We start from the raw sequence: 144,179 nt of genomic DNA on the forward strand, positions 1-144,179 counted from the left end.
AATCACTCTGGACTCTTTTTACCTGAGTAGACAGAACACACGAGGCACAGGCACAGAACAACTGACCTGTGATGCCGCTGGGAAGCTGCTGCAGGTCACAGTACCACAGCTGGTTGACGGGCTGACAGCCTTCAGTGATGGATAACACGGCATATCTGCCATCGTCTGATATCTGGAGGGAGGACGGAGAGAAAATAGAGAGGAAAGAAGAAAAGAATGCGTGTGATTATGTAAACTAACACGTTTTTAAACTGCTTTTTGGAAGAAAATGACAAGTTCATCCCTAGCAGGTTTAAAAGGGACTACAAGCGTCACTGTGATATCAGACTGCAAGAAACTGGATTGTTTTCTAAAATCCCTGTTTCCCTGTGCACTGCTAGTGATGTGTTCAGACATGACCACATTTGGCAATGTGGCTTTCATGGAGGTGAATCATATGCAATGGAGGACAAAGGTAAACAAAGACGAGCTGAAAAGTTCATAGGCCGACAATGATGCAAATGTGATTTATTTTTGTTGATGTGAAAGTCAGATGTTGAGATTTAAACAGTCGATAGACTCACGGTTACTGAGCTGTGCCACTTTGGATGATCTGGAAACTCGGCAACCAGAATGTCCTGGGATTGTTCGGTGCCGATCACATGGTAGTAGAGCTTCTGGTTGATGTTGCAGGTGGTTTCAGTACCTTTGACACAACACAGATTTAGAACATTCATGATAACGTGCAGTGATTCAGGATTAGTACACAGTTTAACCAGTACAGTGTATAATGCACTGGTTCCCAAAGACTGGGTCGGGACCCACAGACGGGTCGCAAGAGATTTTTTTGGGTCCCCAACTAAATTTTGCTTCATAATAATTGAAAAAAAAAAAAGGGAAAATACACAAAATATTGATTAAAAATACATGGTATTGACAACATGAATTTTAAAAAGGTCATTTAATAACACCGCTTTAATTTTGAGCCCAATTGTTTGTGTTACAGCCGAATTTGATCATAGTTATACACACACACATGTAAATACTCTCTACTTAACATTAAAAAGCCAAAGAAATAAAGCATGTTTTATGTGAAATGAAAGGTAATAAGTGTATTTAAAGATCATGTTTTCATATCATAAACAGTAGATATTTTATTTTAGAGTGTATTTACTTTAGTGTATTGTCACTCTCCTTTGAGAAGCGTAAACATCCCAAAAGAGAACGTTTCATGAGTCGAGAGAAACAACCTGAGTGTAGCTTTCTATCCATATATATCAGGATATAAACTAAAAAGATATATATATATATATATATATATATATATAATATCTATATATAGAAGATATTATTTATTTTTTATCTCTAGTTGTTATGTATTTATATTGTGATAAGATTTTTAGCCATATTGTCTTTAGTATTAGAGTTCTGTGGCGTCTCCTCCTCACCGTCTGTTTTTCCTTCCTGACGTGGGTAGCAGTTGTAAAAGATGCCCTTTGCATCGTGAGTCCAGGCCAGGCAGCTGAATTTAACCCTCTCCAGAACATCAGGCAGTGATGCGAGGTCATCGGCCTTCATGAAGCGCACCGTGACCCAGTCGGAGCCGCTGCTACTCAAACCATACGCGAAATATTCACACTCCTCCGACAGACGACCCACTGAACACAGGAAAAAAAAGACACAAGTCGTCTGGTTTTGTTTCCTGTTTCTCTGTGTTTATGAAAGTTTGTCTGTTGACTCACTCTTCAGTGCCACAGTGCCGTCTTCAGAGAGTTTATTGGGGTCAAAGAAGACGGTAGCGGGCGCGTCCAGAGAGTCCTGCACATACAGCACATCCTGGTTCTGGAGGCCTTTGTTATGAAAGTAGAAATACCTGAAAATAAAGCAGGAAATAACAAAGAGATCAGGAAGACGTTCAACTTCACCTGGGCAGTACTTGTCCTTTACATTTCAACAATACCTCTTCCCTCTCTTGTAGGGGCAGCTGTATTTGGGATAGTCAAAGAGCTCAGTGAGGCGCTGGTGGAACTGAGCCTGGACGGCACACTGCTCCAGGTATGGCATGGTCACTTTGTTCTGCTCTTCAACAAAGGCCTGAAATAAAACAGGAGAATGAAGGCGGATGTTTTCCTGTGTTTAAAGGCTTATCCACACAGAAACAGGACTTTCCTGAAACTTTATTTTTCTTTATAGTTTTTTAAGTTTTTAGTTTAGTGTTCTATACGCTGTTGTATACATGCCAGGCCTGTATGTGGTGCTGTAACGCGGCTACATCAAAAAATGGAGAAAACGTCGCGCACGCACATGAACTGTGTGCAAGCCATTTTTATTTAAATAAAGCTTTATCCAAACAAGTATACGTTGAAATGTATACAAGCACAGAAACAGAGACAGACTGAAGAAAGTCACGACAACTGAAAATACACTATAAAGCGAGTAGACCAAATCGTTTTGGGTTGTCTACACAAAAAGGCTGTGGTGGAGTTTTAGGAATTTCCCACTATTTGTTTTTAACACGTTCAAAAAAAATTGTGCTTCAGGGCTTCTAAAATGTTGTTTCTGTGTGGATTAAGGCAGGGCAATATGGCTGATAAATAGTAGCTCAATATTTTTAGGCTATATCCCCATATATTAGATATATGTGGATACACACTCCCTTAATTTCACATAATACCTTCTTTATTTATTTGGCTTTTTAATGTTAAACGAAGGATATTTACATGTTAGAAACACTGAACTTGCCTATAAATATGGTTAAAGTGTTATTAAATGACTAATATAATTTTGTTGATTCCGTGTATTTTATTTGTATCAAAACATATAGAATAAATATGATTACCAATGCAACAGCCTTTAAAACCAGGAAAAGTCGTCACAGATCACCTTATTTATATAATATGACGATATCACATCATGATACGGATATAATATTGATATACTGTGCACGTATATACCATGGTTTCTGCACCATCAGGGTCTTCGAGCCATGCGTACGGATCACAGATCTTGGTTCCATTGTAGTCGTCCACCTGAGGGGAAGATAAAGACACATACAAGTACATACACATGCAAACAGGTGAGTGTACTTCTTGGCCTGTATTCGTTTCTTGACGGGAATAGATTCCATATGGTAATTCCACGGCTGGAAGTTCCCTGCTGAATTTTAATTTCACCATCAGCTGAGTATTTGTCTTGGCTGACGGTTTGACTGAGTGTTGTTTTTAAGGTTAAGTGCTTCTGAAAGTCGGCCCTCGTGCACCAAAGAGCGAATTTGACTCAACATGGGTTCTTTCAACACATGCACACACGCACGATAGTTGTCAGTAAGTGAACAGTAACGGAAAAAAACATTTTCATTTTGATGTTTGGCTGGATTTCCTTTTCTTTCCTTCTTCCTTTTTGTTACAATATAACAGTTTGATAATAACACATGTTCATTCACAACATGAATCAAATATATGGTCTGTATCTACATGCAATCTGCATTTTGTTATTGCACTGTAAAATAGTTCACTTTCAATAATAGCGCTAAATATTAAATACATGAACCAGGTCATCTCAATTAACCTAGTAAAGAAAAGGTTTTACTGCACTTTGCTGTAACTCTGCCAATGCTGATTAAAAACTGAGACATTGTCCTGCTTAAGATGTGGACCCTTTAATAACATGGGGCCTTTTCCATCAGTTGGACTAATATGATCAGGGCTTTGCTGTCAGTGATTATTTATTCTCTCAATTCATTCATTTGTTGTTTGGTTGTCATAAATGTCAGAATAATTGTAATAATAACAAACAAACAAGTTAATCAGCATTTCCCATACATCAAATGTCTTTCATGGAGGTGCAAAATAAGAAAAATATTCACATTTCAGACATTGAAATCAATTTAATCAGCTGTTTTCATTAAAAACCAAATCACTCAAACCAATATATGATTGTCACATTAGGTGCAGATTCATTTAATCGTCAAATGTTTATGGATTCATCAAATAATTGCTGCTGTCACACAGGGACCTGCACTTAAATCAAAAAATAATCATTTGTGCACAGCTGGTCCAAGGTATTGTGCAAGTTAGCACAATGTGGCTCTCATTAATGTAATATATATATGTATATGTATATACATATATATATACATATATACATATATACATATGTACATACGCACACATATATACATATATATGTGTATATACTTATATATATATATATATATATATATACATACATACATATATCTAACCTGTATTTATCTTAAGCTAATTGTTGTATGAATACAAGGTCTTTTTTGGGATTTTACTATACTACTAACAAAAAACACTGGTTTGGTGTAAATAACACAAAATTAATTCATGCAATTAATGGAATTTACTGTGTAGCGACTAAGTCTTGTACCATGGCGCTATTGGCTGCTGAATGATCTTCCTTAGTGTCTGTTCTGACACTGTCACTTACATTCCATTTCCACTCAACAAGTGTCTTTCTATTTCCAATAAACAAATCAAAACCAAACTTAAACCCGAGTACAGTCGAAAACCTCGGGCAGAATAAGAAATGAAATACAGACCACATCCTAGTGGTTGGGCAGGAAATCTCACAAATAACATGTGATATGGCCACTAACTACTGTGTTATATTTGGTGACTCTGAGAAGGTGGTGGGGGCAAAATCAGATTCTGCTTTAGGCCCCATAAAAGTTTGTGCCGGCACTGGCTGGCACAGTCGGCTACAAAGTGAACATCAACTCGACACTCTGTCAGTGGGAGCAGCATGTGTATAAATTCATACTTTTCACGTGACTGATACCTCGAGTACTTTTGTTGTTTTTTACAGTTAAGTTTTTGTTTCCTTCCCTGAGTCACCGTCACGAGTCTCTTCCCCAGCCCTCCACCCTTTTGACTCGTCCTTCTCTTCCTGCTCTCGCTTTTTCTTCTCAGTAAAACAGCAGCAGCAGCAGCAGCAGCAGCTGCAGGACTTTACCACTAACCTTGTTTTCATCTCGTCGTGCAGCCGGGTATTTAAACGTCATGCTGTTTCTCTGCCGAGTCGCTTTTCGCTTGTTATTACTCGTTTATGTGTCTTTTTGTGGCCGCCCTGACAGCTGCGCCGCGGAGGAATGAAGTGAAGTGAAATGAAAGTGAAAGTATTTCCCCCACAGAGCATAATGACACGAACACACGTGTGGGTTTCTGTGTCACCAACCGCCCGTACTTGTTCTCTCTACACACAGGAAGTGATGCCCATCCAGGGCACGGGGTGCCATTTTGTGTCTCATCATTATGAGATACTAAGTCAGGGCCGACACAAGCCTTTATGGGGCCCTAAGCCCCAGAGTATGCAGAGCGTAGTACCTGGTGGGGGCCCCCAAAATTAAGGTTGAAGAAAATGTCATGATAATCATTATATTATTACATGAAATAAAATTGATGAATGAGTTATGAACAGGCCCACTGTTGTTGTTGTTGTTGTTGCTGTTTATTATTATTATTATTATTATTATTATTATTATTATGTACCCTATCCCTCAATTCAGGTTAGGGTTAGCAGTGTGGTGACTTTTCTCTGGGCAGCCTCTTTCTCATCATCGGCCAAAACATCTCAATATTCTATTACTATACATTTTTATATGTATACTTTGGTAAAGCCTCCTGCAGCTGCTGAGAATGCACAGGCAATTTAGTATTGCACACTATCCAGTAATACAGTTCTGCATAGTATACAGTATAGTTTAGGACAATACAGTAGAGTGTGTGAAAAATAAAACATGTCGGGACATTGTTCTTCTTAGATTAATGTCCCCTCCCCCCCCCCCCGAGATATAAAGACAATCAGAGACACTCACACACTGAGAGAGAAAGAACAAAAACAAAGTTTCAGACATGTAATCTGTCTAATCCATAAATCTGTGAAAACGACTAGGAAGCAGGGGGGGTGGGGGGGGGCAGGGAGTTAGGAAGAGGGCTAATTTCAAACTAATTTAGGTAAGGTGATTAAGTGAGACTGGCTCGATGAGAGAATAAGCTGTCAGAGAGGCCCCCTGACCTTGTTTCAGTGTGTTTACCACTGTACTGTACACGTGGATTCACACACAGGAAACACTTTAATATCCTGCAAACAAGAAAGATGGAAACATAAGTTATTTTATATAGGGGAGAAAATGCATATCCATATTGGCTAGGGAATAAATATGAGTAGCTTCATTGTGTCATAAAAAAAAAGGATCCATGTTACAGCGTTAACTGGTTATCATCTGGTTGTGTTGTTTAAAATGCCTACAGTAACAAACAACGTATTTGTTGAAGCCGCAACATGGAAAACAGCCACAACTATTTTTCTTTTTTTTCTGTGCTACATCAAAAACAAAACAAATCAGCACATTAAAGCTGCAGTGCGTGACATTTGTTGATTTTGTTGCAGATGTTATTATTCTGCCTCTGTTTGGGCTTCATGAACAGAAACAATGTGTTCGCTGTGTCCTTCATCTGAAAATGTTGCTCTGTCAAACAAAACTACCAGACCTGACTGAGGGAGCGCTTAAGTATATACAGCAGCAGAGCGGGAATAAGAAGCATGTATACCGTCTGAACAACTCACTTCTGAAACTTTCCGCAGACACGTCTTTGTGTTCGTTTAAAAGTCTTGCAATATAATCTAAAATAACTTAGTTCTCTGCTGTGTCTAAAACTGCATTTAAAGCTAATGACAAAATGAGCATAGTGACAAATGCAATATGATCTTACAATACATTTCTCAATTGCAGATGCAAAGATAACAAAAAAGACAACACCTGCTGGAGTAAAGTAGCCCACTTAACTGGTGATGAATCATGGCTTTGGCGATTACCTAACAACTGTATGCCAACAAGTGCTTTAATTAGCACTAAAGTCGCTAATCTTTGGGGCCGTTGGGGGATGAAAGTGGACCAGGACACGCCACAGGCAGATGGGCTCTTACAGCAGATATGTCGGGGCCCCAGACAGACTGAGCCACCGATGATCCTCCGCTGAACCGTGCAGCGGCCCAACTAGGCCTGGCCTGCACGACATGCTGTGCAGATGGGGCCTTAATTGGCTGGAGTGAGAGAGAGAGAGAGAGAGAGAGAGAGACCCAGGTAGTTTGCTAATCTGTGAAGACAGAGAGATTAGATATGTCAGATTACAGCAGAGCAGAGTCAGACGGAGGAGTCCTGTGACTGTTCAGAAGCTACAGACCTCACCCACTGAGGGGGTGGGGAGGTGGGGGGGGAGAGCGAGTCGGGTGATGAAAAAAGTGCATGAATGAAGGTGTGTAAAGAAAGGAGAGAGAAAAGGTGCAGATTAACGTGAGTGGGAATAGAATATACTGTGTAATGGTTAATGGAGTAGGGAGTATAATCTGAGAGGCAATAATGTGAATCTATCTAACTATCGTATCTACAGACAGAAATACACACATTTTAATATTACACGTTCAAAACATAGAGCAAATGACATAATGTATGTAAACACACGTGAACACACACACACACACACACACACACACACACACTCCTCACCAGATGGCGCAGTCACTGAAACAGATAATCTGTTATTGTTGTGAATATTTTCATTATCGTTGTCATTTCAAAATCATACACAAATCACCTCCCAACCTCGGGCTTGATTGTGGACGTGCTGGAGCTCATGTCACTGGCTCACTGCCCAAAGCCTTATTGTAATATAACCGAGTGCTATTTCATAATCATGTTCTGACTTGTTTATTATTGCTGCTTTCAAGTCGGATTTAATCCACAGAAACACATGAGGGTGATATTTTTCACCCTCATTTTAAAACGTGTTTCTCTCTTTACAGAACAACTGAATAGCAACACAGTGGTTTGACTGAAAGTAAGTTTATTTTCTTGTATATTGAACAAGAAATGCAAAATAATCAATAACAGCATCATTATAATGATAACTTGATGCTTCTACATGAGGACAAAAAAAACCCAAACTGACCCCACCCACTTTTTTTATTTTAATTAAAAAACAAAGAGTGGCAGAGCCCGACATTAAATGTGTGATAATCAGTGAGGACCATGGTGGTGGCTGCGGCCTGATGCCAAGTATTGATCTGCGGTTGGTGTTTTTGTTCCGCGGTGCGCATGATGCCTCCAGGACAATAAAAGACCAGTGAGATTAAGACAATTAGGGGGTTGATTGTTATCCAAAAGACAAAGAAGAGGAAGATTAAATGAAGAGATTTGGGTCAACGTGGTGATGTCCAGAATAGGGAGGGTGTAAAGAGGGCAGGGAAAAGGAGGAGGATGAAGGAAGGATTGGGGTCAGAGAAACTGATCACTGTAGTAGAGAGGGAGGTTACCTAAGGAAGAGAGTGATGGACTGATTCCTGGCAGACAACAAGGAATTAACCTGAGGAGCAAGGTGTGTGCTTTACCTGATTTCCACATGAGACACGCCTGTCAGGGGATTTTCTTTGTCTGTCTAGAGTAGACTAATGAATCAGCGCTGTGGTGCTTTTCTTTTCTGCCTTCTCTCTCACTCTCGTCCCGCTGCCCCTGCGACCGCTAATTAGCAGACATTTTTATTGATCTGCTGGATTTGGATTCTGAAATCCCTCTTCTCTGTCTGCCAGACAGATCTCGGCTAAACTGACTCTCATTAGCTGGTGGTCTGTGAGATTGAGAATGGGGGGGGGGGGGGGGGGTTGGTATGTGGGACCACCTGTTGACCACAAGCCAGAAGCGTGCAGACTTTCTTATTCCTATTGTCCTCATCACACTCTTTTTAAAGATATAATATGTGATAGTTCACATTAAAAACAATAATACTGATTGCATTTTTATTTGAGGATTCTACTTAAGCCTGCCCCGTGCACACTAGAGGATCATTGGCCAGGTTTCGAGCTCAAGTGGGCTGGACCAGTAAAACAATAGCATAATAACCTATTAACACCAAGAAACTCCAAATTGTATCGTGAAATTATGAACAACCTGAAATTTCTTGAGGAAAATAAGTGCAATTTCAACAACATTATGCCTAAGTTTACCATTTACACGTGTGCGTCACAACTTCTTACAGATCAGTGGATCTACAAAGGCACCAAACATTTAGTCACAGGTATCTGGAACAGAAAAACATAGTATTTCACATTATTATTAGAAATGTTCACACATTCATACTGTGGGCTAGATTGAACCATCCGATGGGCCAGATCTGGCTCGCGGGACATATGTTTGACACCCCTGGACTCTAGTCAATAACATTGAAAATCAGTTATTGTGTCGGTTAACGTGTCTGTGGTCTCCCACCTTTTTAAATCTTTAAAATGTCAGATTTGAAAATCCTCCAGTGTGAAGCAGGCTTTACATTAGTCAAAACATTTCCAATCCTCTGTAAAGCCACAGAAATCAGAATTTTTTTATTTCATTACATCATTATTATCATTACATGTCATTTAGCAGACGCTTTTATCCAAAGCGACTTACAATGGAATTGAGTACAATCAGCCAGGGGTAGGACCATTGTGACCATGATGTCTTTCACACACAGGGTCCTGGTCTTAACCACTGAGCCACTCCACCCTGTTTCAGTAAACAAACCGTTTCAGTTCGACATCCTCTGCTTTTCTGTCCGTACTTTAGCTTACAGGGCGACATTTCATATCACCCCAACTCACTCTACTCGCTGCACTGCAGCACATGCACACTTCAGTCAGAGCCCTTAGATCGGCCATCCAGCCGCTGCTGGAAGTCCCTATGACCACACTGAAGACCAGAGGTGACCGAGCCTTTGCGGAGCACTTTGGCTTTGGAATAGCTGGCCCTGGCACATCAGGTCTGGGTCTGGGCACCAGACTCTTGAGATGTTTAAAATGTCTTTAAAAATCGACTTTTTCTCTTTGGATTTCAATCAAGCTAGAGTCGACTGATCTAATGTTTTTGCTGTTTTATCGATGTGATTATGTACAGCAGCACTTTGCTGAACTTCAGTTGAGTTAAACATGTTTTATAAATACATGCAAATATCGCACTCAAATATGGTGCAGATATGCAGAGCCGCATGGTCCATGCGTTCCTCTTCTGCTTCTGCAAACCAGCGCTTTCTAGGTGTGAACATTCACATATCTCAACTGACAGAATCACAGCATCATCCTACAGACGTACAACTCTCTCACAGCGTCTGATGCTGATAACCGCAAACATGCCACCTAATTTGTCACGCAAAGGCTTTGAATGTACTTTTTTTTTCTTAAGAAGAAGAAGAACTGTGGGTAACAGTGAGATCAGCGTTACTTCTTGGAGAAAAATAAAATGGCCTTAAATGTTTATGATGCAGATATGCAGAATCAGGACCAGCAGGTAATAAGCATTTTTACTACAACAATACAAAAGACAACAAACGTGAAACGTCAGAAGTGAAAGCCCCATACACTGGCTTTCACTGGCTTGAACCTCACCATAGTGTTTAGAGTGATGGTGTTGGCAGATAAGGATGTTGTTTGTTGAGGCTCATCCGTCTTCCTCCTTCATGGCCTCCATCTCTGAGAAGGTGTGAAAATGACAGAGGGTTATTTTAATCTGTCCCTGTCATTCTGTGAGAAACTTTGACTTCTACTGTGCTGGTGACAAAAGTGTGAGCGCTCACTTTGAGTTCATCTTCATCTCAAGATAAACTGACACACAAACAGCAGAAAGACAAGTCAGATTTTTAACCCCTCAAAGTCAAAGTCAACGTTACTGTCGATTCAGTCGCAAATTACATTTCTCTCAGGACCCGAAAAAAAAACAGGTAAAAGGAAGAATAACATTATACTATAAAAAATATGTATATATTGTGCACTAGTGATAAAGACATAAACACATGCTGTAAACCTGTATTGATTTCTCTGCAGTTATTGAATACATCGTAATTAATGATAATTCATTATTTAAATTTCCCTCTTAACCCAGTTTTTTTTTCATGTATAACCTTTCATGTGTATAAGATAACTTGGTAATAGAAATTGGTCATAAAATGTATATTTTTCTCATCTAGGTGTTTCCAAAGTACTGAATTGTTGACTGCACTTCGAGAACCCAGCGGCAGAGCTGCAACATGGAGCACTAATCTTAAAACAGATGGAGAAAAAGAGGATTTAAATTGTTGTTTTTTTAACCTCCAGTCATTAAAGAAAAGAAAAAAACACATGCCAACACTTATAGAGTTTGGATTGATAAAAAACATTAGGATTATCACTTTGTCTTCGTGTTTCAAATCACACCTGGATTATATATGTTTGCCCCCTCGACCTCTTAATCCCGTATAGGACCCCCCCCCCCATAAGCAAACATGATTGCTTCCTTAATCTTGGAAATGGTTCTTAGCTGTTGTTTAGTTTTGGTGACACATTATTCTTTAAAGCAAAGATGGATAAATGACATTAAAATGTCCCACACAAATGTGATGTCATTAGTTTTTGAATCAAGCTTCTTTATTCACTATAACCACTTTTCCACCTATGGTTCCATCTCGCCTCGACTCGCCTCGGCACGGCACTGTTTAGGTTGGTTTTCCACTTCCAAAATAGTACCTATTCAATGTGGGCGGAGTCATCACAGTGCGGCTGCATGAAACTGCTGTGACTTTGTTTTACACACACACACACACACACACACACACACAAACGAGTTACGAGTGACTTGTAAAGCAGTTGTTTTCAGTGTAACTGAATCATTAGAATCAGTTCATTTAAAACGATTTGTTCAGTACTTCCTCCATGACCGGAGCACAGACTCCGCCTGACACAGTCACTGGACTGAAGTACAGCGGCAGGGTTTGTGCTGTCGCTAAATACACCACACTCCTCTGTTGAATATTAAGATTTAAGACATTTTAACACAGTAACCAGACGCCATTTCAAGGAACATTTGCATATTCCAGTTGCAGCTGATGATTATTTTCATTATTGGTTCATCTACTGATTATTTTTTATTGTTTGTAAAATGCAGAACATGTAGTGAAATGTCTATTGGTGTTTCCCAAACCCCAAAAATGTTCACTCACAATCAAATGAAGAAGCTGAAATTATAAAACTGGATTGTTTCATAAATATGCAGAAAATAAATAATATAACTAAATTGAATTAGTATTTGTTGTATTTGTAACAGTTAATTCTTCTTAAGATCTTCAGGCCCATTGAGAAAATAACCCTGACCAAACAATGATGATTATAGGAAAACAGTTGTTAGTAATGAAATGTAATCTTACATATTTAAGGTACAGATATCAGGGATAATCCTTAGAGATGTGATTGAAAATCAAGCTGGCCCAGCTGAGTAAACAACAAACGCCACAAAATACGACGTCTCACTATAGCGACTTCCTATAGGTCATCTACTTACTGGCAAAGTAGGGGTGGCTGTTGCCAGGGGTAACAATGACAACCACATAAGTAACAGTGCATTATCGGGCAAATAATCCTCTTTCATGTGCTGCTCAGCTGTTTGCTGTTTACCACAGCATGGCTGGAAAAACATCGAACCATCACAGTCATCTCAAAACTATGACAGAATAATAAATTCAAGATTGTGACCAGTCCTGAAGTTTGAATGGGGTGTGCCGGTGTATTCAGTCAGTGACTGTGGCCGAGCACCTTTGAACATAGTGAGCTGTCACATGTTTTCCATGACTGGATTGTTTCCATTATCCAGTGAAAGGAAAAACACTGATTCTATCTGATAACACAAACACACTGGCATCTTATTATTCCTGTACAACCCGCTTAACTGATCACTCTCTGAAGCTTCTTGTTTTCTCATGGTGGATGATAATTTTAGACATTTGTCATCATTTCCAGGACGCAGTGTGGCATAAGATTGCATTAACCAGCCTGGAAATACATGTGATTGTGATGCTCTCACAAGATGTGATGCCGATAATGATGATGATGATGATGATGATACTTATGATGACACTACTGCTTTGACTCTGTGGGCTAATTTCAACCACGACAGTAACAATGACAGTATGGACATTCAGATCACAGTCCCGAGGTAAAAGCATGTTCTTCTCTGGATTAACTACATCTCATCTTCAACCTGTTGAGTATGTTATGAGCAAATCTGTACAAAACAAATGAATTCACTCAGATGTGCTTTGTTTTTAAAGTGCTAACAACAGTTAGCTACCGTTAGCTCTGACCTCCGTCTAGCGTAGTAATGTTGCAACAGAATCGAGAAAGACCAAATGCACACTGGGTGCGGACAAATAATGCGTAATATGTGTGAGTGTGTCACTTGATTTGACCTGTTTGTCGGTTGACTGCTGACTGTTAGCTAGCTCCAGGCGAGTAAATGATCCAGCCACCACAAACATGCCAGTGACACAACTTGAAAAATTGGTTTGGGGATATTTAATCGTTGCCCAACCCAAGTTTACTATAATCAGTGTACTTTCCATTTATTTATATATCTTTATATTTGCTCAAAAAAAGAACAACTCACTGTTAGCAGTAGAGTTAAAATACAAAAAAAAACAGACTTCACAAAAATCAAAGATAATGGCGGCACAAGCTCTCTGAGTCAGGTAGGTCAGTCAGTGTGACATCATTAGTGCCGTTTATCACATTATTACCAGGCCAAACTTAATTTATTGATTGATCTTACTGACATAGATACCTTTAAATATTATACCTGCCAAAGATTAGTTAGCATTGCCATTGTGTGTATCTTAGTATCAGCACAATTATGAACAGCCTCAAAGAGCAGGTAGCATGACTCTGCTTCTCGCTAGCTGTATTTGACATTAGTGATTAGTCAGGGTTTTTTTTTTTTTTCATCAGGTGACCAAAAATAAAAGTAAACAACACCACCAGCCAGTAGCAAAGTCCCCTGCATGACGTCTGCACATGACTTGTAGAGAAGCAGATACATAGTCAGCTTCTCCTGTTTTTTCCAGTTGTACTTTAAGTGTATATGTCAAGTCAGTCGACAGCAAAAGTCCCTTTAAATGTCTCAGGATTCTGATCCAGGTGACAAATGGGAAACTCTCGTAGATCATTTCTTCCATTGCTGGAGGCACCAAGCTAACCTTTCACCCAACCACACCTTCCACAAACGAAACTCAGGTGATATTGATTTATGTTCTCACTTCCTAAATAACTATGTTCTAAAGTAATGCACATATTACTTAGGTGGTGTATAACATGAAAATCAGAAATACTTCTACAGTAAGTGAAAGGTTGTTGTTTTTTCCAAGGGGGACTTTAGCACTTCCAAGACACACAGTCATTTTGTGCTGGTGTGAGTGTGTGTCACAGAACAACAACATGTGAGCTGCTACCACATCTGACTGGTTCATGAACATGTGATGGGAAGTTGGTGGAGTTGGTGGTTGTTGATGGGTAAACAATGGGATTATCCGATTGTCTTCTAATTGCCCTATTTGTTTTCTTGTAAGGATACCATTTCTGTACTAATCCTAATTTGGCATGAGCACTATACTCACTCACTCACTCACTCACTCATCTTCTAAGGCTTTACCCTCCACATGAGGATAAAGCCAGTCCATCACACAGCCACATACAATAGAGACAAACAAGCATTCACTCTCACACCTATGGTCAAATCAGAGTGTCCAATTAACTTAATCCCCAAATATGCATGTTTTTGGACTGTGGGATGAAACCAGAGAACCTGGAGAAAAACTTGCAAACTCCATGCAGAAAGATAAGCACCATCTGTTTTTAAATAAAGTATATTACAATGTATACAATCACAGAAACAGATTTTTTAAAAAATAGCATTTTAGCATTTATCTATATGGATAAAATGCCTATACGCTTATGTGTATGCAATCACTTCAATTACCAGTGTGGTCTGTTTATTACAATAAAAAAAGCAAAATTATAAGTGAAGTGGACGTTTTTATAATGTTAGAGCCGTTATATAATGGTAGAACCATGCAGAACTCGACTGTTGCATGGCAACAGGTGTTCATACACACGACTATTACAAAATACTCAGGTTTAATCATGTTTCAGGTCAGGTCTTTGCCTGATTTGTTTCTATCTCAGACAGCTTCAGTATAGCTGACCTCAGGTCTACTCTACTTATCCTTTTCATCTTGTCCGATGACTTCCCTCCCTCCTTCTCGGTGTTAAGGCCCAGTTCCCCCTTCCCTGGGGTGGGTTTTACATCTAGTATGTCTGGACCATGCCGGATGTGATGTGTGTTGGCTAGTGACACAAGTCACGTCGCCTGCTTTCCTGGAGCGCTGGGTCTTTAGCCTCTGAGCCCTGAGCCTGAGTCCAGACTGTCTGCAAATTAGAGAAATTAGCCCAGCCAGGCGCAGGTCAGTGAAATAACCCAAATCCCAATTTCCCCTCCCTGTACACACACACACACACACACACACACCCTCTACTACCCCCTTTTAACCCCACTGGAAGATCCACTCCTGGAAAAGCATCCGTGCCATATGGCAACAAAGTTATCATATATAGAAACAAATAATAATAGCAAAAAAAAAAACAAAAAAAAACCCAATCAAATCAAATGCTATTTAAATATACTCTCATATATACTTATTTTCTGTGGCTTCTGTTGAATAAATATAATAGACATAATTTCCAATAATTAAACTGATTGCATCTGAAATGGAATCATTTGGAATTTGGAATAATTAAGGAACTGAGTTATATGCCTTTGTAATTTTGACATTTTCAACATTTGGTCTGCCGGTTATGCAACATTCAGTTGTAGATTACAGGAATAAAAAAACAATTATATCTGACAGTTATGTGTCACAATAACATGACAAATATGTGGTTGAGAAATGTGAGACATTACATGTAAAAAACGCATTTTCCCTCGAAAATCAACGTTAATTTCCACATTTCATAAAGGTGCATTTGTTCTTAAGCCATTTAACACATGAAAATGTCGAATTGTACACTTGCCTGTATCATATCTTTACATTTAGGAACGTCACCGTCACTTTTTTACCTTCACATGCTATTTTTATCTCTACTCTTCTGCTTATATTTATGCAGACCACCAGGTGAGGTGACCCAGCACGTCACATTGCTGCACTCTCTCTCTGTGTGTGTGTGTGTGTGTGTGTGTCTGAAAGTAAAGGGGACAGTCACCAGACAGGTGTCTAAATCTCTTTCCCGTGTGCTGGGATGACCTGCTCTACATCTGTACAACGTGTACCTGTGAATGAGCACGAGTCGGAATAAAATGTGAGGATCAGATATGAATGGGAAACATTTTCCAGATTTTATTAAAATAAAAAAAGGTTTAAAAAAATTGCACTGACGCCCTGGATTTATTTACTGGTCTGTTTCTTAAGGGTCTTTAGTGAAAGACATACCACAGTGAGATGTAGGTCAAGGAGATACATTGGCAGCAGATTGCTCATTAAGTGCCAAACCAAGCAAAAGTCTCCGAGTGTGTTTTTCAGTGGCAACAGGCCAGCCATCTGCTCTCCCTTTATTCATTCATTAACCCTTTAGTCATTCTTTGTGTGCGCACGGGACGAGTGTATGTATTTGTGTAAGCGCTCATCACAACAGCGGCAGCACTTGCCCGGCCAAGTGTATACGTCACTTGTGTTGTTGTCCGAAGCCAACAGTTGTGTGTCAGATGGCTCGGTCACATGACCACGGCCGGCTCGTGATTGGCCGTGGTGCTGAGCTAAAAAAGCTTGGCGCAGCCCAAGCTCATGAGTTTCTGGTGACAACAGAGTTGCTACAGCGAGCGCGGATATCCCAAAGGATCTAACTGATGGGAATCAAACTCTGAAGACAAAAGAGAGCGGATCGAGGAGAAAACAATTAAGGGATGACATAGCCAAAGAAATGAGGATCCTCCAGCCAAAGACACATGTAAAAGTAAGTCGTTCTACTTTATTTCATTTTCAGAAAAGGGCTGGCTGACCTATTGACCCTTTATGAAATAGCTGGCTAAACTGAATGGCCATTCATGAATGAACTTTGGTTCTTCATGAATGGAAGTGGCTGCTTGAATCATTAATGACCGACAACAGGTGTAAAGAATGGAAGTGAATCTTGGAAGTAGTCTGAGGATTGTTTTAATTATAATTAATTAATTAAATAGTTATATATATTGTATTACAGTCATAGTGTTTAAAGACACAGGCACAAAAAAGATGCTCTCATATTTCACTGTATATTTTCTGTCTCAGTTCTTCAACAGGAAGAATGCAATGCAACAGTTTTTTGGGGAAGAACTAAAACACTTTTTTCTCTCCTCCTTCACCCAGATCTTGAGCGTCAACCACCACAACTAAGACAAGGGACTTATCCCAACCTTAACCAAAGTACTTTTATGCCAAAGCAACTCAAACCAAACCAAACACGTAGGAAGACATCGCCTGAAAGTATACGGCATAACGTCAACATGAAGCTGGATAAAGCACCAGGAGACATGAGCGGGTGGAGGGAGGTGGACTTCGCCCTCAACTGCACCTACATTGTGCCAGACCAGGTGTCGGACCCCAGTTTCAGTTTGCCCAAAGCCATGACCTCCATTCCACGCAACCTCACATTCGACTACGGCACAGACAATGAGGTCAGTTATTGATTTACTTGAAATTGCACATCAACAGAGTTACTGGAGTAAGTTTTTCTGTCATGAAGACAGCAGCACGATTGTGAGATTAATACATTATACTAGAAGAATAACAATTATGTGTTACGTAACATTCTGTTGGGGGCCATCTGCATCGGTTTACGAGGAACAAAAGATCTGCTGACTAATGAGTTCTTCACAAATACAGTATGGTGTGTGTGTGTGTGTGTGTGTGTGTGTGTGTGTACATGAGGCCACTGGCAGCTTGAGGTCAGGGGGCCATTTTGTTTGTTCCATACTTGAATATCCATGATTTTATTCCATATACACACATGCCCAAAAACTCTTAGTCACGATGTAAACACATACCCACGCAATCATCGAGAGCTTGCCGTCTTCCAGGTGATCTAATCACATCGAGACTTCCCTCAGGTCTATTTACTCTTTCTCTTTACAACCATGCCTCACTGTTCCCTTTAACTCCTACACCCTTTTCCACTCAGGTGAATCAGAGCGTTACGTCATAATCCCGTATCAGTCAGTCAGCTGTCAGCAATCGCACTGCAATAAAAACATCAGACATGTGCCTGGACATGTTAGCCACTGCAGAGGAAAAAGGAAGACTTTCAAAGGGAAATTAAAAGCACCATAGCTAGAGTAAATATTTTGAGAAAATCATAATTTCTATCTTGTCCCGGCGACACTTTCTGCCGCTCTTCCTCTCTAACTCTTACACTCTTATCTCCCTGCCCCCAAATACTGCTGCAAGATAAGAAAAGCCTGCTAATAATGGTCACATCCAGGGCTTAATTCCAATCCTGAGCCCTTGTTTATCGTTGTGAGTGTCTGTACTGTATGTGATCATAAAGATAGAAAAAAAAAGGAAACAAGAAAACAAAAAGCACATGCTCATACAGCTGCCGGTAAACACTCCTTTGTCCACTCAGTGGTTTCCTGAAGATGGCATCACATGAATCCTTGTTCGCTGTCGCCAGAGCTGGGAAATTCATTTCCCTTAAAGCTTGTGAAACACAGCTGCTCCTGACTTGTGGGATATGTGGGCATGTTGTCGCCCTAACATCACACGTTAGCACAGTATGGCTCAGAGGGAAGGGAATTTTCACACAAGGTGAGTTTATAGATGAGTAAAAAGTCCAGATACAGTCACACACGTGTCTATACATGGGTACAATTTGCCACAATAAAACAGGTGACTGGTTTTTATGTTTTAAAAACCAGTCACCTGTTTTATAGTTGTGGCTGATTTTTGTTTTATCAAGAAGATCCAGTAACTTAACATCCTTACATGTAACAAATGTAACAACAATTATGGTAAAACTACATAGCTGAAAACTGTCATTGTGATTCCAAAATTGAACTTGTTTTTTTTTGTATTTGTTGACTTTTTTTGTTCTTTTGATTAAATCTAGAACTTGTTGATGGTTCGATATGTTGGAGATTTTAATCTTAAGGGTCTTCCTGGTTAAATAAAGGTTAACAAAAGAAAGAAATAAGAAAGACACACTTGGTCTATTTGGAGGATGTGAGGCACGTGGCAGATGGGGCGTTAGCAACGGGTTTCAGTGGAAGGCATGGATGGGGAGGGAGGGTGAAGCTGGTGAGAAGTGTGTGTTGGGGGGAGTTATGTGTGTGTGGGGGGGGGATTTAGGTTAAAACCAGATGATTAACTTTCCTCAAGGACAGGCAGCCAGCCAGGCATCAGGCTTCACTGTGGTGGGCACACAAGCTATAAGAACGGGGATATAAGAAAAGATGAGGAACTGGGGAGTGGGAGGGATGGAGCGTGATGGCGTGGGTGCACTTAACAACACAAACCCTTCTTTCTTACTTTCCTCAACACCCTCCCCCTCCCTCTGTTCCCCCTTCCTTCCAACCAACCTGGCTGGAGTGAGCGGTTAAGTAGCAGCAGCAGCAGTGGCCACAGCGATTCGTTAGTCACGCAACGCCAGCCACGCACAATGTCCCTGTCACACTGGCTCATCGCGCCCAGGAATCACCTCGACGGCTGCTCGACACACACCAAACACACGCCCTTTGCCGCTCACTGACCTGTTGTTCTTCTAATGAACTGATTAGCATTTACATATGAGCCAAGCCCAAAACCCCACATTGAGTTCTTCAGCTTCTTTGTTTTTGTATTTTACGCACTGGTCTACACACACAGGTCAGTTTGAAATTGAATTCTTCAATTGCAGGAAGAGAGAGTGTGTGTTTATGTTTTGGGGGTGGACGGAGTGTGAGGGGGGGGGGGGGGGGGGGGATTGACAGATTGAACAGAAAGCTCCTCAAGAAAGCTCAAGATGCTGCTGCCTGATGGCGTGTGTGAGTGTGTGTGTATTGAGGGAGGCCCAACCCCAAGCAAAGTGTGAATCATAAAAGCTGCTCTGCGTAATAAAGACGCCATTAACATAACCAGTAGGTCATCGTGATTGATTCATTGTTTTTTTTTAAGTATGCAGGTCTCTTATGAATTTCACTAAAAGAGTAGACATTACTACTCTTAACTGCACTACATGGTCACATGTCACAGTCACACGTGGTCCTAAAAAAATTCCCTTTAACCAATTAAAAAAAAATATGTTTGGGCAAGCCTTTACACAAAGTACTGCAGGGATATTGTGACTCATTGCGAGATCTATATGGAAGTTTTGAACACATTCAGAATAATACTACTTCAAAACACTAAAAGAACCAAAGAGTCAACATTTCTGAAGACCCAATCCACTTCAATCCAACTTGTAAAGATTCAAGATTCAAGATTCTTGATTGTCATTCCAACACACATTAGAACATGAGGTCCAAACGAAATTCCAGTCTCTCCAGAACCCGGTCAGCCCAAACAATAAAAAAGAACAGTTTAAAATATAAAATATAAAATATAAAATTAATATGTGTGATTATAAGAATTAAAAGAATAGAATAATAAAATTAAGATTTAAATTACTGTACTGAGGTAGTGTATATAAAATAGATTATAGAAGCACTTTGTTCTTTCTTTTAAGAGGCACATAACTCTAACAACCGTCTGCACAACAGTGGAATAAAATGCCGTGCCTCCTAAATAGAGAGCCAAGCAGGAGCAGATAGCGAGAAAAAAGAAGAGGGCCTAAAACTGAGCCCTGTGGGACCCCAAGTTTGATCTGCCAAGTAGGACCTGAGCCACTTCAGTGCTTCAGCCCTGATGCCCACCCACTGCTCTAAATGAGAGCTCAAGATCTCATGGTCCACTGTGTACTGTGCAGAGTTTTAAACCCAGATTGGAAAACCTTGCGAATATTGTGCTCTTCCAGAAAGAGCCGTAATTGGCTGCTTGAAGAGTTTGGAGGCCAAATATGGCAGAGTAGTGGCTAACACTTGCCTTACAGTATAAAGACTTTGCATGTTCTGTCCATGTGTTTTCTCTGGGTTCTTTAGTTTCCTCCTACAGTAGGTGTGAACAGCTGGGATTGGCTCCTCGTGATCCCTATTTGTGGTGATATAAATAAAAGAATAATAGGCAGTTTGGAGCCTGTAATTAACAAGAACTGTGAGATCCAGACCTGGTTTCTGAATGAGAGGTTGCACTACTGCATTTTTACAAGATCACAAAACCAGGTCCCACTGAGTGTGAGTGTGTAGGTGTGGTGTTTAATGAGGACAGCAGGTCAGAGATCAGTGGAGTAGGTCAGAGAAAGTGTAATGCTCTTCATTCGCTTAACTCATTAGCGTGGAAAGAAAGTGGGTCACCTTGTGTGCGAGAACGGTCTGGGTCAACATGACGAAGATGTAAACAACCTGCCACACATAAACAACGGACAAACTTAAGAACATCTGTGTCTTACTGTGATCTAAGGATGACTTTTATGAATACCTAGTGTACATTTCAAATGCATCACATCCATATAAATAAGTAGAAAGATGGGGGAAATAACCCTAATGATGTGTCTGTCCTGTTTTCCAGGTGAATGGCGTGTTCAGCAAAGAGTACATCCCTCAGGGAACACGCTTTGGCCCCCTGCAAGGAGATATCTACACCAAAGACAATGTGCCCACCCAGGCCAACAGAAAATACTTCTGGAGGGTAAGGAAAATAAACATACCCCTGCATAAATCTGATACAAATCTACGCTATTTCATTCTATATACTCATTTACACCAGTGTTGTGTCACATCTAGGTAAATAGGAAAATGGCCTCAGCAGCAACTATTATGAGCGGTTTTCACCTTCCTCTATTATTCTTTTTTTTTTTTAAAAAAGCGACACTGGTTGCTCAGATACAGAAGTTTCACATCAAGTCTGCGTAAATACGTCAGCAAGCAAGCAAAAACTGCGTACAGTGGTTTTGGTGAACATTTTAGAGGAAGTTGCAAACACTGGAAGCATGTAACAATGGATTCACTCTCACACACTCGTCAGAGCATTACTGGCACTCCTATAAGAAATGTGTCACATACACAAAGGAAAGGGCTATTGTTTAACACACACACACACATTCTTGTACAGCACTCATAGAGAGGACACTTAAAGAAATAATGCATTCCCTTGCACAAGCCTTAACTAATCCCAACCCTTAACCTAAAATTAACCCTAAAACAAAGTCTTAACTCATAAACAGCCCTTTTAAGCTGTGACAAAAAAAGCCCTTTAATGTCGTTGACCTCACATAGATATAAATAGAAAACACACACGCACAGGTTTCTCAGGACCCTGCATGACAAACTTAAACATAACCAGTTAATGCCTAATCCTCACAACTCAAATCTTAGCCCTAAAGTTAATCACAAATGAGGTTATGCCTCATTAGGACCAGGTTTTGGTCTCTAATACTGGTCCTGGGGTCAGTGTTTATGACAGAAAAGGTCCTAAAGAGGTAACATATACAAGAACACACACACACGTGCATGGTCTCACACAGTCCTCGTTTTCCTGTCCCCCTTTTAGTTTCCAAGTGTCCTGTTTCTTTTCTCTCTCTGATCCAGACTTTGCTTGTGTCACCCAGGAGTTTTTTTTCTGCTGAGTCAATGCCTTAAGGACGTAGTTTTTTTTTTTTTTTTTTTGCTGCCATCACGTATTTTCCTTCCGGCTTTACTTTCCTGTAAACCTGTGCGAGGGGGTGTTCCTGCTGCGATAGCGAAAGTCTTGTCAATCCCTGGGAGTAATTGCCCTATCAAACCCGTGACACAGGTGCACACAGGGCGGACACACATGCGGTTGGTTGCCTGCCAGAACCTGTCCGTCAGGCTTCCAGCACCTACTGTACATTTCCCTTTCATGCTGTTTGTTTTCAAAGTATTCTGATTCGGAGTTTCAGAAGTTGTTACATATGCTGAGTTTGTCCTGAGGGGGCGAATAAAAGTCATCATTCTTGAGGGAATCACACCAGGCAGAAACAATAACACTATACGGGGCTGAGTTCACAGACACAGAAAGAGAAAATAAAAAGAAAAGAGGGAGAGTCAGAGAGGCAGCGACTGTGGTTTAGTGGGCGGGCCACACCTCCACGCCTCCAGTCTCAAATAGTGAGGCTAATGCATAAACACACACACACACAAGTTGAACTCTCATGACACACAGAGCAGAGCTGTCAGGCACAGAGCAAGTCAGAAGATACGGGATATTTAAGAGTACATGGCAGAGGTGATGATTTTCATTTTGTTTTTTTATTGTTATTATTTTATTTAACGTATTATGTATTTTTTTTCTATATTTTGAGTGGATTTTTTTAGTATTTTAATGTCAGTTGTATTCCAATCACTGCACTGGCAGCATAGGCTGATTACGATCCACTCAAAATATATTTTAATGTTGCCGTCACAGTGAATGGCCAAATATTATCGGTTGCTTTAGAATACAGTATCAGTATAGAATGGTTCAATGTGTTTTAAAATCCAATTTTTCCATCCTTTGCAGATTTACAGTGGGGGCCATCTTCAGAACTTCCTTGACGGCTATGACGTCCACAGGAGCAACTGGATGCGTTACGTCAACCCGGCCCGCTCTCTGGCCGAGCAGAACCTGGTGGCATGCCAGAACGGCCGGGACATCTATTTCTACACCATCCGACCGGTGGAGCCCAAGCAGGAGCTGCTGGTGTGGTACAGCCAGGAGTTCGCCCAGAGGCTCTGCAGCCAACAGGACGACATCAAACAGAGTGAGTGGATGATGATGTATTGGTTTTGGCCACAGGCTTAAAAGTAGACCAGATAAACGTATATCTTGAGGCACAGAAAAGAGCAGAAGTACAGATTTTATTTTGCTGTATATCCACAACAATCATCCTGTTTAGTGAACTCCTTTCCCCTGCAGCAGAGCTAACCTTTGCTGGCTGAGAAGGGGTTAAGGCCAGCTGATTATCAGCTGTTTTTGATGTGGAGGCAGCATAATGTCACACACAAGAACCACTTGTTTTATTTCCTCAATAGATCTACTAAAATGGAAGATTAAGATATCGTGGCTGTGACTAAAATCACAGAACAAAGCCTGCATCAGGATATTACGTGTGTTTCTCTGTGACGACACACAGTGGACCTGATCTTATCTTTGAACAACATGACAGATAAGTGGTTTAAAGAGTCTTGGTTTGAACCTGCAAACACCCAGCCAACAAATCCATTTCAGGAGATTTAAAGGGGAACAGGAAACCGATGGGAGTATAGGTTAAAGTCCTTGTCTGAGTCACTTTGTCATCAGCCATTAAAAGAATAAAAAGCCATGTCATCATCCTGAATGATTGTCTGCTTCCACAGAGTCTGGTGATTCAAGCTAACTGGATACACCAGTTACAGTCCTCCAGATGACTAATGCAGATGGGGTATCATTACATTGTTTAGTCAACGTGAAACCATCATAAAAACATTCCTGCTTTTATGTCAGTGTCCATGATAATCTGATTAAGTCAAGAGTGCGACAAATTATTTCAAATGCATTTACTCTAACTGTGATTTAACGTTGGCAAAGAATGAACTGAATTACCAATGTACTGTAAGCCACTATGGTTCTCAAACCTTTTTATACCATTTTAGTACCATTTATTATTATCTTTTTATTTGTTTCATTTTGTTGGACTTTTAGTAATATTTCTGATTTTCCTCCGGAGGAAGCTTGCGTACCGGCATGCAAATTAGTAGCTTGATCCTACAAATGACCCGAGCTCTCGCAGGTGTTGACACAGTATTTATAGTGGAATATAACTGATGAGGCCAGAAAAAGGGTTTTTCAAAAAAAAAGAAAGATGGGGGGCGGGGAGAAAAAGGGAAGAGATGATTCTCATTTTCCTGTGGCCAATACGGTAAAACAGCCGTACTCAGAAGTTTCAACTAATGATACTCAGAAAGTTGCCGCACAACTGCTCAACTATAACATGACACATAGACTCCCACACACACTCAATTCTCCCACACGTAAATCACTACTGTGACTGAGAGACAGAAACCTATTCTGTATGATTCATGTGTCAAGACAAAACTGAAACTACTATCATTTACCATAAGAGGGAGTGTGTCCCGTGGGTGGATGACTGTGTGTGTGTGTGCGTGTGTGTGTGTGTGTGTGTGTCTGTGTGGTATTCTTAATTGTTGTTTTAATTACGTTGAGCTATTCCAAAAATGATGGTAATTATATATTCTCATCAGGGCATCTGGAGTGAAATCTTTGCCAAATCAATATGTGGATCACCAAAAATAAATGTTCAGTGGCGACCCCTTAAGGGAGAAGATGAAAGCAGTCAAAATACTCAAGAAAAACTGTTTTTTGTCTCTTGCAGAATACATGAGTGCTGACGAAGAGCAAGAGGCAGAGTACACCAAGCACCTACCTCAGAAGACGTGGCTCCAAGAACGGACAATGGATGCAGTGAAAGAGGAGAGGGAGGAAGAGGGGGAGGAGAAGATCGACGTGGAGATGCTAGAGAGAGACACGCCGCCCGACACACCGGACGAGCTCATCGTGGACTTCAGCAAAAAGGTTGAGAAGGAGGAACGGGCTGACATGGATCCACAGGAGCGGAGGATCATTTTCTCCTCGCAGACTGAACACAGAGAACACAACCTGGGCTTAAATCACGCATACTTACCAGAGCACAACCCTGTGCTGCCATCGCCTCACCGAAATCTCCCACTTCATCTCCACGGCCTCTACGGGCACAGAGAGGGTCTGGTGTCATCCTACCCTCTTTACCACCATTCCAGACCCGTCCAACCTCCATACCAGCTTCTCCCCCCATATGGATCACACTATCCACGCCTCCACCTCCCGTCATACTCCCCTCCCTTCCCTGGTATGCTGCCTTCAAGAGGAACCCTCCGATACAGCAGATACCTGGGCACAGATGGGCTCCCATACCCCCCAATCGGTTCACCGAATGTTCTCCCGGTGTCCCTCCCGTACCCTCCATCTCCACAGGGAAGCCTGAAAGAACTAACGCCTAACGTGTCTCCACCACGTGGTGCACCAGCCACTCCAGAGCTCTCCCCTCTCCCAAAACTCAGCAACCAGCATGAGCTTCCTGAGCAGTCTCCCTCCACCTGCGACGAGGCCATGAACCTGAGCCTGACAACAACCAAAAGCAACACGGCATCACGCCACGGCCCCGGCCACAAATCTCTCCCCTACCCACTGAAGAAGCAGAATGGAAAGATCAAGTACGAATGTAATATCTGCATGAAGACTTTCGGACAGCTGTCAAATCTCAAGGTAGTGTTTCAAATCTTCTCTCTCGTAATGCTGACTCTGTGATTTACCATTTTAAACCAATTCTCATCACATTCTTTGGGTGATCCTTTAACCTGCAGGTCCATCTCCGAGTGCATAGTGGGGAGAGACCATTCCAGTGTAACTTGTGCAAAAAGAGCTTCACTCAGCTGGCCCACCTCCAGAAGCATCACCTGGTCCACACAGGAGAGAAGCCACACGAATGTCAGGTATGTTGTTTTCCATCTCTCCTCTCTGTTTACTGATCTCAATCAAGAGCGAGACAAACACAAAGGAACACACTTCTGCACACTCAGAACACAGAAATGACTCACACACCTTTCTCGTAACCCAGAGCCTGACTTTCGTTGAGCCACTACCCTCTTTGACATATGATAGCATTTTGTATGCTTTTGTCTTTTTGGTGACTGTGGGTGTGAGGGGCTTTGTTGGATAAAGCAGGTCTTACAAAGAAAGAAAATGTAATCTGTTGTTACATAAAAGTTATGGAGAACTGGAAAAACAAGGTCAACCCCGATACTATTAATAACGTCAAGATGTTGTTATACTCCTCTGCCAAGTTTTTCCAGAATGATCCTTAAGACAATGACAACCGATTAGTTTGAGAGTCATGTGAGTGTTAATCACGAAGGCTTTCATTATTCGTTTCATGTTTTTCAGGTGTGTCACAAACGCTTCAGCAGCACCAGCAACTTGAAAACACACCTGCGCCTCCACTCCGGAGAGAAACCCTACCAGTGCAAGCTGTGCGGCACCAAGTTCACTCAGTACATCCACCTCAAGCTACACCGCCGCCTCCACAGCAGCCATGACTGCCCCTACCGCTGCCAGCTGTGCGCCCAGGCCTTCTTCCACCGCTTCTCCCTACGCATCCACCAGAGCAGCTGCTGCCCGGCAAACTTCAACGCTCCCGCCAAAGTGCACATGAAAGAGATGGTGGAGCAGTTTGACGCAAGCCAAGAGGCCGACACACTCGCGGAGACGGCGACCGCGCCGCAGGTGGAGGCGGCCGTCGAGGGCTGGTTGGCCCGTACCTTAGAGGGAGAGGGGAAGGAGGACCAGAGGGAGGCCACCCTGCTGATGAAAGCTCTGACAGCTGCTATTAATGCACCAGCAAAACCCACGGCCCACACCATACTACCTGCATCCCACCACAGCCCTTCACTGGCCTATCAGGAGAGGGCCAGTGTTGTTCACCTGCATAGACGGCCAACAGCAAAGGCCGAAGGACAGTGAAAAATATACAGACAGAACATACAGCATATCATCAGCAAAGAAAATAGATGTCGCCAAAAAAAACTCCCAGTTTTGTTCATTTAGGGGCATAACAGGGAATAAACCCACCAAAAGAAGAGCGATCCAAAGACTGGGCAAGGGTGTTCATGATTGTACTTCCTCCTCAAACTCAGTTGAAATGATTAAAAGAGGAAGGCAGTGTTAAACTGTGAAGTATTTGAAAAACTCTTTTCACTCAGGTAGAGAAGTGTTTGCTTTTTGTGCTTTAACTTATTACCTTTTTTATTTGAAATTTAAGTAATCTCTATTTATTTAGTTTTACCGTAGTTTGTTTTTGCTGGTAGTGTTTTTTTTTCTATGTTGACAAGACCAAGGAGATTGGATCTCCGAGGAAAACGGACTCAGGAACAATGCCGTAAACCTAAGTCTTTACTTAGTATAATGTAATGTGTAATATTTTACTTTGTGTCAAGCCTCTGGATATGTGTGTGTGTGTGTGTGTGTGTGTGTACAGTGAGTGGAAGTATATGTGAAAGACAGAGCACAGTGTTAGCACAAACCACCTTTCTGCTCCTCTACTGTTTTATTTATTTATGATTGGAAAGGGGGGAAAATCAGGTGTCTTGAAAGTGTCGACTAAGCATTTGCCAAAATTACAATGGAAGAATATGAATGTGTAGCACCAGTTTTCCACTGGATTTAACAGACAACAATTCAAGCAAAACACATCATTTCTTGATGATTACGCCACAGCTCAGAGCATCACTGTGCTGACCTAAAACCAACTACAACCAAAAAGAAAAACAAAATATTAACTGTGTAGCTTTTCTTTTACACTTTGCCACATTTAAATGTTTCTTACATTCCTCATATACAAAGCTTTACTGCAAATGTTTGCAAAAATCCAACCAAATAATAATTCAGGTACCTCATGTTGAGCACTGAACAACAAAAACAGGCAAAACCGGAGCATTCTTGTTCATATTTTATGTCATGTAGCGATGGAATTCAAAAACCAAACAAACTAGATCTATCTGCAGAAACTGTTCTTGAATTGTATTTTACTAAGTCAGTGACATCTTTCATTGTTTCGTAGTTTATTTCCTTTTGTATGTAGTGTATTGTTCAACACAGGCTACGAGGTGTTAAGAATTTATATGTGAGAGACTATTTTGATGATACTTTTATATTCACATGATGTAGCATATTAAAGATATTGTTTCTATACACCTGATGTTTCATGCTTGTTTTCATGTGTGTGTGTGTGTGATCCTGTGGGTCAAAGTGCAGTCAAAGTACATTATAAAGGTGTGTTTAGTGGATTGTAAACACACAATATATTGGTTATAGATTAGGCTGCTAGTGTTTAGAGAATTTAACAAATATATTTTATTTGTTTCATTTCCCAAAACTCCCATTACAGACAAATATATAGCACATAAAAGGAAGTGTAAGTTCCATACTAATTGTACCTTTTTCATCGGACATGAATCGAACCAGTAGGCTAGCATTAGGTATAAATCCTGCTTTTTCAATGTACTACTAGTGTTTTAAAAATAATTTGTTATATAGAATTAAGGCTAAGCCCAGAATTGTTCATATACAGTAGTTAATATCCATATCCATCCAAATGCCCACATATCACTCAGGCTGTCACCAGAATAACTTATTCATACTCTACTAGGTTTTTATTGGGGGAGCTGGAGCCCGTTCAGCAGACTATGAATGGAAGGGTGAATACACACTGGGTAGGTTCTAAAAACTGTGTAGACGTCTTATTGTAAAAAAAAAATTGTATCTATTTAAAAAATCAAATCACATTGGTACGTGTAAACAGAATAAGACACTCAACCAGATTATGAGTTTGGTGGCAATTTTAATTTAACATGTTCAGTCCCATTTAACATGTTCAGATGCATATATCTCTATCTACAGATGCAGAAAGTCTTAAAGTAAAGTAAAAATGTCACGTATGTAAAACGCAGGTGACAAAGAGTTGCTGGAGACATGGATTTCTTGAAAATGTGATAATTTTGTCTGACGACATCAATGGGTACATTCTTACCATAACTTTTTGGATGTGATCACCTACCCATCACAAACACTTCAGATCAATCATTAAAAACTGTAGACAGGAGTGTTAGGTTTATTATTATTATTTATTATTACACATTAACAATGTGGCGATAATGGTACAGAGCTGTCAAACCAACTTGGCCACAGACTTGCAGGTTACAGTTAGCCAATAGCACTGCTATAGCAACCTGATGACACATCTCCAAAACACACGCCAAATAAAGGCATGGCCTAATGTCCAGTATCCACCCAAACGGCCAAGTATTTTCAGGTTTCACAAGGTTGATCTTTTAAGGGGGTTCTCTTTAAATCACAGCCATTTCTTGTTTATTGTGTGACAGAACAATATCAGTCTTTGAAGCATTATCTGTATACGTTCATTCTGAACAGTATATGCACCAGCTAATAGGTGTACATGTGGGAACTGTGCTTTCTGTAGTTGGACAACATCTTCTAAGAGCAAATGTTGCTAATAAAATGTGATGGTGTCGCCAAACAACGGTACAGTAAAATAGCAAACTTCTATCATTGGTCATTTATACACTGAAATACAATAAAACAACACTGTACACATCTTTTTTTTAAGATTGCAGTTGCTAAACGATTTTGATGGGTCATGGACTTGTAGAATAGAGAATGGAGCAAATTTAAGAGTAAATCTAATAAGGTCAATGAAAAATCTGCGTTCATTGTGGCATGTTTGCAGAGGCGGCGCGTCCAGCAAAAGTTACAAAGTGTTGCTACTGCTACATTGCTAATCACTGCTAATCATTGCTATAGCTAAACATTACTACTGCTAAATGTTGCTACTGCTAAACATTGCTACTGCTAAACATTGTTACTTCTAAACTTTGCTTCTGCTAAATCTTGCTACTTCTAAACGTTGCTACTGCTAATCATTGCTATAGCTAAACATTGCTTCTGCTAAACGATATCATTGACTGTATAAACTTGTAACTTGATACAGTGTATCTGCTCCTGGTCTCTCTCTCTCTTCTGTCTCTACCTCATCTCCCTCTTGTCCTTTCTCTCCCCCCTTTCTTTCCCCCACCTCTCCACTGTCCCCCATTTTCCTTTCACCCCAACCGGTCGAGGCAGATGACTGCACACCTCTGATCCTGGTTCTGTCAGAGATTTCTTCCTGTTAAGACACTGTTGGGGTTCTCTGCTCTCCTTGATGTTGTCTATGTACAGTGATAATGTATGTTATGATTTGGCGCTATACAAATAAAATTGAATTGAATTGAATTTAACGTCTTACCCTTGGCCACTTGTACACTGCTAGTTTTTGTAAAATAACAAAAACAGGCTAAAATATAAATAAAGCACACACAAAAATAACTATTTAAAGCCAGAGTCTTGAGTCTGCTCAAAAAAAGAAAAGTAATCCAAGGTTTTATGTCTATAGATTATATTTTAGGCATGTGGTGTCTTAAAAAAACACACATTTTACACTTGTTTTTCATTGTTACTGTTAAATGCTAGACACTGCTACTGCATATTATTAAAAAACTGTTCTTTAATAAAAGACAGAAAAAGCCCTGCATCCTTATGGACATTCAAAAGAAACCGTCTTTCTATGAACACAAGAACAAAAGTCTCGATGACTCACTCGCTGTGCTGAAAATGCAACGCAAAGACCCGAGCAACATCCTGTTCACGTCCCCTCTTCTGCTGGTAAAAAGAAAAAGCAGCGCTACATCGCCCCCTGATTTGGTCACTTTATTTCCTAGAAAATACAGGGAATCAAACTTATCAGTTTCTGAAGCAATTCACAGAAAAACAAAACAAAAAAAAACTACGTCGAATTTCACTCTTTGTTGCGAAGTCTTTGGTGGAACAACAGTCACTGTCTGCTACCTATTCATCTATAAATAAATGATACAACCAACTCTTCTTGGGTCAAACATCTTATTCACCTTTTTTCCGTGACATGTCCTCCCTACGCTTGAATTCTGACTCTTTTCCCCTTGTTTTTCTCTGTGTGACACAAACCCGCACAAGCAAGACACCCCGAAAATACTTGATCGTTCTGTGCCATGACAGTGAGACATACTTTCAATTAACAAAATCTACAGCAAAGTTACTGTAAGAATGGTTTGCTCTTTACAGTAATTGTCTCAGCCACTCTCTCTCTCTCTCTCCTTCTCCGTTTCTCAAACTCTCTCTCTCTCTAAACCACATTTCTTCGTTTTGCTATCTTTTTTTTGCACAATGACTCCTCTTTCTGTAGTATTTCCTCTTGTGAACTGTGGGGGGAGAACCTCACAGTGTCACATCACATCATTTTTTCACTTTCATCCTGTCATTTCCTGTTTTATTTTGACACTTCCGGTTTGTATTGCTAACCTCTCCTCTCGTTTGAAGTCACTCCTGGTCGTCTTTCCTGTTCTTGGATTCCTGGATACTTCTGCCTCACCTTTCTTTTTGTAACCGTCCCTGAGTTCCTTATCTTCCAGCCACTTTTGTGATACACAGCAAAAAACGTGCACACCACTGACCACAATAAAAACACCTCAGAGCTTTTCAAATGTGCAGGCGAGCTGCAGAGGTGACAGGAAATCCTCTTGCTCAGAGGCTGACAGTCATTCACATGTTGATCCTATTGTGTCATTTAGTAAAAGAGACGCACAAGCCACAAAAAAGGGGGGTCTGGTCTGAGAGAGGCCAACGTTGAGAGTGGCAGGTCATTTATTTATCATTTGTCTCACACATACAGGAGTTCACATGACGCATATGATGAAGCTAAAGTACCTTCTTAAATCCTAGTTAGTGTTTTCAGTTAATGCTGCACTAATTAAAAAACTTTAAAGCAATGTGGTATTTAATATGATTGGTTTGAGCATGTTGTGGGCATCGCACATTATTTATTTCTCCTCAGTGCGGAAAGTAGGTATTAGCTGTACGAAAAGGTGCTAGAAGTCACTAAATGACGTCATCACCTAATCTGCATTACTGACCATGTGTATGTAATTGTAACCCAGGTTAGAGTTACTCAGGTTTTTGTGTTTTTAGTTTAGTTTGGTCTGGTTTGGTTTTAAAACGTATGGTCCACAGTAAAGTCACAGTAAACAAGGAACATTTCCTAAAAGTAAAAAGTTGATAGATTTGTCACTAGAAGGGTCTGAATACTCGGGTGGGCCTATTTTGTTTTTGTTTTTTTACCAGAGTGAGAGCGGCAGACAGGATTCCCTTAGTTTTGTGTTTGTTTGCTTGCTTTTGGACAATAAAACCTCACAATTACCTGAACTAGACACTATGTTTCTTTCGATTCGTCTTTGGATTAAGTTAAGTTTGGATTCAATATTTGACAAATACAGCAGTGATTCGAGTTCAGACACACAGGATGGGATTTGATTTATGCAGATTTGATTAACTGCAGAATGATTGTTTTCACCATTATGACCAACATTAAAATACAGTGGTGTAAATACATCACGCAAAGTCAGCTACAGACTTTTGACATGAGGCAGATTTATTCCGAATAAGATAATTTACTCTCTCATCCTCCTCTTCCTCACATATACTTCACACACTGATATAGTGAAATTAGATTAAGATGGAGCGAGAGATAAGGTGACTCTAATTATTATGATTTCATATATTTGTTCCATTTTCTTTGCGCTCCACTCCGATCACATACCCTGGTACAGTGGTTCCCAACCTTTTTTCCTTGAAGCCCCTCCCTTGCTTGTGTCCAGGACAAACCCACCCCGGCCCAAACCCCTGTCCAGGACACACGGAGGGCTACGTAGTTGACATCACTCCCAGTTTCAACTTCTGATGGAAATGGAACACAGTGTGCACTTGACATTTTCGAATGAAGTATGACACAGCACATGAATAATGTCTCATAATAAAGTTACACACTGGAGCTTTAAGCTGCACCCAGCAGTCTTTTTTCTCCGTTGTGCATCATGATGGCAATGCAGGAAATTTGAGGTAAGACGTTGTCTGTACAGACTACATCTGCTTTCACATATAACACACACCACATATGATGACAGCTAAGAAAAACAATGTTGTTATTTGTCTGGCTTTGGCTCATCGACTGAAAGGACAGCGCTCACGTGCAGCTGAACATCCTGTTTGATGCTTCGAGAGCCGTGGCCAAGAGAACACATTGCACTTTCTTTAAACCCCTTCAACCACCACCACCACACACACACACACACACACACACACACACACACACCAGCATATACAGCTCAAGCAGTAAGGCCAGAATAGATCACACACAAAAAAGGAGCTGAAAAAATCTCACCAGTTTACGAAAGAGGAAAAGACAAAGGCGTTCAGATGAATAAACAAAAGAATTTAGAAGAAACTATACTAAACAAACTAACTAACTAAAACATTACAAACAAAAAAGAAAAGGAACACAGAGGTGAATAATAATTGTATCATAAGACATTCATTAACAAAACACAAATACAATATAGTATAAGGCTGACACAGCTTCTCAAAAAGATATTTACTGAAATGTTTTTTATTTAAAAAGCCAGATTAAAAATGGGAAAAGAGGCAAAATAATAAATAAGTAAAAAGAAAAAAAAACAAAACAAAGTAAAGATTAAAGAAATAAAAGTAGGCCTATGTAAAATGTGTAAGGCTACAATAAATAGAAAGCCAGAGGCTACTTTTCAATACTAAAATTATACACAGTTTCCACTTCTAAAAGACCAATTTTTGTCACAAAATAATAATAATCAAAGATTTTGCCCATTCACGTGTGTGTGTTTTTATCCATTCACGTGCACCTGTGTGTGTGTGTGTGTGTGTTTTCTTTGACTTGCACTAAAGCTGCTGAGCTCTCTTTGCCATGCACTGTATTTGACATTTGACAATGTTTTTTTTCTTCAAAAAGCAGCCACCCTGCACACACAGGTAGTTCCCCTCTGCCACTGCCGTAAAAACATTCAACAGGAAGTCCTTGAACTTGCCAGGCAAGCATCGTGTTAGTGAACATGAAGTCACAGGATATAAAAGAAAAAGGGGACGTGAACATTTTCATGCTCCGTGTCACATTCCTGCTCATCTAGTCAACACTTTACCAGGAAGTTTCCTTTGGTACAAATTACAAGATGCCAATGGCATTTTCTAGGGAAGTCTTAATCTGGTTTTTGATTACATCATTTAAAAAAAAAAAAAAATGTAATTACTGTAAAAATGATTCTGATTATATTATTAGATGAGCTAACTACTACACCAACCACCTTAACATTCATTCATTTGATCAATATTCTTTACTATATATTTAAAAAAAAAACAAAAAACAATAATGATAATAATAATATGACTTCCACGTGTAATGCAGAACAGACCCGCAACATTAAACCTTTAAATGTAAACAAATGTTACATTCAAACTATAAAATGAAGCTACTGCTAAACACTGCTAATGCTCCTTCACTGTGAAAAAGGCTAAACTATAAAGAAAGGCGTATATTACAGACCTCTACAGGAATCCCTTCTTTCTTTCCTTTTGCTTTAATATACATTAATTTAGTCAGTATTCTTTGCTTTATCTTCAAATTAATCATTTTCCATTAAACAGACACCGACTGCAGAATTGCTCTCTTCAGATTCATATTTTTGTAACCAAAGGGTTTTTTTTTGCTTTACTTCTGAAAGTAAGAATATAAAAGTAGGTCAGTTGCAAATCACCGATGATGACATTAAACGTGACGTTTAAAGGAAATTTACCAACACTTTACTGGAGCTTTTCGAGTGAGAAATAAACCGTGATTCAGTGTGTGCGAGCGAGAGGCAGGAAGTGGAGGAGAGACAAAAGAAAAGGGCAACACCCCTCCACTCAACTCTGCTGGGAAAAACACCGACGTTCCTGTGTTTCATGGCTGAGAGGACCCAGAGAGAGCTGGACGGAGCGTCGTCATGGCACTTGCATAGCAGCCGTGCTATGACGACCCCGCCCACGTTGAAGAGGTACTGTGAATTATGGGTAAACGCTGTGCCTGATACCCAAACCTGCGTTCCATTTACATCCGATGTCGTAAGTGGGAGTGACGTCACCAGAAATCAGAAATGTAAACGTATTTTGGGCTAGCCGTTGTTAGCCATTGGTAGCAATACCAATTGATAGCAATGCTAGTAGTGGTACAAATGGCACCATTAGCACTGTATTAGCGGACAGCAGCCATGTATGGTTTTTAAAAATGGTGGGCTTGATTCTTGTGTTGGATGTCTCGTCCAGTGATGATACTCTCTGACTCTGAATCAGTGGCCGGCAGTTTGTTGACATCACATTTTAGCATCGGCTCAGGTCGCTTGGAACCTCGCCAGAGCAGCTACTAAAAAAAGCACTCGGGACTTTCCCTAATGGGAATGCAAAGAAACCCGAGCCGAGTAATGCTAGAACTGTTTCATGGAAAAGACACATAAGAGAATCCCCTATCACTCTTTTCCTTGTGCGCATTCACTTCATTCATTCACTCATTCACTCACAACCTGGGTGTTACACTGTGAGCACACAGTTGAACATGGTGTCCAAAGCTCGCCTGTTTGCGTCACACCATACATTTTAGGAGGTGAATCAGAGCCGTACATTGTAAAACTGTGTGCGCACAATGTTGAAATCAGTTGGTGTCATCGCTTGCATACATTTTGGAAGATTTTGTACAGTGTACAGGGAGCATGCAGTACTACATGTGTCATCATGTTCCACATACTTTTGCTAACTTAGCTCCAACTCTTATCTCTAAGAATAGAGATTTAAATAACTGTTCATTTCCTTTTTTATTTTTTAATTGCATTGATTTTGTCATGCAAAAGTACTACAATTTATATTTGTATGAAAAGTGCCATATTAAGTATGAAAAGTGCCATTGATTCATTGATTGATTTTGAAATGCTATTGTGCTGCACATCACAAAAGTAGCATTTAGCCAATGCTGGTTTATTTGATAAATATTTAAAAAGACAGGGTGGCTAAAAAAAAAATGTAAAACATAAACGGCCAACTTCCTAAACAAGAGGACATAATAGGACATAATAGTGCCCAAATTATGTCATAATAGGACATAATTTGCCATATTTATGTGTATTATTGTATAGCCCGTCATACCCTAAATATAAATCAAATATAAAAAAACGATAGACACAGTGCATTTTCTCTAGTCTATAACCACCTTTCTCCTTTTGTTTGTAAATTAGAAGAGATGTGTCTTAACCATGTTTCATTTCATGATGAACCCTGAACATCCCATGACTTTTAGTTTGAATACAACACAGACAACAGGGTCGGACTTTGAGCCGATGCTGTGACTCACTTTCAGTCTTAAACTACAGCTATCGGTCCAATGACTAAATGTCAAGAAGGCATTAAAAGATTCAACTTTCTTTTTCAAAAACAGACGGCAGTTGTTTCTTCCATAGGTGCATGATTCTGATTCTTCTGATTCTGATGTCTTTAACTTACATGATGGCATTCAAGGCATTTTGATTGATAAAATGACATAAATAAGTATCACCTGGCTTCAAATCCTTAGTCCCTGTGTGTTTGACTTCCACTTTTCAGCTGCAAATGCCATTTACTGTAAATGGGAGTGGGTTAGTGAATAATAACACAGGGTTATGATTCTGCAGCAATCAGCAAAATAGGTCTAAAGGTTCATGGTATAAAAGGTTAAATGTAAGTAATCATTTATATTCAGCAAGTTCACATTAGTAAAGAGATAAAAAATAATTATATGTCTTTACTGCAAAGGTACAGAAATGATTTAGGCCAGTAGTAACTTTGTTGATTCAGTTCACGTGCATTTCATTATCAAGCCAGAAACACACGCTGTGATTGACTTTGAATGAGCTGGTAGCGCCATCGTGAGGTAGAAACAGCCACGTGCATGTCACACTTCAGGTCTGCTGAGGTTCTTACACAACATAGGCTTACTATGCTTTCAAATGTGTCCTGTCACTCATTTAAAAATAAATAAATAAGACCTTTAATCTCTTTTAACTGTATAGTGACCACTGGTCCTCTTGGATTTCAGTATTGCCATGAGCAGATGATAACTGAGTGGAAATTGAATATTAAACAACTATTTGATTAATTTGAAGTATTTATACATAATTATATGTTTAATTCAGAATTAATATGACGGGAGTTTGCCTGTCAGATTGGATCATATTTTGAAAAAAGATTGGTTAAAAGAGAAAAACATGTCCCTGAGTCTAAGTTTGAGCAGGATCTGGCTTTGTAAGGATGGGTGTTAGCCGTATTTGGTGCATTCACTGCACGAAAAGTTACAGAAAAGTGGAATTGAAGAGACAAACGTGCAGGAGTGAATGTATGCACATGACATGGGCGCAGAATGGGCTCTTGCAAACATATCCATCCATCCATCCATCTTTCTATCTATGTTATGGCTAAATTTTAGTTTTCTAATGTTGGCAAAAAGTTATTATTCCAAAGTGTTTCAGTCACAGCAGCAAGGTTGGCAGCCTTGTGGAGAAGAAAAAGGGAAAAGTTTTAATCTTTAACCCCCATAGATTCCAGTTTAAGGGTCAAATCACACCAGAGTGACTGATTTGCACTGCAATTGCCTGGATTTCAAAGCCTTTACTGCTTTACTGCTGTTGCTGCTGCATGATAACAACTGGGGTCAGGCTGTAGCTGCGAGGAGAGGCTTGTTTGTCTGACTCTTGAACTCAGCAAAGGACCGACTTATTATTGTAGAATTTCTTTATTTTTGTAGTTAGTTAGTTCAAATTAAAAAAAACAAAATCCCTGAAGGTTCACATGTCATTTAATGGGGCCCCTTTATGAGTAATGTCGTGCAGCGGCAACAAGGGGGCCCAAGAGAGCCAGTCTTTATATTTTGCAATGACATCCATGAAGCCCCTAAAAACTCAGCTCACCACTGCTGCACCAAAAGCCTTCTGACTGGTGGAAGGATCAGTGAGAAAAGGTCTCACAATTTATTTATTTACACAATTTATTAACAATGACTGATAGTTGTGATCCTTTGCATTGATTGTCAAAAAAACAGATGTGCGACTAATTGCTGAGACGGAGGAATTCCTCCACATCGTGGAAAGTAAGTGGCAAACAAACCACTCTAGGCACCGATAGTGCTCATAATATGCTGGCAGCTGCCCTGGGACTTCTATTTGGACACCTCCCCTGTGGTTGACTGTGTTTTTGTTTTTGTTGTGATGTTAACAGGATCTATGTTAAGCCTTTATTATAAGATAACCTGGTTGGCACTTGAAAGGCCTGAGTCTCTTTGAAATCATGTCGTTCTATAGTGATGTTTAAAAAGAAAGATACAATAAAACAATGGTGTCTGAAATGCACACTGTCTGATTACTCATTCATTTAGTCATTAGAAGAAAAGCAAACAAACAAACAGGTGTTCGGATCATAATCCTGAGTCATTTTTTTGTTCTGTTCAAACAGCAGGGAGTGATCATCAGACAGGTTTGTGTGTGTGTTGTTTGTGAGGTCCAAAAAACCTTTGTGAGGACATTTGACTTTGTGGGGACATTTTGTCTGGGACCCACAAGTTTGAAGGGCTTTTTCAGGGTTGACCAGATTTTTTTTTTTAAATAAAACTCCATGAATTAAAAATAGAATATAAAAAGCCTAGGTCCATGTCTCCAGGTGTATTTTTTGTTGCAGTACCACAAGTGACCACTGGAAAAACTGTCTTCAATGCAGAGGGGGCGGTGCTCTATCCATTCCTATGTTACATCCATGGGCAAAGCGCATGAAAACCTTTTTTCGACAACAACAGCCACTAGGAGGCAGCAAAGCTTCAAGTCTGTTTTCTGTCAGTTTGCTCAGTTCATAATAATAAAACAGCTGGATTTACATGCTTTTCACTGCTGAATGCATGCATTTATGTCACATTCTTTCATTCCTGCTAGTATTCATTTGCACTATCATATTCAAAGTGAAGCACTAAGTGAGGTGATAATGTACTTGAATTAAACAATGTTAAGAGAAAATGTTGCCAATGATCAGGAGACGGAATCTCAAGTTTAACAAAGTTTTAATCTTGTGAGATGGAGAACACTGTGAGAAGTGCTCAGAATATTACAGTCTGGTCTCCTTTTAGCCTCCTTGCCAACACTCAGCAGACACTCTTGTGTAATTTGTTCCAATTGTACCAGCAATAATAAATCCTGAGAATTTCCCCAAAGTTGATCCTCACTTTTGACTTTGGTTTTTAAAACAGATGTGCAAATGTGCACTAAATGAGCAAAATAAAAGCAAATAACTTAAACTAAACCCTATTTTGATGTCTACATATATCGAAAGATATCTAGATTTCTTTAATTATTTTATTATTATTATTATTATTATTGTTATTATTATAATAATATTTTTTATTCATTTACTTTGCCACACTCAATCTTTTGACTCCAGTGTGAGGACAGGTGAATGACGAGGACATGTGAATGATGATGACAGGTGAATGACGAGGACAAGTGAATGATGATGACAGGTGAATGATTATGACAGGTGAATTGGCGTCAATTAAGGTCCCTGAGTGAGTGAGAAAGTTAAAGCATTTGTGACCTTTGACCCATTTTCATTGATACATTATGTGTTTTCATATTTTATTTTGTCAGCACAAGGTCTGACGTTAATTAAAAAATGTGCGATTTGTGTCGTTTTTGTAGTTCTTAAATCGAAAATTAAAAAAACTTAATTATTTTATCTTTATCATAGGTTTTACGGCTCCAGATAAAAAGTATTTGGGTGGAGAGAGATCAAAATTGACTCTTTTCATTCTAAAGGTTGCAGACCCCTGGGCTAGGTAATGCATTAGGTGTCCTCACTAAGACATAAAGACGCGTTTGTGTGTGTGTGTCGTGGGCGTGGGCGTGTGTGTGTGTGTGTCGTGGGTGTGACGCTGCTGCTGCTGCTGCTGCTACACCTGACCTGTGCTGCTGCAGCTGTCTGTCACCCGTCAGCAGCCGTGCAGCTCCTCACCTCTCCTTCCACGCTGCGACCGCTTTCGTCGGCTTTTAATGACACGAGCGTCCGCGGGGAAGTGAGTGGGAGCCTCTGCCGTCAGTGTCGCGTCATCGCTCAGACTCAGGAGAGATGGCGAAGAAGACTTCATCCAGAAAGACTCTGAAAAGTTTGTTCTCCCGCAGCGAGGCCAACCTGGACGCGTCGCCGGTGAAGGATGTGACCAAAGCCGAGAGAGAGAAGAAGAAATTCAAGTTGTTTAAGTTTAAGACGAAGTCGAAGAACGAAAGCCTGGAGGCGCTGGGGTGAGTTCTTCTCTGTACATGAAACATAAAGAGCTGCAGGGAGACTTTGTATATCAGATGCTCCATAACCAGAGACACTTTTCATTTCAAGGTGTGGTTTAGTTGCACATCATTGTCATTGTTTCATAATAAACCCCATGATGTTGATATTGTCTAATACGTTTGTGGACCTAAGAACCTGTATTTCAGTTCAGGCTTCAGAATAATGACTGACTGTAATGAGTTCTGGTCCTTGATGGCCACAAATGAAAGGTTTGAAAGAAATTTAAAACCCATCTTTACAGGTAAAATACATAACATTTACATTTTAAAGATAATAATACTGTAAAAAGACAAATCTTATTTAACATTTTTCAAAATAAAAGTTTGGCTGTGTTTCACTAGCTGTGAAGGTACCCGACTGAAATGTTTGGTCTGAGTTTGCAGTGCTTAGGTTTCACCATATCACACTTTATAACTGACACAAGATATTTAGACGTCCAACTCGTGACATTTTCAGTTTCTGAGGCTGTTTCTCGGGGGGCGGGTTCAGAAAAATGTTCATGGGGCACAGAACAAGATAAATGTGGCACACTGACATATCAAAATGTGCTGTGTGTGTCCAATGGGAATTGTTAACCAAATACTGCTTCATCGCAAAAAACACCCAACCCAAAGCATTTGAATCTTCCTCACTGATCAAATATATCAAGAATACCTGAAGCATTAAGGCTACAGTATTTCCTCAGTCATTGAAGTAACAACAAAACATAGAGTCCATGGGGGAAAATGTTGTTATATTGCACTATTTCTTGAAATCATCTTCCCGGCCTGATACTGATTCTGGCAGGGCAGTTTTGGCCCAGGGTTAGCATTAGAATTAAATTAGCACAACAAACATGACACGCAATGTTTTACCTAAGATGACAAGACTAGCATTTGATTATTAGGTCTTCAATATTGTGTCTACATATAAAAAGTGAATAAGAATAATTCCTGGAAATGGACCTTTTTTTTAAAGAATTTAAACAAGTTATCTGATTTTCCAGTGTCTTAAATGTGAATTATTTCTGGTTTCTTTGCTCTATATAATAATTAAATCATTAAAACTGATTCATTTTGGTTCATGGACAAAATGCTCCTATTTAGTTCCTTTTTTGACTTAATTCACTTTCTAATATACAAAGGGTGATTTCTTGTATCTCCAACAAAATATTGTGCCTTTTTGAGTGTGTACTTTGTAGATATTCAGCTCAATCAGCCCGGTCAGCATCACTTGACTGAAGGACAGTATAGTGTTGAAAGTGGGACTGCGAAATCCATGAAATCCACTCCATTCCTTTCAGTCATTGCACAATTGTGCAAAAGATCCAGAACTCTGGTGAACTTTCTCACTTGTTTCACCATTTAGTTCTTTCATGAGCTGGAAAACTATAGTCAAAGACGTGACAATTGGAATTTCATCATTTATCAATCAAATAACAACAATTAACCCCAAATCTTTTGGGAAACACAGTTTCTTGATAGTTATTTGTATGAAAAGGATACACTTTTTCATGTTCTTTCATTTTAGTAGCTTGTCTTAGTAAATAAAATATGTCTTTTTTGTTTTAGTAGTGTAACTGAGAGGTTACTGTGCAGCTAAAAACAAAAGAGTGTGAACCAGCCGATTATTTTCTTCATAGCAACAGTCTAACATAGCACCACTTCCTTTCAATCTGACTTTCAAAATAAGAGCCACTAATTTAACAAAGCCTTTCTGCAAAAACACTTGGTAATAATAATAGCTTACAGTTGTTATTCTTATCAAATAATATACACCTTTTAATGTTAATTTTTGTTTGAATAGTCATTCCAAAACTGTTATAATACATAAGCTGTAACAGGAAGTAGCAAAACAAGAGTCTCTCACTCCTGATTGGATGGAAGTGGTTTAGACACCATCAGATATTTTTTACGTGACCACAGTGGCACGCTGGGAGTGCTTTTGCTGAGGTGAAAGCAAAAGGTTAATTCTTTCATCTGCAGCAGTTTGTTTTGTTTGCTATTAGATTAAACAGCAATGGTGAATAGTAAGAACAGTGATAGGAACCAATCCGAAGGCGAATGCTGTGACGGCATCATCTCAGTTTCTGCCTGTCAAAAAACAAAGTACTATAAGAAGGACTTAAAGTAAACCAGGATCAGTGTCTCTGAATTACTGTCAGTACATCTGTGATTAGCCAGTATTGACATATACCATAAATAACAAAGCAAATATCAAATACTGATTGCTGCTAAAACAAATGCTTCTATCAGTTGACTGACATGATGAAGCTGATATACACACCTCATCTATCTTTTGCTTCCAAAACTTTGACCGGGGATACATTTGCTACAACATTGATCTGGAACCATCAATAGTACAATATAGTGTTAAAGGAATAGTTTAGCCAAGTGTAGCTATATGAGATATTATCAACAATTCCTTTGCCAAGTGTAGCAACACAAAAAAGCAGATTATTGCCACTTAACAAAAGGCACACTTAGTATAATATACAGCTGCTAAAGTCTTAAGAATCTTAAGAATATGTCTGATGCTCTACCTCATGGTCAGGCAGCCTTTTCCAGCTGAGAACAGATGTCTGTAAACTTCTAACTCTCCCGCACCAAAGTCCATGGAGAAAATCAATGATTTTAACGTCATCATCATGATTTTAGCCTCATTTGGTAATTTTGCGTCCCTTTTTAAGTGAATCTGAACAAATGTCAAACACTGAAGTCACAAAATAAACCATTAGATGTACTGATGGATGAACTATTCTCGTCTGCTGTGATGTATAATCGCCTGTTTTCTCTATGGACTTTGGTGCAGGTTGAGGATGCTTCATTATCTACAGTTTCCTGCTGGAAAATGCTGTCTAATGGCATAGAAAAGTGGTGAACATACAGTATTTGGATATCAGGGAATGAAGAAGACGTGTAGTTTTAGATAATGTGCAAATATCTCCTGCAACCACACTTCAAATAACCTGAACTATCTCTTTAACGTGTAATCTAGGCTAAAAACAGGATTGGGTTAATTGTATGTGTAACAGAGATAATTTCATAATAAAACATATTACGGTTTAAGTAGTTATTAAAATAACAATGTTATATGTTTATTATTATTAAACACCGTGTCTGTCTGGTGTGTTTACACAGGAACAACACAGGGTGCTCTGCTGAGGCGTCACATCGCTTATAAGCAAAGTGTTGTGTGTATATACAAAGGCGAGGTGGTGGAGAAGCCACGAGTCCTAATGCCGGGACTGTGTCATCATGTTGTTGATGTGGTTCTGTGTGTGTGTGTGTGTGTGACAGCCTGTGTTTGCACAGACACCAGAAAATAAATGATGCGCTGATACTGTGAGAGGTGCCTCTGCAGATGAAAGCACAGTGGGTAAAGTAACTTCAAGTTTTAAAGGTGCAGTGTCGAAAATTTAGCAACATTTATGGATGACGTTGCTTGTTGCGGCTAGACGTGGGCAAGATATATCGTGTAAGATAACATCGTGATTGTTCTTTTAAAGATATGCAAATTAACGAGTATCTAAATGACTTCAGTGTCACATCGTGTGGTTATGCTAATAGGGAGAAATCATGGAGACACCAGCCCCCAAAAGTCTTTGAACTTTAAGGGTTGTTTTCTGAAAGTGTGTCCATAGATATAAACTGTAAGCAACACTTAATGACTTAAACAACTCAAACCAAGTTTTTAAAGCATATTGACTAATTATTGTTACCGTCAATGTCCCAGAAAATATCGAGATATTATATATTATGTTTTTTTGCCAGTATTACCAAACCCTAGTTGCAACTGAATGTCCCTCACCTCACTCTTCCCTTTCAAGTGTGTTGTTGAACCTACTGGTGCAGTGCCCCGAGCGAAATCTGTTTTTGTGAGTGTGTTCAGTAATTGTGCTCATTGTTACTATTACACAGCAAAAGTTCAGTAGAGGTGCGAAAGCCAATGTGTGCTTCTTTAACGATATATTTAACTTATCTCTTTTGCATTACTTATCCAAACAACGTCAAACTTGGCACTGCACTTACTCGTGCAAATCATTCGGACCATCGGTTCGAGAGATATGCGAATAACACACACACAGACAAACAGACATTCCTGGAATTTATAGATAGACGTAGCCTTCAGTTAAACTCAAAAGATGTTCAGTTTGTCCATCGTGGGCTACTGTAAAAACATGGTGGTCTGACCCTAATTGTAAAAGTCTTATTGTGGTGTATTTAAAAAAACAAACAACAACAATTCATACTGTACACTTAAATTAAAATTAAGTTTAATTATTTCCACTTAAATGTTACACACTGAACCTTTAAAAGTGGATAAATAACAGTAGGTAATTATTAATGTGGCCTCATATCCACTTATACTGTAGCTGAGTACAATTACTTCCTATGAGATTTAATAAGTCACAGGCTATGGTATTAGTGTTTCTGTTAAAAACATTGAATGCATTTTGATTGACATTGAAGATTTCAGACTCAGGCTGAATCTGTTTGTTCTGTAAATTAAGGATTTAATTTGAATCCATGTCCAGGAGTTTTATCGGGCCAAGATTGAAGGATATCAGTGTGTTGGAAATAAATCTCACAGAGTATTTTGGTTTCACACAGTTCGAGGTGATGTCAAAGTCATATTAAACTCATTTCTTTTTTTAATTAAAAGTTATCTCTACTGTGTGAAATTACAGAACAGAGTATATTTTTCCATCAAGTCAAACACACCCAGAGTTTTAGTAGCTGATATATGTGTTGTCAGGCTCTGTGGCTTAGTTAAAGTACTTGGAGAAACCTGCAACACCACATACCTTTTGCTTTTGAAGCTGCTAATCAATCTCACAAATACCCACATGCCCCATGATTGTGCCTGGGGTTACAGGTTGGTAACATCTTAGTCACAATTATAGATGCCTCCTCTCAGCTGTGTTTAAATAGCTGACATTACTCAGACACATAGAACATTAGATGAGTCACCAGAGTGTGGAACCTGTTACATTGAAGTTAGTCAACTCAAGACTGTGGTTATATAAACTGAGCCACGGAGCTTTTCTAAGTAGAGATACTCTTCACAGATGATCTTATGATGTAGCTCACATTAGATGACGTTGAGAACTAAGCATCTGGGGGCCCCAATAGTGTGTGGAATAAAAAAAAGAAACATTTTAACCTATTAATTAAATCTAGATCTCTTTAGATATATGTAAATATCTAAATAGTCTGAAGCTGTTTGCTTTTACTTTGTTGTTGAAGATTGTTCCCTTAGAGCACATATGTTCTAAATTTTAAAAACCAAAGTCATTAAACTGGTTTATTTGTTTAATTTATGTTCATTATCACCATACTTAGTGCTTTACTTTAAACATTAATATTAATATAAAATATGAAATATTCATATTAATATTAAATGTTAAATATTAAGGCCATTTTGTGACTTTGTGATTTTACTGACCACCATCGTAAAACACAAAACAAACAAATGTTACTATAAATAATGCAATAATTTATCAATAACAGTCAAGCACAGTCTACTCACAGTGGTGGTGGTAGGGGGGGGACCTAAAATTAAATTCTGCTTGGGGCCTCATGAAGACCACGGCCTTGTTAAAGGGTTACTAAACCCCCTCCTCTGAGGTTAAATCAGCCCAATGCCTGATTTTGAAAAATGCCAAGAAGGTGGGCCGAGAAAGAAAGAAGATGAAAGCGACAGTTCTGGCTTTTAGAAAAGAGAGTGATGACAATAACTGATGCTGGGCCAGAGAGGCAGTAGATACGCACATTTTTTCCCTTATGGTTAAAATTCTATTTTATGTTGCAGCAGCGTGAGATTCACTCAGCCCCTAACGACTGACTTCTCGCTCGTCTTCTCGCTCGACTTCTCTCATTCATGCCAAACACAGAAAAAGACGCACAGACACTGAAAAAGTGTTCAACATCAAACACATTTTGGGCAAATCAATCAATGTTACACGTTCTGTGGATTTGGATTAGGGTTCCAACGATTATTCGATTACTAAATTAATCGTTGACTATTTTGATAATGGATTAATCAGTTTGAGTGTTTTTTTCTTCAGATTTTTCAGCCTCTTGCATGTAAATTTTGACTGGTTTCTTGGCTCCATTTAACAAAGAAATCATTCAAACTGAATAATTTTGCTTTGTGGACAAAATAAGAACATCATCATTTCGATCATATGTTGCAGCCCTAATTTGGACATTCGCAACTATTTTAGTTGTAGGTAACTTAGTTGCAGTTACCTGCGACTAAGCACCTGTTGGTCAATACCAGCTGTCCCACTAGAGTTCATATGTGCCTACCATTATCATATGTTTTCCTCAAAATGGGAACAAAATGTATCAAATTGATCTTGTGCTCTATTGAAGAAAACCAAAAGTTCATCAGAGAAATGTTTACTGACGTAGTAAATCGAGACAGAATAATGGGTCATTTTGCGACCAGTGCAGTCGCCCCCTGCTGGCTACTCGGCCAATTCCCCAGTGTCAGCTGAGATTGGACAGATGGCTCATTTAACAGTGCAGATATCCTCATATCGTGGTATGTTGCTTTGTTCACTGTTATCTGGCCATTGTTGACACAAGTGTTCAGATAGCAGCAGTCAGACACGTAGTAGCTTTGTCAGTAAAATCCATGTTCTTGCTACATGTTGTAAAAATTGCTGATATTGTGGTCAAATTCATATCTATTCAGTCTATTCTTGTGACTCGAACAGGGATATTGATGACCAAAAGCATACCACAGCCGGGAGAAATGTTGAGTTGACCAAAAATGATCAGTCAAACAAAAGCTATTGATTATCCCTTGTTTAACTTCTCTCTCAGTGAATGGTATTTAGTTATTTATTGGTGTAATATTGGCATCAAAGAGTTGTGGAGTAACTTGTGAGAGAAATATAAGATTTCACTTTCACTGGAGAGATGTAAAGGTCAGACGTCTAAGGTCATTTTAATTAGACGTACAAAGCTAAAAGAGAGGCAGCAAAATACAAATGTGGGGCTGCTGTGCCCCCTTATAACCCCCCCTCTGGTTACGGCTGTGTTCTCAAAGTCCACATTTAATCTGTTTAATCCTTTAAATGGACAGGTAACTTGATAAGTGTGTCAACGGAGGAGCAACAGAGATACATATTGTTTTGTGGGCCAAACACTGTTGCATTTCGGGCCGGATGTGGTCCACGGGCCTTGAGTTTGACACAAGTGAAATAAACATCCATATAACATAATGTCTGTGACATAACTTTTCACAAACTTCAGTATAAGCTAATGTATGTTGTTATGCAAACATGGTGAGGAACACTAACTTCTGGAGGCAGACACTGTTTTAAAACATTTGCATGCACAATGTAGGTTTAGCTTTATCACGCGTTTGTCGATACAATGCAAATGTCTTGACCTCAGTCAAGGCCGACTCGCTTTAGTTTAGCACCTAGTCGCGTTCATTTTCAGTTTTCATTAGCAGTTTGCCACAAAAAGCCTTTGTTGGAATGGTGACATTCCAACAAAGGCTTTGTGTTTTTTATCTATGCGTTTCAGGCGTGTCATGATTCACACGGTAAAATGCTTGGAATGTTTCCGTTTGTATCGTCTGCCTCTCATGTATGAAACAAAAGAGACGTCTCTGGACACATTTTCTATCAAACACAAACAAATGTGAGCACTGTATTTTTCAAAATATTAACAGTTTCATGGTATTCAACATTTTTCTTTCATGCATGAGCATGAGTGAGTTTTCTGCTAAGGTGGTGAAGTATCAACTACAACTTTAGCCCGACAGCATTTGCAGTAAATTGTTGTTAAGGTCCAAATCTGACTTTTTAAATTGAACACAACAGACAAGGCTGTTTTTTTTTCTTGGTAGAAATTCGTACTGTTTCAGTTTCGGAACCTTTGAGGTCTAACATCTTGACATCTTAGCGCTTAGGTAGGGTGAGCATTCCCATAGCACTAAAAAGATAGACACATTCCATGATAATGATGGTACGATGATACAGTGATTAACACATACTCTATTCATTGCAAGACTACTTCATTTATGATATATCATGATATACATGGCCTTTCTGCATAGAGTTTGCATGTTCTCCCTGTGTGTGCGTGGGTTTTCTTCGGGTTCTCCGGCTTCCTCCCACAATCCAAAAAAAACATGCATGATTTGGGGATTAGGTAAATTGGACACTAAATTGATCGCAGGTGTGAGACTGAGTGTGGATGTTGTCTGTCTCTATATGTGTCCCTGTGATGGACTGGCAAACTGTCCAGGGTGTGACCCCGCCTATCGCAACCCTCCTGTGGAGGATAAAGCAGTAGAAGATAGATGGATGATGTATGCCATCAAATGTCAGAAATCGTTAAAAAATGACATTATAGAATAGGTGCGTCAGTTGTTTTTATGTTGATAAACCCCTTAAAAAAACCTTTAAAAATGTCCTCATGAGGTTAAAGTCCTAAACAAAATGGGTTTGAATTTGTCTGCACAGCCAATGAAAGACATGCAGCTATTGTTCTTAGGACACCACAATGACTTCCATTCATCTGGACAGCCTTAACAAAGCGCTATCCTTAACCTTAACCTTAACCAGTTAAGTGCTTACATCAACAACACAGCGACAAATAGTGTAAAACCCACAGAAGTCGTCCTGTTGCTGTTTAAGCCGTGCCCTTTTGACCATTCAGAATTAAAAGATGTTTTACAGGTCAGCATTTCTAGCTTTTTAGCTGCAGCCGTGAGCACCACCTTTTCCGTGCGTAGCCAACTCAAAAATAGCCTTTTTTACGTTTTTTAACCAATGATATATCAGACATATTTGATCGACACCACTTTTAGCTGCCAATTATTTGTATAGACCATAAATCTTTGGGCATTGGGAGTTACGCTGCTGGATGCTGCACAGGGTATTTAAAATTCAATTCAATTAAATTTTAATTGTATAGCACCAAATCACAACATATGTATTGTAAAGGAAACAATATTATGGAGCGCAGAGAAACACTAGGCATCAGTGAAAAAAACCTTCCCTTTAACATAAGAAGAAATCTCTGACTCAAAGATGTGCAGCATCTGCCTCGACAGGTTGGGGTGAAAGGAAAAATGGGGGACAGAGGAGAGGAAGTGGACTGTCTTACTTAACTGTGGACGTATGTGGATGGTGCAGCAGTGAAAAGGATACCAGTTTCCAGTCTGATGCGGCCAGCACTAGCTTAGAGGATTTAGACTTCAGTGCTTTTTGTGTGTGTTTGTTCGCAGGATAATGCAATGTAAATAAAACACCTTCTTAAATGTCTCAATAAATAATGGCAGATAGAATATTCATATCTATCAACTAATACTATTTAATGTGAATATAAAGAGAGAGCGCCCTCTACTTTTTGCCGTTATAAAAAGGGACATAATATGCACTTGAGGTCCATATGTTATGCAGACGTGCATGTTTGGTCTCAGAGTCACACTGGGCTTGGAATTGTTGCGTTGTTACTCATGTTTGCTTGTCATTTAGCTTCCTGTTTCACCCAGGTGTGCAAAGGTGGAGTGCCTGTGTGCATAAAGACACCTTTTGTCTCGTGTGTTTGATGCGATGTCAGCACATGACTATTGAGACCCTGCTGAGCTGCACACTGACGCCAACATCACGGGACACGGAAAGTCAATTGTGGTGAAGCTGACACCAAAAAGGCTTTTGTATCGCACTGTTCGCACACTATTTGATGTTTGTTTGTTTTTGTGATCACACATTTCCTCCCGATGAATAATTCAATCGTGGTTTTACACTAAAGCCAACAACCTGGATCTTTGTCTTAAGAAACACAGACTGACTCTCTGCTCAGCCGGTTCTATTCAACATTCTTCAGACAGTGATTCACTACTTTGTTGTGACAGGCAACATGTTATCCTCTTTTTTTCTTCTGTAACAATACTCAAAGGTTGGAGTTGTGGAAAAAACATGCATGTGGAAATTGCATATTGAAAATAAAATAAAAATTTAAAAAAGACAGGGAATAGTTTTCATATTAAATTGCACCAGTGATAAGATCGACCTCAGGATGAATGTGATTGAGTGACTTTGTGTGAGTCTCTGTTCTCATGAGTTAGTGAGTTAAAAAAAACAACAACATTGTTTTGTGAAAATGGCTTTTTGTGCAAAACATCAGCCCCACCCTTGACGTCTGAGCAGCCAGTGTGTTTGCAGAGGCAGCATAGAGAGATGGCCTCTCAAAAAACAAACACAAATCTAAAATATTCTGGCTCAATGAAACTAAGAAACAAATATATGTAAATATCAGACTGTCTTTCTGCAGTAAATTTACATGACTGGAGGAAGGAGGTCTGTCACGAGACTGACGTGGGGTCAGGTTGTGCTTTAGTTTTCCCAAGATGTGAAACAGAAATCATGGAAATTGTAATTTGTTACCCCCTAACACTGCTTGTGGGATATTATCTCAAGATTTGTATCCTTCAGTTTTGGTTTATTTAAGTCGATACTACTGAGTTGCTGTACTCTTAGAATTTATTTAAATACCTTCGTTATTGTCATTTTTATGTGACTAGGTGTATTACCTAGTGAATACAACACAATTAATAATAAATTATAATCAGGGTTCGTACAGCTTTTTAAGAGTAAAACTTTTCCAGCACTTAAACTCTATATATACATATATATGACAAATAATCCTCCCCGTTTATATTCATTTATGTTTTACTGTTGCTCTTTTGCAGATATGACAACCCAATTTACATAGCAGGGGAACAATCTTTTATGAATGACAAACAGGATTTACAGTAACATTAATTAAGGTCCGACTCCAGTATTAACAGAGCTGGGTTATTGTTCAAGTGTAAGGGTAGATCACGCTAAATACTAAATACTTGACACCTGTAAAGGATGTTTTTAAAAAACAACAAAAAAAAACAACAACAACAACAAAAAACTGCATACATATTCTCTGGATGTGTAATTATCCTCTATTGTCGTTATAGCATTGCTAAAACAACAAATCTAACGGTGGCTTAAGACTTCTGCACAGTACTGTAAAATCTAAAAATGTAATATTACAACTAAAAGTAACTTCCTGACTAAAATGGACTATATGCAACTGCACTTCAAATTATTATTTCAAAACGAAAAGAAACAACAACAGATGATGGAAATATGACTACACTAGTGTAAGGAGGAGAAATGATAACAGAATAAGCCACACCCCTTCCTATATATTTTTTTAAGTTATTTCATTTCAAATGTTAAGAGGTTATTATGTCCAGTTTTTATTAATGTATTGTAGCTCATAAAATAGTATCTGTGCTCCAGTTCCTGTGATGAGAAGTAGCGCATACAGAGAGGTGTGGTTTATCCTTTTGGCCACAAGATGGAGTATCAACTAAAGTGAGCACCGCTCAGGAGTAAACAGGCAAGCACATAACACTTTCCTCCCGGTTCCATAGCGATAGCGGCGCAACAGATAACTTTATTTTATCTTTTTTTTTCAGCGTGAGAAATACAATGTGTGGCGGGAGTGTGTGACAAAAGACCGACAAGCGTGACTGCCACGCTCAGTGTGTGAGAATTGAGAGCCCTGCGTTAGCATGACGTAACCCCCGAGCTAATGCTATCTAGCTAACAACATGCATTTGATGCAATGACTGAAACTAGCTGACCAGCTAATTGCTAACGGTTCTGAGCGTCAATTTAGCATACTATTTATTTGTATCGGCAAGTCAATAACACACAACTCGGAATGTGTTGTAACCTACAAAGGCGAACATGAATTAACATTCATTCAAAGTAACATTATCCAATATGAGATGAACGAAAAACGAAGGGGTTCTGGAACATTCCTGACGCGATCGCCAGGTGAGGGGCGTGTGCAAGGAAAGAAAACACGGGGAGCGACACTCGTACGAGACGGCGGAGAAAAAACATTATGCCTTTATTTTATTTTAATTTCCAAATTTCAAACACATTTCAAACCTTGAAAACACTATATTTAAAATCAAGTATTTTCCAGACTTTCAAGGCTCTGTAAGAACCCTGTATAATCGAAATGTGTGGTAGATATTATCACACATTGTTAATATTCAATTTCATCCCAAAAAAAAATCACCAATGGAAAAATACAAAAGTAATAAATGTAGATTTGCGATAAACGAGGGCTGAAGATATTTAATACATATCCAATTGCCATTATTTGGACTTAAATTGCAACATGATTCGTCATATGAGAAGGAATGATAATTTTTATTATTCTTTTAATTTCAATAACATTTAAAATGTTTAGTGTGATATTTGTGCAGATGTGTGAGAAACAAAAATGTTTTCTTCAGTCTGTAGAATAAGATGTGCAAAGGTTATTTAATTGTATTTTATCTAAAATGGTCATTTGAAATATTGCTCCTCCTCCATATTGTGATTTTGATAACATTTCGATTCATTGTTCAGCCCTAATGAGAACTGCAATACATATGGAATCAGTACCCAAACATCAAAGTACAATTGAATAATAACAGAAGTGTATTTTAATAATATATAACACCCCAGCATTAAAATATCTATATATAAGAATGACATGACTAATGTTATATAATCAATAAATCAGTGTTTATTTATATAGCCCTTTACAACAGCCTAAGGGTTGTTTACAGTGTTTCACATAAAGTAATAAAACACACAGAGCAAATACTTGAACCCCTCATTCTCAACCACAACTTCATGTGAAATACAGCAGTTTAGCTGTTTACCCATTCTAACGTTTTTTCTTCAAATGTAATTTTTTTTGTTTCTTTAACTTTAAATATCAACTAAATAGTAATCTAAGAAAGTTTGGTGGCCGTATTTGGATTGGAAGCACAAACTCTGGGAGTCTCAAATCTGCCTTTTCCAACCGCGACACAGGTTTTATGTTCGGTTCGGTTTGGAGTTGGTTAAGAAGACATGAACATGAGCCAATTCCTGTGAGTGGATGGTGAAGGGCCCCAATTAGCTCCTTTGCCTGGGCCCCCCAGAGTCTAGGATCACCTCTGCTCACAGGGGAACCATACAACACAACAGCTTATTTGATCCCACGCTGCTTTTTAATAATGTAGAACTAGGTCTCCTATTGTTTTTAATTAAAAGACCATCAGTGGCAGAAATGACCTACTGTGCGTTTAAATACTCATCACTTACATTAGTTTATTTGATGGCATGCATTTGTATGTGTATATGAACTTGTTAATCAAAGAAATTGACTTTTGGTTAAATATTGCTTTAAAATTGTGTGTTTGTGTTGCCCTCAGTGATGCTGAGCCCAACCACACAGCTGAGGATGGAGAAGCCTGGGATGCCGACAAGAGGACCTCTCTTTATGCCACCACATCCAGGTCAAAGGTCAGTCAAGGGGTTGTCACACTTATCGTATGGATGAGGTTATGGTTAGGACAGTAATAGTTATGGTTAAGGTTTGAGTTAATCTACAGGAAATGAATCTAAGTCAATGTAATGTCCTCTGAAGTCATGGAAACCAGACTTTGTGTGTGTTTGCCCACAAGGCTTCAAAATGTTTCTAGGTCATTGGAACCTGATATGAATAAATTATAGCTTTTATTTTGAAGGGATTGCCCTCATGCCGAGTGATAAAAGCTTTAAAGTCACATGTTGTAACCCACTTTTTCCTGACGTGCAGTGAACAATTTATTAAACGTAACTAATTCAGTTTCAGTTATTAATACTGTACAAAATCAATATGTCAATGTTAACTGTGACATTAGTTTGTAGGAAAGTTGAATTTTGCACGTTACTGTGCGACTGTGTGTGTGTGTGTGTGTGTGTTCTCACATGTGCATGAGTGACTGTCAGTAAAATGACATATTTTCATATTTGAAAGACGCTGTTAATTTAAAAAAACCCAAAACAAATAACCTCACCTGCAAATAGCTCTTAATCTGCACAATGCAGAGACGCACAATCATATACATTTGTATTATTCAACCACACACAATCATATCGTTCAGACTGAGTTCCTCCCTCAAACAAACACAGCTGGGTAAGTGTGAGCTGTGTGCACCAGGACTCCACTAGAGGGCGCCACATCACCAAATAAGTAGCAGATCCAAACCTTTACAAAGTCTCCTGCATGTGGTTTGTTTCCCTCACATGAGATGGTTGTTTTGCTTCTGTCTTTACAGTAGCTGTGTTTATAGATGTGATACTTGATAGTTTCTCCAGAAGAGGGCGCCACCACTTTACTCAGCAGACTGCTTGTAGCTGAGGCTTCATAGAAAAATAAAGATATAATCTGTCTGTCTGTCTTTCTTTCTTTCTTTCTTTCTTTCTTTCTTTCTTTGGCAGCAGAACAGATTTAAGTCAGGGTCTGGGGCCAATGAGCATCTATGTGTGATAATTATGAAATGAAATACAATTTAAATTAAATACAATTTAATTGTATATTATATATCCTTGGTATCCTGGATCTTTATAAAAAATATTATTTACCTCAAATGTTGTGTTTTTTAGGTGAAAGCTATGACAGCTAGGAATACATGTAAAAAGTCACATTTTATTGGTTACAAGTTTAACTTAAACCACACAGGACATTGTCTTATATTATGATGCAAAATAAAGGTCAGTACTCATTGGCGTCACATTCATATAAATCAGTGAAAAGGTCAAAGTCCGACTGTCTTTGTTATCTCTGACCCTTTGTAGTGTAACATACTGTGCTAGTTACTCTGTCCAACACTTACACACTTTGCCTCTCTAGCCTTTTTAAACTCTCCAAACTATCCATCAGAGAGGAAAGAATTCTGGAGGCACACCCAGTTTCAAATCTGTCAGATGACATTGACGGACAGCTTTGTTCTCTGTTTGCCTTTTTGTCATCACGGTTCAGCATTGCCAGCATAGCATGACTTCTATCTCTGCAATCAATGTCTGCCATCAACAACACGCTTTATATATAGTTTTTTTTTATCAAAATCTGATCAGGAACACCCGTGTGTGTGTATAAATATATATATATGTGTGTGTGTGTGTATAAAAATAATAAAAAAACTAATAAATAAAAGCTTTTAGTCACTTTTTAACTTTGTTTTCTGCTTCTATTTTGGCTGCATATTGTTATTTGCAGTAAAAGTTTGAACATTGCTCTTCTGTCAAAACCCCTCCACTCCACTGTGTCTGAGCCGGCAGCTCGTAGGTTTAGTAGATCGTGTTCTACTAGTCTTTCATTTTTTTTAAGGGTGGAGCAGCTTTTACTGCTTGGAATGAAGTTAGGGAGTCAACTCTTCTTGATAATATTTCTAGTAGAGCAGTGTTTCCTTGTGCAATCATCTCATTATTATACCACTGTCAGAAGAGGGTTTTAAAAGCAGCTTAATAATGATAATAATAACTGGCACCAGCTTAAATAAAATGGTGAGGTATGTTTGCTGTTTATTTAAAGTCTAACTAAACTCCTTAACAAGTGAATATGGAAATGTAGTCATCACAATCAGACACAATATTTGTAAATGCTGTCATCAACTAGTTTGAATTACATGAAATTCTGCCTTTTGCATTATACACTATATTAATTCTCTCCCTTTGTTTCTTCATCCCTCTGTCCTCCTCTCAGGGCAAAGAAATCAGCTATTCAGAGATGGACCTCCGTAAGCCCAAAAGGTTTGCCACATTTTCCTTTGGTTTTAAAAAGAAGAAGAGGAGGAATGGAGACACTATGTCTAAGAGCCTGCACGGACTCCACAACTCAGATATTGATGAAGATGACGAGGTAAACATCATTCACTTGTCGTATTTTTCCCAAAGTGACATGTGACCATAACATTTCCTCACATTATATTTGCAACCTTTTGAGAAATGTGATGCCTTAACTGGCCATTTACTGTTATTTTATGTTTGTTTGTTTGTTTCCCCTAATAATGCATCGCAGTTTAGTGTAAAGTCATAGTTCTCAACCTCCAAATTCTCATTATATATATATATATATATATATATATGTATATGTGTATGTATATATATATATATATGTGTGTATGTATATATATATATATATATATACACACACACACATATATATAAAGGAAACGATACCATGTTCTGTAAATGTCATTGGTAAGTTTATTCTATGTGTTTCAAAGATCAGTAGAATTCAAAATAGTTGCACAAATATTATCGGCACCATATCATCATTGTACGGTGGCTGACGGGGGCAAATGCACGGCAACGACCCAAAAGACTTGCAGGAGGAGAAACGAGCTGCATATTCACAAACGCTGCAGATTCAAAATCACAAATGAAGAAAAAAAAAAATGCAAATACAAAGACGCGCTGCAAAACAAAAATGATCTGCAGAAAGAAACAAAATGCAAAACCGAAAACACACACAAACCGCAAAACACAAGCATATTCAGAAACGGAAGTGGGTCGCAGTCGGATAATGACTTATTAAAGGTATTTTAATAATAATAAAGTAAGAATAAAGTAGTCACCGAGCTTTGTAACGGCTGGTCGTAGAGCTGAACGAAAACGAGCGCTCCCACAGACCCACTTCAGTCTTTGAATATGCTGGTGTTTTCGTTTCTGCTTGTGTTTTGGGGTGTGTGCGTGTTTCCGGTTTTGCGTCGCTTTGCAGCGGTTGACGCAGGTGTTTTGTTTCTTTCTGCAGATCATTTTTCTTTCGCTAAAGAAAACTCACCCCATAAGAAGATAGAATGTTAATAAGAGGTTCGGGGTGCTTTCTTTTTCATCTCAGAATGACTGTTTCTGTTCGCCTCCAGGTGTCCAGTTATTCTCAGGTCCTGCCACTCTCGTTCGGGACTAAAAAATCCACCCGTGTGCGTATAAACTCTGGAGAAAGTGCGCTAGCTTAAATGCTAACGCGTTAGCATAAAGTCTGTGAGCAGTGAGATCGGAGTATGACCGGAAGCGTCTGCCTTCGTTAAGAAGTACAGCCAAAGATTTGCGCTGCATCAGCCACGATTTAGCTCTTCTATCTTATGTTTTTCATTGTCCATCTTCAAAAACACACGCATAGCCTCTACAGCAGCAGCTGTATATTAAGTAGCCATGTGTTTCCTCTGTGAGGAGCAGCTGATTGGCCGAAAAAGAACGAAAGCAGTGGAATGTGATATTGCCATTCACAGTGATCGAACAACCCTAATTGACATACAAAGTTTATGGTTTTAAGACCCACAATACTGTGATTTGAAGCATGTAGCGGCTTCTTCTAAACTTCAACTTGCATATTTAAAAAAAAAAAAACGAAAATCCCTAATTTTGTAAAAAAAAAAAAAAAAAACTTTTTTATTTGTATACTCATGGTTTTGCCTGGCGGGTCACTATCACTATCAGATACTGTCAAACATAAGATCCCCAATGTGAAAAATGACTAAAACTTTAGGCTGAACAGGCTGCTTGATTTCAAAATGACGTCTGCAGTTGGGCACAGTGAAAATCATATACCGTATATATCAGTATTGATTATTGGCCCAAGCACACCTGATATATCGGCATATTGAACATCAGCAAAAATATATCCTATATTGTGCAAATTGATCATTAATGTGTCAGTGTCAAGCCTGAATTTCACGCATCACCTGCAACCAGGCTCCTATTGGATGGTGTGAGTTGTCACTCAATGCCATGTTTGGTGTTTATTTTCCACAACTTACACAATTCACATCAGGTTCTACCATTAGCTTTTCAGGAAATGTTTGCTGATTATGACTTTATGATTGCCTCATGGCAAAGTCTTTATGATCTCATGACTGAAACTGTGAATGATCTTCTTGTAGGCTACTATGGATCTCAGTCAGGTGGAGCTGGATCAAGGGGACGTAAGGGCCATGTTCAGTATGTCTCAACCGGAACTTGACAAGATCCATAAATTTGACATCCCGTCTCCTCCCCCTGTGGACACAAACCCTTTCGACTCATACTTTGCTGTGTCCGACCAGTCAGAGTCAAATGTCACGACGGACGCACCGATTGAATCAAAGCAGCCTCCAGGTGACTTTCATTCCTTAGAAATACCAACAGCAACCGTCCATTCCATTCCGGAGTTAAATGACAACAACGTCAGCATTCCTGTTCATGATAACATGTCCAAAGGTGATGCAGAGAGTATTTATCTTGCTGATAACAAGGCTACACCCAGTCTCCCAGCTACCCAGCCTCCAGTCATGCTTCACACCACGGATCACAAAGCAGCAGCAGCAGCAGCTGATTCAGGCTTCTCAAGCAATGGCCTTTGTGATAATGATACTCTCCAGCAGCCTTACACAAAAACAAACATCTCACCTACTGAATCCACTGGTGTTACATTAACTGGCGCAGCTGGAAGCACAGCTCCAAGTGGGGAACTCTCCCTGAGAAGTGCTGACTCACTAACAGAGTCGTCCGCCACTCCTCGAGCTGAGACTGTCACAGCCGCTTTGAGCACAGCTCCTGCTACCTTCCATGAAGATGTCTCCAGATCTGCTCGAGAAATTACCAAAAGTGTCCCCACAACTTCGGCTAAAAGGAGCGAGAAGAGTCCCCGACTTTACAGTGAGAATGTGGTTTATGGAGCGTTGTACGACTCACTTTTCCCTCAGAGCTTCTCCTCCGAGGTGATCTCGTCCATCTCAAACTCACCACCTCAAAACTACACCAAAAGTAGTCATTTGAGCACCAAGTCGGAGGCCATCATGGTTAAAACCTCGAATGAAAGTCACTCAGAAATGAACGTCTCGTATTCTCACCTGTCAGCTTCACAAATTGGCACTCAGAGTAGTCTTCCAAGCCCCAAGTCCCCGCCCGTCATGGTCAAAACCCTAAACGAAGGTACCTCAGAAACTAACGTCTCGTACTCTCGCCCGTCATTTTCATACGACAACGAAAGTAGCCTTCTGAGCCCAAAGTCTCAGCCTGTCATGGTCAAAACCTTAAATGAATGTAACACAGAAACCAATGTCTCATACTCAAACATGTCATCGTCACGTGACAATAATGGCAAAATGGATTTTGCAGAGAGTAGTTTCTCAAACCCTTTGCCTTCCACCGAAAGTAGCCTTCTGAGCCCAAAGTCCCAGCCTGTCATGGTCAAAACCCTAAATGAATGTAACATAGAAACCAATGTCTCGTACTCTAACTTGTCATCTTCTCGTGACATTGATGGCAGAACGGATTTTGCTGAGAGAACTTTCTCAAACACTCAATCAGGCACTCAAAGTAGTCTTCCGAGCCCAAAGTCCGAGCCCGTCATGGTCAAAACCCTAAACGAAGGTACCTCAGAAACGAACGTCTCGTACTCTCGCCTGTCGCCTTCACGTGATATTGATGGTAGAATTGATTTTGCAGAGAGTACTTTCTCAAACCCTCCGACTCCCACCCAAAGTAGCCTTCCGAGCCCCAAGTACCAGCCCGTCACGGTCAAAACCCTAAACGAAGGTACCTCAGAAACGAACGTCTCGTACTCTCGCTCGTCATCTTCACGTGTCACCGACAGTAGCCTTCTGAGCCCAAAGTCCCAGCCCGTCACGGTCAAAACCTTAAACGAATGTAACACAGAAACAAATGTCTCATACTCAAACTTGTCATATTCTCCTGACATTGATTCTCCCTTTTCCCAAACCTTGACTCCTACTGACTTTCAAACAGACATCCACTACAGTTACCTCCCTTCCTCTCCACGTTCACCTGCTGAACCAGTTGCTAAAAACATTCCTTACTCTGAGTTGACTCATTCGGATGCAGAATCAGACAATTACAGCACTTTTGTCAGGTCAGTTCCTGTGCTTCAAAGCTCTGCCCCTCCCATTCCTGACTATGCAGCATCCCATGGGACAGATACTCAGGTTACTGACACCAAACAGAGAGCGATCCTGGTCAAAGAGTTAGTCACTGACGGAGCGAGCACAGACTCTGTCTGTCCCTCTCCTGCGCTGGAGAAAATGAGCGCAGTCAAGAGTCTGGAGCTGATAATCGAAGAGCCGGAGACCTTTTATGCTGCTCCTGGTTCTGTGCTGTCAGAGGAAAGTGAAGGGCCCTTGAGCCCGACGTATCTGAGCGTGGGGTCAGACGATGGCAGCGCCATGGAGGTGTACTACAGCGCGGAGGAGGACAACACGGATGAGAGCGGGGAAGAAGAGATTCACGCGGTGGAGGAAAGAGAGGACGTCTGTGTGGTGAAAGAGATGGAGTGGAGGGCAGGGGGAGCAAAGAGCCAGGAAGATGAGGGAGATGTGAGGGTGGTGGTTGTGAAAATGCTGAATGACGTAGGAAACGTGGGCCGAGGCGAAGATTTCGGTGGGACAGTGGAAAGTCGACTCCAGGAAACGCTCATGTCACACTTTCTTGTGACTAGTGATGCAAGGTGGCAGGAGAGAGAAGGAGCAAGCAGAGCGTTGCCACAGATTAAAGAGGAGGAGGAGGAGGAGGAGGAGGAGTTACCAGCCACACCGGTTCGGCTGGTGAACTCACTCAAGGTATGCGAGAACGCTCCACCCTCCAGTGAGCAGCATGTGCAGGGGGAGTGGTCACACAGAAACTGGACCATGGACTCAGAAACAGAAGGCTACCTTCATGGGGGGAAGCAGCTCCTGAGTCAGGAGACAGACTGTCTGTCTGACAAACATCATTCTGAGTACATGCATCCTGCTTCAAGTAACACAAAAGAGGACAGTGAGACGAATCCCACGTCTACAGAGACAGAGAAGCCATTTCAAAGTGCAGAAAGCGTTGAATCCAAGAGTAACACGGTCACAGATATGTCTGTAACTGAAGCACAGGTCGTCACAGGCTTTTCAACACACAACACTGAGCTGCAATCAGATGCCACAGAGATCGAAGACAATAGGGCCCCGCAGAGTAGTGAGTGGGTGGATACAATTTCTCGGAGTGCAGACGGAGGGAGGACACTGCACGAGCAGGTGACAGTCGAGCTGTCAAGCCTTGTAACTGCAGACACTGGCACACTGCAGCCCCAGCCTGAGAGTCAGCGTGAGGGCACTTCTTCCTCAGAGAGACACGAGCTTCTGGCGCAAGTTCAGCCCAACCTGCAGCCCGGGTGAGTGGCAAATCTTAACACTGAAACTTGTCTTAGTCCAGGGCTGTGTGTGTGTGTGTGTTCACTGGGGTTTTTAATTAACAACATAAAGTAGTTGTAATCGTTTTTCTGGCCACGATTTTTAGGTTAATGGAGTGGGAGTTAATTTGCGAAGTTGACAATTATGTAATTTGGAATATTGAAGCCTTTGTACAGAATTACGACGAGTGTGAACAGCACATGGGAGAAGTTTGCCTCGAGAACTGTAAAAATGTTCTAATTTAAACCCAATCATTATCTTCCCTTTAAACTGAATCAAGTTTCTTTGTTGCCTTAAGACTCAAAACTGGAGCCAGCAAAACTCTCTGTGAACTCTGTGGAGTGACTTCCAAAACATTACAAGAACAAGTTTCATCTGATAAAGCCCTGAAGCCCTGTGATGGCCAAATATTTCCTCAGGTCAGCAGGAGCAGCAGCGGCGGCGTTGTTGACGAGCTGCCATGTTTACCAACAGTCCCCGTGTTTACCTTTAACTTTAAATGCTACATGTCAGAAGTAATATGGCTGCGGATGATTGGCTGTTTTGAATTCTCACTGGAGTTGGCAGCTTGACAACTTTGTGTACACTGATTGATTTCTCTCATGCATTGTATTTGTTCAATGCAACAATGCAGTCTTTTCACAAATCGGTGCGCCAGGCAACGCAGAATTCACATGCCACATAGTTTAGCGTAAGATCTAGTAACTTAAAAAAAGACTAACAAGTCCTCACTTCATGATGTCTTCATGTTTAAAATAGAAGGAAAACTCACTCTATTGAACCATGAAACAAATACAAGCAAGTCTTTCAATTTGAGAAGCAAGGACCAGCAAATATTTGGTTTATTTACTCTATTTATGAATTGATTTCTTGCTGATCGATCTATTTTTTCATCACAAGTACACTATTGTCCTCATTGATCCAGCAGGAATGTGTGTGTGTGTGTGTGTGTTGGTGAGTTTCTGCCAACCTGAGTCTCTGAAAAAATCAGTATTTTCTGTCTTTCAACAATTTTAGTTTTTCTGACATGAATTCATGCTGAAAACAACTGTTCTGCTCAGTTCTACAGCTGCATTCTAAGTATATATTAACATAGGCGAGTGTGTGATTGTACAAATGTGAATTTTAGGTGGAATATCATTTAAAATATACATTTTCAGTTAGTCAATAGTTCAGTTCAAGAATATCTTAAATATTTGGACTCTACTGCGTCATTTGTCACACTTGTCTCCTCTTAGACCAAACACTTGATCAGTTATCTGTGAAAAATGATCAGCAGGTGAATCTGCAACGAAAGCAATTACTCACTTGCAATGAACGGATAATTAGTAGGTAATCAATCACTTGATATTGAAATGTCCTCACACATAAGGTTGTCATTTATCCTGCGCTTATTTGCTTGTTAGTAATGTGTTTATTTTACGTGTCACATTCAATCCATAGCTGTTATCAAGGAGGATTTTTTTTGCGTGTTTTCTGGAGAACAGTGGCCACATTCGCTTGATTTCTTTCTCTTGTTTCCTGGAGATAAAGTGCAGATGTTCGGGGTAGATTTCTAAGGGAATTTGCAGCTCATGACAGGTGACGGATGCAGATATGCCATCATAGCTGCAAATGATATGAACACGACACGGTCTGCATGTAATGCACAACAGCAGTGGACAGCATTTATCTGCATCCGGGGAGCAGTGGGTGGATTGGGTGCCTTGCTCTTCCCTGCCGGGATTGAACTTGTGACCTTCCCGGTTTACGAGCATTTTACAATGGACTAATTGTTTTCTTACAGCAAACGTTACTAATAGGCATCAGGGTGAGTCAGTCGTGTGAGACACTCTTCTTCTTTTCTCAGCACTATTCATTTAAAAACCACAAGATGGCAGCAAAGACGTGACTTTTACTTCAGTGGAAGATTCGGGCTACTGTTAAAAATGTAAGATAATGGAAATCTGTAGAAAGTAGGACTTAGAAACACAATAAAAGGGGGTTACAAAAGATCTGTAGCTTGACTTGAACAGCGTTTACATTAAAGACATCAGATGTTTGCACAGGTTTACTGCAACGTGTCGTCTGATTGTGCTGCAAATAAAATATGTCAGTAATGTCTCGTCAAACATGTGGAGCTGAAATCAACTGGTTCCATCATGTTTAATAGCGTCAGAATGAGTGTCAGCTGGAAAGGAGGAGCTGTTTTATAGGTGCAAAGTCTCCAACACAGCATTTCTGTATTTTTCCCCCCGCCTAACTTACCAACACACAACACAGACTCTGAATGAGAAGATTCAGGAGGAGGTAGACTCATCGCTAAAGGGTCACATGTTACAATGTCTGTGAACTCTAAATAGTTTTTAGTTATATTTGTGGCATCACTTTGTTTCTGAAGTTCAGAACTTATTAAGACATCTCTCGACGTCCTTTTTTAGTATTTTCCTGATAGTACAGGTGTTTCTGGTCGAGCCACTTGTCCTTTGTTTTTCTTTCTACGCTGACTCACTGACTGTTGTGTTGCCTGACAGCTCACTGCAGACAGCTGGAATGACAAACTTGTGGAGAATTCCCTCCGACTGTGGAGCATTTAAAGGGAATTTTTCAACCACACCTTGAACCAGACTCAGAGGTTCGGTTCAGGGAGTCCTGTAGCCTTGAACCTCCACACAGTGCTGTTGAGATTTGAATATAGAATAAAAAGAAAGTAGACAAATCAAAAAGGCACATGCTATCTCATCTGAATGGCAAAACACATGAACCAGCACTGACTAAAACAGCAGATATAGATAAATACTTTTATTTTTTTACAATTTAAAGTAAAAAAAATGTGAATGAATAAATAAAAAATAGAAAATAATGTTCTTGTGTTTTCATAATATGTTTTTTACGACGCTTAAAATAAAATGCAAAATAGTAAAGTATCTGCTTTCAGATTGTCTACAATAGACTATCAGGAGGTCGATGACAAGGAAATCAATCGACATAATATTCTATTGTGTTATTTTATCTATGTTATGTCAAGGGGACTCTTATTTTGACAGGTCACAGAAGGAAAGTTACATTCAGCTTCCTCAGAACTGAACAGAGTCATTGTCCTGATTGGCCCTTTGACAAAAGTCAAACTTTTATTCATTCATTCATTCATTCTTTTATTTATTTATTTATTTAGTAAAATCATTTTAATAGCAGGTTGCGGGCAGACTCTCGCTCACTGCCTGAACTTGCAAGAATGCTTTTATTACTGTGAAGTTACATCAGGCAAACATGTCACGTTTCAAAAGGTGCTCTTACATTTCAGGGCTTTAGGGACATTTTTCTGACTGATACTGGGATTCGATTTTGGGACAATTTCTCGGTTATAGATTTAATCAGAAGGTAACATTGCAGACACCATCAGATACTGTGTCTCGAATGCAAAGATAAGAAGGTAAAGACGTAAATGTATGTGTTACATTTTTATGAAAACAGTGAAAAATATGAAGAAATAAAATGCAGCCTTCTTTGTTTTTATTTGAATAAGTTCTTCATCCCACTATATTTAATGATTGGTGGATTTGTTTGGACATTGCTGAGTTTTTGTGACGTGACCTCTGCACACTGCACTGGAGGATTTGTCTTCTACGGTTGGTTAGGGTAAGTAGCTGTGAAGTTTCCTTTACTAAGTGACTCCTGTTTCAACCACTTTCCTTCAAAGCTTGAAGCCATGCTTGTGTTTGACAGCGAGGCAAACATTCGTCTTCTTAGAGAGGGTTTATTTACTCAACTGCTGTGCAAGTCTTTAATCCTCCTGTTGGTTCAGTGTGTAGGGAAGGGAGAGTGAATGTAAGGACGCGTTCTTACATTGGTTATGTAAATCATACATGTTGACGCAGAAACTCCATCTGATCTGATCTTCTTTTTAGTTTTATTCTGAAGTCCCATTTTCCCTGGTGGCTTCTCAACCTGCGCTTGCTCACAACTATAAATCAAACATGTAAAAATGAATATGAATGAAGGTTCCACCCTGGATGCAGTGTTTCTCGTCAGTTGTGTTTGCATGTATTGAACACCGTAGCCATGTTATTTGCTTTAGGAAAGACTTAAATATCCTCGGCATCCGCTTGTGGCTGTAGCGCGCACAAAGCTGTCATTCTCAGATGAAGGAGGCATGTTAGGCAACGTCCGTGTGGGGACATAATTCCGAGGTACTCGCCTTTAGTGTGTGGATCGGAATGGTTGTTTGTTATTTAGCACATAAGTAATACAGTCTTTAGACTTGAATTATTTAATCCTTATGACTGCATTAAAGGTACAGTGTGTCAGAGTCCTGCACCATGCACACTGTGGCTGTGTTATGAGTGAAAAAATTGCGCAGTACAAAATAAATCTCTCTTATCACTTGTACCATTGACGAGGCGACGGTAGCTCATTGGTAGAGTGGAAGGTTGTTCGATTCCCGGCTCCGCTGGGCTGCATGCCGATGTGACCTGTGTGTGGCAAGACACTTAACCCCACGTTGCTCCTGACGGCTGTGCTGGCAGCGTGTGAATGAGTGTGAACGATGAGTGATAGTATATGCGCTGTATGAAAGTGTGAGTGGCAAAACTGTAGTGTGAAGCAGCTTTGAGTTGTCATCAAGACAGAAAAGTGCTGTATAGTCATTGCTTATCAAGCCAAAATGACTTTTATTTTGAAAGTCAGATACCACCGGCATTAAACAAAGAGAAATAAGGACTGTTTACGCACTCACTGCATACATATATACATATTTGTCTCTTTTCAATTTCTGCCAATTGAAAATAATGTCACCTTAATTTTACACACTGGACCTTTAACAGAAAGCTATAAATTGTAAAAAGGCGTGTACACACACACACACACACATACTGAAGACATAGACAAGGAGAGTGCGTCGTAGGTGATTTATTGTGGGTTGCCGTATAAATTTGCATGTATTATTTCCAGCCTTTTATTTAAAGAAATACTTCACCGATTTTCATTCAGCTTTGTATTAGTATTTATTTGTTTATTACGAACATTCAAAAAACAAAACATACAAAAGAAAACAAATGCAGATGCACATTCCACCTCATTGGTACACAAAATCTATCGGTTTACATGTTCAAAGACATGTTTTTTATCATATAATCTGTGATTATGGGCTTCCTTCTTGCTCTTTGTACTTTATGAAAATCCCTTCTTTGAACTGAATCAGGCTTATACATTGCCTCAACACTACATTCATACTTTTCCACAGTCTTACCCCCCGGATTGAATGCACAGTAACAGTTTTCAAATCTAATTTCCCCCTCAGATTATAACCCCCTTCTCTATTGAAGAATTGTCTTTGTAAATTATCAGGTAATACATTATTTTTTGCTTTGAATATTTTTTGTGCCATTTTTAATTCTACAATATCGATGAACTTTATTGTTTTTGACTTTAAAAATAATGAATTTGTATGATCTCGATATCCAGCTTTATGAACTATTCTTATGGCTCTTTTTTGCAGTAGTATTAGTGATTGCAATGTAGATTTACATGTATTTCCCCAGACTTCTGTACAGTAAGTGAAATATGGTAAAACCAGGGAACAGTATAGAATATGTAGTGACTTGTGATCCAAAATATACTTAGCTTTGCTCAAAATTGAAATACTTCTTGACAGTTTAGATTGTACATGTTTTATGTGAGATTTCCAATCTATTATTACACCAAGAAATTTAATTCCATGCACTCTTTTGATGTCCACTCCCCCTATCTTTATCTTTACTTGAGACTGTATTTTAGTATTACTGGAATAGGGGTAGTATATTATATATATATATATATATATATATATATATATAGTATATATATATATATAGTATATATCAGTTTCCCCTGAGTTTTCTTTGTTGCGTGCCCACCAGTGACGCTTGGGCACGTTAGCGTGGGCACGTAACAAAGAAAAGAATGAAGATATTTCTCAACTCAGCACAATTTTTCAAAAAATACTACCCCTATTCTAGGAATACAAAGCTAAATGCAAATCGGTGAAGTATTCCTTTAAGATTTATCCTATAACGATGCACAAACAGAAGTTGTGACTCATTTATCCAACATTTACCTCTTAAAATGTCAGACCTACCTATTATAAAGGTCAAGTGTTGCAGAAAGGCCATGAGGAGTCTGGTTTCGTGATGAGGCACGTGTGAATGTGTGAGCGGACTTTGATTGAGTTTGGACATGTTTAGTTAGGGCAGGGCGATATAGCAATATGACTGTAGGAATCTCATTGATGATGATTGCAGTAAATGTCAGATAATTACAGGATGAAAGTGAAAGCTTAAGCCTGTCTTTATGCTGAATATTGACCTTTTATGATGATTCAATAATTGTGGTTATTAAATGATTGCCCAGGCCAGGTTCACTGCACCTGCACCACACACTCTGTGTGTCACTTTACTGGCTCTTGTGTCACGTTGGACTAAATTTGAAAGTGATAATGAAGCCTAATGGGAGGTTTAAGATAAGGCCCAGAGTTTACGGTTGTCCCCAAGGTAAAGGTGTGGTCCAACAGTGTGTCCCGGGAGTGTGACAGTTCAGCGAGGAGGAGCAGGTTGTATTTTGTTGCTTTGGAGGAAAAGAGCAGTAAAGATACAGTAACTTCTGTTTGTTATACTGACACAGAGAGAAACAAGTAAAGTAAGTACACAGTCTTTCTTCTTCTCACATTATTTGGGTGGTCATTTCCATTGCACGGACACACGACACCAATGATAACGACGGTATGATGATACAGTGATTCTGAGTTACTTCATTGATGATATGTCATGTTGGGCTGCAAGGATTATTTGTTTAATAGATTATTAATTGATTACTAAATTAACTGTCAACTATTTTGGTAATTGATTGATCGGTTTGAGTGTTTTTTTGAGTTTCTCTCATGTTTTAGCTGAATATTTTCTTGTTTCTTTGCTCCATAATCACAAAGAAATCATTGAAACTGAATCATTTTTAATGGTTTGTGGACAAAACATCACCATTTACAGGTTAATCGAGAAAATAGTCAATTAAACAATTATGAAAATAATCAATAGTTGCAGCCTTTATATTTTGAAAATATTTCAGCACAGTATTTATTTGTATTTATTCACAACAAAAGATCTGTTTCAAAAACTGAAAACTGCACGGCACGGCCATAAATGTCCTACACAAAATGTTTTTGAATTAAAATTTTTCTGCAGAGCCAACTACAGACATGCGGCTATTCTTGTTAGGACATCACACTGACTTCCATTCATCTTGACAGCCTTAACAAAGTGTTAACCTTAACCTTAGTTAAGTACTTTCTTATCAGCATCAAGCAACAAATAGTTGAAAACCCACAGAAGAATCAAATAGAATATCTTTATTTGTCATTGTAACAGGTATAACAAAATTAAGTGCATTCCGTGTTCAGTGCAGAAACATAGAAAAATAAACCGGCAAGGAAAGCACTGAGCCGCTGCACCTACATGTGCCGCCATGTCGTCCTCACTACTGATAAAGCCGTGCCCTATGAACATTCAGAATTTTACATTTCTGTATTTATGTCACGTTAGCCGCTTTATTTCAAATGACTACACACTTGGAAACAGTAGAGAAGAAGAACATGAAGAAGATCAGACTGATGCTGTGAGGCTGCAGTTCCACTGATGCTGTAGATGCTGTAGCTAAAGCAGCTCTGTGTTTGTTATCACTATGTCATCAGACTGGGGATAAAATGGTGAAAATGTCGCTTTTCTACATATTTGTTAACAAGTAGTTTGGGCCCAACTTACCGAAGGTATGCAGGCCATTACATGCATGTAGAGAACGCTGAGTTTTACATGATCTGAAACCTAATTATTGCAGAGTTTGAGGCTTTTTTTACTCATTTATATTCACTAAGGTGGTTAGTAAAACATTTCCCTGTGGGGTGACAAAGTCATAATATTATATAATATATTCATAATCTTTGTATTGTTGTGAAAATTACAAAAAAAAGTCAACAAGATTAAAGCCAGGATCCATTCCAACATGAAAATGCGTTCTTCCTGTCGTTCATACCACACACTCTCATTAAATTTTAAAAGCGTAATCCCACTGACAGACTGACCGCACTGAAAACATAATCTCCTGGGTGCAGGTTATGAAAGCATATCAAGTTATACTAATTATTTATGTAAGTTAGTATTCTCTGCTGGATTTAAAGGATCTTAGGATCCACTGTGTAAAACTGTAGTGGCCAATGAGTCCAATGAGGCAGATAACGCAGTATATTAGTCAAACAATTCTAATACCAAGGCTTTTATTAAACTTCTTTTGACTTTGCATGTCAGTGAAGCTCTGTGTAATTTACATTGTTGGTATAACACGACCGCCACACCCTTGTAGTGTTTATACACAGACTCTTGCTTTTTATTTTCACTTCAATCGCTTTAGTCGTTGATTTTAACCCTTTTATTCACCAGTGTAGTGTTTTAAAAAAACACATATTGGCACGGGACATGAACAGGAAGTAGAGATAAATAAAGTAAAATAGAAAAGAAATACGACTACTACTATTTCTGTTTTTGTTTTTTTTAATAAATACATTATCTGCTTTCTTTCTCGCTCTCTTCAGGTCCTCGACAGATTCTAGGAGCGACTCGGCAGCTTCAGGAGGTCAGCAGACAAAAGCCGACCAGAAATCGGTGACCAAGATGAGTTCAGGCTACAGCAGCCTGAGCACCAAACTGACCATAAACACCTCCTCTCCGCCTAAAGAGGATGACTTCAAACAGCGTTTCCACAAAGTGTCTCTGATCCCTGAGGCTGGCAGCCGGGACACGGTGGACTTCAGCGGGACAAGTGCCGAGTCAAATGGAACAGTTGTGGGATCAGAGTACAGGTGGAGGAATAGGTTCGACGTGGCTTCTCAGTACAGACCATACAACGAGGAGGATTCCTCAGACTCTCCGTCTTACAGAACCTCCTCCTTTACCTCCTCCACATCCCCCTCCTCTCTCCCCGGGGCTACATCGTACAGCAGCCTGCTTAACTCCTCCTCCTTCTCCTCCTCTGCTGAGGAACACCCCACCCTTGGCGACAGGCTGAGTGACAAGACCAGAGTTTATGTGAGCCAAGAGAGTGAGACAGCGGGGGAGCAGCCACTCGGCGAGTGGAGGAGGAGGAGCCTGGTGGAGCAGGAGGAGCCTGCTGCACCTGCAGGTGTAAGAGAGGAGAGAGGGAGAGAGTCAGAGTCAGAGTGGATCAAGTCACGCTGGGACTCACAGGAGCAGCCAGCGTCTCTTCACACCGACACTGTCAGAGCAGACGACGACGACGAGTCTTCTCAGTTTACTGGACTGTTCAAGGCCACACTCGTGCAGCTGGTCTGCGAACCAGCAGCTCCCCCCTCCACTCCCCCTGCCTCCCCCGACGCAGACTCCTCCAACCGGTCTGAAATGGACAGCCTGGTGGATACACTGAAGAACATGGGACCCTCCTTCAGGCCCAGGGGCGTGGGCCCACGCGCAGCACCTCCGGGTCTGGTGTCCTCCCTGCCTCCCATCGTGGAGGATGCTTCCAGCCCCATCAATCCTGGTCTCCCTGCCTCCCTCACAAAAACACTGGAAACCACCGGCACCGACTCTGAGGCGCAGAATGGAATTTACACTCTGCCTCCCGACCTGGGACTGAAGAGGAGCTTCATCAGAGACAGTCGCTCACCTCTGGAACTGATGAAGGTACAGTCTCATATCTACACTGTTTCATGAATTAAGAATTTATCTTTTTTATATTTTTATTAGTATTATTATTATTATTAGTAGTAGTAGTAGTAGTAGTAGTATAATATATTATGACTTATCTTTATACATTCACCCAGGAAAAAATATAGGAGGAGCTTTTCAACTTGTTGATTGTTAAAAAGAAGGTAAGATTTGCAGATACAGGCACCAATTTTATCTACTTTTAAGAGCTCATATTTCTTTTTATTTGATTCTAGTTTTTTTGTTTTGTTTTTTAAAGTTCTCATCCTTGTGTTAGAGCACAATAGTGGTTATTATGATGGTATACTTCATGTCATGTGGTAAAAACTCTCATACAATTAAAATTGACTGAAAAAGACAAGAAAACATATGTTACAAATTAAAGCAGCATGTGTGTTTGCAGCACTGATGACATTTACAACATTTCTTGAATGCATCTTGAAGCTGCTCCTCTTAGAATATTGAATTATAATTTTTGCTAGTTAATGACAGCGTAGCATTTTTGTAATTTGGGTGAATCAGACTTTTTAACTGCATGTGCTCAAACCTCTGCAGGAGCAACAGCCAGGAGCACGAGGCCCCACCTTGCCCTTGAGATCTTCTGCTACCAACAGTGTTGTAATAAGGAATTCCTCTGACTCTTCCACTGAGGACGGGACATCGACAGCGATGAATGGAAACGGAGTACTCTCGCCCACCCACACGGCCTCGCGCCTCGACAACAGCATCATCTTCACACGCTTCAGGTCACCGTCCTTGGATCAAACTGGGGACAATGACAGGGTCAGTCGCCCACTCTACCGCACCAGCTCACTGCCAGACACGGGGCCTTTGAGTGAACGCATGAACGCGGGACCGAAGGAGCTCACAGAAGCCGGTGCCGGGAAAGACCTGCCTGGTTCCCGCTTTGAGCGCCTCTCCATCCTTATGAACTCCTCCTCCTCCTCATCTGGCTCCTTGACCAACACTGAGGACAACGGTGCTCGCATGAGTCGTCCTCCACAGCTCGGCTTCGGTTCCCCACCTTCCAGCAACAGCCCCACGCGCCTGCTCAGCCCCACCGGCTCCATAGACCTTCACAGGTCGTTCACCACCACAGACTCTCCCTTGTCCATGTTCGGCAGTGGGCAGGCGATGGGGGCGGGTTTAGGTGGTGGGTCACCGGGCACTCCTGTCCTGCAGAGGAGCTTCAGCAGTGATGGAAGCATAGGGGTCCAGCAGAGCCCGATGTTCAACAGCTTCCACGGAGGGTCTCCGTTCCAGAGCAAAGAACCAGAGCCTGACAGGAATTTAATTTCGAAATACAGAGCCTTCCCTGATGCTTACGTGAGTATTACATTACAGTTCTGGACATGACAAAATGCAGAAAAATTGTAATGTGGTTTATTTTTATTTTAATTCTGGCCCAGAGAAACCTGTGCACAGTGCAGGAAGATCTAAACACCTCTACACTGAGAAACACAGAGAGTTGTGTGTAGGTGATAGACTACGCAGACATTTGTTAATATAATTTATGCTGATTCTGCATCTTTGGTAAATAGTTTATAGGACTACCTCATGTAGGAGCATGCCTCTGTTCAGGGAGGGTACGTGCTAACTGCAACCAGCGTATGAATAATGCATGTCTGCACCCTGGGGCAGAGGTCCTGTTAGTGGAACTGTGCAATAGGAGAAGACACCCCTCTTAGACTGTATTTAATAAATGGTTTAACCCAGTAGGAGACAGCTAAATGTTGTTGCAGGATCTTTTTGTTTTATACATGGCATACATGCAAAAATGTGCTTTCTCTGAAGGCTTCAGCAGTGACGTTAAGTTATGTAGGAAGGTCTGCGTCTTGCTTGCAGCGGGTGAGAGAGGTAACTTTGTGTTGTGTGGCCTTTATAGAGCATAACAATGTGGTTGCATGAGTAAGAATCCCTTTTTATTTTCTAACAATTCATTAGGTATTTGCTCCCGTAGATGCCTTATGAGGCCACGTGATATTTACTTTATTGCCAATGTCAGACAGAATCGTTCCCACCACCACTGTGTAATTTGTGATACTTGCTCTTACTGTGAAAAAACACTATATATTACAGTCATTTTTGTCACACTACGAAGAAAAAAAGCGAAACACTGCACAAAGAGAGGAACTGGCTGACTAACTTCATTAATTATATAAACATGCCCTTTTATTTAAAAGTTATTTATTCACTTGTTGAAGAGGCAGAATCTTTTTGGGAAATTTTTAGGGCCGCAATGATTATTCGATGAGCTATTTTGATAATCCATGATTTGGTTTTAGATTAAGATTTATGATTTTTTTTTGCCTCTTAAATGTGAATATTTTCCAGTTTCTTTGCTCAGTATAACAAAGAAATCATTAAAACTGAAACATTTTAGTTGATGGACAAAAGAGAACATCATTGTTTTCAGATTTTGTGATATTTTATGGACCAAACAAATCGATTAATTAAGAAAATAATCTTTAATTTCAGTTTTAGACAAAAATTTACAAAAATTATATTTAAAGAAAGAAGAAAAACCTTCCCTTGTCACTCCTCTTTCAAATGTATGTGCTTGACTTTGGAGACTTCTGGTTATTTTTCACTGTAATCTAATCTCTTTTTTTTTCCTATTTTCCACTTTTTTTTGTTGAGAATCAACTATTTTAAGGTAAAGATTTGCAAAAATGAATGGGAAACAGAACCTTTCTAGAAGTGAGTGGGTGGAATGTGTAGATCACTGACTGTGAAAGTGACTGATCACTCGTCTGTCAGTTCTAATTGGCTAAAAAGAGGACTGAGTTATCAGAAACATGATATTCCCACTCAGCATCACAAAATTAAACATGAAAGAAGAAAAAGGTCGGCGTAAGGTCACACATGTACCGACTTGTTTTTCAGTGGAAGCATTCGTGTGTGCATTTGATCTATTAGGACTCGCAATCATTTTTTTACTGGCAATAAAGAGACAACATCGAGTCGCACGTGCAAACCGTCCCTCTGCCTCTGTCTTGCTCTGTCAGCTGTTCTTCCAGTTTTACGTCTGTGCAAATAAACCATAACGTGTTTTTAAGTAGTTTCACACTTGTAAGTGCAGTAAATGCCAAGATTATAGGGAAACAGCAGAAGTGACGCCTGAGGGGAAAGTCAGGATGTTGGGATGTTGGCAGTGAGTTTTAATGAGGGTGTGATGTTATTTCTGTCCATGCAAACAGAAAACGGCTGGATTCTGGAGGTGTGACCGGTCATTGGCACACAGCTGTGCCGTCTGACTGAACACAAACGTTTGCACCCTCATGTTCAAACAGTACTTGACTTTCCTCCTGTGGTGTTTGCTCCAGCAGCAGACCAAAGTCACCCAGCGTGACCACAGCTCATATTTTTTTACATACCCAATCAGACATTAACTTGAACTGCGAGGGCGGATACTCCAGGAACACACGTACTCAGACGAGAGGATTAAACGTGTCTTCATTGACATAGTTTTTGCAGATTGCTGAATGCAAATATTGTGCTAGAATGTATAAATACTAGTGCACACACTATACAGTGTATAGTATACACTGTATCTATCTGTACACTAGCATCAAACTACTGTGTGTTTTCGGGGTGTTTGAATGGTCACCGTTACTATTACACAGCAAGACTTGAGATATTTATGTTGTTAGGATGTAGGGCCGCAACGATTATTCGATTCATCGATTATTAATCGATTACTAAATGAATCGTCAATTAGTTTTGCTTACAATCAATTATTTGGTTTAAGAGTCTGTTTGTTTTTAATAATTAAAACCAGCTTTTTGAATAATTTAACTGCTCCATTTAACAAAGAACTCGCTTTTGGTCAAAACAAGACATCGTAGAGCGTCATCATTTCAAGGTTTGGAGAAACACAGATCAACATTTTTCATCGTTTTCTGACCTTTTATGGACCAAACAAATACTCGATTAATCGAGAAGATAATCTACAGATTCATTGATTATGAAATTAATAGTGACTTGCGGCTCCATTAGGATGTAATATAAATATACCTTTTGCATAATTTCTGCTGACAAAGACCAAACAGAGGCAGAACAATAACAGTCACAACAAAAGGTTAAACATTGCAGCTTTAACATTCACATTTTTCAAAGATTATACACTTGTGCAACTCATGTTGCTCTATCTGACGATAGAATAAAATGACAGCATCAACAGCAACAAGAAAACACCAAAAGTTGCACACTGCAGTTTTATAATTACTTTAAAATTGGTGTTTATCAGTAAAGGTAGAGTCTCTGTGTCCTGTTACGAAGCGTCTGTCAACAGTGATGTATTTTACAGCCTTATCCTGCTTATAAGGCGACGCAAATGGAGCCAGCATTGTTTGTAAAAAATTAACATATACTCAAACACTTGACTTTCGGGACAAAGCTGCAGGATCATGTCTCCTTTTATAATATTAATAGGATTAAACCCTTAAAATTCTTTGTTGCTGTGTCTCCTCTGAGCTCGTCTACCTTTTTTTTTACGTGTTGTTTTAAAGACAAAATTCTCGCTTAGGCTCCCCACCCATCCCAGCTATCTGTGAGTTCCTGCAGAGACACAACCACACCTTGCCTTTCGGTGATGTTTGATGGAGCAGACCTGACAGGCATAAATGAGGAGGCGTTAATGTGACAGAAGACCACAGTGATAATAATCACCTTTTGTCGCCTTCAACGGCTTAAAGTTTCACTTGTAGGTCGAATGCGTGATTCGCTGAAGTGCACATTCCGTTTGCGGTGACTTTGTTTATGTATCACGAGGGTGGGGTTTTGTTTTGATTGGGCGCCAAAAGCTGCAGCGAACGCATCACTTGTCATGAATGAAGCAGTTGTCTGGTCTTGTGTTGTTGTGTTGCATAGTCAGGAACGACATGTGAAAAGGTCAGGAGAGACTTGAATTGGCAGTTGAACCAAAATGCTGTTGCAAAGTGCTGAAATGTGATGTGATATCAAAGTCTTTTTTAGTGCTTATTACTGTGTTTCCATCGAGTGGAAAGGTTTGGTTCGATACAGTACGGTTTGTATTTTTTTGTGTTTCTATAAGGATTAGCACCAAAGTATTTTGGCACCCTTCCCTTGAGGCAGGGTTTCTCAATCCTGGTCCCACAGCCCTGCACGTCTTAGAAGTTTCCTTCCTCAAACACACCTGAAAGACACTTCAAAAACATGCAGGGCAGTAGGTCCTCAGGACCAGGATTGAGAAACCCTGCCTCGGGGTACCAGAGTAAAAAGGTAACATAAAATGGTGGGTGGAGCCTTCCTGCAATCAGCTGGTTGGGCGACTGAAAAACATCACTCTCTTGCGTCCGTGGACGTCAAGGCAATTTGGAATAACACACAAACGATTGGATGTCCTCCAATGTTGGCACAGCCCACACCCCCATCTACCAAGTCAAAATGTACTGTTCTCAGTTGAAATGCAAGCCCGACCCAGGGCTTTACCATTCCAAACCATGCCATACTGTACCGTACCAAACCAAACCGTACTATGATAGACACACAGCTCATGTGATCCCCCGGGGGTTTAGACACTGGCGGTGGCTGATGGGATGTTGAGAGACGGAAGATCTGAAGAAGAGAGGTGAGCAGAGTTTGACAAGTGTGACAGCAATGATGTGATTGACTGATGGTGAAGTCATGGTCAGATCTGATTAGAAACCCGAAAAACTTGTGGGGCGTTATTGGCTGCCAGGTCAGAGAACAGAGAGCAACAGTTTTTTTTATTTTCATATTGATCATGTATTTTTACTTGAAAGTTTACCAGAGTGTCAGAATTAAGTAAATGTGTGTCGGATATTCCTTTTAACCTGAGAAAGTGTGAGAGAAGTGGATTGTGACTGAATGAAGTTGCTGAGAGTGAAGTATTTTTTTATTTTTTTTCATTATCAAAATACACAGAATAACAGAATCTGTTTTGAAATTGCCAGAGCTGCCAGTGCATGTTGTTGGAATTGAAAGTTTTAAGCCAAGCATAATTGATTTCACAAGCTAGAACTAGCATACATTTTTAAAGAAATACGTCAGGTGTGGAATTGTAAAAAAGTCAATGTCAGATTATTGTTGTTGGCAAAATATTAATGTTTCATTTCACTTGAGAGAAAATTTATGATTAAGATTTATGTTTGGTGCCAATTTGATAGACTAGTGTGAATAAGGGGACGGTAATGTAGTGACTAATTTACATCTATATCTATTATCATTTTGATTTGGTGAACAAATCATTTCCCAGAGATGTTTGGTAAATGTATTAAAACTTAATTGTATTTATTTTGTTTACGACATATTTTACATATATCTTCGGTAAAAGTTTTGAAAGTTTTGACCCAACAAAACTGTCCCGTGACCCATCTGTGGGTCCTGACCCAGGGTTTGATATTTACTGTGATAGAAAACCAAAGCAGAAGTCTTGAGTTAAATGAAAAGTGTCTCTATTAGTGTCTATTTTATACTGCAGTTAAAATGTTTGTCAGTAAAACATTGATCCCAGGACTTAGTGTTAATTTGGCCTCCATTTTTTATTTGCAACCACAATATAAAGAAATATTGTCTTTTTTTTGTTTGATTTGTTACATTAATAGCATCAATTTTTACCTTTTGGTATTATTCTTGCTTCCATTTTGATTTATTTTTCTCTGGACTTCATAACAGGCCTGTTGTGAGCTTAACTGTGATTTTAAGGAATTAGAATCTCTATATTGTCCTTGCGTCACACCTGGGTTGCATCTTGGCAGTTTACAGTATGTCAGTCAGTACCCCGTCACTCACCAGACTGACTCAGGCTTTTTGAACCAGAAACATCCCAGTGTACACACAGCACACTTAACATGTAACATGTTTCTAGAGGAATGTAAATGTTTGCTTTGCGGTTTATTTGTTTATGTGGTGTGACAGCATTTCCGATGATAGCATTGTTTGTGTTAAAATAGCTCCACCTATGTTTTTTAGTTTTTTTGAGGTGTATGAGGTACTTGGACATTCAGCGGAGAGAAAACCTGGTGTAGCCCTATTAAAATTAGCCAAAAACATCAATAACATTGACTCTTTTAAACTATTTTGAAGATTTCAATGTTTTCTGGCAATGTGGTAAACTTTGGCACTATATAAATGATGTATGTTTGAGTTTGTTGAGAAAATGAAGTGCCATAGAGCGACCCTTTACTATGAGAAGGTAATAGAAATTATGGGAATCATCGATATTTCAGAAAACATAAAAACACAACACCTGTGTTGCATGAATGATGTCATATACAGTGGAGTCAACAAACCTAAAAAACACTTTCCTAATGAGTCCGCTAGCTTGTTTTGACGCAAATTGTTTTTGTTTTCTACGCACCGGTCGACTGAAGAACATCACTCTCTTGCAGTCGTGGAAGGCAGTTTGAAATCACACAAACAAACGGACGTCCTCCATTGTTGTCTGTTGCATTTCAAATCATTTTTCGCGGTCATGCTACGTGTCTCGCAGTCGTTGGGCACAGCCCACACAATGCTTTACCAAACCAAAGTGTACCATGATGGAAACACAGCATTTGAGAAAGTTTTGCCTTAGGGTACACATTGTAATCCAAAGATATGACCCAAAGGCAGTTTGCTTTGCTAACCCTTAGCACTAAACAAGCTAAGCTAATTTGTCTTTTCTCTGAAATAAATCACCTCACTCAGATTTCAATGTCAACGTTGCAAAACTTAAAACAGACATTGATCGATAATGAGTGAACAATTTGAAAAAAAGAAATATAATTAAAATTTTTCTGACAGATATTCTTTAAATTTTGAGTTTTCAAACCCACAGACGGAGCATGAGATGCCATCAGAATATTAACTTCTGTTATGTGAAATATTCAAACATCACAACGTTAAAATGATGAATTGTTCTGTCCCACGGTCAAATTATACTTAAGTTTATGTTGTGGGAAAATGTTTTATGGAAGCTGTGATCCGTCTTTTTCTGAAATGACACCAAAAAGAGCTGCTATTTCGCTACTGTTTTAACTTTCACTAAAAATGCAGAAAGGTCTGACATTGCATTTCCTAAAAATAAGTCCATAAATCATGTTCTGTTTTAAAAAAAAAATGCTTTCAACTTTTTTCCAAATAACAGAGAACAGACAGAGACACTAAAGAGGCCAACTGAAGTACTGGCTTCAGTTGCAGGCCTTCTTTAGTTGGTAACATGATCCAGATGGTAGCCTATTTCCTACCGAGCTCCCAGAGAGTAAAGGCCAAGTGATACCCGAGACCAAACACAGACACAAACGCACACAGACACAAACCCACAACAATTCCTCTGGTAAATCTATATTCACATTGCAAAGTGGCTAACCTACTACCACATTCCATGTCCCATTTGTAAACAGAAGCCAAAATTCCACCAACATCCCAGCCATGTTTAGCATTGTGGGGAACCTGTTCACATACCTGAACAGGTGAAACAGTGAGTTCAGTCATTCTGAGCAGGTTCCACTGGACTGTTCTGTCCAGTATTATTTGAAAGTGTTAGGGTTAAAAATGTACAAGGGAGGATTGTATTTACACCTGTCAAAGAGGAGCTTGTTCTGCTGTGAATGATGGCCTCTTTGCTCTCTTCCTCCTCCCTGATGACAGGGATGTAAACAATGTTTGGACTGTTTGACATATTCAGGTTCAGCACGGAGAAACAAGAGTGCGGCTTGTTAACTGGCTCGGGTTGTTGCATAATTACATTGTTTTGTGTGGAATGATGTTTCCTATTGTCTGTCTTGAGAGATGATGAAAACAGACATCAGGGTTGGGTCTGACCCTAATCAGCTGATAGTTTTGCATGTTTCTTCATGATAATGACAGTGTCTTACTAGTATATATTAATTTGTAGACTTTATTGTGCTTTATCTGGGCTTTTAACTTGACGTTTTCTTTTTCTTTTCTTTTTCCGTAGCTCACTAAAGAGAAGGAGCATGGGAAGCTCAATCCTCGTCCTGGAAAGGTGAGTCTCTGTCACACTCTTGTTGAACAAACTCTTATACATGTGCAAGGTTGACTGTTGTTTTCACTGATTAGTACAAAATGTCCTGTGAAGGTTAACTGTTGAATTTGTTTGCTGGATAAATAGTCACTGTTGACAATGGCCAAAGGCAGTCAATGCATTCATTCAAAGTTTGTTTATTAAACACTTTTTGCCACTTGTTATATTAAGAATAGTGGAAGGGAATAAAAAGCTAAACTATGATTGTTCTTCAAAAAACTTTATTTTTATTTTAGTGGTGATGGTTTGCTCGCTCACAACCACACCCTATTCAAGATAGCTTCTCAAATTATTTGCCTGAAGACGGTCTAGTACCCAAACGTCATAGTAAAGGTATTTCCATGCTGGACGCGTTGCCAAAATGGAAAAACTGGTGAAAACTATTTTGGAGTTTGACTTGTCTACTGATTGTTCTATAGTTTTCCTTGAAAAAGAACAGTGTGTTGGGAAACAATCACGATCAGTTAAATGTTTGGACTGGACGTCATCAACAACACTCCCTCTGATGTGTAAGCTGTAAATTTGTCGGAAAAGGAAGCTCGAGAAAATTAACCATTTGAAATAATAACAGCCACCATTCAGCAAAATTACATGGCCGCCGTGAATACATCATCACCTGTGAGGTTTTAGCTATGAAACTATCCTATTACCATTACCCCAGTAATGACATTGTAGTCATTATCTTTTAAATAGGCAGCACCAGCTCATAACATGTAGTTGTGAAGTAATTAATCACACTGGTTACTCGTTAATGTCATGTATTCACTCTTAAATTCAGTTCTCATTCATTCACAAAGTTCATAACAGGTTTACCTAAGTAATTCATTTACTTTGTGCTTTTATTATGATTACCTTACATAACCACGATTGTTTGATAACCATTTTTCATTCAAAGAAAACAACACGGTCCAATTCAAACTGCAAATGTCAATCTTCACAGGAATTTTGGGCGTCAATTGATGACATTAAACTTACCTTCTATTTTGACTTTTGCCTTGTCTTTATCTTAAATGTCATTAAATGTCAGGCAAGCCTGCTCCTGCATGATGTTGAAGAGTGTAGATCACTGAGGTCTGTCAATGGATGATAGTCAATGCTAGAGGTGGAGCTGACATTTAGTTCTTGATGCTTCTCCATGCTGCAGGGCCTCAGACCTGAATGGACAAAACATGTCTGTACTGCACACTTGAAGTTTTAAACAAATGAACCAAATAAGCCCTAAACTATCTCACTTTCTTTTATATATAAATGTCAAATATATATATATATATATATATATGTATATATGTATATATATTTGTTTATTGAAATATTCAACACAGTATCATATATTACAATGTTGTGCTTTTTCTTTTCTTTTTTTTTAACCATACAAAGGGAACTTTTCACACTCCCCTCTCTCCAAGAAACAAAACAAAAACAAAAACAACAACAAATAAATAAATAAAACATTAACAATAATAATAAATAAAACAATAATAAAAAAATAAAATAAAAAAAACATATATAAATAAAAATTAAATTAAAATAAAACTCACAGGATTCTGCCTGAAAAAGGGAAAGGGAAAAAATAAAATCAGTCACAGTTTTGTCTTCTCAAAATAATCTATAAATGATTGCCATATTGCCTGAAATGTGTTTACATTCCCTCTAACACAATGATTAACTTTTCCTCATTTCCTAAACTTTCTTCCTCTGTAAAACATTATCATGACATTTCTTGGTTTATTTTACTCGTTCCCTCGTCGTTAAACATTGCTGATCATTACATGTTCATTTCAAAGCTGAAGGTCGCGGGAGATTAGACATATTAGACCTTTTAGCAGAATTTTCCCAACCTGATTTAGGTGTACAAAATACAAAAAAGATGAAGTTTGGATTGTTTACCAAACATATTTTGTAAATGATTCATCTACCAAATCAAAATGTGAGTTATTGTTACAGATATGGCTAAAAAGTGGGTCCCCATATAGAAAGTTTGGTGAATATTGTTATTTGTCATATAATGGCAAATGGTCTGTATTCATATAGCACTTTTCTAGTCTTTATGACCACTCAAAGCTGCTTTACACGACAGTCTTTGCCATCCACCCATTCACACGCATTTACTCACTCACACATTCATACGGCATGTGTGGTCACACATATTTCATGCAGTAGTTTTTGTCTTGCCCAAGGACACATCAGCATGTAGAGAATCAAAGAGACACCGTCACGACTGCATATTTGTCTTTCGTTTGCAGAAAGTTTCATTCAGCATTTTCGTGTTTTAGCAATTATTTGTCATCATTATAATTTCATCTGGTATCATATTGAAATATTTTTTTTTTGTAATCACCATGATAACTCTGATAAATGACTGCCTTCAGCAACACAGCTGAACCTTCACAACTGCCAGCTAACCCCACCTCTGTCTGCATTTTTCTCCAGATGTATATTTTTGACCAGCCGGGATTCTGCGGCCAGAGGATTGAGATACGCAGTGATATCACTGATGCTACGTCTTGGGTGCTGCAGGAGACCATCTCCATCAGGGTCGTCAGAGGAGGGTGAGATGTTTACACCATCTGTGTGTCCTGACTAAGTCAACATTTCGTCTAAAGCCGTTTCACATGCAGTTTTAGCTGTGCTCCGTTGTCTGTAAATCATTTTTATACCTTGTCAAAAATATGTCTTATTATGAATAGTATTTCTTCTTTAATATGCAGAGTATATAGTTTAAAACTTCAACCTTATACATACGGTCATATGGGATACACGTTGTTTAGAGAAGCGTCTCAACCCATGTTTGTTAACAAATGATCTACAACCACGTCCAAGACAACAAAGCTATAAGTTTCCCTAACACGCCTCGTTCACAGCAGATGCACTGGTGTAGATAACAGAATAAATGATGGATTAAATGATGAATGCCATTTAGCTGTCACCGTTTGGCACCGTTGGTTCACTTATTTTTTTCCACTCTTGGTTCCACCCTATGTTCAAGACGAGTATAAAACATAGACTGTACATTAAACTGGACATACACTGCAAAAGTAGATTTTCAAGAAGGTAAAATAAAGAAATAATAAAAAAATACTACTGTAAAATCACAGTCTGAGTACTATGGTTTCGAAAAAGTTAATAATGCAATAATGAGAAAGAATAGAGACCTATTTATTAAAAAGAAATGGAAGAAGAACGATAAAATGAAATACACTTATGCACTTTGAACCAGTTGACTGCACATATGCATGTCCCTGTCATTAGAACTCTGAAACCTTCACAATCATAACACACACACAGATGACACTTTTGCACCTTGTTTTTCTTGAAATGTGAAGCATGTAATTAAACACCGGTTTGTCAAAATAAACTTCCCCATTGCGGATGTCAAACCAGAACGACAGTGGATGCAGAGTGCACATGCAAATGCCATCAATAGCTGACACACCCACACCCACACACACATACACTTGGCCTCAGAACGTGGAATGTTTTTGAACCTGCAGTATCACTGATCACTGTACACACATTATTATTACACACCACAGCAGATGTATATGCTCTAATTTATTAGATAATCAAAGAGTGACAGTGAGACATTTAAACTTTAAAGTACATACTCAAGGCTGACATCCATGTTTATATTGGGACATGGTTTTCAAGGTAAAACAGATACAAAGGAATTCCATTTTCAAAACACTGCAGAGAATAAGAATAGAGAAAAGCAGCAACACAAAAGTCTTCAGGAGAGCCATATGGATATGTAATCATATTAAGTCCACATCTTTCTTTTTATGCTGTCCCAGCATGAGGAACGCACAACAAACCACACAGACACACAACAACACCAACAGTTGCTACTGATTCAATGAGTTTTGGATAACAATGACCTGGCTGAATAAGAATCTCCACAGACAACACCAGTTTTACAGCAGTCACCAAACAGGTACAAAAATATGGCGGGAATGCTACAGGTGTCACTCAAACCGTAAATAATCCCATTCCACATAACCGTAATGGTTTGGATTTAATTACATTTATTTACAGGGCTACAATCTAGGTCCACTATACGATTAATTTTGGCCTCATAACATACACGTGACAAAAGCAAACAAACAATATACAGGTATGTCTCTTCAAATGTACAAACCCAGATGTCGTTTTATTAGAAATGATATAGATGTGAAATTGGCAAATCGCTAAACAGGACTTGACAGGGACACAAAAGCGATGTTAAGAAATGTCAATTAGTGTGTAGTTGGAAGCCTGGACAATAGTAATTCTCCCCCATTTAAACGTCTTAAACTTGACCTCATTTAATTTAATTATACACATGTTTTGTTTTGAACCAAGGCCAACGTGTTATTGAATAACGCTAAAATATGCACGAGCAGAGATGAGTCAGAATCTTAATGTCAATTACAAAAGTACAGGCTGATATGTCGCGTGCGTAGCCAACAAGACTAGATTAGTTTAAAAAACATTTTTTAATTGAATGTATAAATGTTATTTTGTATAAATGATGTGTCCTGCTGGCAGCCGTGTCGTCTTATGACTTAGCATTCAGCACTCAGTGTTGGCCTTTCCCTACCCCACTCCCTGTGTAACCTCAAGAACATGTTTGATGAGGCCTTAAACTCACAGAGGCAGAGAGGTCCGCCTCTTTGTGGTGCACTGGCGCCTGATGTTGAGCTGTTTAACACACAGGGACAGGGTTTATAAGCTACATCGCCTGACGAGGTTCTCCAGGTTCCTCCCACAGTCCAAAAACATGCAGATTTGGGGATTAGGTCAAATGGACACTCTAAATTGATCCGATGTGTGAGTGCGAGAGTGACGGCATCCCTTGTGACCCTCATGTGGAGGATAAAGCGGTAGAAGATGGATGGATGGATAATGGTGTTCCTTTTAGAGCTCAATATTTTCCTCAGAGAGGCTTTAAATCAACAGTATCTTATTTATCTTCCTTCCATTCATCCTCTGTGTCCCTTTGCCAGATGGGTGCTTTATGAGAAACCCAACTTCAAGGGGGAGAAAGTCGCCCTGGACGAAGGAGACATAGAGCTCACTAACCCCTTCAGCCCTCCAGATGAGGAGCAGCTGCAGAACGGACAAAAGGAGGATGAACAAAAGCAGAATGGAGAGACCAGTGACCAGCAGACGGAGACGGCGCCACCTAGGAGGCTCATCATCGGCTCTCTACGCAGAGCTGTCAGGGTAAGACAAGATCAGTGTCTCTGTCTTTGTGCTTTGTCACACATTTATGTTCTTTTATTTCCTTGACTTTTAATGTCTTGGGAAAAAAAAAAAAAAAATAGCACCATCTAGTGTCAAAACGATGTCAAAGGTGTGAAAATTCAAATATTAAAGAGAAATGTGTTTAATACAAATATGGTACGATCACTGCAGCTTTTTAATTATTTTTATGAAATAATCAAGAACATTTGACATCTTCACGAACATTCATATGATAATCAAATTTGACTGGGCATGAAATACAGTTCTGTCACTTTATGTCCAAACAATTTACGCCATGTTCAGGGATTTTAAATAACATAATATTACACTACATTCATAGCTGTTTTTATAAAAAATAAATACACATTTTGATTTTACATTTAATTAATTTTTTTCTTAGAAAAGAAAAACCACATTTGTATGTAACATTTTGTTTTAGTAGTTATTCTTGTAAAATAGACATGTTTAATTTTAGGTCTTATTGTTAGAGGTTGTGTTCATCTTTACTGTGCAGCACTGTGACATTAATCCGTTTCCAGCGGACTGGAATACATTTTAATTTATTGAAACACATCGGTAAAGGAGAATATTAGAAAGAAGAAAAGCATAAATTAAAGATAAACCTAGAAGTAACCAGATAATAAATAATAGACAGTGAACACAAGATTACTAACTTGTACATCATCATCAAATATCAACAGTTTTAGCTTCTCTTTGGTTTTGTACAGGGGTAATTGTGGTAATTGTTAGGAATTAACATCTTACCAAGTGTATGTGTAAATTTACTTGACCAAAATAAATGCAAGACACAGTTTCAGAAAAGCGTTTCACATCAATGTCACACTTAAACTTGTGCAAAGGTGCGTCGGATCAACTTTAAAGTTTCTCGCAAAACACACCCAATCGTCACTCAGCCAATCTTACATCGCTTCCTTTCAACCTTACGTTCAAAATAAGAGCCACTGACTTTGGCTTCTCTTGTATAAAACCTTTGTCATAACGCTTAACAATAAAAATAACTTGCAATCGGTGTCTTGTAAAATAAAATACACATGTTTTATATGTTGTAGTAATGGTAGTAGTCTGTCTACAATACATTAGCAGTGACAGGAAGTGATCGAGCAATGACAAAAAGCTGTCAACATCATGTAAGTTCACAATTTGTCCACCAGAGAACACTACTATTCTGCTTATTAATTAATAACTAATCGTTTTCTTATGTATATACATGTACTACTTAATTATTGATTTATTACTATAGTATCTATACATATATATATATATATATATATATATATATTTGTGCATCCTCTTTTATACTGACACAGTGTGAGTGTGAACATAGAACATATTATGGAGGAAAATAAATATGTGGAACAAACGGGTCAAAACAGCAAAGTAAATCAAAGTTAATGACTGGTGAAATGATCTTTTTTCACATTTTGAACGATACATTTAGTTATATTTAACCAGCAGCTAAGAGTCTCGACATTACAGCGGGTGATCTTCTCCTCCTCTTCATCACTCTCAGGACTACAGTGTCCCAGAAATCAGCCTTTTCCCAGAAGAGAACGCTGAGGGCAAGAAGGTCATCTTCAGAGACACCTCTGATGACGCCAGGATTTTTGGTTTCCCCATTAAGGCCAACTCCATCATCATAAATGCCGGCCTGTGAGTTATGAATCATAAGTCATTTGCATTATTGAAATGATTTTGTAAAACCTGACTTTTGTAATTATTTGTAACTAGTTCTTTATTTATAAAATCAGATTTCATTTGTATTTGTGTTTTTCTCTTCATCAGCTGGCTTGTGTTCGCGCAGCCCTTCTTTCAGGGCGTACCACGTGTCCTGGAGGTGGGGGGTTACTCCAACCCTGCAGCCTGGGGCGTAGAACAGCCCTATGTGGGATCAGTGCATCCACTCAAAATAGTAAGTGACACGACACACTACACATTTTTCCATAGACTTAAATTCAAACTGACTTCTTTTTTGCAACCAGTGCAGTCGCCCCCTGGTGGTTAACTACAACTACTGGCCTTCTTCCTAGTAACCGGAAAAACTACACTGCAAAAAGAACTAGTACTAGTAACATGCTAAATATCTTAAATCAATTTTAAATTTCTAGTTTTCAGTGGGATAAGCAAATGCTGCTTGGCTAGAATTCTTAAAACTATTGGCTAAATTGGCTAAAAACTCAAGCAAGCAAATTAATTATCTCATGTAAAAAATGTTTTTCTTAAAATTAATTGATTAAGTGGACTTACAGAATTTACACCTGAGAATTTCTTAGAATTTCACACACACATACGAAATACACACCAGTATTTTTTTTTTTTAAATTTAGATTATTTTTCGAGTGCAAAACTTTTTGAAACAGCATTTTTTCCAGAAACAGACTTATTTTACATTCTTTAAAATGTCTGCAGTGTATGTCCAGTTCTATTCACAGTGGAGATGTAAACATTGTCATTCTTATTTTCAAAGATTCCAAATCTATTCAAAACATCCAAAAATCTTCTTTTTTATAAATTAATTTTTTTGCTTCAGTTTTGATAACAGTAGAAAACGAAAGGCTTTTAAACTTTTCCATGTTATATCCAGGTTATTTGTGAAAGTTCATCTTAAAACAATGTCATTTTTTTTCTCACATTCGCTTGTGATAACATTAGCTTTTTAAAAAAAAAATGACAAATAAAACAAAAACTACCTAATCTTGCAAAACGCTTGACACTTAATTTGATGTTTAATCAAATTATGAACCAAGGAAGACTCACAACTTTAGTTTACCGTCTGTTTTATACTTGCAATGTGTGAATGTGTCTGTTTTTTTTTACCATAGGGGGAGCCAAGAGTGGAAAATGTGGGTGAACCAAAGGTAAGAAATGATATTTATCAGAAGTATTGCTCCCACCAGCAGCAGCAGCAGCAGCAGCAGCAGCAGCAGCAGCAGGGATAATTGCCACTCTTTGTCTGCAGCTGGTGATCTTTGACAAACCATACTTCTCCGGGAAGTCGAGGACCATCACCACCAACATGAGAGACTTCATGACCAGAGTGGACAGGCAGCAGGCTGTTTTCATGTACAACATCGGCTCCCTTAAAGTGCAGGGAGGAATGTAAGCGCCCATCCATGAAATCCCATTCCAAGATTAATTAATAAATAGTAAAACACTGAGTAATTCGACCAGGGAGCGAAAGTCAATGAGAAACCGCTCCGAGGTTATTAATAAATGAGAGAACGATCATGTGCGAGTGCTAATTGTTCCCATTTGTGATGATCATGCAGCTGGGTCGGCTACGAGAAGGAAGGCTTCCGAGGTCACCAGTACCTGCTGGAGGAGGGCGAGTACCAGGACTGGAGGGTGTGGGGGGGCCATGATTCTGAGCTGCGCTCTGTCAGGCTCATACAAGCGGTAAGTAACTGTGATAAGGACGGAAGTGTCTCTGGACAGGATCTAAAATAATCCCCCGAACATCAGAGTTACATTTCTAATCCAGATTTATGAACTAAGGCCATTCAAGGCACAGATTAAACGTGCAGTGCGGTCATGAAATCAATTAATCTGACTTTATTTAACAATGCAATGAACTCAAAGTGCTTCACAGGATAAACACAACAAAACAAGGAACAACCAGCACATAAAATATTAAACAAATAATAAAAATATAAAACTGAGATGAGGAAGTAAGAGACGCTAACAGGAAAATGCAATGGCCTGCAACAGGAATGATGTATTACAGTAGATATGGAGTACATTTCCCCCTATTTCACTGTTCTTCCATTTTAACATTAAAACGAGGAACTAAACCTTATTGTTTGACATTAGCTGCATTTTACTTCCACCCTTACTAAGTGTTTTATGGGCACCCTTGATTGTTTGCTCCCTACCAACAGGCTAATTGTTGAAGCTAATTCTTGTGATTGCCAGCCTAAGTCCGCTACAGACTTTTTACAGGAGGCAGATTTATTCCCAATAAGATGAAGGTTACAAGTTCAGGAAAACCCTGTGTAGGTTATAATAATATCAGGTCAAAGGGAGATTCTCTCGCTCTCTCATTCAAAAATCACGTGAGATTTTAACGGTGTGGAGAGACACGCGAGCGAGAAGCAGCTGCTGTGAACACACGTCTGTCCCAGGTGTTTGGCCTCAGCACTGTGATCACATTGGGGAATGGATATTCTCTCTAAATGTGTAACCTTTTCTCAAGTGAAAATATAGATGTTTTTCTTTTCCGCTGACCCAGTAACATTTATATTGATGCTCAGACATCTGGCTCTATACCTTTATATAGATCCTAGGATTTGTCATATCGTATGTATTTGCAGAGATGCACTCTTTTTTTCTGGGCTTGCAAAAATAGGTTAACACCTTGCTTAGAGGTTTTTGTGCTGAAATACTAGACATCTGCCTGAGGTTAAAAAAAAAAAACCTACATGTTCCCTCACTGCACCTTCTTTTTCGTCCTGGGGGAGTTTCTAAAAATGTGCATATTCTTGCTCTTGTGCAGGACCTGACAGACCCGTTGATGGTGATGTTTGAACAGCTCGAGGAAGATCAGGAAGGAATGCAGGAGGAGAACACCTTCGAGGTCACCGAGGCCATCCCCGACGTCGAGCTGTTCGGGTACAAAACATCCACGCGCTCCATCCACGTAATCAGCGGCGCGTAAGTTGACATAGATATAGATATACAGTATATCATGTGACTTCACTAATGATCCCCAGCAGGCTGACACAAAAAATCACAAACTGTGTTTGCGTTTCCAGATGGATCGCCTACTCTCACGTGGACTTCTCAGGGAAGCAGTACATCCTAGAGAAAGGTTTCTACACTAACTGTGCCGACTGGGGATCGCAGGACACTCGCATCTGCTCGTTGCAGCCCATCCTCCTGGTGAGGACCACGAATGCAATCTATCACCAAGATGTGAAGAGTGTTAGGATCAGTGTACTGTCCAGTACACCGCACCGGCTCTTCTCTGTTTAGATTATCATCATGGTCCAGATTAATAATTTCTCAGGCTGCACTATGTGACCTTCACCCCTTCTCGTGAGAGTCTGGTTTTTGCTTTTATTCTTAAACAAGAACAATATCTATCAGACAGATGATCCGCTGTGGCGCCCCCTAGAGGGAGAAGCTAAAATACCTAATGTTCACCAATGTTTAGTTATATTCACTGACACATTTGTGTCCTGGAGGACATCATAAGGACATTACACCAAATAATATGGACTGTGTGCTTGAATGAGTTTAAATCAGTGGAAATGTTAAGGATAATCTAAATATACAAAGTGAAACTTAAGTCCAGGTTTAAGTTATTTTAGTAACGACTAAATATTTAAATAAAGAGATGTTGTGAACGTCACTAACATCTTTTATTTACTGAGGACTTTCATAATTTAGTGTTTAATGATATAGTAATACAGACAGATAAAGGGAGAAATGGTACTTGTTTTTTCTCACTTCACTGGTTAAGATGTTCCTAAGATGTTTGTCTGTGTTTGTTTTCAGGCTCCACGCGACAACGTTGGTGCAAGGAATGAGGTAAATTCATTATTTTCCCTGCTTTTTTTTAGTTCTTTGTTGTACATGAGTAAAGTCATAGTCTTCATATAATATACAGTGTACATGTTGGTGTCCAGTGCCGTCCTTTTAAGACCTTTTAAACTATGAAGCTGTTAACAACACATTAGTGCCATTTTATGTAGTATTTATTAATTGGTCAATAAATGTAAATTGTGCATTTTTGTTGTCAGAATGTTTTTTTTGTTTAAGTCATATTATCAGAATTATAATATTTAGTGTAAATATGAAGTGTAAGACTGGGCAGACAGACCTCTTAGTGTGGTTTAATAACTGGTTAATGAAGTTTAGCCATTTTTTTTTAATCATTAAACAGTTGGAATGGAAGATGGAAGAATGAAAAATGAATATTGGCTGAGTAAATGGGCCTCAAAACGATTAAGAAAATGGCTTTGCCATAAAAAAAACCCACATCATTCGACCTCTTAACAAAATTAAACAGAAAATACTATTATTATAGATAGAGTTATTTTTGTCTTGATTCTCATTCATCCAGGTCATAGGTCACTAAATGGTTTTGAATCAATATCAACTGGACTTGTAGATTACGTGAAAAAAGTGTGAATATATAATTAAAAAATTATATATTTAAATATTTAATTATATAATATATTTCCCCTCAGTTATTCTGTATGTGGGGAAATCCCAACCATTTGTTCCCATTTACTAGACAATGTAGCCTGTTATTGTTCCTCTCGTCTTTTTTAATTTAAATAAGCTGGAGACTAAATCACACCTACACACGACCAATTCAAGTTGAAAACAAGTTAAATAATTTATACATTGCAGCAGAAGCACATTTAAAATAGTGTGGACGATTTAAACGTTGTTTTAATGTGATCTCTCACTTTCTCTCGGTCAGATCATCCTTTTCTCTGAGCCAGATCTCCAGGGCAACTGTAACATCTTTGACCGCAACCAGCAAGTGTTGACCGAGAAATTTGTGACCAAGTCCTGCCGAGTGGTAGGAGGAAGGTAAGGAAGCATTAACGCAGCAGGGAGAGGAAACAAGGGGAGAGGGGAGAGGGCAGAGGGCACTAACAGAGGTATAACGTGAGCAGATTCAAATGGTGTTGTACTTCATAGATAATCAGTAGAAAATAATAATAGTAAAACTCAAATAGAGAATCAATAAAAACTAACATCTGTGTGTTTCAGCTGGGTGCTCTATGAGAAAGAACAGTATGCTGGGGACTTGTATGTCCTTAATGAGGGAGAATACCCCAATTTGGCCAGCATGGGGTGCCCTTCCACCTTCCCCATCCGCTCTGTCAAGGTCGTGCCAATGGTAAGGAAGCTCCTCTACACGTGAAGTAAACATGGTGGAAAATGTCTTCGCCTTTGTCTTTCTCTGAACCTGTTATCTGACCCCCCCCCCCCTCCTCCCCCGTCTAGACTTTCTCAGTTCCCTCCCTCTCTCTGTTTGGCCTGGAGGGTCTGGAGGGCAGAGAGATCACCACAGACACCGAGATCATCAGCATGACCAGAGAGGGCCTCAATAACCACATCCTGTCTATCAGAGTCAACAGTGGCTGGTACGTGTTCTTTTATGACTTTATTGACCATTCAATTGTCGTACAGTAATGTAGTATAACAGTATAACAGTATATATAACAGTATAACAGTATAACAGTAGTGTTATTGTTGTCATCTAAACGAGCAGGGACCGTCTACAAATCAACACCGACAAAGCAAATGTTCAATAGCGTTACCATAATATAGTTTAATTAAATGACGACACACTCGGTTAGTCTCCTCTAAATTATATTACAACACCTCTTTGGAAAAAAACATACTTTGTCATTTTTATTTGGAATAATAGTTCATTTTATCACCACAATACAGTGTTGTACTTATTACAAAAAATAGAAATTAAAATGATAAAAAGAGAGAAATTATATGATAGAATGTATTAGGAAAAAAAACTTACCAACTTTTGATAATTTCTGGGAAATTCTATTCAGAATATTAGGTAACATCATTACCTAATAGAATAATGCCAACAATTAAATCAACCTACAGTTGTACAAACGTGTGAAAAACGAAACCAAATCCCATGTTTTTCATGTTGTTTTTTCTTTAGTCAAACCACAGTCTAATGTCACAGTCTAATGTTGTCTCTCTTTATTTGCAGTTGGGTGATATGTGAGTACAGCAACTACAGGGGGCGCCAATTCGTACTGGAAACCATTGAAATCACCAACTGGCCAAAGTTTAGCTCACTCAATACGATTGGCTCGGTGTATCCAGTCAGACAGGTTTGTTAACACGTCGTCTTTACAGCCTTTATTTAGTGTTGGCTGAAGTGTGAAGTGTGGAGGAGTGTCACATGCACACATCTGACACCATGAGGAGAGTGAACGGAGTAATGGTTCAAATGTCAAAGTGTGAATAAGTTAAGCTCTTTCTGTTGTTTTGAGTTTTGATATCTTGTCTCCTGCAGAAACGCCACTTCTTCCGCATCAAGAACAAAGAGAGCGGCCTCTTCATGTCCATCCAGGGCGGCGTGGAGGAGATGAAGTCCGGACGAGTGGTGGTGGCGGCAGAGGCGGAGCCAATGAGCGACATCTGGTTCTATCAGGACGGCTTCATCAAGAGCAAAGTAATGCCGGTGACGGAAGTGTGAGCGTGTTTACGAAACCGTGACATGATTTCTTTACAGATGTGTCATTATGTGTCCTCTTCCAGCTGACGGCAACCATGAGTCTCCAGGTGATGGGAAACGTTGAGCCGTCAGCCAAGGTGGTTCTGTGGTCAGAGACTCGGCAGCCCAGCCAGAACTGGACGGCCCAGATGAGCGGTCCGATCAGGAGCCTCACTTTCCCTGGAATGGTCCTGGATGTCAAAGGTAGACAGAAAGATGGCCTTGTTTAGACTGCAGCCCAAATCTGATTCTGAAGCATATCCAGATTGAAGCTAGCTTTATTTGTTGGCAGATTGGACAGCTTCAAAAAAAACACATGTGATCAGATTTTTCCAAAGCTGATTCATGTGTCACACATTTGTTATTAAGAGCTTCATAGTTTAAAAGGTTCTGAAATGACTGCTAACATCTCTGTATCTTTATATCCCTATTTTTTGTTCATTTTTTTTCCAGGTGGAAAATCATATGACAAGGACCACGTGGTGATCATGCCAGAGAACGAGGAGAGGCCAAGCCAAGACTGGGAGTTAGAGTTGCTCTAAAAATAACGTATTCTCTTTCACGCAGCGTCAATATTACCTTTGTTTACATCGGAAACAAATTCCCTAAAGCGCCTTTATGGAAAGTGAGAAGCAACTGCTGTCACAGCCCTGTGAGGTATTTATGTCAGTGCCTGTATTCGTACTTGTCGTGTTGAACTTCTTCCAGTGACAACGATTATCCGTGAGAAAGAAGCTCAACACAGACGAGTTTAAGTGCCTTGACCTGCTGTAGTGACTCGCGTCATCACATGAGCTGGAAAACTAGGTTGAATGTATTTTTCAGGACAAACTTTTTGACCTAAATTTGACCATTTTAAGTATTCACACTCTTCCACACATTCCCGACCGTGTTTTTACTGATATGAATTAATGCTTTTAATCATTTTGTTTACAATGTAAAAAACAAACAAACAAACAAACAAAAAAAACCTTATGACTTTTTAATTTCTTAACTTCTGGAAATTGTTTTCCTGCTATTGCTTTATACACATGGGGGTTGAATAAAGCCAAAGGACTGTGTGACATGCAAAAAAAAGTATGTTATGCTTTTTAAAGATATTTTTATATATTGTATATGTATTGCTGTTGTGTGGGAAATATTGAGTATATTACATAGTATATTACATGCAGTGAAATGGGTTGTATATGTCCCATTTTGTGTCAAGTTACCCTATTACTGTGTTGTTGTTTGTTTGTTTCTTTGTTAAATTGTTACATATAAATCTGTCGCCTCATCAGCTGAATGTTAATATTTGATACAGAAGCTTTGTAATGTTGGAAGTGACGTTCTGGGGAGTGGTTTTGAAATGTTGAAAACAAAAATAAACATTCTTAAATAAAACCAAGTGGGTGTGATTGCAGGGAATTCATTATGTCACGTTTGCAGTTAACTGATTTAAAACAGGGACATTAAACATTAAACATGTGAACATACACAAGAGTGTAGCCAAATGCTCATTTTCAACATTTAATTGATGAGTAGTAATAAATAACTATATGTCAGATAAATAAAACAAATGACAGATTATGCAGATGATTATGATTTTCCAGTAAGCATGTTTTAAGTGTTTGGTAAATGAGTTAAGAGTTGACTGTTAACACTTTTTATTACATTTACATACAGATTGTCCAAGGGCACTTTTCCTAAACATCAGTGTCCTCTATTATGTGCATGTTTGCAGCGGAAGTGGGACTTTTATTTTTAATGTGTTTAACAGTTTTATCCCAGTTTAGTAATTCCTGTTTCTTCAATGACAGTGATGGTAGATTTTTGTGAAACGTAAGCCTCATTTGTTTTGTTTTGCGTGTAACGTTTGTGTTTCAGATAAGCAAAAAAAAAACAATGCAAATGAACTACATGAAGTTTTTCATTTCCTACTTATAAATAGTGTTTTGTGGAGAAAGCAAATAATGCTGCAGAGAGCTGGAACTCTCAGCTGTGTTTGTTGTATCCACACACGTCTCATATTTCTGCAGCAGGAGGACTGGAGCATGAACTAAAGCTGTGAGAGGATTTGTTTTCCCTGAGGTAGCTCTTTGTTTTCTGCTTGCAGTTATTTGATATTTGTTATTTGCATCTTTCTCTCTCTTGACTGAACGGAGAAAAAGGGCAGATCAGGTCATGTGTATCAGAGTGTGGAGTGAAAAGGCTTTTTCTTAACTCTTTTTTTTGAATCACTTCAAATAGAAACTAGAAAAACAGGCATAACATGGCAAAAACAATGAACTGTGGAAAAGCTAAACGCTACAGAAACTACAGCCCGTGGCCATGTTTCACAGTTAATATCAACAAGCTGGACTTTCTGGATTCTCTCTTACAAGGAATGTCAGTACTTTTATTACCAGTGTGTTGTCATGTAGAACATGACACACGGGCCAATGGTGTTAGCCCAAGGCGTGAGGTTTCTGGGGCGGTGATTGGTCAAAGGTGTTTGCAGGGACTTTGTGGACACATGGGTGGGTGCAGTGGGAGAGGGTGTGGCTCAAAGTAAAGGTGGGACTGAAATACAGCGTTGATCAGAGGAGGCTGTAAACATACTCTACTACACCGTTCCACAGCTACTGCAGTGTTCTGTTACAGGTAGGAGGAATGGAAGCTAACACAATAGTTTTAGTAGATTTAGTTGTTAATGGTGATTTAGTAGATTTAGTAGTTAATGGTGTCATTAACTTTGTCAGTCACTCAAAAATCCTGTGCTGTTCTCACTGTGTATTTTCTTCTTCTTCATCTTCTTTCATTCTCTCCAGCAGATAAAACAATGGATCCAGACTATTTCAAATCTTACGTGAGTTGATTTCTTTTGTCTTTAACCAAGAAGCCTTACTCATAGATAACACACTCTGCTGTCATGGGATCTGTTTACCTGCATACCTTCTAATCTTATCTACACTAATCACTAATCACAGGCGAGCCACAGTGTCCTGCCCCACTGACTTCATGAGTCAATTACAATGATTACGTCATTTTGTTGCAGTAGCATTATGACAAAAGAACCAAAAACACACAATAACAAGTCTTTAGCTTTCAGTGAGGCCCAAAAATCATCTGCTATTTATTATTGTGATTCTTATTCATATGGACTTACCTGAAAATGTCTACTGCAATGACCTCGCAGCCCTAACTGTGCCATTACAGCATCATCTTATAAGATCATTACAAATAACACATGGATCGAATAAACTTGTTTTTTTATTCTGTTTTTTCATTTTCATTTCTGACATTGTTCGGAATGTTACGCTCTTTCTGTCTTTGAAACTTCTGGTTTTAATCACCTAAAATCATAATAGCTATAAGCTCTAAATGCATTGAACGTCTATTTAACTGTCCAGCGGTTCACTTGACTTATTAGGGACACCAGTGTGTGCAGTTCCAACTTTGATTTCGATTGGATAAGAGAATCTAGAGATGGCGTTGCAATAGTACTCGTTATAATGTCAATAATAGTAAAAAAACAACAATGCATCTTTACAGGGGCTTTCTTACAGCACTAAAAATCATGCTTTAAATTCAAAACAACAAAAATTGGCACCGACAACACAACATACACTTGTACAACAAGTCCCAGCATAAACCAGCTCAATGTCTATTACGTTACATAGCAAATATTAGACATTATTATATCAATCCACAAGAAACCAACAGTTCACACCAAGAAAAAGTACTAAAATAAAATAAAAGACATGAAACATGGGTAAAACTTGACAATGACACTTTTTAAGGGGAAAATAAGAAAACGACTTTATTGTGAAACTCCAGTATTTTGTTTCCATTTGCCACAAACATTCATTACCTCTAACTACTAAATTACCAACCATGTCCCCATTAGTCACCCCCGCTGTAGAATATTTAACATTCTTTCCATTCCAACATGATGTAAAACGACTTGTGTCTTTGTTCACGTCTTGTTCACATATTCCTGGTATGTACGTATATTTCTTTAGAAATTCGTCTTCCTGTAATCAGAGCATTGCATCACTGCCTGTGTTATTGTGTGTGTTTATGGTGAAGGACATGTGCTGGGGAACCCTTGGAACGGTGCGACCGTTCGCCAATTTCCACCCTGACAGAGATGTGATGGAGGTCCAAGCCGCACTTCAGAAGAAAGGTAGGTCTGCAATGACCGATTACTGAACAAGCCTGCGGGGCCCCAAAGGGCCAAATAACACTGGTTATTATGTGATGTCTTTATAGGGCCCCTTTGGCTATGCTATCCATCCTTGAGGGGCCCTCAGTCAACTAACAAAATTAAGTCATGTGATAAGCCTGGGGCCCCTGTATCATAGTATTTTTAATAATGTTTTTAACGAGTGGTAGAGTTTAACTGGGAGAAACTCTGATTTCATAAACGACAGCCACTTTAACTTAATTTGTAATTTGGAAAAATCAGATGCTCTTGTTATTGAAAATATAAACTGAAATAAATACACTGTGTATTCTTCCTCTCAGATGCCACGACGCTGGTGAGAATCCTCACCAATCGCAGCAGCACTCAGAGACAAGTGATCGCCAACACCTTTGAGGAGCTGACGCAGAAGGTGAAGGAACTGAGCATCGTTACAACAACAAAAAAGAAGAAAAGCTCAGTTTACAAACTGAAATATGAAATTCAAAAGAGGCATTTCAAAGGTCAAAGCAGCCACCTGTAGTACAAACATCTCCATGGAAACGCTCATGCATTACGACATAACGTAGAGCTGATCTCACGATACTGTGTGCGCGGCTGAAGACACGCCCGTTTGCTCATCTTTAACATCTGAAGTGTTTGCTGATCAAATATAACAAAGTCCTTTGACTGCACCTTTGTTTGCAGTTCAGCCGTGTACACTTACAGTAACACGTAGGATTTGCTCCCAGGCTCCCCCCACAGGTGGTAAGCGGTATAGTTTGTTACAGCTGTCGTAAAATATATGTCGCTGTGGCATTTGTAGCATCTGTTGACAAGGCAACGATATCAGTGAACTCTGAACTTGACTGATACAGTAGCGTATATATTATAGCATTTTATACAAATATGATGACAATTATATCTATTTTTATTTCAATTAAAAAAACTTTATTGGCAGTGAGAGGCACAGCAGTTATACAAAGCAGTGCACAGATGAGTTGAATATAAATATAAATGCAAATATAGTGCAATATATTAGAAAGTAAATCTAACCTCGTTCAAAAACCCGACAAAACAAAAGAATGACCACGCTTCAGTTTGCGTTTTCAACTCATACAGTTACATAACCTCAAAATAAGAGACATTATTTGAAGTGTTACATTGTTACAGTAGATCTTGCAGCGTGACAGTAACATTATAAGGATCAACCAATCCTGATTAGGACAAGATACAATCAGGATTTGTGTTAGATTTAATACGAACAGGCAAATAAAGAGTTAAATGGACTCTTTTTAGTGTTACTATAACTCTTCCATACTGCTGTGTCACATTAGAACAATGCGATGGAACATTGTATTTCCCAAATAATAAAAGTAAATGTGAAGAATTAAATTTGAATATTCTATATGGGGACTCACTTTCTAAACTTTCACTATTTTCCAAATTTCAGCATTATTTAGCGATTCATTTACAGACACACCTGTAAAACCTAGCAGCTGAGAGATGTTTGCTAAATGAATTAAAGCATCATTTCTTTTTTCATAAATCTTAAATTAAAGGTTGGGAAAATGATGCCAAAAACCACTGTTTATACTGAACTAAAACTCACGTTTCATCTCTGATATGCAGCCATGTCAAATCTGTGACTCCAGACTAGAAAACATCTCGATATCAATAAAGATCCCTTAACATTGTCCACACTGTGGTGTTCCAGGACCTGACAGCTGGTTTGAAGAAAGCTCTGGCTGGAGATCTGGAGCTCCTAATGCTGGAACTGCTGATGCATCCAGTGCATTTTTGGGCTTATCGCCTCCAGCAGGCCATGGTGGTGAGTGGCTGTCTCTGTGTGGGATTTTACACCTTGTGTCTTATTTTTGAATGCAGCAGTAACCAAGAGTCCAACTTCCTGTTCACGTGTGCCACTTCCAGTATTCCTCCCTTTCCTCCATGTACCTGTGATCGGAGCGATTCTGCGTTCTTAGACAATGTCGTACAAACACTCGTAACGAATGCAAATGTCAGGTCAGATCCACATCAGTGCAATATTACAGTGGAAGATGTAATTAATGCATAAAAGATGCAACTATATAAACTGTTCCTTGGGACACCAACTCAACCACTAACAACTTAATTGTCATTAGCTGTGGTTTTACGTGCGGCTGCTGACGTCACCTTGAAAGTTTTACTGGCGTTTAATAGCATAAAAACTTCTCTGGTACTAGATGATCTTCTGTGGGTTTATTTTCAACAAAGTGAAAGGAACAGACACTTCATATTTTAGCCGCACTGTGTCTCCTTATTCCTCAGAGGAGGATAAAAGTGTATACAGCACTTTGCATCCACATTCCCCTCGTATTTGCAGCCAATTATCAAAACATTCCCGTTCCAAACCAACTGCTATTATCAGCACCTGACTGCACACGTGAAACCTGTTTTCTAGAAACAATATTATCCGTCACAGTTGTTGTCCTGTCTGCTACGTAAAGACACACACAACTACGTAGCCAAAATGCCAAACCACAAGTCTCTCACATAAATCATGTGAAGAATAGCATTAAAACATGAATAATAGCGGACATCTAATGTTAATCTACATGTTACTGCCAATAATAAAGTTTATACTGAGTGAACTGTGTGTGTTTTCAGGGTTTAGGCACAGATGAGGAGACACTCATGGAAATTCTGTGCACACGATCAGGAAAGCAGCTTCAAGAAATCCGTGGGGCTTACACTCAATGTAAATCATTTCCCCAAACCTTTGATTATTGTCAATACATTCCAACTCCTAATCAATAGTCTCTTGTATTCTGATATCTTGTTTTTTTTTTCAGTGTATAAGAAGGACCTGGAGAAGGAGCTGAAAGGAGAAACCAGTGGCGACTTTGAGAAGCTCGTTGTCGCTGTGTTAAATGTAACTGCAGCATTTACATCCTCTCTCCTCCACTTATAACCTGCTCATAAACAGAAACGCAGAATATTAACGACATTCACTTGGATTAAAATGCTTTTCTTTCTCCACTCCTCTCTCCCGACAGAAAGAAACCATTGCTGGTGCTGTTCAGAGAGATACCGAGGTATTATATTCCATATTGTTTGTGCTGTAGTTGTATATGAGGATGAATTTTAAGTATAATATTATAACAAATAATAATAATAAATATGGAATGCCAAGGACACAAGCTACTCATACTTCATTAGTGTTTGGGTTGTGGAACAGTGCCGAAATCATAATTTTGAACATATATATACATATATATACATATATATATATATACATATATATATATATATATATATATATACATATAGATAAATATAAAGCTTATAAAGCATATTTTTACTGTGCACTGCTGTAAGGTGAACCTAAATAAATGTAGCATTATTATTATTCTCCCCATATACTGTATATGATTTCTATTTGGCATAATATAGTTAATAAAATTGTGAATCACCACGAAAATAGGACGCCGGGGACTTAACTTTAAACTTTTAAAGTTTAAAGTTAAGTTTTAAAGTAACAGTGAACTCTGACAGGTTGAGTCCTGTTCATTTTTGCTGCATCATGCCTGCCAACATGGTCATGTGATGTCTGGAGCTCAGTAGAAACAGAGACCTTGTCTAACATGGAGCCTGTAGTCATGGTAACCTGTTTTTGTTGTATTCCCAGTATCTCTCTGCATCACTGCGAGCGAAAAAAGCTGACCCAGCACCATGGATCACCATACTGACCTCCAGAGACGTGAACCATCTCGACAAAGGTGAGGCCGTGTGGGTTTTTTTTTTAAACTCATATTTTTTGTCTTTACTGCCTTTGATGAAAGTCATGTGTGTTTTAAATATGCACGTGTTTATTCACCTGCCCTCTGTGCCCACAGTGTTGATGGGACTGGAGCTGGAGAGTGGACAGCTAGCGGAGGAGCTGGTGGAGAAGCGATTCACAGGAGACTTGCGATTGGGTTTGAAAGTTTTAGGTCAGTGTTGTTTGAGATTGTTTGCACGGAGATAGTTATACACTGTACTTATACTTAAACTTAGACTTAATATGTCTCATAAACTATGTTGTTATTCACATTTTAATGATATGTTTGGCTAAAATTTCACTTCAGTGTTACATTGTTAGTGGCCTCAAACACCTGAAGATTTCTTGTGTACGTTGTATAAATATATATAGTCATCGACTTTTGTTGATATCTTTATCATGACAGTGCAGTGCATTCAAAACCCTTACACCTACCTCGCTAAAAGGCTAACAACCATGAAGGTAAGATCTTTTTTAATCCATTCATTCTGTGGGTAACTGTTATTGTTTTCAATAAATGTGTTCCCCCTAAAACATTTAAAGAAATTGCTTAATTATGGTTAGTACGCTTTTTTATGGGCAGAAAATGACAAACATTTTCACTACAATGAACATTACACAAATCTCTACAAGCAAGAGTCAATAGTTTTTGCTGCCATGTGTGCAATATGCATATATCATAACAGAAAACTGTTTTCAGTCAATGTTATCTATCTGTAAATTCAAACAATGTCTGTCTTAGTCACATAACACAATTTGCAAACTGCAAAACATACGAGGCTCAATATTTTTCTTGTTATTTATCAAAGTGCTAATGTGCTCTAAAATTACAATTTGACTAGACTGACAATAATAACAGGCTTTGTTGAATTGTGTAAACCTGTAAATGGACATGTTTAGTTAATTTGCTTGTTATAAAATCTGCAAAGATAAAACTAACATGTGTGGGGAGATAATGTTGATACTGTGTCAGGTCTGGGTTTAACAATAGAGAAGGGTGCTAGCAAGCTAATGCTATCTATCCAACTTAATTCAAGAATTATTTTATTATCATTATGCATACGCAAATTTATCTGGCAACTCTCGGCTTCACCTAGGGAAGAATTAAAGTGAATAGAGTACAACAAAGTAATCGAGATGCTCGTAGAAGAAAAATGCCACGAACATCGTTCTTAGCATTTACCGTTAATAGCACTTTTTAAATCCAGAAATGTTGGTTTTTGAAACAGATGTTGTGAATAAATACAAATACTGTAAAAAATACAATTTTCCGGCTCTGTTACATTGCTTACATCATGACATATCACCCTAAATGGAACACGCCCAAAGAGTGGGATAGAATAGAATAGAATAGAATGCCTCTATAATTGGAGCGCTTAGCCACACATAAAAACAACAATCAGCATAAACATGTCATTCACACAATCAGACACACTATTTATTATATAAATATATTTCTTTATTTAATTTTTTTAATTAAAAAATATGAACAAGAGAGAACAACAGACAGGGTCATCACAGGTCAGACAGGAAGCACATGTGTGAAACATTATACAGCTTCATTTAGATTGAAATAAAAATACAATCAAATATGTTGAGTTACCAAGCAATATCAAATTATTTCATAATTGTTTTCATAACAGGTCACCACAAATTTTTTCCAATATTTCTCATATTTTTCATCAACAGTTTCCTGAACTATTTCTATCCATTCTGTTATTATTGGAGGTTCCTTATTCTGCCACTTCCTGGTTATTGCCTTTTACGGCTCAATATTAATATTTGTGATAAATACTTTTTTTATAAATACCTGCCCTGCCAATTATTGATCTGATTTCCTTTCATACTTCTTTCCAAAATGTAGTTATAGTGGGACATTCCAAAGAAATGTGAAAATCTCACTTTTATTAATTACATTTTTCTGTACTTTTGTGTGTTCCTGTTTTGTACACTGTTTTTCTCACTTTTGTTTGGTACTTATTTTTCTATTTCTTGACAGCACTATTAAATACATGTGCTTTTTTTTTTGCGTCCACCTTGTTCTTCTGTTTTATTACAGATGTCATAATTTGTCCAAAAGGCCAAGCCATGTTTTCACATTATTGTATATGTAATATAGTCTCACTGAAGAAAGTAGAATGTACATTTATTACATGTATAAATCAGTGTTGGTGGTGAGTGTATTTCCCTCTTGCAGGGGCCACTGGTGCAGGGGATTCTGATTTCTCACTCCGAGGAAGATCTGCTGTGTGTCCGAGCTGCCTTCCTCAAATTAACAGGCACTTCTCTCTACACGACTCTGCAGGTGGGTCAATCACATGACATGTTTAGTGTCATAATCACGTTTTTATTCCTCAACATGAAAGGCTCAGACATTTTAACATGTAAACATCATGTGTTTTTCCCACAGAAACATTTCAAGGGAGATTATCTTCAGGCTGTGATGGCCATCTGTCGATCTGAAGATTAAAACAAAAACTGCACATTTTGAGTGGTTCCACTTTTTATTCATTTTATATAGTTTTCCTCCCTGTATGAGTCAATGGTGGTACAAAAATAAACGTTTTGTTGTGGTGCTTTTCATATTTTTATCGAGTTTCCTTTAAAATCCCTGCTTTGCTAATGTTTGGTTTGATGACAGAAAGTTAGGTGAATGTTATATGAATGCAGGCTGGGTTTATTCATTACTTTTATTTTCTCCAATACTTCCTCTTCATCCTGATGTTGTATTTACATATGATCTTTATATACAGAACCACTGCCTTAGACTATACCACAGTCCAAAAAATTCCCAATAGCACAAAGTTCAAATGCATTTGATTGAATAACATGGTACATTAAACTGCTGATTTACGTGTTGACCACCCTAGACTGTATTTATGAAACCCACTTTCAGCTTGAGTTAACTTTGCAAGTGGGTTTTAACTATTTACTGCTCAGGCAAAGAACTGGTACATCAATAAAGGCACTACAGAAAAAAGCAGAGAGGCTTTAACTCCTGAGCCTCTGCTGGGCCTGGTTGTAGTTGCTGGGGTCACAGGTGTCGTGGAGGTTGGGGGACTAGTTGTAGTTGTTGGGGAAACAGTCGTAGTAGAGGTTAGGGAACCAGTTGTAGTTGTTGGGGCTACAGGTGTCGTGGAGGTTGGGGAACCGGTCATAGTAGAGGTTGGGGAACCAGTTGCAGTTGTTGGGGCCATAGGTGTTGTGAAGGTTGGGGAACCAGTTGTAGTTGTTGGGGCCATAGGTGTTGTGGAGGTTGGGGAACCAGTTGTAGTAGTGGTTGGGGAACCAGTTGCAGTTGTTGGGGCCACAGTTGTAATAGTGGTTGGGGAACTTGCTGCAGTTGTTGGAGCCACAGTTGTAGTAGAGGTTGGGGTACCAGTTGCAGTTGTTGGGGCCACACTTGTAGTAGTGGTTGGGGAACTCGCTGCAGTTGTTGGAGCCACAGTTGTAGTAGAGGTTGGGGAACCAGTTGCAGTTGTTGGGGCCACAGTTGTAATAGTGGTTGGGGAACTTGCTGCAGTTGTTGGAGCCACAGTTGTAGTAGAGGTTGGGGTACCAGTTGCAGTTGTTGGGGCCACACTTGTAGTAGTGGTTGGGGAACTCGCTGCAGTTGTTGGAGCCACAGTTGTAGTAGAGGTTGGGGAACCAGTTGCAGTTGTTGGGGCCACAGTTGTAATAGTGGTTGGGGAACTTGCTGCAGTTGTTGGAGCCACAGTTGTAGTAGAGGTTGGGGTACCAGTTGCAGTTGTTGGGGCCACACTTGTAGTAGTGGTTGGGGAACTCGCTGCAGTTGTTGGAGCCACAGTTGTAGTAGAGGTTGGGCAACCAGTTGCAGTTGTTGGGGCCACAGTTGTAGTAGTGGTTGGGGAACCAGGTGTGGTTGTTGGGGCCATAGGTGTTGTGGAGGTTGGGGAACCAGCTGTAGTAGTGGTTGGGGAACCAGTTGCAGTTGTTGGAGCCACAGTTGTAGTAGAGGTTGGGGAACCAGTTGCAGTTGTTGGGGCCACAGTTGTAGTAGTGGTTGGGGAACTCGCTGCAGTTGTTGGAGCCACAGTTGTAGTAGAGGTTGGGGAACCAGTTGCAGTTGTTGGGGCCACAGTTGTAGTAGTGATTGGGGAACCAGTTGTAGTTGTTGGGGCCATAGGTGTTGTGGAGGTTAGGGAACCAGCTGTAGTAGTGGTTGGGGAACCAGTTACAGTTGTTGGGGCCACAGGTGTCGTGGAGGTTGGGGAACCAGTTGCAGTTGTTGAGGCCACAGTTGTAGTAGTGGTTGGGGAACCAGTTGCAGTTGTTGGGGCCACAGGTGTCATGGAAGTTGTCGTTGCTTCAACCTGGACATTTTTGGGGACATTTTTTTTAGTCGGTTTGAGATCAATTACAAATCGAAGAAAAAATAAAATAGTTCCCCATTGGACAGCACCACATTGAATGTGTGTGTGTAAATAAATCCAAACCATTAAGGTCATTGCAGCGGAATTGTAGGTCAAGCTGCTCTACCAAACACAGGAGTCTTGGAGTAGGCCTATTATATATATGTATATTGTAGATATATATTTATATACAAATCGCGAGAGGCATCACAAACCCTGCCGCTGTGTTTTTGTAGTGGAAAACCAACCTAAACGCCGTGCTGTGCCGTGGCAAGGCCAGTCGAGACGAGCTGGGACCATAATGGAAAAGGGCCATAATAATATTACTTTGACGATCAATTGATCTTGAAAGTAATACGGAAGTTTCTGTGGGTTTTTGCTGAGTAATTATTAGGGCTGTAACGATACACCAAACCCACGATTCGATTCGTATCACGATTTTTGACCCTCGATTCGATTTGGTTTTTTTTTGGGGGGGGGGGGGTTTATTTTTTATTAAATACTGTTTGAAAAACCTTTATAAACTGAACACCAAAGAAGAAGATTAACTATGCAAATTATTAACAATATAAATAGCCATAAATAGCCAAAGCTATAACACTTCTGTTTTCTTTGTAACAAAATACTGTTGAAAAACAAACAGAACTAAACTTCACTGTGGAGATGATTCGAGCATGTTGAAAATTCTTCTTCAATCAAGTTCTCTTACATTTACAAAGTAAATTAAATGGTTACTGTTTCACACTGAGGTAACTGAGGCTTACCGCCTGTGCTGCAAACCACAAATCTAGTAAGTAAACATTAAACAAATGAACAACTTCTTTCTTTTAAGAAAACCAAACTCGTTGTGGAGTTGATTTAAGGGAGTTGAACATTCTTCTTCTTCAGAAGAGGCTTGCTCTCTGTGCTGTGACAGCTTGTGTAAGGGCAGCTGTAGCATCACCTGTTTCTCCTTCAGCGCAACTTTTGCAGGCAGGCGTTACATGATTCATTGGATCTGAACGGGAGAGATAACTCTGGGAGTTGGAAGGGGTGTGTCGCGATTCTGCTTTATCACACCGCGACACAGGATCGTGGATCTGAGTGTCACGATTTCGGTTTCATATTGCATATTGTTACAGCCCTAGTAATTATGCTTAAATGTTTTGTAAATGTAATCCCTCCAGTAATATATTGTTGAGTAATGCTGTGCTGCCCAACATTAGTTGTAATTATCATATTATTGTGTTTATGTTTTGTTAGATAAACAACAATTTTACACTGACTGAAAACATTTCTCTGCTGTTGCACGAAATCTATTCAATTATATTTTAACATTACATTACATTACATGTCATTTAGCAGACGCTTTTATCCAAAGCGACTTACAATAAAACAAGCAATTTAAGCAATTTATTTAAAAAATAATTGCTTAGCTTTTTTTTTTTCAAGACAAAGAGGCTTTGATAGCATTGCCATGAAAAGAGATTTAAATTTGAATATATTTTCAAAGGTATATGAATGTTTACCTTAACTAATGTCAGCAGAAGCAGCGTGTAAAGTCCCAGAGGCAGCATCTTTACGGTAAGACAGGACAGAGATGCACCAGAGATGTTCATGAAATTGTGCGGCACTTTCGGCAACGTTCCTGTGGCTTTCCTCTGCAAAAGTGAGAACCTTTTATATGATTCACTTTAATATGAAACCCATCATGTTTCATAAAAGGGGAGGAGGGATTTATGACATACAGTTTACATGAAGGCCTGGCTCCCAGTGGGTGGTTCTCCAACCTGTGTGTGACACCAAACTTCTCACCTTTGTGTTTTGTTATAATTACTTCCTGCTTTATGCGTTATTAATTTTAGAACTTCCTGTTAAGTGTACATTCACAGGAATAAAAAAAACACAGTCATGTTTGATATTTATAGACACTGCTCATTGTAGATTGTAAGAAAAACTCAGCTCTTATTTCTCATAACAATCCCCTAGCCAACATTTATTGACATTGTATTTTAAAAACTATCTGGAAACACCTGGATAATGGTTAAATGTTGTTTTAGTTCCAGTTGAAATATGCTGAGGGAAACAAACTACACAACAAGGAAACTATAGCCTTCCAAGATTTGTTCGACAAATTCATTCGTATAACACTTTTTAGATATGAAAAGCAATAAACAACTTTGCATTTAATCAATTACAAAGATTATAACCACCAAGAATACATAGACTTAAAGTAGTAAAATATAATAAAACATGTAAGATAAGGTTATAATAATGACAGCGAAACCTTAAAAACTAAATTTCCACCTTTTTTTCCACATACTGTCATTGTTTTTGAATAATTCAGATATCCAACCCACTTTGTTTAGTTTTGACTTTTATGACTTGATGATGTTTTGCATTGCACCTGCTGATTATTGCAGGGCTGTTCTCTCTTTTTCCATGGATTTAATAGTCTGAAAAGCATTTCAATCTGTTTGAAGGGCAATATGAATATAATTCTAATGCAGCGTGACATTTAGGTCTTTATACTTCTGTTCCTCAAACCGTTTTTTTTCACCTCACAATACAATACAATCTGATTTCTTTCTGTACTGTATTGTGCCAACAAAAACCTTTTGGCTGTATTTACATAAATGTGATATAATTGGAAGACAATTATATTTATTTTTACATATTGATTTATTTAACAGCAACAACACGTAAATGCAACTTTCACAATACGAAAATGAAAAGGCTCTTTAATGACACGTTTTTATTTGTAACATATCAAGGTTTTTGGCTATACATAAATGTGGTGTAACTGGAAGAAATTTGTATCTATATTTAATTATGATTGATTTATTTTACACATGGATGCAATTCTCGCAATACGAAAATGAAAACACCATAATCAATGCTCTTTATGGACACATTATTTGTAACATATCCATTTTTATATAAGTTCTTTTGGATACACTAATATGTGATATAATTGGAAGGAAATCACATGTATTGATTGATTTTTTTTGACATCTGAATATAAGGTAACATATGCCATGTATAGCTGTACGTAATTTACAGCCCTTGTCCTTGGTTACACATCAATGATACTAACTACAGTGATCACAATAGTGATGAAAACAGTGTAAATATTATAAAGGATATACCTGAAATACATCAGAAAACAGCAAATAACTGCTCTTGTTTTTGCCTTTCACACATCATCGCAGGACACAGCAGGACAATGATTCACATGACTGTTGTCTTTTGTTAATGATTAAGCTGTGTCACTCAGACCTGTTCAGTTACTCATGGAGGAAACTTTTATTCAAAGCAAACAGTGGAAACAATAAAAAATTAAATAAAAAGTTAACTCCAGTGCCGAGCCAGCGGGGTGCACTCACGACCAAAGAGCCTGGAGAACCAAAGAGACGCCCAGCAGAGGGATGGACATGGAGATGAGGCTCAGTCTGTTCTCTAGTGTCACTGTGGTTCCAGTGGTTGCTGCAGTGGTGGCAGCGGTGTCAGTGGAGGCAGCAGTGGCAGTGGTGTCAGTGGAGGCAGTGGTGTCAGTGGAGGCAGTGGTGGCAGCGGTGTCAGCGGTGTCAGCGGTGTCAGTGGAGGCAGTGTAAGGCTGCGTTGTATACGTTGTCTCGTTGGATGTCATTGTTGTGTTGACAGCTGATGATGAGTTCTGAATACAGTAGACACCATAAAGAAATGACATGCATAAGTATAATAGATATTAGGACATTATAAAGCCCGTGGCCAAGAGGAGAAGAATTGGAGTTGTAACTGGAGGGTTGGCAGTTGAAATCCTGGAAGGGCTGGAATGCCCTTGAGCAAGGCACCAAATCCCCCAATGCTTTCTGGGTAATGGGGCATTCAGTGTGGGCAAAAATAAAAAGTCTAATTATATAAAAAGATAATAATTAAAAATCAAATTCTGCATATAATATATTAGATATTGTAACAACAATCTGCCATTATGTGATATTTATGTTTAATATATAAATTTTTTTTACTGCCAGTTTGTGCGTGACAAAGTAACTTATTCGCAGTAAACCTATTATTTATTGATTGATTTAATTGACTTTGTGCATGTGTTGCAGCCATGTGGAGACACCACGCTTATCCTGGTCATTCATCTGTGAATATATACGATAGTAGTATTTGATTTAGTTAAGTATTATTTGTTCAAATGTGGTTTTCCACAATTCTGTTTCCTTCCTCCCTTAAGTTAGTTTCGTAAGTGGAAGGTGGGTGGAGAGAGACATTTAATATTTACATAAAACACATATTAAATGTCTCTCTCTACCTACTTTCTATTGGTTAATTATTAGTCCCACAATGGGTAAAGGTAAAAAATAAACAGATATTTCCACATCTATGAATGTACAATATATAAGTTATTAAGATTCTAAAATAGAATAGACTATAAGTAACCAGAATATACAGTAATATTTACAGGGTATCCAGGATTAACACTTCCCTCTCCTTGTATTCTTATTCTGACACTGATTGACTATATGTCCATATGTCACGTCCTGGTTGTAAATAAGAGTGCCCGACAAATTTAAAGGAGGCTAAATTAGTGGAGGCTAATTAATCTGAAGGGTAGTGCCTTGCTGTTGTCCCCACACAACACAGAAATTGAAACGCCACAAAATTAGTAAATAAGTTGAATACTGGAAATAAATGTATGTGTGAATGTTTTGTAACAAGAATTCTGTCTCCCTTTGAGATGACCAATAAAGCATATCTATGCTATTTATCTGTCTAGCTAGCTACAGCCAGAGTAGTTCAGTTTCCAATTTTGTAAAAAAATAATAATACATATATATATTTACCTGTGCAAAGACAAATTCCATCAGAACCAGTGAAAACAGTCCCAGCGCAAGATTTTTCATATTTGCTGAAGGATGAATTCCCTTCAAGGCTAAAACTAGAGCTAACGTTATAAAGTCTAATTTAAGGTTTAGCTCACTCGTGTGTCCTCGCTGTGTGCATCAGTTTTGTAAACATGTGTTTTTGCCTCATGCAGTCAGGTTTTATGTGCATGACATTCAGATTATTCACCTGAGTCCCGGTTTTCTTTCCAGGAGGTCCAGCCTCTGGTAAACCATAAATGCAAAATAACAAGCAAATCCAAAGAAATCAGTGTCGTCATGGATATAAGAGGCAAATGAGGTGCAATAAAAGAGTTCCTCACCATAGTGATTTCCAATTTGTTTTAATTCATTTAAATCAGATGGAAGTAGAGTTAAACTACCAATATATCAGAGCTTGATGTGTTTTTGTTTCATTTACCTTCAATTCAACAAAGAAATGTAACAATTTCCCTGTTGTTCTAAATCTGTTATGTGATATTTAGTTAATCTAATTCTGCATTTAGATTCTAAAGAATATAGAGAAACAACGAGACACCTACTATATTTGAAGAAAACCATTTTCACTTTTGTCATTCCACCCTCTCATCCCAGAGTCTTTCTCATTCTGGAGAATCCTTGAAGCAGACCATTAGACACATTAAAGGTGGCTAACTTGAATTTGGATGAAGTGAACTGAACTGAATTTCTTGAATCTAAAATCAAAGGTTCAAAGGTTTTTTTTAATAATAATTTACAGAATACATTTAAATTCTAATGCCTGTGAAATTACAATTTTATTTGGTTCAAATAGTCACTTACATTTTGAAGTAATGTATGCAAAGAGATTTTGTGAAGCAGTTCAGTGCAAACAATGCGTGTTGCATTTAAGTGCTAAATGTATGACAGTTGGAACCGTTAAATTAAGTTGAAAAAAAAAAAAATCAAACATTAACATAGACTTATCATTTAAAATAAGATTAAGACTTAAAGCACTGCAGTGTCTCTTGGGTGTACATGTTCAGCCTGAGGCACTGTAGACCAGTACGGCGATGGTCGGCACCAGAAGTTGACTGTAGTAGCCAAAGACTCCACACCCTCTGTTATATGGTGTAGTTGCTGTTGTTGCAGTGACGTTCCCAGTCGTGGCCGCTGTGGATCCAGGGGTAGGAGTAGTTGCAGTTGGAGTAATTGCAGTTGTAGTAGTAGTAGGGATAGGAGTAGTAGGAGTTGTTATTGCAGTAGTGATAGGAGTAGTATGAGTTGTTGTATTAGGAGGAGTAGTAGAATTGGTTTCACCCTGTAAAAGACAAGTTGGCATTACAGAGATGGAATGACGCCAAGGTTGTAATGTTTATATTCCCACATGGATATTTTACATGTGGTTTCTATTCTATTTGTTCAGATTTGTATATGACCATGAACATTTCTTCAGTGTTAAGGGCCATTTATACTCTACACAAGACAGAGATGAACGGAGCTTTGTGTCCCTATACTTTGATTGCATTTCGTCCGTCATTGTGCACAGGAGAGCTTAATCATGCTTTTTTGTCTATTTAAAAACAAGCACAATAAAAGAACCTCTTCAATGGTCGCCATGTTTGTTGATGCCTGCAACTTGGCACATACACTGCCCTCTAGAGGAAGGATTGCGTCCATAGCAACGCAAAAGATGCACAAATGCATTTAGGACCATGTAGGTGGAACATTAGAGGGAATTTAAAATAAAGAAACAAAAAAGGGGGTTTTCATTTTTACTTTTGTTATTAGTTTGATGTTTGTGATTCATTGATGTTAAGTTACATTAATGCAGAAGAATCAGAAAGGCTAATTCAAAGTCTTCCTATAGTCTTACTTGTTGTAAATTGGGACATCTATATTTTCATTGTGATATTGTTAGGATTATTCCTCTATATTCATTTACAATTTTTATATAATTTGCCAGCACAGTAGAGTGTCTTATCCAAGCACAAATTGTCACGTGTCCCACTCTACCCCACATTTGGTCTTGATGCTATAGATTCTCTTGTTCTTGCACTATGTACTTAGAGACGTGTGTAACATAAAGAAAGTCAGCGTCAGACTACCAGACTGAATTATGTTAAATTACAAATAAATTATGTCAAGCAAAAGTTAGTGTTGCTTTGAAGAAAACCCTGTCACTGTACAGGAAGGCAACAATTACACATATTTAAACTTGGCAAATAAAACTAAAACTCCACTCATAAAAAAATAAATAGCTTACAGAATAAGGTTATTATGCCTTATTCTGTAACCTATTTATTTTTTTATTCTATAAAAACAGAAGTGAGAAGATAAAAACATCACCCTTTACCCTTATCAGTTACTTATCACATGGCTAAATTTCCATATCATGCCCTGCTCTCGTTTTTCCTCATATCTGTATTTCCTGCCTGTATTAAACTTTCAGTTAAAGCCTCGCTGCAGTACAGAAGAATCTGTGTCCAGATCAATTGTGGTCAAACTATGCAAAGGCCAAGCACCTGCTGTCCCAGTATGAGGTATGATGCATGTTTTTTTTTTGCATATCGCTGTGGTTGACGAGAGCCAGCAGTATGTAAATGGGACGCACTGTTTGTTTAATGTATAAAGGTCCACAGTATAGTTTTGTTTTTACTTTTTCCTCCCAAGAGGATTAGGGCCACATGTGGATCTTTTTGGGAAACAAATAAAAATGAAAAAGCCAGAAATCTGATGGGGAAAAAAGACTTTCATCTCCGTATTCTAACTTTCATCCAAATACTTTTTTCCCTTGAATTCTGATTAATCAGATTTTCTCTGACTGTAATCTTAGAAAATCTTACTTCTTCTTAAATGAATTCTGACTTTAATCTTGAATCTGACTTTAATCTCAGATAGTAATTCTGACTTTTTTATCTTTTCTTTCTCAGCATTATGACTTGAATCTTAGAACTCTGGCTATTCTTTTTTGAATTTTTTTACTTTGCTTCCAGAAAACATTCACATGTCGCCTCTTCTGTAGAAGGAAGCCCATGACTCAAAGTGTACCTGTCTGTATTCATTTTAGCAAACACATAAAATAAAGTCAAATAAAATGAGATAAAATTAAAAATCTGATTCTTAAATGAATCTTGTCAACCTATGCACATTTTAAAGAAAAGCCCTGAAAGGACTCTTAAAATTCTCTGTAAAAGACAGAAACAAGTAAGTTATTTCATGCACATTTCAATTATATTATTTCAAATATTTAACCTTTGTTTAACCAGATAAAAGACCCATTGAGATCAAGATCTCTTTCACAAGGGTGACCTGGCCAAGAAAGGCAGCAGCACACATTATAGTTAATATTTTATTATTCCTTACAAGAATAGAAAAAAATGCCCCTTTGACTTTGCATTTTGTTCCATTTACCTGACCTATTTGAATCTGACCACATTGTTAGAAAAACAAAACACTGTACACTCTGCTTGTTGTGTGTCCACTAATCCCAGAGGGTTAATGTTTGGCCATCACTGACTGACATCACTGATCACCACCTCGGGTATAAAGCTGAGTACATGAGAATATTGCGACTTATTTTGCTTTTTAAATTTAAATTTATTTTCATTTTTATTTTATTGCTGCACAGTTGCACAGTGGGGCTTGTTGTAGAGTCATTTCACTGGCGGTGTACTTGTACATCCACATGTGACAAATAAAAACTTGAATCTTGAATCTTGAATCTCTTACCTCCACGCTGCCCAGTAACATGAAGGTCAAAGTGACACAGAGGACAAGCATCTCGAACGTCTTCATCTCGGAGTCCAGCTGTTCCCTACGTCGGTCAAGTTGTGGCTGCTCCTGCTTTCCTGTCTGTATTTTTATACCTGCCTGATTTCCTGAACTGATAACAGTTAGTGGGAAGTGTAGAGCAGAAGGAGGAGAAAAAAACAACCAAAAAAAACATTTACTGTTCCCTGAAGAAGCACCAGCCATATATCTACATCAATAAATAACTCCAACAACAGACAACATCTAAGTCTTAAGTCTTTATTGTTTAAGGTATTTGACCTCATGTCAACACCACGCTATTCCAGATTATTCATATTCAAGGTTATTCTGGCTGGGTGTGCTCTTTATTCATGACATTTCTAATGTTACATGTGGTCAAATTTAAACAAAAGCAGTTAAACAAAATGTGGTTAAATGTGTAATTCTTGCCCTTCCTGTCATGTACCTGGGATTTTACAATTTTCAGTTTCTCTTGGTAAAAAAGTGAAATAAGTTTGCATTCCTATTTCTTTAATTCGGCTTCATCCCCTTCATTGTTCATCAGTATTATCTTTATTTCCCTTTCCTTAATTATTTTTGAGTGTCTATTATTTTAACTTGTATATGCTTGTAACTTGTTTTTCTACCTCACGCATACTTTTACTCAATTTTGTTATTGGTTTTTCTCTTGTATTTATGTGTGAGGAAAAATAAAATTAAATAAATGAATAAAGCAATAATAATGTATGTATAGTTAAAAAAACAAAACAAAAAATATTTTAACAATAATATTAACAATTTGATTTTGACCAGGATCATGGGTGAGGTTTTACAGTGTAGAGTCTGTTTGCCGAGTAAACATGAAACATGGGAATGACTGAGTATAATAGCGTGACACTTTTAGGGACATTTCACATGTTACCTCTGTCCTTTTAGGTCATTTTTTTACTTAGCATGGGGAGATTTATCACACGATGACACATGCAATAAAAGATGCTAAAAACTGACAAAATGTTACTATTATTACTGTTATCCTGTATTTAACAAACAGGAAAACACAGGTTTACACAGTGTATTACATTGTAATGAATCAGAATTTTGATGAAGGCTCACATAAATGTTACAAAAATATTTTCCACATTGATTATTATTGTTTCTATGTCCCGACAATGTGAAATCTTCATTTTTCATTTTTATTCAATAAGCAAGAATAAACAAGCCTTTATGGGGTCCTAAGCAGAATTAGATTTTGGACCCACCACCAACCAACACCTATTATTGATACCAATAACACCAGATAACTTAACACAATTTAGATATCTAAATATATTATCTAGAGTTCGTTAATATGTTAAAATGTTTTTGTTTTTTCTCCACACACTAATGGCTTATGCCTTGGGTCGGCTCTGCAGGTGCAGAAGCTAATTTGCTTCCTATTCATACTTAACTTTTTATTATTGTCAGACAGAAACTTGTAAAGACCTAACAATGGAATATAACCATAGAAACCCATCAGTAGTGACTTTGGGGAGGTGATAAGACCCCACCCTGATAACATCGTGTGATAACACAAGAATTCTAGTGCTGTGAGTATATTTGTGCTGAAAATTTGGTTAATGTTACATTTCACTTGTTGACCTCCGACTCGGGGGGAATGTACCACTGTGATATTTAGATTTTGATACCAAATACAAATAGTTGTAGTAAAACTACTTCCTTATCGCGTCCAGTGAAACAGAACTGATGCAACGACCTTGGTGAGCTTGTAAGAGAAGAAATAATATCTGAATTACACTAACGCTTTGTTAGAGCCTGTTTATTTTCCTATAAATCTTTGACTTATCTATTTTTTTTAAGGGAAAGCAAACAGACAATCCCTCTCATATGGATTTTTATTAGGTCGAAATATGACTGAGAGAGACAAAGAGAGAGAGAGCGAGATGGACGCGACAGTAGTGAGGACTCTTCTCTTCCGTGTGCACAAGACATTTGAAGGTTTTTAAATACAGCCAACAATATATACAAAAAAAAGTTGAGTAAAGAAAGTATAGCTATACTATTTTATTTTATTTGAATAAAAATAACACCACCTAAGGCTACATCGAAACGCAGATGAAAAAAAACAACCTACTTCCTGTTACAGGTTTTGACTAGACACTATGTGAGGTTACAGCCAGTCCTTTGTGGAGCCTTATCAACCGTGTCATTATCACCATTTTCAATCTTTCCTGGTGTCACACGTTTAATGTTTCTGTCAGATAAACGTGCTCCGTGTCATCAGGGTCAGTAATCTTGACCTTAAGCTTTTATTCGACATATTTTATCAGAAGAGTGAAATCGGCTTAGTGTGTTCAAAACGTTAGAGAAAAGAAAGATAAAAGCAATATGTTTTATTTGATATAAAAACAAGAGTAGTCAGAAAGTGCAGACCTCTGGCAAGGCATTATCACTTTATCACCTGTGTTTTTGATCCAATGATCGTTATAGAACAGTCTGACCACAGTGTGAGGAGGATCAGGTCAACGTACAGCAGTAAAAGTTAATTGACATCAATATTTATGTCACCTCTACTGAGGCTGCCATTTTGGACCACCATGTTTTTACAGTAGCCCACAATGGACAAACTAAACATCTTTTGAATTTTGCTAACTGAAGGCTATACTTATGTTCTCCAACATTCTTGGAAGGGCTGAGTCAGGTGAGAGATATTCAGCTGTTGCGTGCAAACTCACCAATAAATGTTGTCACACTTTACACACAATTCCAATCAAAGTTTATTTTTTAATGTTTATATGAACTACTGGTAAAGTTCAATACAAAATATGAAAACAATAAAAAAGTATGAAAACAATAAAAGAAATAAAACAATAAAAGCAATAAAAATATAGAAGTGCAATCAAGAATTGTGTAAATTGACCGACCATATTGCACATGGAACAAAGGAAAAATGGTATCTTATTGTTTTGATTCTGGGGACCTTGTACAGTTTTTAGTATTTCTGGGGCTATGTTAGCAAAAATCGAATTTACTAGCCATACAAAGGACACCTGTGTTGAATATTTGCTGCATAACAATTATTGTATGATGATATAAAGTGGTTCATAACTCTGTTTGAATGGAAGTATTGTAAACTCCTCACATATTCTACTATGACACAATAACGTTAATGCTTTTGCAAGCATTTTGTGTTACTTTGTAAGTTTTTCAACCTCGTCTTGTTGTCCCAGTGGGTCTGTGTTTGTGTTGGTGAGCAGATCCTCTCCTACTCTTGAGAAGGAAACACATTAGCTGCAAAAGGGATGGAGGATAAGGAGAATTTATTTTCCACTGTGCTCATTTGAGTGAGAACATCCTCCCTCATGTGTTTGACTGTAGCTCAGAGTTTCTTAATATTCCTATCGTTTCTTACAGCTGTGCGAGAGGTCATAGCACCAACACTGTCCAGCACTGGTGCTTCAAATGGGACAGACAGTAAGTTACTGAAGTTATGCAGTAATGTTTTATAAGACAAGACGTTGATTGTTCACAGGGTTTTATATGAAAGTTAATTGTTGCCTTTGTATTTCCTGATGTGTCACACACTATACCTTACCGAGATGAGTGTTTAAAGTTCATCTGAGGCATTAGTGTTGAACAAAGGCAACAGATAAACTGCCTTTGTTTGCCTGTTACCTTACCTACAGTATTATGTCACTGTTTTTTTTCCATCCATCCATTACCTACAGCTTTATCCTCCTGTGAGGGGGTGCTGTGCCAATCTCAGCTGACATAGGCGTTATGTCACAAGTATTTTATTTGAAATATCCTTTTTGCAGCTTATATGACATGGACATTGTAAAGCTAGATGGAGGGAAATATGTTTACGGACCCTGTAAACAATGTGTAAGTTGGTGTTATTTTACAGCTATAGTTCTCTGAACACTGTATGTCCTTTTGTTTTATGCCCTGTTTACAGAACGGTTTGAACAGATTTACAGGTTTACCTCACTTTCAAACCCAGATAATGAGAAGGATGACAGCTCTGATGAGGAGCATCTTCCACCAGTCACAGTGTAAGGTATGTTATCAGTCAGACCATAATCTCTTTACAGTCACAGTCAGAACTGACAGAGAAAATCGGCACTTCAGGTGAATCATGGCTTTGTTCATATATTTCCTTCCTCTTTATTGATAGACACGCCCATTATATTGTACATAAGTGATATTTGTTGACATGTTCACTCAGTGTTGTATGTCATAGGTACCAGATATTTAGTTAAAATGTTTGTAATTGCAGTTTCAGAATGCTGTAGAAGAAAACCCCCCAGCAGATACAGCATGTATGTCCTGAAAGAAGAGAAGACCTACACCTTCATCCCTGAGCTACAAGCAAGGACTGTGCAGAGGACTCAACACTGGAGTGAGGACATGTCAACATCAGAGACTTGGACCATTTGACCTGCAGCGTCCACATCAGCGTTGATGCAGACAGAAGCCAGGAGCGGTCTGGGTCTTTACTGCAGCATATCAACAACAATCATACACTGAGTTGATTCTAATATGTGACATCGAGACTGATGCTGATATGGACTGAAAACAGCTGAAGTTCACCACACTTTTGTTTCACAACAAAAGTAAAACAAAAGTTTTACATACGTAAAACTTATAAACGTGTCTTTATATGGGAACCAACGTAGCGCTCAGTTGTACATTTCAGCCTCTCCACATTTTAAAAAAACAACCCATGTTACCCCAAAGTACTGGATAAGCTTACAGAAAGTTAAAATAAACAATGCAATAAAGTCAAAAATAAAAAAAATTGCGTAAAGCACAGCAACAGAAACAACACATAATAGAAAAAAAATAAAAGGAGGACATTGTTATTACTCATTAAAATAATAATAAAAATAAATAATAAAAGAAAAAAGACAAGCTCAACTGGCTTATACGGTGGTTTAGTGGCTAGCACTGCAGATCACAGCAAGGAGGTTGTTGATTGGACCGAGGGCCTTTCTGTGTGGAGTTTGCAGATTTGGGGTTTTCTCCAGGTTCTCCGGTTTCCTCCCAGTCCAAATACATGAGTGCAGTAAATGGTTGTTTGTCTCTGTGTGTTTGCCCTGTGATGGAGTGGTGACCTGTCCAGAGTGTACCCCAACTTTCACCCGATGTCGGCTGGGATTGCTCCACGATGATATCCTGCAAATCCAGCCACTGCGCCCCCTACTGACAATAGGAAGTATGACTTCAGTAACAAAGGCATTCCAAAGAAAAGGTGTACATTTACAATGACAACCATAAAATCCTACTAATATGCAGTTCACCACTGTTTAAACCCCCTGAATGTGGCCCCTCTCTGACGAGTGGGAGGATCAGTGAGAAAAGATCTCACCAACCAAAACACAGTGTCCAACATGAGCCATGTCCTAGACTGACCTGTGATGGGCAGTAATGAGCCCCTCTCTAAAAGCACTTATTGCATTTTATGAGGGTTTAGGGTACGAGAGATAATGGTGAAGGGCCCGAATTAACTTCTTTGCCTGGGGCCCCCCAGAGTCTAGGATTGCCTCTGCAGGTTGTGGTCTACATTTGCTATACTCTGACAGAATACATTATTGGTGGCCTCTCTCTAGGGCTCCCTGCTGTTTCATTCAAAAGAGTTAACAAGCGAAAAAATAAGGCAAACACACATCAGTTTAGAGTTAAAACAGGACACAGAAGAGGTTCTGCAGTAGCAGGTTTTTTTTTATATATATATATATATATATCATACTGCAGTGCAGATGTTTTTAAATTCAAATGATGATAGCAACTGCATAAGGAAACTTAACTTGTTCTTGAAGTCAAACCAAGGTCTTTTAAACAGGAAGCCACATCACATGAAAAACAGAAATCACTTCCTTTTAAACTCCAGATTGATGCAGTGACTGCAACCTTTGAGCTTACATAAACCATGAATGAGGTCAGCTATAATCATTAAACAAATAAAAAAACACAGGCTTACTCATAAGTGAGTAAGCAAATTCATTAATAGCATTGATTTGCTATTAATGCTATTAATAATCTCTTTGTTCGGTTTGAGCTGGAAGGAAAACGAGCTTCACTCATTTGACTTTTATTTAACCTCATTTTGCATACAAGTGTTTATGAACAGATTACTCATTTCCCTTTCATATCATGTGCGATACCTTGATACTGATATGCTAAATTTCTGAATGTAATATTACCTCCAGGTAGTATACTGTATATACCATATTCTATAAGCACATGTAAATATTTTAAACTTTACTTTTGATTTGTAGTTGTACTTTACATGAAAGTGTCCACTTACTGCACCGATGCATTTTATTTACCTCTGCAAAGAAGATTGTTTTGTTTGTCTTTGTGTGAGCAGCATAACTCAAGGAGTAAGTACTGTACTTTTTACTGTAAATGTAGGGTTATTTGTTGTTTTTTACTTTCCAGAAAGCAGAGTGGCAAAATGTACATATATTAATCTTCATCAGTACGTTTGCTTTTACACTATGGCCTTACTACAGTATTTTACCATGGTCCATGTTGTTTACGTTTACTACCGCCATCTGGTGGTGTGAAACGTGTTTGTCACTGCCAGGAAGTGGCGTAATGAAAGCAAGCGTTGAGGCGCTGAGACGTTTGAGACACAAATGAGTGGACAGGGGGACTCATTATGTCTCATTTAAAGACTTAAAGAGGCAAACTGTGTTTTCGCAACTGTCGGAGCGACTCAGTGATATCCACACAACACCCAGTCGAATCACTTTGTTGAAATAGGTGAGCGGTTGTTTATGCACACGTCTCTAGTTAACAAGCGTGTTAGCGGCTAGCTGCTAGCCTGTCACTATGTGTTTCTTCATTGTGTTAGCCTAGCCCCGTTAGCTACGCAGGTTAGCTTCTGTCTCTCAGTCATTCAAAAACGCCGCCTTTCTTTTCGTAAGTTAACTGCTACACAAATGAAAGTACGTTTTAGCCTTGTTGTTTCCTTAACGTGCTCGGTTAACATTTCATGACTGACGTATAATATCGTTTTGAGTTTGAGGGGCTAATGTTATTGTTAACAGTGGTGGAATTGACTGTAAATACGTACACTTGAAAATTAATTTCGTGTTTTCCGAATATTTCCATGTTCAAGGATACGTCATTTAGTACATTTCAGTTGTTTAACAGTCTCAGCGTCTTGTTAGCCTTTATTCCATCGATTAATCACTCGGACACTTGACAAGTTCTGATAATTGAATAATTGAGTCATTCTTTTTATTGCCAATCTAGTTTCTTCTTTGCAAAAGTAAGGATTTGCTATTTTAAATATAGTGTTTTATAACAACGTTTATATTATATTGGTAACATTTTACAATAAGGGGATGTAACATCACTTAATGCTGTTAAAAATATTTACTAAAAGTTAATTACCGTTTTAACTAACAATATGTGAATGTTAATGAAGTGATTACTTCATATATAGAAGTAATCACATATCACAATAGACAATAGGAAAACAAGTAACTCAAAGTCTTTTCTTACGCAAATATATATTAATGGTTTGAATTAACAAATTAATATAGTATTTGTATAATACTGATGACTAATAATTGTGGTTATAGTGACCTCAAAAGGTCCCTAGTTTAAAACTGGGTAGACATATTATTAATATTTGGGCAGCCCATGTCCAAATGGAAAATTGGGCTTGTAACCGGTTGCCAGTTAAAATCCTGGGTCAGATCAATAAATGTGATTAGAATTGTCCTACTTCATACAGGAATAGTGCAGTGAATATCTGGAGCAAAAACAATAGCAGTTCATACTGTTATTATCATTGTGAAGATATAATATGTTACAATAGGGTTTTATGATTTAGATTCCCAAACCAAATACATTTTACTAATACTATCTTTGCCAAATTAAAGGAACCTGTCACATGATACATATTTTTACTGAACATTTTAAAATGAAAAAACAAATGACTCTTTAATTGATTGGGAAGATGAAGTTTACTCCCCCTTGTGGTAGTTAAATAAATAACTTAATTAACTAAACCAAATAAATTCATATATATCTCAATAGTGGAAATTTGCTTCGATCAGCTTAGTGTGAGTGCATTGTATTGCAATGCGTGATAATGTTGCACATTTTCCCATCACTAATCTAATCTGTAATGACATAAAACTCACAGTCTACAATTTTATACTTTTTACATAAGTGACAAATACTTAATGTTGGGTCCACAGTATATCAAAGTGTCACCTTCATCCTTTCCCCCACAGATTTGTGTCGTGATGGCAGCTCCCTTACCCCAGAAGCCGGGGATGACGGGGTTGCCCCCTCAGCAGCAACAGCAGCAGCAGCAGCCTCACCTGCCCCCCAGCACCGCTGCTGCTCAGGGTCAACTGCCTATGCCCCCTCAAGGAGCTCTGAGAGAAATCTCCCCAGTGTTCCTCTGTCGTATCGGACAGGAAACTGTACAGGACATTGTTACTCGCACCATGGAGATCTTCCAGATCACACGAGCCACACAAGTAAGGGACATTGTCATATGTCTAAGATTGTAATTTTGAATTTTTCATGTCATAACTTGTGATAAAATGAAGATAATGGCATGTTGTAATGGCAATATGTACTCAAATACATACACAGTACTTTAATATGAAGTTGGTCCCCCTTTCACAGCTATAACGGCTTCTACACTTCTTGGAAGGGAGTATATACGATGACTTTTCCTGGTTTTAAAGGTTGTTGGATTGATAATCATCACATTTATTATATTGAATACATTTGTGAAGTACTCTAATTATACATTATATATTATATATTGATAAAACATTCATGGAAATCTGCAAAAAGGTCACTTAATAACACTTTTTACATTTTTTAAGCCTAATTATTTGTTGTACAGCAGAATTTGACCATGTTTATAGACAATTTAATTCTTTCTAAAACATGTAAATATCCTTTATTTAACTTTAGAAAGCCAATGAAATAAACAAGGTTATCTGAAATGAAAAGTGAACAAGTGGACTTTAAGCATACAGATCATAAACAGTAGATATTTTATCTTACAGTGTATTGTGAGAAGTGCAAACATCTCAAAATAAAAGGTTTTTCATGAGTCCCGAGAAACAACCCGTGTGCAGCTGTATATCCCCGTCTATCTCATATTTTGGGATATAGACAAAAGATATCCAGATATCATTATATAAGCCACATCGCCCAGCCTCAACACCCACTGTTAGTCATGTGTGTTTCGTAACTTGATGTGCTACCAATCTGTGACTCCTCCTTTAATGCTAACAGGTTAGTCCCTCATTTAAAGCGTAGAACCCAAAATACCTCCTCATACCGCTTTGCAGATGCTGCTGTGTCTAGGATTAAATAAGCTTATGCTTCTTTCTACTCCATTTCAACGTGTTTTTTTTCTTTTTCGTTAATTCTTTGTTTTGTTTACAATTTCTTTTCTTACTTCTTTTAAAAGAAAAGATATATTATGTTTGTGTGTTCAAAATTAAGCCTTCATTCATTCAAATGTGTGTAGATAATTGAGACATGAACTGTGTGTGGATATGAAGAACTAGATGGTTGATGTCTTTCCAGTGTACAGGGTTCATCTGTCCCCTGTCAGTCCACATTTGTCCTGTCTGTCTTTTCAACTATATCTTCTGCTTGACATGCTTGTCGACATCTGTCTCACTCACCCCCTCCATCCCCATGTGTTTGTTATTGTCTCACACTGTGTTTCTCACTGTTTCACTGACATTCAACTACGCTGTAAAACTCTCCAGGTAAAGCGTGATCTGCATATCACACTGCCACCTGAGCACAACAAATAAAATCCATATTGTGCTGTAACTGACGAGAGGTCCTCCATGTGTCTGTGTGTTGTATGCAGCTTCCTAATGGTGTGACTCAGAGCCAGGCCATGTACCAGGACCGCTTTGGGAAGCTCCAGGAACACCTCCGACAGCTCGCGCTGCTCTTCAGAAAGCTGCGGCTACTGTACGAACGCTGTGTGGAGATGACCTCTGACCTGCAGGAGAGCCCGCCAGAGGTCGGGATGAAGCCCTAACTTTATTCTGTAACGCAGTGAAATAGAGGAAACCTATCAAAGTAGACTTCTCCTCTCCTTCACTATCTGTACTGTTATCCATTGTTATATTTTAACTATCCACTATAACCACTATCGTTCATACAAAGGAAGAAGAGCGGTTCATTTTTATAACTTTATCTTTGTCTCCAGCTTGTTCCATATGTCGGAGAGGACCTGGTTTCTGTCAGAGTGGAGTCCTGCAGTTCGTCTGTTGTCCAGGAGAGGCAACAAGTACTTGAGGTGAGTGTCTGACCAGTTTTGTCAGTTTTTTTTTTTAAAGCAAATTTAGCTTCTTTTCTGAGGCCTGCAACAATTAATTGATTAATTGGTTATTAATTGATTACTAAATTAATCGTCTAACTATTTTAAAATATATTTTGGTTTGTGGTTTGAGAACATCATCATGTTTCAAGGTTTAGGAAACAACAAGTAAAAGATGAATCGATTATGAAAATATTGTGGCGTCGATGTAATTAGGTGAGCACACCCCACACTCTGTGCTGCAACTTAAGTTCACTTTCATAATCAATTGATCTGTCGATTATTGTCTTAATCGATTAGTTTCTTTAATTCAGAAAATGTTGAAAAAAAGAGGTTTGATTTGTCCATAAATTAAATTTATCCAATTAAATTATTTAATAGTTTCTTTGTTAAATGGACCAAACAAACTCCCCCAAAAAGATTACATTTAATCAGCTGAAAAAAAGCTAAAGCTAAGCGGATAAATCGTGTTATGAAAGTAGGTGGTGATTCATTTATAAATCCATCAATAATTGATTTACAATTGCAGCTCTACAAGTTACATAAAAAAAGTCATTTCTCATTGTCTGTATATATTGGTAATAAGTTGTTTACTAAATAAATTATTTAAATTACCCCCCTAAAAGGGAATGGTGTTACTCCACTGAAATGAGCTGGACCTTTTCTATTGAGTCTGTGAATCCTGTTCTTTATTTACAAAATAAATGAATAAAATATATAACAGCAAAAGCCTCTAGGTGGCAGTGCTGATATTGACCAAAGAGGCTGCTGCTGGTGTTTGTAGCTTAGGTGTGTTTTCAAAATCAGTTTATTTCTTTACTTTTGGGGATGATGTTTTGAAATTGTTATTCCAAAAAAACAGGACATTTTACTCATCTATTCCAAGCCAGTGAAACATGATTTTTTGTCTCTTAATTATTGATTATTGATGTTTGTGTTTTTGCGGTTCACCTGCAGAAGGTGCGTCAGAAGAACCAGGAGATGAAGGTTCTGATGGATCAGATGAGGAACCTGCTTTGGGACGTCAACGCCATGCTGACACTCAGGAAATGACTCATCATCAGAGTCCACTCTCCTGACCTCCTCCAACGTGAGTACAGACTGTAACAGCAAACCCCAGGAGAAATAATAAAGGAGTTTCTGTTGGATGCTGTCGGACATTCCACTCAGCGGCTCCTCCTTTGGATCGAAACTGACACATTACTCACATCTTGTCCCACAATCGTTTGTTACATTGAACCTGTTAAAGGGAAATTACATAGGAGAAGGCGTACATGAGAGGTAAATAAGAATAAGCATGTTTCAACTCGATGCACTCCACCTTTGTTTTTGTACAAATTAGCCGACAACCTGTTTTGTGACTGCCAAGTTTTTTGTTTTTTTTTCTACTGTTTATTCAAACAAGTTATAGTCCTGTGTATTCACACTATTTAAATAATGGGTCGAAACTTGTGTTGCCTCAGGTAAAAAGTAAAAAAAAAAAAAAGTAAAACACATTTATGGTGTTTTACCCCCAGGTTCTAACTTGACACCAGACAGACTTGAATTCACTGCAGGTTCATTCTTACAAGGAAGCACAGATGCTCATCTGATGACTGTGTTTACAATACAAGCAGTTTTTTTGTTTTTTTTGACTCTTACCTGTTGTAACACTACGCTTTCAGAATTCAAATTAGCTCCTTGGCAGCTATATATCTCAGGTGCTTTGTCTCTCTGTGTTTGTGTGTGAATGAGTGGGTGCATGTGCTTAATGAGGTAAAGCTTCTGGAGTGTCAGACAGCACACCTGTTTACCCTGAAGCTTTTGAGACTTGCTTGCCTGTGAACGTATTTTTGTAAACTGAGGGACAAACAGTGAGTCTCTTGGGTTCTTTGTGTTTTGAATAAAATAAACTTTTTGAGAAAAAAAAACCATATTCATATGTCTTGCTTCCTAGTACGAAATTGCTGTTGGGCTCCACTGCGTCAATTTTAAACCTGAGGGCAGATGTGGGAATATATGATAGTAAGTACACAAGGTTGCCAAGGGTCCTTGAAATCCTTGAACCTTTGAATGTTTTTGAAAACTGCCTTAAATAGACATGGGTCATTGAAAGTATTTGGAGTTGATATTTAGGTAAATGTCTCCCTTATTTGTTACGACGCCACGTGTTTCATGCACTGCATTGCTTCATGTACGTACACCAGGCCTACTGAGGCGTAATTACGAGCGGTGTTGTGGGCACTCTCTCCACCATTGAAGTGAGATTTGGTCCTGGAAAGTCCTTGAATTTGAAGCTGTGGGACCCCCCCCCGAGTACATCAAGACACCTACACGTAATCATGCATTTTCTTACCTTGTCCTTTCATATTCTTTTGTCTTCATGCAACAACTATCACATGATGATCACGTGATGTTCCTTTCCTACAAAAAGCTTCAAAAAGCATTTCAATCTCTGGAGTTAAAAAAAACCCCAAATTGAATATTTATCAAAGTGCTTTTGTTGGAATTGTGTTATACACGTATAAATTGCTGGGGGAAAAAAGTACCAGGTTTTCAACTTTGTTTGTCAGGACATGTTTTATCTCACAAATTATCAGTGTATCCATCTAAAAATGGGCTTACCTCAGCTGTGTTCTGTTTACACAACAGACACTGGGGGCATGGAATGGAAATAAATAGTACTAGTTGCACATTAAGTTGAGACTAAAATTAAATAGAGTCATTATTATTAAAAAATAAATAAAAACTGTTTTTCCACCGTTTTCCCCTTTAATTTGCCTATGTACGGGGAAAATATCGAAATGATGATGTGATGTTGAAAGGTGCCAGCATAGAGCAATTTGAGTTCACCATCTAAAAATGCACATGATTTGGGCTTGGTTCAAATGCAGGGATGGGTCAAGGCCTAGGGTGCTGCCTTTGTTCACTGCTAATAAGGATGGGTTACATGCACCAATTGGCGTGTGTGTGAAAATAACAAATTCTAATTCTAATCATTGATTTCTAATGAAGTGTGTGTGTAGAGTAAGTGGTCTGCGGCACATAGTTTGCATTTACAAATCATTTTTTATTGATTTTACACTTAGCATTTTGATGTGAAATGATCCGTTTCCTTGGCAACTGCCCCCACACAGTAACATCGAGACACATCGACAGCTGGAGTGCATGGCACCACTACAAGTCTCCCTTGGGTGCTTTTGGCATGAAACTGCCGATTTCCTTCTTACTGTCACCGTGGTAGCTATGAGAAGTGTTCACACGTTTCTTTACGTGCTGTGCAGAAGAGATTGTTCTTTCTCTGTAAGACGGCCCATTTACAGAGACTCTTGGAAATTATTTCCTTTGTGGTTGCACCAAACCCATGGAGATGGGAGAATCCGTTCAATCTCCTTCCAAACTTCATGGACCCTTTTTCTTCATATCTAAACATACCTAGTCTGGAACAGTCCGCCAGGGTCTGCCTGATGATCGTACCAATTTGCCCACATCCTTGAGTACTGCTTTTCAACTGTCAACCTGTGATTGGTCCAATTGTCTGTCCAAGAGGCCACTGGACTAGACCAGACCTCCCAGTGTTTCTGTCCATTTCATGCCCTCTCCAGGTCTTTGTATTTCTTCCGAAGAACTGATACTTGATCTTTGAAGAGCACAGGGTCCAAGCGAAATTGAGAGTGAACCAGAGGCATGTAACCAAACCAGTTGGCGAAGGTGTTGACACACTCCTGACGCTGGTTGAAATGCTCTGGGTTGGCCCACGGGACGCTCTTCGTACCCTGCGATGAAGAAACAAGACACGTTCGTGAACCGCTCCGTCTACTACTGAAACAGCATCAGCAAACTGCATCGTAAAAGTGTCTGCCTACCTGTGGGCTTGGCAACTCTTTGTACTGTTTCCTTTGAGCCACTTTGATTGGTGGCAGGTGAGTTACGGCAGAAACCAGGAAGTTCATGAGGATGTCCTCACAGTTGGAGGTACGATCCACCAGGGTCCGCAGAGACTGGGGCAGGTAGTGGGTGAACAGGTGGTGATAGTACCTATGGGACAGGTGAAAGGGTTAGAGGTGCAGTCTTTATTTGAACAGCTTCCCTCAGTAAACGTGCTCATGAGGTAATACGGAGGAGGGGGAATTCTACAGGCTGCAACATACAGGAATTTCCTCACAAAGTCAGACATACATTCATGCTCTCGATAAGCTAAGTGAACAAGTAGACATTAGAAGCTCTGAACCTCTGGAAACTGCAGATTACAATCCAGAAGGATTAAGGAACGCACAACATGGTGGAGCACGTAGCTAGCACTGTTGTGTAAGGTTTGGTTTCTCCAGTTTTCTTCCACAGTCCAAAAACATACCAGTTAATTGGACACTGTAAATTTGACCGTAGGTCAGCGATGGACTGGCACCCTTTCCAGGGTGTACCCCACCTTTAGCCACAAAGACCCCTCAAGGCCCTCACGAGGATAACGTGGTAGACAATGACTGAAGGATTAAGGAATGGGGATGAGGTTGAAGGAAACTTCAACCTGTGTTAAAGAACTTCAAACTGTGATTTCAGATTTTATGAAATGTGATTGGGAACTCTCTGTGGAGGGCAGCATTGCACCTCTTACATATTAGAAGAAAAAGAATTAGACAACTTAGTATCTTAGTATAATCATTAATTACTTTCTGCAAACAGCTCATAGATCACAGGTACAAATTCATATGCTTTTAAAGTGCAACATGAGAAATAAAAAAATAAACCTATGGGTGAAATATAAAGTTCCTGCCTGCTTCATGACTTTATTATACACAATAGACTCTCTTTGAATAGACTGCCATTTGGCTTTACTGCAGACTTTTATCACCCCGCCTTAGCACAGCAAGAGGAGAAAATCAGATAAAAGAAAATATTCGATTCAAGAAAGGCTTCACAGTGAAAAGAAAGTTCCTTCTTTTTTAAATAATCACACGGATATTATTGTCAAAGGTTAGATTATGCTCTATTATACACCTCACATTCTGCCTCCTTAACATTCATAGTGCTGGCAGAGGTCGAGCGGAGGTGTCAAATAATCAATAAACATTATCTGTCACATATAGTCTGGAAAGGACTTCAATTTAAAAAGCAATTATCTAGAGGATTATTGGGCATTTCAGACGTCAACTACGTCTTGTAGTCTTGTTTTTACTTAAATACTTGTCCGTTGGAGAAATTGCTTTAATAGGGTTTGACACTGAATGTGTTTTACCTGGTCACAAACTGTCTCTCTATTACACATCCTGCTGTTCTATCATTTCTCTGGCAGGATTAAATCAGAGGCTCTGTTTCACACTATTATTATTATTATTATTGCTCTCAAATCACAATTTTGAAGTCATTCCCCCAGAGGAGTGTGCCTTTTAAATAAAAAATATAAAAATATAGAATAAAGAGCTTTCCACATGCATTATCACAGGAGGAGGTAAGAGCAACTGGCACTTTTGTGGTAAGCATCAGCGAGGGGAGGTAGATGGTGTGATGTATGGTGATGATATGTATCTGGGACATTTTAACCATTGTATTACCAGTGGGGTTTGATATTTATAGGGCTCGACTCGCATGTGGCTCAGTCTATATGTTCCCGATTCCTCTGGTTTTCCAGAGGGGGGAATTTCATGCAGTGTTTTCTATAGAGCAGGTAATGTTACATTAAATTGAACTGATGTGAGGACAAATACACTACACAGTGACGATGAATGATTTTTGCCTCCAAACAGGCATTTGTGTTAAAAATACCACTGGGTCTTAACTTGTGGGCTTTTAAAAGACCCCGTCTGTGCAGTGAGTGCATTTATATTATATTGTATAAGAACTCACAGCCCTGTGCCGTCGCACATATCGACTTGTAATCCATAGAAGAAATTCACCCTCTCTTCTCCCCCCCCATCCACATAAGCTCATTATTCTCTGTGACATTACTATTTTTTATTGTTATTATTGTTGTTGTTCCTTGTTGCTTTTCACATGACAAACTGAATGTGGTAAATTCACACATAGGTCAGTAATGACAGCGTATTAGAAGCTAAATGCTAAAGCTTATTGTACAGTGAGTGAGATGGAATTGGCATTTATATTTATATCACACAGCAATTAAAGCTGCTTAAAGTTGATTTGTTGAGTCTCATCCCCAGATTGTCAAATAGTAATATTTTGTAATGGAGACTCAGTCCTGGACTCCTCCCACCTGATAATCTAATCAAAAATTTTTGTACCTTTTTTGGTTGTTTTGCTGCATAGGAAAATGTGAACAATGATGAGGGAGGCACATGAGGGTGGAACAGTGGCTAGCATTGTTGCCTAACAGCAAGAAGGTCGCCAGTTCAGATCCCAGTTGTACAGTTTCTATGTAGATTTCGCATGTTCTCTCCGTGTGTGTGTGTGGGTTCTCTCAGCTTCCTACAGCTTTCCTCCTACAGTCCAATAACACGCAGTAGATCAGTGGTTCTCACACTTGTTTATACCAAGTACTGCCTGAGACAATATTGAGCTCTAGAAGTAACACCATGTGAAAATACAGTGGTGTAAATAGGTCGAGCAAAGTCTACAGACTACAGCTAGAGACGTTTTACAGAAGGCAGATTCATTCCCAGTAAGATAATTTGCTCTTTCAGCATCCACCTCTTCCTCACATATACTTCACACACTGGTATAGAGAAATTAGATTGAGATGAAGCGAGAGATAAGGCTACTGTCATTATTATTAATTAATTTTTCTATACAGTCAAAATTCCTCAGCTCCACTCCGATCACATACCCTGGTGTATATACATTAGAACCATATTTAATGATTTTCCTCCCGGTACCACCAGAGGAAGTTCACGGTGGTACAGGCACCACCGTTTGAAAACCATGGCAGTAGAGTATGAGAGTAATAGTATTTTTCAACTGATAGGATGTGTGTGTGTGTGTAGCCCATGTGTACATATAACAGGTTTATATTGTACATTTAGTTCTTTTTTTTGAGGAGCTTTTATTTTGTTAGATATCTTTTATTTTGACACTAGCTTTTCGCTTTGTTACTTCCTGTTTATTCGCTGAGGAGAGGTAAGACTTTATCGTCACGCCGGTTATTGTTGTGTAAAACACAATAAAATGCTAGACAGAGACTTGTGTATTACTTTTTATAAGTTGCTATTGTTGGTCTCTTGGAAAATGTTTATCTTGTTGTGTAAATGTATTTTTTTTAATCGACTACAGTAGTTTTAGCAGTTTGTTAGCCGTGGCTAATAAGCTAGGCTACAGGTGCACGCAGGTGGTTTTTTACGCGTCCGCTGTTTTCTTTATTCTCCTTTCAATGTACGCATGAATGTACGCATGTGAAACCAGAGCGTGAGAAGTTGCTATACTGATAATATTGTGTTTTGCACAGTTATGTTTGTCATTTTTATTACTGTACATTGATTTTATAAGTAAGTTAGACTTTTGTAATTTATTTTCATACGTGTTAGGCCGGCTACATGTGCACAGGTGCTATATATAGGTGCTCTATAATTGGTCAGCTTCTCTCTTCATGGGCCAGATTTGATTTTCCCAAGGCAGTACAGAAAGCCCAGAGGAGGTGCAAGAAGTAAGGTTCTCTCTCAGGTCACTTGATTTGTATTACTCTGAAAGGCTCTTATTGATAATTGTTGATGAATAACACAACACATATTTTGTGTGGAAATCCTGGATGGAGTATGGGACTGAGAAATGCTGCCCGATATCTATAAGCCAAGGCCTTATCACACCATCAGAAATAGCCACCTCCAACCTAAGACCAGACCTGGTAATGTGGTCCAACACTGTGCGAACTGTCTACTTCATAGAGCTGTCAGTACCAATGAGAGGAAGAGGCTGCGTTATGCTGAACCGCAGTAGTCTGCCCATTGGAGACTGGCTGCTGCAGCTATAATCGCAACATGCACTGTTAGATGCTTATCAAGGAGACATCGGGGAGTGCTGAGCGCTGCAGCCAGTGGAATTGGAAAGAGGCCAACTGGGCTCCAAGAGAGTAGGGACATGCACTCAGGTCTGATCAGCCCGTGGTGGGCCTGCCTCAACAGAGAGTGTGTTTTTTTCAAAAGGACAAAAAACTAATGATGTGTCCCTAGTTTCATCGACCTTGTGCAAAGGGCTTATAAAAGCATTGGGGATTTACTATCAATTTACTTAAATAAAATCAACTTTTATTTAGTTTATTACAAAAAAAGAAGAAGCACAATTTGAAGATCTAAATAGAAGTATTGGTGTACCTGTGATAGAAGGCAGCTCCTGTCAGAACAATGGAGTAGTCGTTGGTCCATTTCGAGGTGTAGCCCCAAGCGTGCTTCAGGGGATCCCAGAAGTGGCTCCTGGGAGGATAACCCACGATGCGCTCAGGGAAACTCCGCCACACCAGGAAGGCAAAGTTCACCTACACATGCAGACATGAAACACATGGATATTGTTTTGATCTTTGCTTTTTTTATGTGTGAGCATTGCACATCTACTCTGTGTTTATTATTAACGCTAACACTGGGCCCATACCTCACTGGTCAGCAGGACTGTATCCTCGTCCAGGCTCAGCACTGCATCTGTCTCTATGGCAACGTGAGGTAGAAACCGACTGGTGGTCTGAGGAGGGAAACACAGTAATATACCATAGTTCTGGTACTTAAAGCTGTGTACTGTGTGGTGTGTGCTTTGAGATGATCAAGTTACAGTAAATCATGTTGAGTGACTGTGATGAGTTTGAGAAGTGGTATAGAATTTGCACTGGGCCGTGATGGTGAAATGGAAACCGAAGAGAAACAAAGAGAATGAGTGACATTTATGAAAGTAAACATGGATGGCTGAACATGTCAGATTTACACGGACAGGAAGGCCAGACGGAGAAAAATAGACATCAAGTGGAGGTAACATAGCCAGCCAGAAGAACAGACACATAAACAAACTGAACAACTGACTGTTCTCTCATGCTGTCACTCATCACACGTAAGCGTGGGCTTTCAGTGTGAGTGGCTGTGGTCCTCACCTTCCTCCTGCCGTCTGTCACAGTGAGGGGAACCGGCATGGGAGGCCATTTGCTCCGACTGGGCGGCGGCTTCTCGCTGTTCCAGAGAATGATGATCTGCGGCAACGTCAAAGGAACAGAATTTTATATAATGCCCTTGCAGATGCATTAATCAGAAATATCTGCAACCTAGCAAAGGGATTATTTCTAGAATACTGAGCAAGACATGTTGCAGCAACTCTAGGGAAGAGTTTGAAAGACTGCATGCGTGTTGAAACAGTGTTTTTTCCTTCTACTTAAAGTGATTTCATAAAACCTTGACAAAATATACATTACCTGAAAGCACTTGGTCTGCTCATTGTGTCAGTGCAAACCATTATGGGATTATATTAATGCAACAGCTGAATTGGTTCAGACATGTTGCTATGGCTCCAAAGGCCTTTTACGATAAAAGCTACTACATTGGCTTTATATTTCATTTTCTTTTATTTCTATAAAGTCTCTGCCTCTATAACTTTAGCTCTGCATCGCTTATCTTCATCCTGACATTTATAGTGCAAATTTTGCAAAGTGATCTTTCAGAAAAGACTGTGGTTATTACTCCTGCAATGTATATATGCAATAACCTTTTTATTTTGAGTGAGTTATGGCTAGAAACGAGACTTTGATGTTGGGTTTGTTGATTTACCTGTGAGCAGTACTTTGATTTGGAGACCACCTGAAGCAGCTTCATGATTGGCTGAGACTGAGAAACCAACGGGGAGACTGCATGTATGACAGCAGTGAACTCCTGACCTGGACTGACCCCTGAGTGATGTCAAGAAAACAGGAGATGAGAGGAACATGATTAACTGTTTAGGTGCTGTTGCAGAAATGAAACACATTCGTGCCCATAAAGGAATAATCAACATTTTTTAAAGCCACTGTGCATCGTTTAAAATAGTACAATGCACACTGCTCAATTTATAGACCGTAACAGGACTGTCTCAATATTCTACAAAGGCTTCTGTTTCAACAATCTACAGTAAGTGTATGGTCTAAAGCAGAGATTCCCACATTCTAGATTCATTCGAGATTTTTTTGTGTCCCCAAGTTTCTCAACCTTTTACTCAATATTTATGTGTATGCATTTTAAATAACATGCATACAATTAAGTTTTAATTAAATAAATACTTTTAGCTTTGTATTACTAGAATAGGAGTAGTATTTTTGAAAAATTGTGCTTCCCAACCTCAGTTTCCGAGTCGAGAAATATCTTCTTTTTATTTGTTACGTGCCCACCAGTGACACTGAGGAACTGAGGCTGGGAAGCACAATTTTTCAAAAATACTACCCCTATTCTAGTAATGCAAAGCTAAATGCAAATCTGTGAAGTATTCCTTTCACTTTCACTTACCAAACATCTCTTAGAAATGATTCGTTTACCAATCAATATGTTAGTTGTTACAGATGTGGCTGTAAATTAGTCAATACATTATGCAGAAATTTGACGATTTTTTTTATTGTGATTTGGGCCACGATCGGTTGACATCTTTAAGAAGTGGGACCCAATATACTAAGTTTGGGAAAAACTGGTCTAAAGATTATGACACATAATGACACATGCTATTATTTTAAGTACTGTAATGATGGGTGAGCCATGTAGTTAAAATATAACACACGTGGCAGCTTTTAAAGTTTTAAAATAAAACAACACAATATATTCAGACGACAGACCAAAAGTAAAACCAATGCTTGCTCATCTCTACCACCACAGATCACATACATCACGCCCATTCAAATTGTTTGAGTTGTTTGTTGAGCAGACTCATTTGAATCAAGAGCACGTTTACCTAATCCCAGGTAGTAAAAGGGGAAATGAGCGAGGTGAGTTGAGTACTCCGGCAGGACCAGGAGACCTCCGGGCAGGGAGTTCCACATGTACTTGTTCCTCGATATATGGGAAAACACACGGTCCTTAATGATCTGGGAAGAGATGGAATAGATTGAGTTTGGACATGTGCTGTGATGTGAGAACATTTTTGTTCTTTCTGCTCTTGGAGGAGACTCTTGGAGCTTAATGTAAACACCGCTGCAATCCCTGACATGACATGCTCTGTGTACTTCCCATTTTCCACCAAAAGGAGGTGTCCAAGCAGCAGCAGCAACACCAGGATCCTCCCTACAGCCCTCTGCCTCACTGACCTCAGGCTTACTGCACAGCTGGCTCTCTCGGAAAGAGGTTCCCCTTCTGCATGCTGTATGTATATAAGCAGCTTATCACCAACCTCCAGAACCTCTCCTTTATTATCTCTAGCATAAATTCCCAGCAGCAAATACATTAGGGGCTGATAGACTTGCCTTCATACACACAAGTGTGCAAAGCCCATCACTCGCTGTGTGATTACCTCAGATTTCACCAAGGTTAAACCTGTTGTTTCGTCACACATTGTATGTGCTAAAATTAACACTGGAATTGTGTGCACGAATTGCTCAAATGAGGTTTATTTCTTGTCATCTAACCCAAGGCTTCACCTTCAAATGACTTTCTCATAGCTCGGCAACTAGCTTGGGAGTACAGTGTTTCTTCTGTAAAAGTCAAGTGAGAAAGATAAAGGATGAAAGAAAAGACAAACGGAACACAACTGGTGAAAATCAAAGTTACTCCTCTATAATGTAATTACTCTTTCATATTAAACCTTTTATGAATCCTACCTGTAGCTATGAAAAAGAAACATCAGATAGTAGCGAGCGGTAATGTAGAAATGGCAGGTTGAGACTGATATTGGTAGCATAATGATATATCATTTCTATACGTTAGGGGATTTCTGTGGAAACTTGAGGCAGATCGGATTTACGGCCGCTTTGGAAATGCTCAGAGGACCTACAGTACGACAAGCACATAGCTGAGATACTAAAAGTGAAATGTCGAGCACGGGCCGGAAGCCAACCCCATAATCATAATGATAGAAGGTTGGTTTGACTTGGATGTGAAAACTCGGTCGAGAGAAAACTGATGATGATAGCGCATGCAACCTGTAATACTGAAGAGAGGTAGCAACTGTGGCCGCATGCTCAACACAAAACCTGTGTTTATAGCCGTGGCTTCTTTTTAGTAGACATTGGAAAGGATATCGCTGCATATTTCTGGACTCAATTGTATGGTATTTGAAACACTGGGTATTCAGAGATATGTAACAATTCAATTTGGTTTCTAGTCCACACTGAGGAGTCAAAAGCAACACTGGACAAAAAAGTGCTATATTTTATGAGGATTTGTCCATTAGATTTGTTAAATGCGAAAGCCAAAAAACTGTTTTAAATTAAATAATTTTCAATCCTTGTGTATCTTAATGTGTATCTATCTTTGAACCTGATCTCTGATATCTTTGAAACAGACGTAACGATTAACGTATGCATGGCCAGGATATGAAATCTTAAAATTAAATATTACAACTAAAAGTAGCCTCCTGACTAAGATGGACTATGCAATGATGAAACTGTATTTACTGCAACTGCACTGCAAACTGTTATTTGATAATATGTATATAATGTAATATAATATAATGTGATATTGTGACATTGCAGCCATTTTTCCCCACAGGTTTATTAACTCTACTGTTGTTCAATATTTCCAACCCAGAAGCTCAAGTAAGAGACTCTTGCTGACACAGTTGCTCATAATTACAGTCTAAACTACATGATGTGAAAAATGGCACTACACACCACCAGTCAGAGTGCTGTGTCAGTTTGTGGTTTGACCGAGCCTTTGTGCTTAGTTGGCGTGTTGAGACTCACCTCCAGCGTGGTGAGGACTATCTTATCCACGGAGGAAAAGTAGGCTTCCCACAGCATCTGGGTCTTCTGTCGGAGGGCCAGGACTCTTTCGTTCCCGACTGCTCTCACTGTGGACGGCACCTGCAGACAAAAAATGAGACTTTTGTTTTGTTCTTCAACTGAGCCATGTCTATTAAAATAAACCCTGAAATAAGAAATAGAAGAAAAAGCCATTCAAGTGGTCAAGTGTGTCTACCAAATCCTTCTGTCTTCTCAATTTGACATGGAGCTGATGTGGGTCCAGTTGCTGAAATGATTGGACATTATTTAAAAGAATTAGTAGTTTTTGAGACCACCTGAATCACTTAGAGATTAAAGATCATGTTGACTTCAGAAAGGAAGTTGACCCTTCAGTTCTCACATAGCCAACCTGTTTTCTAATGAGTGCAAAATACTTTTTCGGTGTATTTATAAAATTCTACCATCGTTTCTCTTGACTACGGAGCCCCTCCCCCCAACACTCTTACTCCAGCATTTAGGTTTTTCTACTTTCCACCTTTCTTCCATGAAGTGTAAAGGACAGCTTCACTGTAGAGTCGTCCTCTGTTCATCTCAAGTGTCAGTCCACACTCAGCCTCTTCTGTGAAAAACTCACACTCCTTAACCTCAGATCATGGAAAGTGTGAATAGTCACAAGTGTGTGTGTCTATATTAAACGGTTTTGTTGGTCTGCAGAAATGCCACTGCTGTTAGGTCAGCTCATTCAATTCTAACTCTGCCCATATTTGAGAATGTCTCCCCTGGATTGCCTGCGCTCCAGGGGCTTGTTCCTGGTCATTAGCAGAATGCCAATTCATGTCCTCTATTGCTCTGAGATCGAAGTGGATCAATGTTGAGGAAACATGATGTAATTCGTGTGAGGGAGAGAGATCATGGTTTCAGTGCAGAGTGAGTCGGCTTTGCTCTCTCCCTGGGTTTGTTTGTGTGTGTGTGTAGAAAGAGGCAGACACAGAGGATGGGTGCTTTTCAACTAAAAATGGATTAAGGACTCTGCAGGGTTTTAATCTCAAAGAGCCCCAACCTGTATCCACACCGTTTGATGTGGGTAATGCCTTCTTTGTAGCCATTCATGGTGGATGTTCATGCTTACATTTAAACCAACTCGGCTCTTTTTGTTTAGCATCATTGTAACTGGGAAAATATTGCACTTGGATTGGTGCAAAATAACCCTATTAACATTTATGACAGATGACTCTAGGCTATCTCTTTCTGAAACACTCTGACATACATTTTTATTGTGTTTATTGTCTTAAGTCTTCCCTTTTTCCTTTTTAGGTTGCTTTGCAATATAGGCAGTAATTGCCGATGCTGCATCAGTGACTTTAACTTGCCTTTAACTTCTGAATTGCCCTGTAATTGGTCAAAGTCTCTCATCAGGGGGCAAATGAAAACAGTCTAGTAGAAGTTCAGAAACTGAAATGAACTGATCACACTAGACATTTGTTGGCCCCCAGGTAATTTGAGTTTGAGACTCCTGGTTTAAACTGATCTTTAAATCATCTTAAAAAATAACATTTCTTTTCATGGTAACTTAATTTTTTTGCATTTATTTGGCTATTATTGTAGAGCAGTTGAACTGTGGATAGTCCAGACTTGTCAGTAGGGTTATCACTATCTTGTACATACTGTTTGACTGTGTGTGTTTGTTTATGTGTGTTTAAACTTGTTTGTTTTGTGATACCTGCAGCAGTAATCTTTCGTCTCCCTCGATGACCGCCTGGTTCCACTGAATGATGTCAGAGAACGGCAGCTCCCAGCCGTTACTCAGCAACACGGGGATACACGCCGCCTGCACACACAAACACACACACACACACATAATAAGAATTTAGAGTCTTACAGACAATGACAGTAGTAATAATTGATTTTGTATTGAAGGAACTGCAATATTCCATTTCTGACCTGCTTAAGTTTCCATATGTTCATTTTCTACATTACAAACCACAACTGCATGAATATAATACATTCTGTGTAAGTCCAGTCCCAGCTGCTTGGCTCAGCGATATCATAAACTGAGTGACTGGTAATATGATCAATGCTCTTGTGTGTGTGTGTGTGTGTGTGTGTGTGTTTGCAGCTGTGTGTGTGTGTGTGTGTAAGACCCATATAAGGTGACTCGAATGAGTAAAACCTCCTATCTCCTCTTTCCCGGGAAGCCTCGGAGGTTTGTAAAAGACTGTCACCCGTACACATGCAAACACAGATGTGGCTGACAGGTGCTGACTCTGGGAACTAATTAGGTGCAACTACTGAGAAGCATATGCAGGGACGCAGGTAAACTGCGGGGGAAGAGAGGAGGATGCGAGGTGAATATGAAGGAACTGGATGATACAGGGAGACATCGTGTTTATTGAAGTTGATTTTTGATGTTGCCTTATCCCCCCATTCCCTGACAGGTTTTTGATGTTGTTCCACATTTTCTGCCCCCTTTGGTCTCCCCCCTGTCTGTGTGCCTACCAGCTTTTCCCTCTGTTCTCCTTTTTCCATTTCTCTCCTTCTGCACTCTCACATCCTGGTTATTTCGTCTTTTAACACACTGTGGTCTGGGTATTATTCCCCCCCCCAATTTCTCCACCTTAATTTGACCACCAGAGAACAACATTAACCTGTAAAATGGTGGAGATTAAACGATATCTGCGGCCCGTCCGGTGACCTCCGCGCTTCTACATTTCGTCTGAGAACAGATCTGCTGAAGGACGTTCAAGCAAACAGGAGGATTTGTGTTTTCTTGTGTTTGTAGGCATGTGTCCGTCAGGGCCAAGGTCACACTGAGACTGAGTGATAGATCCAGTGTGTCTAAAATTGAAGTCTTGCCCGAATTTGAGTGATCTCCACACATTACAAACACCCTTCTCCCAGGAGATCAGGTTATATAATAGAAACGTGGTTCCCAAACTGTGGTGTGATGTACCACCAGTGGTGTGTGAGCTTCCTCTGGTGGTATTTGGAGGAAAATCCAGTGTCTGAGGTCCACCCAGGAGGAAGAATATACTGACTAGCCAACAGGGGGCGACTCCACTGGTTGCAAAAGTGAAGTGAATATGTTCCGTATCATTGGTTTTATGCAGTGGCAGTGTGACTGTGTATGTGGAGACGGGAGTGCAAATTGTGTGTCTGTTTGTACACTGGAAAGCTGGCAGCAAGTTTGCCACCACACGCCAGTGATTGCCAGTTCTTTTGTGGCGTTGGCTGACATGAGGAACAAAATATGCATACGTGTGTGTGTGTGTGTATATGTATGTATATATGTATATACATACATATATATATATGTATATAAATGTATATGTGTGTATATATATACATATATATATATATATATACAATCCAAGGGGGGGAAAGGTGACTTAAATGAAAAGGCAAAGAGAAATCGAGAGAGCGGTAGAGAAAGAGGACAAATAGAGAAGAGAGGAGGAGGAGGAAAGAAGCATGACTCCTGCCTGCTGCCAAGCCAAATGGGTTGTGTTGTGGATTTGTCCATTCAGCAGGCATCAGCAGTGGGGCAGGCAGGCTGCCACTTCTGTGCATGCTTCCGGACCATTCATGCACACACACACACACACACTTGTAGCCCCTGAGAGCAGTGCAGCCAAGGGAACAGTGTAGCAGCCAGAGAGTTCAACGTTGTGCAGAAATCTAAAAACAGCCACTACTGCTTCCTGCAGTGGTGTGAGACTGTCGACTTGGGTGGCAGAGGGCGAGCTGCAACAGACTGACTTGGTTTAAACTGCTCCCTCACTTCAGCACTTGTGGTTCCTTCATTGTTTTCTGTGCTCGCACATTTGCCTGATGGACTTAAGTGCAATGCTTGTGTAAGCGCGTGTGTGTGTGTGTTAACGGAGCTGTCTCAGTTCAAAAGGCTCTACAAATAGCAAATAGACCCTCTATGCTGAGATCTACACACAATAGTTTGGGGCGGAAAAACTGTATAGAAACTGTCTGTTTCCTGTAAGTTGTCCAGTCTCATTCAGGCAGGATGAAGGCTGAGCCACAACAAGAAAGATGGATATTTGTGAGAAGTACAAGGGTAAAGTATATGATAATGACACTTCAGTGATGAATTCTGTTGGTGGAGCATATTCTATAGGTAAGAAATGCATTTAGTGTATTTACCTGTAGTGACTCGAGGAAGCGGAAGGAGCCCAGACGTCGACCCCGAGGCACCAGACAGAAGGTGGAGTTGTGGAGGAGCTCCTGGTAATCAAACCTAACAAAGAGCAAACAACAAAGAACAATTAATTAATAAATTTTTCATGACACATACACTGTTTTTTTTTTTTTAAAGCAGGAAGCAGCAACATTATGAGGAAGGAAATACACCAATCAACCTCTGAATGAAAACCAGTACTTGGCTTAAATGTGGTTCATCAATGACTGTCTGCAGGGATGCTTCTAACGACTCTGTGGGCCATAGGACAAAAGGGACCCGGGGAGGCTCCAGCATGGAACTGAACCGACACAAGCTCGTAGCACTGAATCTTTAAAGGTGAGGTTTTTACTTTATTTTTGCACATGCACCAATTAGTGATAGTGAATTTGACCCACACTCAGAATGAACACACACAAGCCAGGCACAGGAGCAGTGGGGATTGGGTGCCTTGCTCAGGGGCACCCAGACCTTGACCCACCCAACCCTTTAATTACAAGCTCAATTCATTTCCTCTTGGCCATGGGCATCCAAGAGGTCACTTATGGTGTCATAGCCAATTATAAAATGTAAGTGTATTATTACACAATCATTGTGAATTAACATAAATGATGGGAGTTTCCCCTGATTATCTGTGTCCTGTTTGAAGATTTCATTCCCGACTATTAATGGTGTGACGTAATAAAGAATGTGATGTGAAACTTCTTTAGTTGGATCTGTTATTGCCTTTATGACATGAATTAATCGAAAAAATAAACTAATCTGCCACAGCAGTAAAACCAGTTTTAGTGTTTGTGGCATGGTATAATTTATACGATATGACATTTTTTTTCTCCTCTGCTTAATTGTCCACGTCTTGTGGAGTGATGTGATCGTAAAAACCCCAAATTAAAAAGGGGATACGGTGATTTCGACATGCACACTGTTACGTATAAAAGCTTCATAGAGAAAGACAAAGCAATTAGACTGTGGAAGAGCTTAAAAAATGACGAGCCCGCGGAGAATGTTTGAGATCAATCTTTCACGTTGTAAAGCAAAGTTCAAGAACTGGCTCAATAAGTGCTGTGTAGAGCGCAGTATGGATTTATGAGCTCCATAAAGATGAATATAAATACATATTATTCGAATGTGAAAGAATTCATTGAAATGACAGCACAGGTAATCTAATAATCAGTCTGCCAGTGTGCCGCAACCCACTCACTCTGATATTTGATATTCAACATCTGTCGCGCATAAAACAAGATTTGTGTGGCTTTTCATTTCTGATATTTATCCATAATGGCTCAGATTATGCGCAGTCATAAATCTTCCCTCCTTCTCCTCTTGCAAGTTGGCACCACTACAGATAGCTACTGTACATTGGAAAGTACTGTATATCCATCCCTGAGCTCTTAAGTGAATATGCCTTAATCTCTGTTCTCTATTGATTAGCGCTGTAAACAAGACAGTCTGAACCTGTGCCAAACATAATCAAACATAGACATTCTGAGTGCATTACTCCACCTGTCTGCTGTCATTCGACATCCACCACTTCATACTCATATTTCATACTTGTGCCATATACAGTATATAGTGTATGTATACATATACATATATATATATATATGTATATACATATATATGTATATATATACATATATATACATGTGTGTATATATATATACATATATATATACATATGTGTATATATATATATATATACATATATATACATATGTGTATATATATATGTGGTACAAGTATATATATAGTATAAACCTCTGATTCAATGCTTTCCTTCATGTGCTGAGTGGAACAGCAACGGACAAGTGGTCTAACGGTCTCTCGGTGTAGAAGTGCACAGTGGCGTAAACAGATTAGGAAACAAACAGGCTCTTGTGAGGAAACATTCAACTTTTCCTCCACCACACGACTTCCTGTAAGTCCTTCCATTAACACGTTAGAGAAGAGACGGTCCCCCCTCTTCTGAGGCT

At 39.0% G+C, this 144,179-nt stretch overlaps 7 protein-coding genes and 1 long non-coding RNA gene across 10 annotated transcripts in view; 5 read left to right on the forward strand and 3 right to left on the reverse strand.

Moving 5' to 3' along the window:
• The window catches only part of LOC131447974 (prolyl endopeptidase-like), a 13,167-nt gene extending 7,975 nt beyond the window's left edge, over nt 1-5,192 (reverse strand). Inside the window, exons 1-7 of the mRNA XM_058620104.1 lie at nt 4,967-5,192; nt 2,934-3,008; nt 1,940-2,073; nt 1,722-1,852; nt 1,428-1,637; nt 564-685; nt 67-172 (exon numbers count right to left, since the gene is read on the reverse strand). Of these exons, the coding sequence (XP_058476087.1) occupies nt 67-172; nt 564-685; nt 1,428-1,637; nt 1,722-1,852; nt 1,940-2,073; nt 2,934-3,008; nt 4,967-5,008 (820 nt within the window). The 5' untranslated portion in view covers nt 5,009-5,192. The remainder of the gene's footprint in view (nt 1-66; nt 173-563; nt 686-1,427; nt 1,638-1,721; nt 1,853-1,939; nt 2,074-2,933; nt 3,009-4,966) is intronic.
• An 11,489-nt stretch (nt 5,193-16,681) lies between these two features.
• prdm1b (PR domain containing 1b, with ZNF domain) lies at nt 16,682-28,708 on the forward strand. Of its 2 annotated transcripts, XM_058618275.1 has the most exons (7): nt 16,682-16,833; nt 17,226-17,533; nt 21,495-21,614; nt 23,445-23,685; nt 25,297-26,225; nt 26,324-26,452; nt 26,904-28,708. In XM_058618275.1, exons 2-7 carry the CDS (start codon nt 17,291-17,293, stop codon nt 27,477-27,479), a joined length of 2,238 nt encoding a protein of 745 aa, XP_058474258.1. In that variant the 5' UTR covers nt 16,682-16,833; nt 17,226-17,290; the 3' UTR covers nt 27,480-28,708. The 2 variants fall into 2 exon arrangements, with proteins under 2 accessions (XP_058474258.1, XP_058474260.1); XM_058618277.1 differs by lacking the exons at nt 16,682-16,833; nt 17,226-17,533; nt 21,495-21,614 and adding an exon at nt 23,087-23,171.
• Nucleotides 28,709-40,475: 11,767 nt separating this feature from the next.
• Nucleotides 40,476-95,443, forward strand: LOC131447238 (uncharacterized). The gene is made up of 24 exons (XM_058618860.1): nt 40,476-40,801; nt 54,102-54,192; nt 56,417-56,572; nt 58,596-61,849; nt 70,462-71,566; nt 72,146-72,916; nt 80,517-80,564; nt 83,034-83,152; nt 85,586-85,805; nt 87,358-87,497; nt 87,630-87,756; nt 88,667-88,702; nt 88,804-88,943; nt 89,114-89,240; nt 90,337-90,494; nt 90,596-90,722; nt 91,341-91,373; nt 92,275-92,387; nt 92,571-92,700; nt 92,808-92,947; nt 93,547-93,670; nt 93,856-94,014; nt 94,101-94,260; nt 94,510-95,443. Exons 1-24 carry the CDS (start codon nt 40,629-40,631, stop codon nt 94,596-94,598), a joined length of 7,740 nt encoding a protein of 2,579 aa, XP_058474843.1. The 5' UTR covers nt 40,476-40,628; the 3' UTR covers nt 94,599-95,443.
• Nucleotides 95,444-96,607: 1,164 nt separating this feature from the next.
• On the forward strand, nt 96,608-104,585 carry anxa14 (annexin A14). 2 transcript variants are annotated; one of them, XM_058620009.1, is made up of 13 exons: nt 96,608-96,678; nt 96,849-96,883; nt 98,107-98,203; nt 98,545-98,633; nt 99,918-100,031; nt 100,850-100,940; nt 101,035-101,114; nt 101,239-101,277; nt 101,871-101,961; nt 102,079-102,174; nt 102,409-102,464; nt 104,200-104,307; nt 104,413-104,585. In XM_058620009.1, the coding sequence occupies exons 2-13, from the start codon at nt 96,857-96,859 to the stop codon at nt 104,470-104,472; spliced, it is 948 nt and encodes a 315-aa protein (XP_058475992.1). In that variant the 5' UTR covers nt 96,608-96,678; nt 96,849-96,856; the 3' UTR covers nt 104,473-104,585. The 2 variants fall into 2 exon arrangements, with proteins under 2 accessions (XP_058475992.1, XP_058475990.1); XM_058620007.1 differs by having other exon boundaries at nt 96,609-96,678; nt 96,846-96,883.
• Nucleotides 104,586-111,553: 6,968 nt separating this feature from the next.
• LOC131447576 (uncharacterized) lies at nt 111,554-115,024 on the reverse strand. The gene is made up of 2 exons (XM_058619449.1): nt 114,916-115,024; nt 111,554-112,504 (listed from the first exon to the last, which is right to left on the reverse strand). Exons 1-2 carry the CDS (start codon nt 114,979-114,981, stop codon nt 112,226-112,228), a joined length of 345 nt encoding a protein of 114 aa, XP_058475432.1. The 5' UTR covers nt 114,982-115,024; the 3' UTR covers nt 111,554-112,225.
• A 6,497-nt stretch (nt 115,025-121,521) lies between these two features.
• Nucleotides 121,522-126,761, forward strand: zgc:114119 (Mediator of RNA polymerase II transcription subunit 30-like). Its single transcript, XM_058619173.1, has 5 exons — nt 121,522-121,704; nt 123,192-123,443; nt 124,811-124,969; nt 125,159-125,248; nt 126,227-126,761. Exons 2-5 carry the CDS (start codon nt 123,204-123,206, stop codon nt 126,320-126,322), a joined length of 585 nt encoding a protein of 194 aa, XP_058475156.1. The 5' UTR covers nt 121,522-121,704; nt 123,192-123,203; the 3' UTR covers nt 126,323-126,761.
• A 1,536-nt stretch (nt 126,762-128,297) lies between these two features.
• LOC131447169 (exostosin-1c) overlaps nt 128,298-144,179 on the reverse strand; it is a 103,371-nt gene continuing 87,489 nt past the window's right edge. The window contains exons 3-12 of the mRNA XM_058618711.1: nt 142,173-142,266; nt 139,741-139,848; nt 138,021-138,140; nt 136,076-136,208; nt 134,932-135,050; nt 134,265-134,360; nt 133,778-133,864; nt 133,504-133,664; nt 129,115-129,286; nt 128,298-129,024 (exon numbers count right to left, since the gene is read on the reverse strand). Of these exons, the coding sequence (XP_058474694.1) occupies nt 128,839-129,024; nt 129,115-129,286; nt 133,504-133,664; nt 133,778-133,864; nt 134,265-134,360; nt 134,932-135,050; nt 136,076-136,208; nt 138,021-138,140; nt 139,741-139,848; nt 142,173-142,266 (1,276 nt within the window). The 3' untranslated portion in view covers nt 128,298-128,838. The remainder of the gene's footprint in view (nt 129,025-129,114; nt 129,287-133,503; nt 133,665-133,777; nt 133,865-134,264; nt 134,361-134,931; nt 135,051-136,075; nt 136,209-138,020; nt 138,141-139,740; nt 139,849-142,172; nt 142,267-144,179) is intronic.
• On the forward strand, nt 136,202-139,419 carry LOC131447170 (uncharacterized). Its single transcript, XR_009234004.1, has 3 exons — nt 136,202-136,482; nt 137,827-137,873; nt 138,002-139,419. It is a non-coding gene; the product is annotated as an uncharacterized LOC131447170 (long non-coding RNA).

This window comes from Solea solea, chromosome 20, assembly GCF_958295425.1.
Source record: "Solea solea chromosome 20, fSolSol10.1, whole genome shotgun sequence".
In the NCBI taxonomy this organism is placed as follows: domain Eukaryota; kingdom Metazoa; phylum Chordata; class Actinopteri; order Pleuronectiformes; family Soleidae; genus Solea; species Solea solea.

Bases quoted from the DNA above. Each gene is read 5' to 3' on its own strand.
- prdm1b (XM_058618275.1), top strand. From the start codon at position 17,291: ATGCCAAAGCAACTCAAACCAAACCAAACACGTAGGAAGACATCGCCT. The intron at 23,686-25,296 runs GTGAGTGGATGA...TGTCTCTTGCAG, and splicing joins ACAGGACGACATCAAACAGA to AATACATGAGTGCTGACGAA. The intron at 26,453-26,903 runs GTATGTTGTTTT...CATGTTTTTCAG, and splicing joins AGAAGCCACACGAATGTCAG to GTGTGTCACAAACGCTTCAG.
- LOC131447238 (XM_058618860.1), top strand. From the start codon at position 40,629: ATGGCGAAGAAGACTTCATCCAGAAAGACTCTGAAAAGTTTGTTCTCC. The intron at 54,193-56,416 runs GTCAGTCAAGGG...TCCTCCTCTCAG, and splicing joins CCACCACATCCAGGTCAAAG to GGCAAAGAAATCAGCTATTC. The intron at 92,388-92,570 runs GTAAGGAAGCAT...TGTGTGTTTCAG, and splicing joins TGCCGAGTGGTAGGAGGAAG to CTGGGTGCTCTATGAGAAAG.
- anxa14 (XM_058620009.1), top strand. From the start codon at position 96,857: ATGGATCCAGACTATTTCAAATCTTAC. The intron at 100,032-100,849 runs GTGAGTGGCTGT...GTGTGTTTTCAG, and splicing joins GCCTCCAGCAGGCCATGGTG to GGTTTAGGCACAGATGAGGA. The intron at 100,941-101,034 runs GTAAATCATTTC...TTTTTTTTTCAG, and splicing joins CCGTGGGGCTTACACTCAAT to TGTATAAGAAGGACCTGGAG.
- LOC131447576 (XM_058619449.1), bottom strand. From the start codon at position 114,981: ATGAAGACGTTCGAGATGCTTGTCCTCTGTGTCACTTTGACCTTCATG. The intron at 112,505-114,915 runs GTAAGAGATTCA...TGTCTTTTACAG, and splicing joins TGTTACTGGGCAGCGTGGAG to GGTGAAACCAATTCTACTAC.
- zgc:114119 (XM_058619173.1), top strand. From the start codon at position 123,204: ATGGCAGCTCCCTTACCCCAGAAGCCGGGGATGACGGGGTTGCCCCCT. The intron at 123,444-124,810 runs GTAAGGGACATT...TGTTGTATGCAG, and splicing joins AGATCACACGAGCCACACAA to CTTCCTAATGGTGTGACTCA. The intron at 125,249-126,226 runs GTGAGTGTCTGA...GTTCACCTGCAG, and splicing joins AGAGGCAACAAGTACTTGAG to AAGGTGCGTCAGAAGAACCA.